The 142,541-nt window shown below is 43.0% G+C and overlaps 1 protein-coding gene across 3 annotated transcripts; it reads right to left on the reverse strand.

Annotated features, from left to right (window-relative positions):
- Positions 1–3,131: 3,131 nt before the first annotated feature.
- Positions 3,132–113,790, reverse strand: ARHGAP25 (Rho GTPase activating protein 25). 3 transcript variants are annotated; one of them, XM_082356345.1, is made up of 13 exons: positions 109,438–113,790; positions 100,472–108,914; positions 95,907–99,365; positions 47,838–48,037; positions 41,008–41,095; positions 35,144–35,260; positions 22,330–22,537; positions 16,567–16,699; positions 14,001–14,074; positions 12,035–12,156; positions 11,036–11,232; positions 7,899–8,425; positions 3,132–5,122 (listed from the first exon to the last, which is right to left on the reverse strand). In XM_082356345.1, exons 3-13 carry the CDS (start codon positions 95,965–95,967, stop codon positions 4,915–4,917), a joined length of 1,935 nt encoding a protein of 644 aa, XP_082212471.1. In that variant the 5' UTR covers positions 95,968–99,365; positions 100,472–108,914; positions 109,438–113,790; the 3' UTR covers positions 3,132–4,914. The 3 variants fall into 3 exon arrangements, with proteins under 3 accessions (XP_082212471.1, XP_082212472.1, XP_082212473.1); XM_082356346.1 differs by lacking the exon at positions 35,144–35,260 and having other exon boundaries at positions 109,438–113,789; XM_082356347.1 differs by lacking the exons at positions 35,144–35,260; positions 41,008–41,095; positions 47,838–48,037; ... (1 more) ...; positions 100,472–108,914; positions 109,438–113,790 and adding an exon at positions 28,830–35,127.
- Between the last annotated feature and the right edge of the window lie 28,751 nt (positions 113,791–142,541).

The following is a 142,541-nucleotide window of genomic DNA, read 5'->3' on the forward strand; positions in this document are numbered from 1 at the left end:
CTGCACTATTCCATGGTGACATCTCACACTTCATCCACCTCTCCACCCACAACACAACTTACCCCACCAGGCTCCCATTCTAATTACACAGCTCTCTGCTAGGAATCAGATAACTACGTGGTATAAAGATGGTACTAATGATTAATGCAAGTTTCATGGATGTCTCCCAGGAATGTCACATTTGTGGTTAATATCCCAAAGGCTCTTGGTAGAGATTTCTCGATCTACTATGAGTCTGAAAGGGAGATGGTTTTAATCAGAGTTGTTCTCAGGACTCATTAAATCAAGCCCTGAAGTGCTTATCTCCTTTGCCTATGTCAACCCTTAAAGTATAAGTTGAGTGTATCCCCAGGTATTAAGGAAGTCTCAAACTCCTGGGACTTCTTCAATGACTAAACTACTGTTATACTGAAATTCTTTGGTAACATCTTCAGGCTCAGTCTTCCCCATCTAAAAAATGGGTTCATATCCTAAATCCATTTTCTATCTTGTAGGCATCTCTTATCCTAAATGAGTGAACACATGATAAACTAACAAGAAGGGAGGACAGAGAGTATCCTCCAATCAACAGTTGTGTTGATTGGAGATGGGAAGGGGGAGCAGGTAGATTTAATATTATCATTAGTCATGACTTGAGCCAAACTTAGCAGTTTTAGAACCATGTTTAACAATCCTGTCTGCATATTAGAATTAACTGGAAAGTTTTTTTTAAGAAAAGAAAATTCCCAGGCCCCACCCCTAAGATTCTGATTCAGTTGATATGGGGTGGGATCTGAGCATCAGATCCTTAAGGAGGTTCTATTGTGAGGCCAAGTCTGAGAACCACTGTCTCAGGACAGCACTAGTAATGCAGAGGAAGTGGAAACTGGCATCATATGAGGTGGGTCTTGGTTGTGACCGAGAGCTGAGCCCAGCTCTATATTCTGGAAGCACTTAGCGACTGATGTTCAATGAGTTTCACAGCATGGTTGTGAAACTGGGGGAGAGAACTCTTGGACAGAAGCCAAGAATCATAAGAATCCCTGAACAGTGGATCAGAGGAACCCCTTCTTTAATCCTCTTCCTCATCGCTGCATAAACACTGGCAATTCACTTGTCTCTGAGTCTCGGTTTCATTATCCATTAAATGAACAGGTTAGACTAGACAAGTTCAAGGGTGCCTTCCTGGGCTGTTCTTCTATGATCCTAAGATAGTTTCCCGGCATCAGAGGAAAGAGAAGCTGGCATTGCTCATCCTTGTTGGTATTCTCTGCCCACTCCTTGTCTGAAGTCACTTGGCAGCTCTCTGTTGCTGACCGAAGGCCAGCCTTGAGTAACAGCTGAATCTCCAGAGCAACAGCTGAATCTCCATCCTTGGGGCCTCCCTTCACCCAGGCTTCTCCTGCAGGATGAAAGATTTCATGCCATTCTTGTGAAGGCAGCCCACATGAATGGCAGGAGTAGCCTCTAAGTGATCTCTCTGCTCCCGGGCCAGCACACAGCCTGATGGTATCTGCAGAGGAAGGGGTGGAATGTGGAAGTTTACATGACGTCAGTGCACACATATCCTCCTGTCTTGAGCTGGGAGCCCAGCCGTCAGCTACTGTGCCCTGCTGCATCTTCCCCACCCCCTTCTCGAGAGCCTTGGGCTGCTTTGGAGTCCACTGCTCCATGCTTCCTGAGAGGATGGGCCTCTGAGCAGGACTTAAAGAATTGGTCAAAACAACAACAACAAAACCTTTATCGTTTGCATCCTCTGCAGCAGACTCTGTACTAGTGACGTCACATTCCAACTCTCCAGGCCTCAGACTGACCAAGATCCACTGGAAAAGAATTGCTCTGGTCTGTTTGTCACCCTACCCCCCAGAAAAATTCACATGTAGAAATCCTAACCCCCAAAGGTGATGGTATTAGGAGATGTGGGCTTTGGGAGGTAAGTCATAAGGGTAGAGCCCTCACGAATGGAATTAATATCTTACAAAATAGCCCCACAGAGCCCCTTACCCCCTTCTGCCATGTGTGGATACAGCCAGAAGCCTGTCACCCAGAAAAGAATCCTCACCTACCTTGATCTCAGCCTCCAGCCTCCAGAGCTGTGACAAATAGATACCACCGAGTCCGTGGGATTTCGTTAGAGTGGTCCAAGCGGATGTAGACAGGACTCATCCCAGCCAATCCCCTAATACAAAGTGTCCTATCCAGTGCACACATGTATGGAAAACCATCAGATGTGCCTCACGCTTAGGAGAAAATGCCCTAACGTGCCATGCTCGAGGCTGTGAGGACATGCAAAATGTTGGTGGGAAGAGGGTAAGGGGTTTTAACGTGCATATTGCAGACCTTTTGGAGTTCTCAGCACCTGTGCCGGTAGAAGAGAGGGGAAGGCGAAGGAGTGGGTGGTTGGAAAAAGGCAGATTCAGTAGATCCTGCCCATGGCAGGGCTTTGAAAGTAACAGTGGGAGCTCCTGGGTCCAAGACAGCACCGGTGACATAGGTCAGTCTGGTTTTGCCTTCCAGGAACTGGCTCCCAGGTCCAGGTGAGGCCTGGAGCTACATTGCCATGCATAGCATAGGTGGTCTTTTGGGGCACTGAGGACAGTGTGGCCTCAGACCCCAGATCTTCTTCCCTGGCCCTTCCTTGGACTCACGAGGGCCTGGGGTCCTGGAGGAACTCTTTCTTGTGTTCTCCTCATATGGAGGGTGGCGCAGGAGCAGCTTAGGCAAACCAGGTCCCCTCTCGATTGTGAAGAAGACTTGACGTTCCGGCTTCTGATGCTGGACCTGCCGCTCTGTGATCTTGCAGTTCTGGCAAAAGGTGTGGAATGAGAGGTATCACCTGACCAGGAGGGGCTTGGGATTCAAACATGGGCCTTCCACCCAGCCTGAGACCCAGCAAGGTCCTATAACGTGGACCCCCAAGCAAACAGGCTTCAGGGCTTCCTCTTTGCTCCTTGAAACAAATGTTCCCTTTGGAACTGTGAAGCCGGCTACTTCCATACTCAAGTCTATATTAGCATTCAAAGGGTCCGTGCCAGGAACCCATGGGAGAACATGGCACACGTCTGGCAGAACTATAGACACTCATCAGTGGACATTAGGTGTTCAGGAAGTGTTTCTATGTTTGCTACTCTGTAACTGAAAAACAAATCAACTCCAGGAAATCAAATATTTTATTGCTTTACTTAATAATGTTCCAAATCAGTCTCCCAGCCCCCAATCTGCTGTAAGCAAGTCTCTACGAGGAGCTCTAGGTGCCATCCTTATCCTCTGTCAGTCTGGTCCTTGGGGTGCTGGAGGTGGGCAGAGCAGGGCCTGGGTAGCAGGACTGAGAAACATCGACCCCCTGTCCATCCCTTTCACTCTGTGAGTAATATGTCATGGCCACAGGCAGTGGGGAATAACCAGAGTGAAGAAAACACAGAGAGGAGGAGAAAAAGGGAGAAAATGATAGGAGAGAAAGGAATAAAGGAGGAGACACAGATGCTGTGGAAGGCTAAACTCTCACTGTGTAACCAGAGATTCCAAACCACTAATTCAGCCACATGGCTTCAAGAGTTCAAGAAAATTATGGGAGTAATGGGATGAACTATGTAACATTAGTACAGGTAATACCTGCTGGGAAATTGGGCCAGGAGTTTCCAGAGCTAAAAGCACATTTGAGAATATCTACTTATATTTGTTTTTTATCTCATCATTATTCAATTTTTGTCCTGTGTATGTTTTATGATATAACAATACAGTAGTACGTGTGTATAATTTATAAATAAATAAATATACCTATATTGAGGAATGTATGTTCAAATATTTTCTATTGATGGGGTACATGGTCAAAAGAGCTTGGAGACCACCTAACTAGAATGATGACAAAAATCACTAAAGACTCCACCATCCTACCTATCAAGGCCTGGGGCCTCACCAGGGGCCTTGGCCAGGGTGGCTTAATGTAGAAGGAAAAGTCAGCTGTCAGCTGGGAAAGCCCTCTCCCAGCTCTTCTCTAGTGCCACAGGTCCCTTTAAAGGGTAAAATCACTTGCATTTTGGGGAAATAGGAGAAATATTATTATCATGACTGTTACTATCTAAACACCCAACTAGCATCTAAGGAAGCTGCATCATAGTGGGCCTGCCCTATGCAATCGTGGCCTCTGAAAGGCAAGTGGGATTGGAATGCGGCCCATGATCTGCTCATCAAGCCATGTGCCCAGAGAGGGGTGCATCTGTCCCCAGGCAGGGGAGACTTTTACTCTCATCATGGTGTTGTATGGATTACCAATAGCCCTGCTTTTTTTTTTTTATTTGAATCTAATTTTCTAATCGCTTTTGCTTTCATAAATCCAATTTACTGCTTGTTTTGTCTTTGCCTAATACTAATGTCAGGTTGGCAGCCCTGGAGAGTCTGCATCACAGGGGGGGCGGTGGCAGAATGGGGTCCTGGCTTCAGTAGGTGCAGCCCCTCAAAACACAGCCCACCATGGCTGAGAAATCAAAAGCTGAATATCATTTTTGGCCCCTGTGTCTCAGAGACACCCGAAGGCCGTCTGACTAGGTGAAATGTTCCACACAGGAAACAAAGAACCAACTTCTCAGTCCAGCCTCTGTTGGTGTCAGCCTGTTGCCTGGGTCCTGGGATGTGGCCTGCATCAGAGTCTCCATTCAGCCACGGGAGGTGCCACTTCACTCGGCCTGAGACCACGGTGGAGTAATGCAATCCCTTTGAATACAGCCCCGGGGCTCAGACATGTCCACACAAGTCCCAGCTCACCCTTATCCTCCAGCAAACTCCACTGATTTATTTACTGGGAAGTGTGATGTTTCCCCCCCCCAAAATGTCCTCTCCTTCTTAGGTAGGAATGTTGCTTCCTGGTCATCAGCTAGCAGCGAGAAAGGGAGCATTGCTGGGTCTCTGCAGGCTGTCTCTGTGGTGCTCCTGGGACCCTCAAGCATCGGTCCTGGGCTCCTTCATCGATTTGACAAATTCCTTGACATCCTCTTCCAAGGCCTTGTTCCTCCTCTCCACATCCTCCCGGGAGCGCTCCACGTTGCGGAGGCTGATTTCCAAGGCTGCAGACTTCTTCTTCTCCTTCTCCAGTTCTTCACTGAGCCTCACCACCTTAGCCCACACATCATAATTTTCCGTCTCAAGGCTACGAGGAAGGAAAGAAAAGAATGAAAGGACGGGGTGGGACCTCTAGACCTTCCCTTCAGCCTTTCCCTCAACCCCCTCTGTCCACTTTACCTTCCACATCCCAAGACCCATCTCCAACCTGTACCTCCTAGTTACGTCCCATCCCCGACAGGAGGACTTCCCAGTTAACCTGAATTCCCAGAGCCTGTCCCCTTTTTTGTCATTTGTCATCCATCTCATGACATCTCTTGTGTTGTTTTTCACATCGTTTTGTGTTTTGTATCTCCCACCACACAATAAAGTCTTTGAATGAAGAGACCACCTCTAATATTTACAGCCCCACAGCGCCTTGCATCTGTCCTGCTCAGTGGAAAGGTTGACTGACTGCTGAACCCCATCTGGATTCCAGATTCCCGGCGCCGGTGTACACATGCATGCTTTCTCATCCTGCTTCATTGCAGAGCACGGACCAGAGCCTTCTCTTATGAAGGTTCCTGGGGACCAAGATTTGGAGAATTTGGGGGAGCTGCCCCTTGGGAGCAACTGTCTTGTCAGGCCCACCCTTGTTTCTGAATCCCACTCCAAGTGAAGGATCTGTTGGATTCCCGAATTCGCAGGATTTTCATCGTTACTGGCCAAAATCCTAGTCTAGTCTCAGGTGCCCATCTCTCTCCCTCCAGGCTGTGCTGAATTAACCCTTGGGAATGAGAGTACATATGACATTTTTGAGCCAAAGGAGGGAATTTCAGGCCTATGAGGAGACTATGATTGGAAATTGGCTTCAGAATTTCATTCTGTGAGATGCTGCTTCCCTGCTACCCAATGCCCTGCTCATTTTTATACGGAGACTTGAGCTCCTGTTTGAGCCCATCTCTGGCTTCTATCTTCCAGGGCCTTGGTCCATTTTGCAGGCAACGGCCTCTCTTCAGAGCCTTGCTTACCCCTGCCTGTTTCTTCTTAAAGCCAAATTAGTCTCATTCCTCTGGAATTCCACCCATTACAAATTTAGTTTTCTTCTCTGAGTCCTCCATATCCTTCTTGTTTTGGGGGGCAACCTCAAAAGAGACACCATGCTAGATCTTGACCACTGCTTCCAGTGGAGAGGTAGAATCTGAGTGGGTTTGGGAGGTTGGCTGACCCGAGTTCAAATCTCAGTCCCACCAATGACTAGCTGTGCAACCTTTTTATACTTCCTAAACTCCCATTTCTTCTGTAAAATGGGGGTATTACCTATTTCACGGGATAACTGAGGGGATTATATGAGAAGGCGTGTCTGAAGCATGAAGCTTAGAGCAGGCACTGTAGACTGTTAATTCTCCTTCCTCTCCCAAGGATGGAATGGGACAGCGGATTCAGAAGACTTTGCTCCCTTCAGGAGGAGTGGCCACCTCAATGGCAGCCAGTTTTTCCCCACCCTGTCAATGACCCCTGTGCTAGAAACTGGGGCTCAGTGTCTGCTCTGGGGTTGCCTTGGTCACTGCCAAGATGTCACCCAAGTCTCAGAGTCTACAAACAGCTGATTTCAGTTTCTTAGACAAGAAGTTATGTGTTGTTCTAGATGGGCAGCCCTCTCCAGGGAACACAGGTTCACCAAAGTCTTCCTTTCATGTACCTGAGTCTCTATGGACTGAAAAGTACCCGTCGTTCGAAAACCCCACTAGGTTCATATTTCACTAACTTTTGATTAGTGTGACTTTAGGCAAATCTGGATTGAGATTTCTTCTCAGGAAAAATCAGTGGTGTGAAAAAGATTTCAAGAAAGTAGTTTATCTACTCAAGTGAGCAAATCATGTCCGAGCATCTTAGAGATTTGTGTGAAATGGTGGCAATGGCCATGTCACCGGCCTCGCTTCCGTTCACCCCCTGCAGTCTGAGATCGTGGGGAGTTAGTGATCCTGACCCATTGAAGCCTCAGTCAGGTCAGGGGTGCCCAGAAGCTCTGCCTCACTTAGGCTTTCAGGTGGCTGACTAGGCCCTCTGCATTCTCTGCCCTCTCCCATCAGTCACTCCCCTGCTGCCACCAACCACCGCTCTTCCTCTGCATGAACACGCCAGACCCCTCCCTTCCCATAGCCTCTGCACTTTGGTTCTCTCTGCCTGGCCTGCTCTCTCCCACACCCACCCCAACCCCTCCCACATGGACCTCCCTCGTTCCCTCCCCTCCTTCAGGCCTTTGCTCAAGTGTCACCTTCTCAGTGAGGCCTTCCCCAACCACCCTATGTAACACTGGAACCCCCTTCCTGAGCTCCCCAACCTCCTGCCCTGCTTTATTTCTCTCCCTAGCATTTTCCACCATCTGACATAGCATATGTTTTAATGACCTTTTTGTATTCTCTGTCTGTCTCCACTAGAAGGAAAGCTCTATAAGCAAAAGGGCTTTTGTGTGTTTTGCTCAGTGCTATTCTCTAACAGCTGAGATGGTGCCTGGCACATAGTAGATGCTCAATAAATGTTTGCAGAGTTGATGAATAACATTAATATAAAAAGTTTAAAAATTTCTCTTAATTCGTTAAGACATGTTGATGCTTAAACAACCACTGTTTGGAAACAGTTGATTAAACTACTTAAGCTACATATTTAACTTTTCATGAATGTAAGGTAAAGCTTAGAGTGTTCACTAATTTAGTCATCTCCTCAATGCCTTTGCCCTGTTCCTTATTAGGCCCAACTGCTGTAGATAGCATCTTCTGTAACTGAAGTTTTATAATGTCACTTCTTTGGCAGAGGAGAACAATCCCTATTGCTTTTAAGATGGAAGGCGAGTGGCTGCCCAGGGCCCTCTGGACGTGACTTACTTTTCAATCTGTTCCTCATACATTTGCTTCTGTATTTCTATTTCCTTTTGCAGCTCCTGGACCATCCTCTGCAAAGATTCAAGTTCCTCTTCTCCGGAGTTCTTTTTCCCAGGCCCGGTTTCAGAGTTTAGGCTGGCAAGAGCATCTCTCTTGGAGTCACAGGCCTGGGATGATAGTGTACCGGCTTCATCCCCAGGGGACCCCGGCTGGGTGGGGACATTATCATAGGTGGAAGTCCGCTGGGAGTCGAAAAACTGTGGCACATCTTGAGACATCGTTCTCCTGTGCCCATCCCCTGCCTTCCCCTCCAAAGGAGATGACCAGAACTCATTTTTAAAGATCTCTACTTTGCAGCTGTTGGCACCTTGCAAAGCTGATGTCAAGAAGCATTTCCGGTTAGGGAGCGTCTGAGTCCTTTTTCGTGACTGCAGCTTCCAATCTCCTGGCTTTTCCCTGGATGCTTTGTCTTCTAGACACCCATCACTTGGCCGTTGTCCAGTGGGGCTGGTTGCATCTGAGTTGCTGGCCTAGAAAAAAGTGGTCACGGATGTTACATGGGTTTTTCCCACACGTGTCACGTTCCCAAGATAAGGATTAGAGACTTGAAAGAAAGTATCTCCTGGCCACACACCTATGAAACTCAATTAGAAGACCATCTCTTAATTTGTCACATTAGTTGATTATCTGTGTGGCATTTTTCCAAAAGGATATTATACTTGAAGGGACTCATGCTCTAGAGGTAAACTGCTGACTAAAATCAATTGTTTGTTTGTAGTAAGGGACCCTAAACTAGGATTCTGTTATAACCTTAGAATGGGGGGGGGGGGCTTTTCTAACTATGACCCAAATCCAGAAGCCATATAAGAATAATTTGATAAACTCAATCCACATGTGTTTCCACGACCCCCAAAATTAAAAATAAAACAAAGAAACCACCACATGCTAAATCAAAGAATGACAAACTGACAAAAATATTTGCAATGTATATCACAGACAACAGGCTACTCTCCATAATGCATAAAGTTCACAAAAATTGAGAAGAAAAAGACTAATATAAATATGGGCAAAGAGCAAGATCAGAGAGTTCATGGAGGAAAAATGCAACTGGCCCTTACACGTAAAAAAAAAATATTTGAACACTCTTATAACAGGAAAAACTCAAATTGAAATTAAAATTACTGAAATATTAGTTCTCATCTAACAGATGGGCAATCCTCCAAAATCTGACAACACACTCTGCTGGCGAAACTATAGGGAAATAGGTTATTTCATGCATTGCTGGTGGAAGTGCAAAATGGCACAACCACAGTTTAACAATGTTAATCAAAATTACATACTACAAATCTATTTACCCTCTGACTCAGCAATCATACTTGTAGGAATTTATCCCAGAAATATATTTGCCTGAGCACAAAATGAAGCATGGCCAAGGTTATTCATTGCATCCTTGTTTGTAGTACAAAGGAGTAAAAGAAACCTGTTCATCTATGGAGGTTGGCTGAGTAGATCACGGTACATGCACAGAATGTAACACCACACATCTGCCAGAAACTTGAGGTTGTATGAGGTACTGCCTATGTATTGACATGAAAAGGTCTCCAGGGTATCTGTTAAACAGAAAAATTCAAGATACACAGTAGCGTGTGTGTGTGTGGAGAGGGAGAGAGTGAACATGTTACGCTTTGTGTAAAAAGGGAGGTAAATAACAATTTACACTCATATCTGCTTATATTTGCAAAAAGGAACACTGGAAGGATACAAAAGAAACTGATAAAGGCATGGAAGAATAAGGTGGGTGCAGACAGCAGAGGGAGCAGGAGTTCTAAACATCTCTCTTTCTTTTGTTTTGACTTTCTTGAGTCATGCATATGTATTTTTAGATTAAATTAAAAAGGAAAAGATTGAGCCCTAAAATGAGAAATCAGAGCTCAACCTGTCTGTCTGACGCTTCTAGCTCATCACCTGCCTTGGCAACCCCACCTGGAGTCAGAAGGACCTGGGCCCTGAGGTGCAAACTAGATCTAAGTCCCACTCTCGACCATTCTACTGCTGTCATCTTGGGACAGCTGGTCAACCTCCCTGAGACTCAGTGCCTCAGCTATAAAATGTGGATGATAAATTCTGCCCTACAGAGTAATGGTGAGGACTCCAGATGTGATCTGTTTAAGGTTCCCAGCACACTGCCTGTCCATTGCTGTCCATACTGTTACAATAAATACAGAAACTTGTCAAATGAGCACAACAATGGCTACTCTCAAAGATGTCTAGGATGATTTCATTATATGAAATAAACATTTCTAAATATTAATTTGATTTTAGAGTATTAGTAAATGCACTGTGTCCAGACAGGCATCACCCAAGAAAAATCACAACTACCACCATCTTTTTTCCAATACATTCTTAATCATCCTCGGGATTAACAGTAGGCAACTGACATTACCTGGCGAACTGGAAATTTTACATTCATTCCTTGACCACACATAAAGAATTAAGCTGCTATATAAAGTTCACACATTCTTTTAAAAAATATTTGCCTCTATAAATACGTTAAAATATTTGAGCTTTGCAAATTATTGGCCTAAATAGTCTAAATTTCAGAGTCTGCAGAGTTTTTTGACATTGTGAACGTGAGCCCCAACCCTTCAGTACAAATGAGGGGGTTGACATTGCTGAGACAGCTTATCAGGGAATGAGAAATATTACACAAACACATACATACTCTGAGAAAGGAATCACGTTTCATGGCTTAGCAGGAAACCGTTCTCTCTGGACTTTCACCCGGAATTTTCAACAACTCTCACTAGAACATTAACACTGTGGTATGTAATTTCCCCATCGAACTTCCCTGGACTGAGTTTGAAAGGGTTTAGAGTGGGCTTTAGTGAGGACTCCCATTGCTTAGTCATTGGGGGATGGGCACACATGTCACTAATCCCACCTCCAGGATACCAACAGAAACTAGATTTTGAAAGAGGCCAGGCTTTCAAGATTCATTCAAATGGGTCTATATCAGCTGTGCCCACTGCCACAGCATCACCCAGGGCTCCCTAAATCGCCGTTCCAGAGCAGCTCTTACATGGAATGACCTGGACTGAAGGAAGAGTCGGATGGAAGGAGGAAGGCCCTCTGCACCTTACCGTGTTACTGACGCTGTCTGTTCTAGAAATTGGAGGGTCCTCAGTGGCATCCCAGCCCACAGAGCTTCGCGCCACTGGAGGTTTCTTGGGGTCATTTTTGGGGGCAGGGGGTGACAAGGGTGCATCCTTGAACTTGGGAAAGAGGACTTCGTGGTCTCTGATCATCATGGTCATCACTCTTTGGATTTGAGGAGTCCCTGAAAGAAAGAAGAAAGACATTTGTAGTGCTGGACCATGGGGCAGGTGGTCCTCAAGTTTCTCCACCCATGAGATGTCTCTAAACTTGACTCTAAAACCACATGGCCCCAAAGGACCCCATTTTCTCCTCACAGGACCCTTCTTAATTGCTTGGGGTAGGAGATTGTGGTGAATGGGATGGGATAGAAGAAGGATATGGCAGTGGGGCGAAAGAGGGTTATTTTCGGCCTACAGTCCTCTGGATCAGTCTTTGATCAGTTTATAGGCAATACGACAGGAAAGAAAATGAAGACATCTTTCTCTGTTGATGTGATCCTCAGTATGACATCTGATTTCTTATTGCACGCATAGAGAATGCGTACCAGGCATACTGCCTCCCCCAAACCACGGCAGACATCAGTACTCTGTGTCAGGACTCTTGCTCACTGAACCAAGACACTACCTCAGAAGTCTTTTCAGCGCAGCTTTACAAGTAGCCTCTTTGGGAGTTGCCTTATAAAATCACACTTGTTTGCTCTCTCTGGCTAAGGATGTTTAAAAGTACTAAGAGACTAAGAAACACTAGCTAACTGTTTTCGTGCTAGCCTATCATACTGTGTGATGACTGGTAAATCTTTAACCTCTCTGCTCTGCTGTAACCTGGAAAATGAACATAATTCCTGCCTGCTTATTTCACAGGGCTATTTTACAACTCAGACAAGATGATCAACGGAAAATGCTTGGCAAATTGCAGAGCAATTTGGTAGCGATGTCACTGTCTTTACTTCTTCTGCCCCTACCTTCACCACAGGACCAGCGTACCTCTCATGATCACAGCAGGGTCTTCGACCTTCGACCTGATGAGATTCACACCAATCACAGTAGCCAGATTGTCCACACTCATCTTGTTAACTCCACAGTTCAGCTGGATTTCATGGAGAAACCTGTGGGCAACCAGGAAATCCCAGAGTAGGAAATAGGAAGTTGCCACAAGGAAGCACTTCCAGGTACCCACAGGATCCCAGAGGTGGGTCTCAACTCTTTCCTTCTGGTCTCAGGAATGGGACCAGTCTGCTCTGACTACAAGAATTTAGCTTCCCCCTGAAAGATTCAAGATCAAGGAAGAAGAGACACAAGCAACCCAGCTGCTGATGGTGGCACTGGGGCCAGGGGTGGGTGAGGAGTCACATCGGCAGGAGACAGGGTCCAGTTCAGGGAGCTAAGAGGAGACAAGAAGGACTAAAATGGGTGTTTGACTATCCCTGGTCCTGACTTTACAGGCTTCTCTCCCAGGCTCTCAGCACCTATCCCAGCTGAGTCTCCGGAGAAGAGAACTTCATCGTGGGAAGATCTCAGAAATGGGAATTCATGGTACCTCCTTGGTCTCATCCTCAGGTTACACCACCAAGCATCTCAAATTCTCAGCAAGTGCTCAAAAACTAACACTGAATTTTTGCTGTAATCCCACCTATTTGAGGAATGAAGCTCTCAGATTCACTATTTTAAAAACCTGAAAAGATCAGAAAAAAACACTTCTAAATACTGTCTCTAAAAACCATTTATAAGTAAATCGGCTGAAGCAACATAAAATTCCAAATACGGAGAAATTATCAAATAAGTGGCGGGAGGGTGTCCAAATGAGGAAACATTATGGAATATTATAGAGTCATGTATAATCCTACTTTGTGACATAGGAAAATGCTCACTATACAACATTTAGCTAAAAGAAGCAGGATACAAGTATATATATATTCTTTATTTAAAAATATATTTCTAATTTGGTATAAAAATTGTTTCCCTATATTTATATTGATGCATGTGATGATCTATCACAGAGACAAAAACATTCAGAAGGAAACACACTCAAATATTAATAGTGACTTTTTCTGGGTGAGGGGATTTGGGGAAATGTTCATCTATTTACAGTATTTTATATTCTCCTAGTTTCCAAATCAAGCATGTGTAACTCTTTTATCATCTGGAAACTACAAAAAATTATTAAAAAAAAAATAAAACTAGGGCTTCCCTGGTGACACAGTGGTTAAGAATCCGCCTACCAATGCAGGGCACACGGGTTCGAGCCCTGGTCCGGGAAGATACCACATGCCGCGGAGCAACTAAGCCCATGCACCACAACTACTGAAGCCTGTGCGCCTAGAGCCTGTGCTCCACAACAAGAGAAGCCACAGGAATGAGAAGCCCGCGTGCCGCAACTAGAGAAACCCGCGTGCAGCAACAAAGACCTAACGCAGCCAAATATAAATAAATAAAATAAATAAATTAAAAAAAATAAAGATAAATTTCAGCTATGTCTGACATGGAGATCCAGGCTCCCAACTCAGCCAGATCTGGGTCAATCCACATGCTATGTGTTGCCACAGAGACAGCACATAGCAGGTCTGTCCTCAGAAAGGGAATTAAGAAAGGTGGCCTGGAATGAATGTCTCTGGGGTGCTAAGTTATGGTCCAGAGACAGGAAAATGGGAGATGATTCTAGAAACATTATAAGAATTCTGAGTTCTAATGCCTGTCCCAGGACTGTGGGCAGCACTGGGGCAGGCTTGAAGGAGGAAGCATGTTTCCTTTTTATGCTGATTAGATTTTCCGGGATCCTTTCAATTGTCTTGGGGACACAGGAAACTACCTCAGTGCTATGTGAATAGAGTTGACCTTCCAGAGGTCTGGACCAGAATCTCTTGAGTTCACAGAGATACTCTTTCCTCCTCTAACTGGGGAATTCTTTCTGGTGTGGCTGAAAATTATGGAACTGATACCAGGTGCCTCTTACCTGCAGATGTAGCTTAAGAGACTATAGTTGTCTCGAGGAAGGATGGAGAGCTGCTTCATCAACTCCTGCTGAGCCTGGGAAGAGATTTTTAATGCCAGTAAAAGAGCCTGCTCACTTGCCAGCAATGGGACCCTGGAGCATAATTGGTGCATCTCTGCAGAAGCAACACTTTGGCAGTCACTCCTGTTCCCGTAGTTTTGTGTGTGTGTGTGTGTTTTAACATCTTTATTGGAGTATAATTGCTTTACAATGGTGTGCTAGCCTCTGCCCTACAACAAAGTGAATCAGCTATACATATACATATATCCCCATATCTCCTCCCTCTTGTATCTCCCTCCCACCCTCCCTATGCCAAGCACCGAGCTGATCTCCCTGTGCTATGTGGCTGCTTCCCACTAGCTATCTATCTTACATTTGGTAGTGTATATATGCCCATGCCACTCTCTCACTTCGTCCCAGCTTACCCTTCCCCCTCCCTGTGCCCTCAAGTCCATTCTCTATGTCTGCGTCTTTATTCCTGTCCTGCCCCTAGGTTCTTCAGAACCCTTTTTTTTTTTTTTTAGATTCCATATATATGTGTTAGCACACGGTATTTGTTTTTCTCTTTCTGACTTACTTCACTCTGTATGACAGACTCTAGGTCCATCGACCTCACTACAAATAACTCAATTTCATTTCTTTTTATGGCTGAGTAATATTCCATTGTATATATGTGCCACATCTTCTTTATCCATTCATCTGTCAATGGACACTTAGGTTGCTTCCATGTCCTGGCTATTGTAAATACAGCTGCAATGAACATTGTGGTACATGACCCTTTTTGAATTACAGTTTTCTCAGGGTATATGCCTAGTAGTGGGATTGCTGGGTCGTTTGGTAGCTTTATTTTTAGTTTTTGGAGTAACCTCCATACTGTTCTCCATAGTGGCTGTATCAAGTTACATTCCCACCAACAGTGCAAGAGGGTTCCCTTTTCTCCACACCCTCTCCAGCATTTATTGTTTGTAGATTTTTTGATGATGGCCAGTCTGAATGGTGTGAGGTGATACCTCATTGTAGTTTTGATTTACATTTCTCTAATGATTAGTGATGTTGAGCATCTTTTCATGTGTTTGTTGGCCATCTGTATATCTTCTTTGGAGAAATGTCTATTTAGATCTTCTGCCCATTTTTAGATTGGGCTGTTTGTTTTTTTGATATTGAGCTGCACGAGCTGCTTGTATATTTTGGAGATTAATCCTCTGTCAGTTGCTTCATTTGCAAATATTTTCTCCCATTCTGAGGGTTGTCTTTTCGTCTTGTTTATGGTTTCCTTTGCTGTGCAAAAGCTTTGAAGTTTCATTAGGTCCCATTTGTTTATTTTTATAAAACTTCTAATTTTGAAATAACTATAAATCCACAGGAAGTTGCAAGAGTAGCCTGGAGAGGTTCACTGGTTTTGGTACCACTGCGCCACCAGGGAGAACTTTTAACATAGTAGTGCTAAACACTAACCTCCCCAAAGTGGGCAGTTAGACCCCTTTATTAGCTGTGTAACAAATGCATTCATGGGCCATTTAGTTTTGCAAATCTCGGTTAAAAACCATAATAGGGGCTTCCCTGGTGGCGCAGTGGTTGAGAATCTGTCTGCCAATGCAGGGGACACGGGTTCGAGCCCTGGTCTGGGAAGATCCCACATGCCACGGAGCAACTAGGCCCGTGAGCCACAACTACTGAGCCTGCACGTCTGGAGCCTGTGCTCCGCAACAAGAGAGGCCGCAATAGTGAGAGGCCCGCGCGCCGCGATGAAGAGTGGCCCCCACTTGCCGCAACTGGAGAAAGCCCTCGCACAGAAACGAAGACCCAACACAGCCAAAAATAAATAAATAAAATAAATAAATTAAAAAAAAAAAAACCATAATAGTTTTATTGTTGTCAGTCAGGTTTTCTTTTGCTGGTTGGCTAGTTTGTTGTCAGTCAGGTTTTCTTTTGCTGGTTGGTTAGTTTGTTTAACATGTTGACTATCAGGGCTTTAAGGAAACAATTTACACAAGGATCAAAATTCCTGCTGGTGAGGAGCTGCATGATGCTGCAGATGGGGACTGCAGACCCTACAGGCAGCTGCAGCTGAAAGGAACCAAGAAAAGCTCTTGTCCTTCCTCTCCCTGGCACATGTGTTTCTTGTATACCCATGCATGACACGCATGGTCATCGCAGATCTAGAACATTTGGACCTCTCACCTGCCCTCCAGGTGGGTCAGTCTGTCTTTTTGTCCCAGCGGGTCTTAGCAAGGCCATATTGCTTGAAACCCTTCTCAGAAGCATCCTCACTCTCTTACTAATTTTAGAGTGACTTGGGGGTATTTAATGATAGTCCAGTACTTTGTTGGAGTGCAACATCCCATAAAGGCTGTCACCATGATTGGCTTCATTGGAATTTTGTTGCTGAGAGTTCCAGTTTGACAAAGTATCTCACCAAAAGTTATGGGGTTCACCCATGACCCACTGTTGCTTGCCTACCAGAATAGTGTTCAGTAACCCTCACCTTCTTCCGAAGCAGGACAACTAACTCTATTGAGATACAAACCTTTGCCTCATCTGCATTCATGAGCTGCCCGCAGAGCAGAAACCCCTCATACTGGCTCCAGGGAACCACTGGCTCTGGGAGGTCTCGGAGGTAGAGCTTCAGCAGGGAGGCTACCGTGTGCACATCTGTATCTCTGGAAAAAAACAAACAATGTTTTTTGAAAACAAACCTCCAGAACTCTCCTCACCTCCCCCTTGGTGATCCACTGAATAAGATCCCAGCTTCCACAAAGACATTTTGCAGAGGAGTAGAGTCTGATAAAGATGTATCTGACCAAAATATTTTTGCAACTGCCCCTTCTGGAATAATAACCCCCAACACCTTTTCCTTTATCTCTTCTACCTAACTGCCTCAAAGATAAGTTTAAGGTCTACTCTTCCAATAAGCCTGTTAAACTATTCTAGTCTTCATTGCTTTCTTCTTTCTCCAAGTCACAGAGTACAATTGAGCATTCTCTACTTAGTCTCTAGTTTTTCATGTGGTAACTCCTTATAGCTATGACCCATTGATCTCTTTAGTCTATCAGAGAGCTTAAAATAGGTCTGGGATTCATTCATATATTCACACAATCATTTATTCAACCAATGTGTTGAGAGAACCTACTAGGTGCAAGACACTATGTCAGGCACTGGGGTTTCAGCAGTGAACCTGAGGGACCCACAGGATCCCTGTCCTCATGGAGTGACAGAGCTATGAAGACTCAAATGTTACCAAGTCATTACAATACTGTGTGGTTAGTGAGATGACAAGGAAGTCCAGGACTTGAGACTGCATGGAAATGTAGAAAAGGGACACCCAACGCAGAATTGGGGAACCCTAGGAAACTCTTCAGACAAGATCGGAAGACTGATGAGGAATTAGAGCATGGGGTAGGCAGCATATCTTTCAGCCTGGAGGATGGAGACAAGACTGGATGAACCATGGCCCAGGAACCAAACCTGGCCCATCACCTTTATTTGTACAGCCTGTGAGCTAAGAATGGATCTAACATTTTCAAATGGTTGGGGAAAAAACTCAAAAGGAGAATATTTCATGGCATGTGAAAATCATGTGAAATTTGAATTTCAGCATCCATAAATAAAGTGTTACAGGAACATAGCCATGCTCATTCATTTTTGTATTGTCTTTGGCTGAATTCTTGTATAAGAACAGAGTTGAGTAGCTGCAGCAGAGACTGTCTGGCCTGCAAAGCCTAAATATTTCATATGTGGCCCTTTAAGAAAAGTCTGCTGATCCCTGGTATATGGAGCTATTGTGTTTATTCCGCAGCTCTATAAGAGAAAATGAGTCTGAGTATACCATATACTTGAAACTCATTAGTGAAAAATATTTATTCCATATCAAGAAAAACTGGTCATGCACTCCAATGTTCATAGCAGCACTATTTACAATAGCGAAGACATGGAAGCAACCTAAGTGTCCATTGACAGATGAATGGATAAAGAAGATGTGGTATGTATACACAGTGGAATATTACTCAGCCATAAAAAAGAGTGAAATAATGCCATTTGCAGCAACATGGATAGACCTAGAGATTATCATACTAAGTGAAGTAAGTCAGACAGAGAAAGACAAATATCATACGATATCACTTATATGTGGAAACTTTAAAAAAATTGATACAAATGAACTTATTAACAAAACAGAAATAGACTCACAGACATAGAAAACAAACATGGTTACCAAAGGGGAAATGGGGGGTGGAGGGATAAATTGGAATTTGGGATTAACAGATACACAATACTATATATAAAATAGCTAAACAACAAAGACCTACTGTATAGCACAGGGAATGATAGTCAATATCTTGTAATAGCCTACAATGGAAAAGAATCTGAAAAGGAATACATATATACATATGTAAATATATATATACACACACAAACACATATTTATATAAATGAATCACTTTGCTATACACCTGAAACTTTGTAAATCAACTATACTTCAATAAAAAAAAAGAAAGAAAGAAAAAGAAAAACTTGTATCTGTAAGAGACACTCCCAGTAGTATTGTGAAAAGCTGTGATGGGGCAAGAGGTCCAGACGATCTGAGTGTCTCTTGGGCTTCAGCAATGGGGACATAGAAGCGGCTGGGCTGGGTGGGATCACATCCTGGAGGAGGGCCGGGAGGGGTGGATTTGGGCAGGAGAAGAAGGCAGGCATTTGAGGCCTCAGAAACCAGAACATCGAGGCTTGACTGCGGAGCTCTCTATCTTGACGTTTCATGTAAATGTTTTCTTTTGGGTTTTTGACAGCCAGTGGTTGGAACTGTCTTCTGGAAAGGTTCCCCACTTTGCAGCCTGTGAACTCCACCTCCAAAGAAGAACTTGAGCTAGCACAGAGTCCTGCCTCTGCTCCACTGCTGCCCTCAGGAAATTGGGGGTGGGGACCATTCACTTAAGGCGGGGATTCTGGAGAAGCCTTCCCTGCTGAGTCACTGCCTAAAAATACCTTGGCAGAGCCCTCTCGTCAAAATGCAGGACAAGTTCCCCAGAAAATGGCAGGACAACAGCCAGCTGACACTTTGCCCGAGCAGCATTCTCCTAAGTCCTAAAATCTCCTTTGTCCCAAATCCTCTGCATTGCAATCCACCCAGTGGGCTTTAATCAGGGTCCAGGGTCTCAGGTTTGATTGAAGTCTCTTCCTCACCCCACATCCTCTAATCCTACTCTGCAAATGTCCCAGGAATCCCTCTAGGCCTCACTCCCTGTCCTGTTCCAGAAGGCCATGGTCTTTTGCCAGGATTCTGCCAGCCCCTATCTGGCCTCCTGGCTCCACGACTCCATTCTCCAATGCACTGTCCGTCACTGGCACAGCCCCCAACACTCAAAACATACCCACAGAACAAATATGGAAAACAAAGAATTTGAAATGACAAAAACAGTATAGATGATACATCAAGAACCAGAAATTTTGAAGAGAAAGAGCAATAAAAAAAGACAAACTCGGGGCTTCCCTGGTGGCGCAGTGGTTGAGAATCTGTCTGCCAATGCAGGGGACACGGGTTCGAGCCCTGGTCTGGGAAGATCCCACATGCCACGGAGCAACTAGGCCCGTGAGCCACAACTACTGAGCCTGCGCGTCTGGAGCCTGTGCTCCGCAACAAGAGAGGCCGCGATAGTGAGAGGCCCGCGTACCGCAATGAAGAGTGGCCCCCGCTTGCCACAGCTAGAGAAAGCCCTCGCACAGAAATGAAGACCCAACACAGCCATAAATTAAATAAATAAATAAATAAATAAATAAATAAATAAATAAAAAGACAAACTCTATAGATAGTTCAATCAGGAGAAACTAATAGCCAACATTAGAAAAGAGAAAGGGGTTGTAACCACACATATAGGATTGATACCTCAAAATTATCATCAAAAAACACATTAGCCATCTAAATCATCGTAGAATATTGCAACCCACAGAAAGCTTCCTAATTCATATTGCCGGGGGAAGATAATGCTGCTTGGTCTGGCTAAGTCCTCAGGCTTGTTTATTGTCTCAGCTTAAGTGTCATTTTTGGGGAGGCATTCTAAATCCAGCAGACCATGTCAAAAGCCCCCTGTTGAAGTGAAAAATGATGAAAAAATGAAATGAAATGAAAAATAGATGAAAAATGGCATTAATACCATCTATTTTTCATTTTTTGGCATTTAACACAATGGAAAGTCTACAGTTATGTCTTTAAATTTTTGGTTTAATGTTTGTGCCCCCATTGTAACAGAGCTGGATCAGATGTCATGCTTATAATCTAAGTTTCCAGCATGATTTTTCCTGAGTCTGCTTTTCCTCCAACCTAATGGAACATCCTTATATGATGTTATATGAACTTCTGAGTTCAACGCCTGACCCATCAGAGATTAGCCAGGGCCTCTCAGGTGGTCTGCCTACCCTTCCCTTGTAGCACTGACCTTCTAATGTGGCATGTCTGTCCTTTTCTCACAGAAATATAGGTATGGGGAGTGTATTGTGTATTGGCAGTATCCATCCCAGTAGATGGATAGCCATCCCATAATGTTTATATGTTTAATGAGCGCCAGATACATCCAGTAGACTCTACCAAGTAAGAGCACCTTTGTTTTTCTTCATTCTAGTGAGGCAGTTTGGGGGATCTCTGGTGGAACTGCATACATGAACTATGTAGAGGATCTAGGTGAGTACCCACACGGGTCACGTGGACCCAAGAGTCATCCCTGGGAGGATTCCGAAGAGCCACAGGTCACCCTTCCTATTTCTGGATGTGTAAACTCTTTTCCTCAGTTCTAGGGGGTGGAGCTATCATGACAAGGTGTGGTAGCTCTCCTCCCTCCAGCCCCAAATATTTCACAGAATCAAAGACTCCAAGTCTACCACCCAGGCTGACTTTACAGATGCAGAAGCTGAAGCCTTGGGCAGGTGTTTGGCAATCCCCACAATCACCTCTGGTCCTCCTGGCCGACTGTTCTCATTGCCTTAGCAGCAACCCATCTGTATTTTTTGATCAACATAAAGCTAGTTAAAAACATAAAAAGAAAAGTGAATATAAAGGTAGTGAACTTGATTGAATCGGTGCCTGACAATGAAATGTGATTTAGGGTCCTGCTGAAAGCTCTCTAAATTTGATGGCCATAACCTGCTCTAGTTCCAGTAACATCTTCACCTGTTGCTTTCCTGATAAAATACAGCACCTTGGTAAGTTAACCTATTGCATGCCAAGGGCAGCAAAGACAGACATATGGTGATCCAAACTAAGACAGTGGCTGTGAGAATGGAGAGAAACAGACGGGTCTCGGAGATGCTTCCGAGGGAGGGTGGGCATCGTTGGTGATTGGAGTGGGAGGTGAGGGAGAGGGAGGGTGAGATGGTCCACACAGCACCACACTTAGCTGTTCACGATTTTCCCAGGATCAGCCCGAGTCCTCTCTCGTAAATAAGCTCTTGGGGGGATTTCAGCCTTTGGAAACTGGAAGAGTTCAGGCCCGTCTCACTGAATCTTGGTTTATGGGCTGCCGATTTGGAAAGAACAGTGGCTCTTTCTTGCCAGCAGGACAAGCGCGTGCAGGCAACTGGGGCAAATATTGCACAACAGACAGAAAGTGTACAATGTCGGGTGGCGGTTGTACCTTCTGAGCAGGGCAGAGAAGGAAACCTTGGCAGGGTGGCTGTAGCAGCAGGGGCGGGAGGGGGATGGTGGAAGAAATGTCGTTGTGCCTGAAATGCCCCGAACAGGACTGGGCAACCTCCACAGAGGAGATTGGGAGAACGCCAAGATGTTGGCATGCACTCCCTCCCAAAGAGTTCAGAACCAAGTTCAGAGTTGCACAGAAATGTGGTCTCCCAAGTTAACAAGAAGTCCTGGCTCTGGCCATTTCTGGAAAGCTGAGGAAGACCATGGAGCCCTTGGATATAGACATGGTGCCTTATCCACCACCCAGAGTCGGCACAGCCAGCTCAGCAATTCTCCACCCCTCATCCGCTCCGAAATGCGTGCCTTGAGCTAAGTCCCATCTTTCTCCCTTGGTCCACCCTTCCCCTCCCACCATATCCTAAACACCTCTTGACTGCCCTGCAAGGCCCTAGCTCTAGTTCACATCATCTCTCGCCTAAATGGTCAGAATGCTCCTCTAACTGTGTTCCAGGCTCCCAAATTCTGAGTTATGAGCAAAACAAAAGGTTCTTTCTGTTGCAAACCAGGGCTTTTGGAAGCATCTGTGCGAGTCCCATAGCTCAACTGGTAGAGCGAGGTCCTCTCAGCCAAGCAGGGCACGGGGGAGGCGAGGCAAGGACGGCATACCTGTCAAAGGAGGGCCGCTCCCCCGCGTCAAAAGCATCTCTCAGCTGCTTCACCAGGTTGTCCTGCCCAGGCAGTCGGAAGATGCCCTCTTCGTTCAGGCCGTGCTCCAGGATGAACTCGGCACACTTCTCCACCAGGATGGGCACCAGGTGGGGGCCGAATTTCTGCTCATAGGCCACGGTCTCATCCAAGCGCTGGCCGAACACCGCTGGGAAGAGAAAAAAGCAGAGCTTGCCCATCACTCTGACTTCCCTTGGAGGAACTGATAGGTCAAAGTGCTTTGTCTATTTCTTGATTTTCTGCAATGATACTAAACAAAACACAGAAGACAAATCACACAGATATATTTCCTGGGGCTATAAATTGGGGGCTGTCCACTTGAAGCAGTCTGTCAGTCTTTTTCTGTTTGTCCACATTTATCATATTTAAAATGACAACTCACTTTTAATGAGTGCTTGTTTTGTGCTAGGAATCGTACTAAATTTGTACACCTTTTCTCATTTAATCTTGACAGGAATCCCATGAGATGTTGGTATCATTGTGCCCGCCTTCCTATGAAAGATACTGAGCCTTAGAAGTGTTAATGAACTTGCCAAGGTCAGGTGCCAGGACACAGTACCGTCAGAATTCAAGCCCAGGCAGTAAACTCAAGAGAAGCAAGCAGGCCATTTTGAATTCTGCTTGTGTCATGTAGCATTAAAGCATAATAGTCTATCATACGGATGTCTCATACTGTATTAAACCACTGCGGCATTTTAAATAATTTACGTTGTTTACCGGGCTCTACTATTATGAGCATTGCCACAGCGAACATGGCCACTCCCCTAGCAGAGTTCCTGGAATGTATATAGTGCAATGTGTAATTCCTAATTAATTGCTTAATTGATTAATTAACATTTGGATGGATGAACATAGGCTTTTCCTTCTTTTGGACTATTTCCTTAGGGCCAATCCCCACATGTAGAATTACTAGTTCAAGTGGTTGGAACATTTTAGTGACTACAGTATGCAAATTGCTTTCCAAAAATATTTTTCCAAATTACACTGCCTTCAGTGTAATTCCCTCCCTCCCTCCCTCCCTCCCTCCTTCCTTCCCTTCCCTCCCTTCCCTCCCCTCCCTCCAGCATGTGTGGACCAGCTCCACCGAGCCCTGCCAGCACTTGGCTCTATAATTTCCCCACCCCAGCAGTGTAACAAGGTTAGTTTATAAATCAGGACACTGGTTGGCTGGGCCCCATGGGACCCCAGGGCCCCGTGCCCTTTGTGTCCTGGAGATTCAGAAGACAGTCATGGTTTCAGCTCTGTCCTGCCTGGCTTTCTCTCTGGCATAATTAGGGCTCTGTTACACTGACCACTCCAGTCGCTAGGACACTGTTCCCAAAGCCCTTTGGTTTTCCCCATGATTCTCTCTGGTTGGTCCCCTTTATCCAGTCTCTAATTAATGCGGATGCCACATGTAAAGAGCTGCAGCTATCTCTCTGGAATCCACCGTGTCCTCCCCACTTCCCACTGCCCTAGGCCAGGCTGGACTCCTCTCTCACCTCCCCCTGCTGTGGTCTCCTCTCCTGTAACTGTTCAAAACCCTCCTGCTACTTAAACAACTGGTCTACCTGAGCACGTTTGTCCTTGTTTTTAATAGTCACCCACTTCTTCCCCATTTGCCACAGCAGTGATTTTCAAATTACCCCTCAAAACTCCAGGGGTTCCTCAGAGGCCCCTCAGATGCTGAGAGGTGAGAGCATTTCAGAGGAGCTGAGCAGGTGGGCCTCTCTCCTCCCTACTCCAACCCGACCTGCTGGGCTGTTGTCTGTTTTACTTACAGCATTTCAGTGAGACTGTTTGCTTAAATATTCCTGTGGCTAAAATTTGAAAACCAGGTTGGCATTTGTATTGGCTCCTACCTTCCTTTCTGCCTGATCTGGCACCTCAACCTGATGATCTCAAAGCCCACAGTGCTCTCCAGTCTTCATGCCCTTGCTGAGGCAGTCTGTTCATCTCTCCCGTCCCTGTCTACTAAGATTCTATGTGTTCCTTGTCCCGACTCAATATCATCACCTCTGCCAAGTCTTCCCTGACCCAGCCCGAGGGGCTCCATTGCCACTCTGTGCACCTGTATCCCTTCTGTAATATCCCAATCCCTTTTCCACTGTGCTATTGTCATTTGTAAGTACTGTGCCCTCTGCAAGACTGTAGGCTTCCTGAGGCTGGGAATATGGGGAGGGTTCTCTTGTCCTTATCGTGTTTAGCATGGGGCCTGGCCCAAGGTAGATAGTCAACCAGTTTTGCTGAATTACTTAATCAATTATGTAATCTTTAAGCAAGTGCTTTCCGTGATTCATGACAATTTGGGCATTTCTATAGTTTAAACAATAGTAGGGACCCCATCAGTAAATGAATTCAGCTTCACACTAACATCTATTGAGTGCCCTGCATGTGTTAACAGCAGGTCACGTGGAATGGGTTATACAGAAAAGGAGGGACAGTAAGATGTGGTTCTTGCTTTCAATTAGCTTACTACCAAGTTATGAAAATGAAAGGACTCCATGCAAAATAATGAGAAACAATTAGAAGATGTGAGGAACTATACAGCATTAGGTTTCTGTTTGTCTGTGAAAGGAGCTAGATAGATATTTTCACCAAACTGGAAGGAAATAATTAAAATGATCTGACTCAAAACATAGACGAGGAGGCATTTGTAAAATTCCCTTTGAGGGGTCCAGGGAGGGCACCTCAAAGGTAGAAGCAGATGTGTTTCAGAGCAGTTGAAACTTGGGCTCAAGGAGCCCATTGGATCCCCATGGAGAAAGATACTGCAAACACAATGGAACGGTGTTCATGGGGACGTTAGAGCTGTCAAACATGAGCTCTATCTCTGAGGTCCCAAGACAGACGATCTGGAATCAAGTTCCTTCTTCCAGCCCTCTGCACAGTCAGTTCACCAGCTTTTCTCCTCAACCGAGTCTCTCATCCATGTCTTATGTTCATCTTCTCTTCCTCCCATGCCCACAGTCAGGCCTTTCAATGTCATTCTCCCCGGGACACTCATTTTCCAACATTCCTTTTCCGTCCAGCATCTCTACCACCCCCCCCCCCATGCCTTTCTCAGGCCACAGAGGTACAGAGCATACCGATCTCCATAAGACCTTCGGTCCAAATCTTCACCACGCAATCCCCTCCCCTCTGCCTCAGCAGGTGACCTTGTCTCCTCCTTCCTTTATCTCCCTAAATGAAGGACATCATGAGAGAACCCCCAGGTCTCCACTCTCTGCCTCTCCTATCCTTCCTCCTCTGTCCGTCTGCCTGTCCTCTCTCAGGGGAAGAAAATTACCCTATGCTTCCCTCTAAGATGATATTTCTTGAACTGTGGGTTCCATCCTTTTCCACCTCTTCTAGGTCTTCAATCCTCTTTTATATCTTAGATTGAAAGAGCATGTGAGTCTAAATCTTTACCAATTTATTAAAGAATCATCTCCCACCCCTGCTCTCATGCAATCAACTAATACCTGCCTTTCTTCTCTTCACCAATATGCTCATAGAAAAACATGTCTACTTCTGGAAAGAGTCATCCACTCTCATAGCCTCTACTGTTTCCCTTGTTATTCATGTAAACTCTCAATCCATCTCAACCTGGTTTCACAAGCTGCGTCTTCCCATCCAATCTGCTCACTAAGATTTCTCGTGCCCTCCTAATGGCCAAATCTGACCTATGTTCATTCCACACTCTACTGGTCTTCTCTGAAGACTCTGATGGTATTGATTCTCCTTCCTTCCTCAAGACTGTCTCCTTATGTGGCTGTGAAACCATCGACCCTCATTCTAGTCTCATCTCTCTGCAGCCTCCTCTGCAGGCTCCTGTACTTGCCCTTCCTCCACCTGTCCCTTCAGTGTGTCATTTCCTAGCATTCTAACTCAGACTTCTCCTCACTCTAGATGTTATCCTTGGGAAAGTTCATACAACTCCATGCATTTGGATATCACCTATAAACTGACACATAAATCTGCATACCTGGTCCAATCTCTCTCTATATATCATCCCTATCTCCCTCATTTCTTTCTGTCCCTCTTCTGTGCCTATAAGCCCAACATCTGATGGCAGTTCTCCCACTGTCTTCTCCAATCTCACTCTCATCCCGTCCCCAACTCTCCCATATCACTGCTTCTCCTACACACTTCCCCACAGACAATAGCCTTCAGTCAATCAAGCAGTCAAGCAGCAGGCACTTTCCTAGGCCTTGAGAGTACAAAGCCATTAACGCAAGATACCCGCCCTCAACTATCCAGTTAGCAAAATTATGAGCATTAGAAGTATCTGCAACAACCCTCCTTCTTTCTTAACAGATCAGGACCTTTTAAATCCCCTTTAAACTGTTTCTCTTCTCTATCCTCGCTCGTACTGTCCACATTATTGTAATGGTTTCTTTTGCAATTCTTTTTCTTGCAAATTCCTTCCACTGGAACTCATGAAATCATTTGGCAAATATAGACTGAGCATCTGCTGTGGACCAGCTTCTTTGGTAGCTGGAGATTATGATAGAAAGAAGGAAAAATAGTCTTTCTCTTAAAAACTCTGGATTGAAATCCCTCCCTCCTCCCCACCTGGAAACCTGATTTTCCTGCAGCCTGAACTCAAACACCTTCTTCTAAGAGGGAATTTGTTGCTCCCTCTGCTGTGCTCATGGCGCACCATGTGCATACTTCATCACTTCTCGTGTCCCTTTATGATGATTTAGTTAAGCATCTCTCTTCCACTGGACTGTGGGCTCCTCGGAGGCAGACAGCCCGCCTGGCTCACCATCTATTTTTACCTCCTGGCACAGAGCCTGCCACATGACAGACTAGTTCTCAAAGTGCTGTTACCTGCTGTCTTCCATTCCTCCTGTTGCCCGTCCCTTCTCTCCTAAACGTACTCTGCTCAGCATTTCCTCAAACTTGGGCTTGCCAAAGAAATCAATGGCCTCTACATTTTTAAAATCCAGGGTCAAATTCTTAGTCTTTATCTGAACTGCTCCATCAGCAACATGTGACCCAGCAAATCACCCCTCCTTCTTGAGACAATTCCTCACATGACTTTTGGTTCTCCATTTATTTCTTTGGCCTCTCGTTCCCTGCCTCCTTGGATGATTCCTCCTTCCTCCCTGTCCTCTAAAGGTTGCAGTGTCTCAGGCCTTTCCTTCTGCATCTGCATCTACTGCATAATCTCACGGCTTTAAATATCACCCATATGATAAAGACTCCAAACTTTCCATCTCCAGCCTAGAAATCAGGCCAAGTTATTCTTACCAAGAAATGGCCACAACCTGCTCTAGAGACATCAGGACCCACAGGTCCCTTCTAACATGAGAGAAAGGGCATCCTTGTTTGTTCAGTTTGTCTAGGTCAGGGTTGGTCACTTTTCATCTCACACTGCATATGATGAATTCGGAATCCAAAACATCCCTGGAACTCCAAAGACCCAATCGTGAGTTCTACCTACCGCTGACTTCTGGATCCTGATTGCTACCCTTTGATCCTGGGTGGACATGAAAGAGCCTAAATATAAGGGAATAGATGAACCAAAAAATCCAGGGAAACTAGGGAAGGGACCAGTGAAGGAGGAAGACAGTAGACAGGTACTCAACGACCATTTCCCACCCCAAGGATTCCAAGAGGTGAAACCCAGCTTCCCTTTCTATGCCATGCCCTCCTAGCTTGCACTCAGTCCTTTAGGGTACTAGTGCTCTACTGCTCTTTTTAACCTCTGCCGGCCACTCATCCACCCGGAACTCCTCATCACTTTGGACCCGTCACCATTAACAGACGCATTTCCATCTAAACAGGTACAACTCTTAATTAATTATAATATGTAATCTAATTATTAATACATTTAATTAATTAAGCTAATGTATGACAGACTACCCTAAAAGCTTTCATGTGTGCTCTCACTTAGTCCTCATAAGAACCCTACAATTGTTCCATTTTACAGATGAGAAAACTGAGACTCAGATTAGGAATCTGTTCAAGGTCATATTTGCCCTGTGATTCTAAAATCGGTACTTTAATCTTTCTTGTTTAAACTCAGTGGAATAAAATTGTCTAGGTGAAATTTCAGACGGCAGCAATGCTCAAGGGAAGAGAGAGAGGGGTAAGCTGCGCAGTTTCTGCTCACAAGCCATCCTCCATTCTTTACTTCTTAAGCCCTCTCCCCAGATTTGCTGGAAAACCCCAGAACACTGTGTTGGTTCCGTTAAGCAAAAATTAGCTGTCACCTCCTTTCTAACCTAGCTCCTACTTCATCATCGCTCCAACACTCTTGGATTCAGGACAAGAGCCCCTCCCACCCCACCTTCAGTCCAGCCCAGGTCACCGAGAGCCCGCCCTGCCCCTCTCCTCCCTCTCCGCACTGGCCCCGTCCTCAGAGGTTCAGTCCCAGGAGGATGCCCCTCTCAGACAGGAGAGGGAAGGGGAGCTGGGCGAAGTGTCTTTTCATGGAAGAATTGAATCCCAAAATAGGAAAGAAATACCTTTCTTTTGGAGCTTGGGGGTTTTCTTCCTGAAATTCCAGCAAAAGAGCAGTGCCAGGGCAGGAAAGCCACAGCCCGGTTCCCACCGCGGCATCCTGGGAATATGAGGCATGGCGGGGGCCGAGGAATCGTACTTTCTGCTGGGCCAGGCTCAGACCTTCCCTCCTCCCCAAGCTGCAAGAACCGTCCCCTCTTGCTTCCAGATCAACACATGCTTGTCAATACTGCTTCAGGTTCAGATTCCGGCACTGAAACCATGGGATGTGTCGGCACCTGCCCCGGCCCTCCCTTCCTCCTTCCCACACTACTTCTCCTCCCCACTCACCTTTACACACATGACTCTCGGCTTTTAAAGAGTGAACATAAAGCTGTCAAGGCCCCCGCAATAAAAATAAGTGCCTCCTTTTACTTAGCAGCGAATTGTCAACTGCCATTCAAGGAATACCAGGGAGGTGGGTTAAAAAAAAAAAAAATCCCACACACAGCCCTTACCAACGTCGCTCCATATATCAAAGCCTCTGGCAGGAACACAGGATTTCACTTAGCGCTGATGAAGCCAGCCTACCTTTCCCTGGAAATTACTGAGTTGCATGTGGCTCAGTGGAGCATTCAGAGAGAAGGATCTTGGAGGTGGGTTGCCGGGTAAAATGAGATGATTTCCCCCCTCCCATTGAGAAGATTCAGCAAAGAGTGCAGCAGGCCAACTAGACATGCCCAGGAGACTTGAAATGGACTCTCAGCCTCATGGGCAGGATAGGCAGGGGCAGGGAAGGACTGCCAGGAAGGGTCCTGGGCAGTGTGATGCTGCCAACCAAGTTCACCCTTCCATGTGCTCCTAGGAAAGGAGGACTCATCTGTGACACCACAGTCTCCTTCCATGTCAAATTCACTCCTATGTCCTGGCAATGCTACCACAGAAACAAGCAAACCTGTTTACTTCTCTCCATCTCCACCACCCCCACCCTCATCCAAGCCATTTTAGGATGAAGACCCACATCTTTAACGTAGCTATCTCCACTGTTCTCGCCTTCCTCTCACTCCAGAGCCCATTCTCCTTTCTGCCACAGGACCTTTGCACATGCTATTCCTCTGACTGGGACACTGCTCCTCTTCCCCCTTCTCTGCCTAGCTGGCCTCTACTGGCTTTTCAGATAGAAGCTTAATCATCACTAGTTCAGGGACGCCTTCCCTGAACTTCTTAACAAAGACATTTTTTTTCCCCTTACATAGCACCATGAGTTTTTTTCTTCATGGTACTTTTCGCAGTTGTAATTTTATGGTTTTCCTTGGGGTTTTTGTTTCCTTTCTGTGTCTCCTGCTAGACTGTGAGCTCCTTGAAAGTAGAGACTTTGTCTTTTCTTTTTTTCTCTCTTCTTCTCTCTCTCACTGTTGTACTCCCAGTGCTGGGGCCACGCCTGGCACGTGACACATGCTCAAGAAATATTTGTTGAGTAAATGAATAAATAAGTGTCCGTCTGGTGTTAGGATCTCAGGGGAAGGGAGGTGAGGGAATTAATGAAAATAAATAAAAATCATGCCTCGTAATGTCCCATTTAGCCAGAGAGAAAGAAGCAAGACACATGAGGTAACAGTGAATCACAGAGACCACACTCCCACAGGCTACGCTGGGCTGTGGGTTGTGAAATCTTGCTCTGAAGGCTGCAGAGACCTAAAGAAATGAGAGGGAGAAAAGGAACCTGAGGCATAGAACAATTCCATATTTACATGAACCATGCCTAGTGCTGGCAAACACACAAAGATGCTTAAACCATGAGACCTGCCCCAGGGTCTTTCAACCTGGTTGGGTGGAGCAGAGCTACGCATAATTGAGTGCAGTGCTTCTGCACCCGGTGATGGCCCAAGGAAAACTTCAAAGGCCATCCTCCGCAGGAAGGAGGCAAAGCAGGTCCCGACTGAGTAACAATTTGCAATATGGCTGCCAGCCTCCTGGGGATGGGACGGAGATCAGGTTTCAATGCTGAGATCCAGGGAAGGCAGAGCCCTCTTACTAAAAGGGGGAGGTGGTTTGGAGAAAGTGGGCAGCTGGGAGCCTGGGAACAAGTCACCTGAAGTTGAGGTATGATCACCTCCCTTCCCTTTCTCCTTCGTAATTCGGGACAACTTAGAATTGCATCCAGAGCTTCTGGGAAAAAATTAATCTAACCTTTCCAGCTGGGCCCTTAAGAAAAAGTAGGAAAAAAAAAAAAAAAGAAAGAAAGAAAAAAAAAAAAGGGAGTGAGAGAGAGAGAGATAAATTGGCTGTCTAGGAAGGAAAAGGCTGGAACACCAAGGAGCACCAAAGAGCTGGTCTCCAATGTGCAATATTGTGATGTATAATAAGAAATATTTTTTCGTCTTCCACCCATTTCCTGGCACAGAGTTCCTAAAACTCTTCAAATTTCCTGCGATGAGAGCGATAAAGTGTCTTTCGTTATGTTAAAGAGGTAATTTTTGGATCCCAGCTAAGGATGGGGGCTGGTTGCCAGGGGAACCAACCAACCAACCAATGTGATTATTAGTTTGGAACTTTCAGCCCCACCCACCAGGGAGGGGCGAGGGGCTGGCGATTGAGTTCAATCACCAATGGCCAATGATTTAATCAATCATGCCTATGTACTAAAGCCTCCAGAAAAGCCCAAAAGGATGTGTTCAGAGAGCTTCCGGGTTGGTGAACACAAGGAGGTGCAGGTAGAATGGCGCTGGGGGAGGGCATGCAAGTTCCGTGCCCGTTCCCCATACCTTCTCTATGCATCTCTTCTATCTGGCTGTTCCAGAGCTTTGTTCTACTATAATAAGCCAGTAATCTAGTAAGTAAACTGGTTTCCTGTGTTCTGTGAGCCACTCTAGCAAATTATTTGAACCCAAGGAGGGGGTTGTGGAACTTCCAATCTGTAGCTGGTTGGTCAGACGCACAGGGTACAATCTGGACTTGCCATAGGCATATGAGGGCAGTCTTGTAGGACTGAGCCATTAACCTGTGAAATCTGAAGCTATCTCCAGGTAGATAGTATCAAAATTGAGTTAAATTGTAGAACACCTAGCTGGTGTCCAAGAATTGCTTAGACGCGTGGGGAACCCTCCCCCTCTCCCCAACACACACCCACTGGAATTGGTCCCAGAATCAAATCGGACAAAGTAAGAGGCATGTTCAGAGGCAGAAGGAGCCGAGGGGAAGAAGTTAGGTATGCCACGGGGACCATGTGGACCCTCTCTCCCATCAGGGGAGCCAGAAAAGGAGTCGGGGCAGGAGGAAGCCTCAGCTCTGCAGAATTGTCATGAGAATGACTTGGTGGGGAAGGGGTTCAATGTCAAACGGGACGATCAGGGGAAGGCTCACTGAAGTGAAGTTTGAGCAAAGACCTGAGGAAAGCAAGGGACCAAGCCGTGCAGCACCCTGGGAAGGAGGGTTCCAGACAGAGGAAGCAGCAAGTGCAAGGGCCGTGAGGCAGGAATGTACCTAGGGTGTCTGGGGAAGAGCAAGGAGGCTGGTGAAGCTGGAGTGAAATGAGCACTGGAGAAGGTTCTAGAAAACAAGGTCAGAGAGGTCATGGGGGTGGGCGCAGATTGTGTGTGGAGTCATTTATAAGGCTTCTGACTTTTCCTCTGAGAGAGAAAGGAAGCTATTGGACAGTAATGAGCAGAGAAGGTCTTGAGATGACAGGTTTAATAAGCTCACTCTTCTCTCTGTTGAAAACAGACTACAAGAAGGCGAGCCTGGAAGCGTGGAGAGAGTTTGGAGACCACTGCTGCAATTCGAACAAGGCAGTCTGGCGCCTCAACCAGAATGGCAAGTAACAGAGGTGGTGAGAAGTGGGTAGGTTCTGGGTGGGAAAAGTCATAGAAAGTTTCATGAAGAGCTGAAAAAAAGACAGCAACAACATACCTCAGTGACTTTCCAGCGTGCGAGGGGGCATGCCCTGCCGATCTAGCAGACCCAGATCAGAGGCACTTTACAAGGCGAAAGAGGGCCTCCCCGGAGGCAGGAGCCCCAGGCCTGCCCCTCGACAGCTGGGCCCCTTGGACAAATCATTTACTTCCTCAGGACTGAAGTTTCCTGACTTACAAACAGGAAGAGCAAATGTCTGACTGGTCCCAAGACCTCAGACAGGACTCTGCTGTCTTAAAATGCCTTCTCATCCTGAGATGTCTGATTTTGGTTCAATCTGAGATGCCACGTCAAATCCAGACCTTGTTCTTTGAATACATAAATAGTGCTGGACTCTTATCTCTCCTCCCTTGGACTTTCCTCTGCCTACAGGACTTACGCTTGACTTGCTTCTGATGGTGGTGGCCTCCGAGTGGGGTGAGGGAGAAATCCCCATGTGGGTTATGACCATTGCAGCGGTTCGCCCTGACATGGCTGAGCAGAGCGCCACAAGGGGCATAGATGCTGGTACGCACAGTGCCTCCACAGCATTTTGACTCAGAACAGGTGCATAATTTAGACGACATGTGCTACCCTTGTCACTGCAGACAGCCTAAAGCACTGGACCAGGGAAAACAGAAAATGTCAGCCATCTCACAATCCAGGGCAATAAGGAAGGTCACAGGTCAGACCATCCAGGCTGAGCAGCACATAACAGAGCTTTAATAAATAAACCCCTCATCTCAACCTGATTAGCACCATAAAAAATACTGCGTTTAGGAATTGGGAAATGGTTAATGAAACTACTCTCCTCTTTTTTTGTAATAGGTTGCAGCTATTTGTATGAGGCAGGCACTCAAATTAGGCTGTCCCATCCAAGTCACTTCTTTTCTCGCACCCCCTCCTGGGCAGGTCACTGGCCACAGGACTTCCTCCCTGCCCCAGATCCTGACCGCAGCTGAGCCAGGAGTTTGGAATGGGGCGGTAGTAGAGGCTGAGCTCAGCCTCTGCTGGTACTCCAGGGATAAATATGGGAAAGCTGGGGCTGGCACAGCAGTGTCTGGGACAGGCGTGAGCGCTAGAGGGCTGTTAAGGAGAGAAAAACAGGCAGGCAGAGAAAAGCGGAATGGGAAGCTGTGTGGCCCCAGGGAAACTGGCAGGATAAGCTCATGTTGATCAGTTCTCAGCCCCAGTCCCTTCAGTCTTCCTGGAAGTTCCTGCCCTTGGTTTCTTGGAGTAGCTTGCACCTGCCCAGTAAATACCTCTTTCTTGCTTAACATCATTTGGATAAAATTTATCCATTAAGATTATACAGCCCTTTGGGAAAATTAAGCTAGAAAATAAAAGGTGTTGAACTGCATAAATCCTATGTTTGTCATCCTGAGAAACAAGTATGTACATATGAACATCAGCTGGAAGGAAAATATAAAAACACCTCTGGTAGTTTTAGGAGTGATTATTTTCCTAAATTTTTTCAAATGTCCACGAAATTGTTAAGATGTTCATAATTTTTGAGAGAAGCTATTGGGCAATCAAATAAATATTTAATATTTGAGCTATAACAGCGCCCCCCCAAATAATTTCCAAAATAACAGGCAGCATAACTGATAAATAATCATAAATTATACTGTTATCCTGGAGTTGACACAAATGAGTGTGTTCCTAAAAAAGTTGAAGGAAAATGGTCACTTGAGATTGTGTCATCAGTTCTTTCATATTTTTATGAAAGGAAAAAACACATACTGGATTCACCTGTTGGTTAATTTCAGATTTTTTTCACATTAGTTATTCACAGGCAGGGCCCTCCTGTAGTGTGGACACAACACCAGGTGTTCTCAGAGAGCTCAAACACTTGAGCTTGTAACCTTGAACTTGAGCTTATAAACTCAAACACTAGTAACCCAGAAAAGTGTTCAACCCTGAATTCACTGTGTACCTGTAAGACTGCAGACACAATTCCGGAACCTCTCCCCCTTGTGACTACCCCAATTCTGGACAGCAGCTTTAGTTTCCTGTGCTGATCAGCCTAACTTATGCTTTCAGCATAGATCTTGCCATCGACCTTCTTGGGTTCCCAAACCCCCATAGCTGGGCAGGCTCTTGGTACCACTGAAGGTTAGTGCTGCCAGGAACTGGGGTCAGCTGGTGCAACCTGTTCGTTTTACAGATGAGAACACTGTGTCCAGAGAGGAGAAAGGACTGCGTCAGGGCATCACACACATTTGCCAATGAGTGCAAAGGGCTTGCAGTCCTTCCAGCTAATCTGGAGTTGGCTTTGAGATCGCCCAGGGAGGGAAGTTAGAGCCTTGGCAATAAGCATGGCCTCGGAGTTGTCCTCTGGTGGTCTTCTTTGAACACTGTTCAAGGAAAGCTCTTGTCTGAATCTACCTCCTTCCCATCCTTGAGATGTCACAGACACCTGTCCAGGAAAGCCTGCAGGAGTCCTTACCTCCAGAGGGTGTGCCAGCGACTCTCCTAAGGAATTTAACCCACTCCTCCATTTCCGCCTGGGAGCTGGCCATGAGGACATAGGAGTCCTGTCCCGTGCGACTCTGGTCACATGAGGCTGGAGGAAGAAGTAACACTAATGAAGGTCATACATTGGTCAGGGGCCAGGGCAAGGGGCAGCGAGGGGAAGCTGAGCCTGAATTGCTTCTTTGGTCCAATTAAACAAGCAGTCAAACAGCACAAAAGCATCTACTTTTCCTCAGCAGAACTGAGTATCTACGCACCTTTATTGTTTTTGCTGGAGCTCTAATCCTATACACAAATCGTTGAACTCAGTGGTTTGCAACTGAGATGATTTGGGCTGAGATCTGTCCCCATGGAGGACAGAAGCCATTTCCTATCAAAAATTAAGAGGAAGTTCAAGGGGCGGTGTCAGTACAAGAGGAGACAGGCTCAGCCCATACGATTCTGAAAGCGAAGTCCATCACGCCCATCATGGATAACTTCCTAGGCTACCCTGAGCTCAGCTGTGGGGTTGGAGGAGGGAACAGCAACTCAGGAGGGAGGGGCAATGAGCACCGTATGCCTTTCTTATGAATCGGTGCCTCCTGTTCAGGATTACTGCCCTCCTGCCTGCATGAAGACATTGCAAATGGTAGGCTCTCGGTACATAGCTGATGGACAAATGAAGTTTGTTAGGACTTTCTTTATCGTTTTCACTTTATACGCAAGATTACAGACAGACATCTGTAGTCTGTCCTGAGTTGGTGTTATCAAATGGACAAAAGGGTGGAAGAAATGACAAGGGGGCAGAGTGGGGAGAGGAGACCAAGAGAAAGAATAAGAGAAAGTGACAAAGAGAGAAAACTAGGGAGAGAGAAGGAGAGGAGAGGGAGAAGGGGCACATCAAACATAGGTCTTACAAAGTACAAGAAAATAACAGCAATCCCTTTCAATTACAGGATACTATTAAATCTCACATTGCTTTAGGGGACATCAACCCATTCTTCTCAAAATATCAGGGCATTTCCTTCAAAAAGAGCCTGTTTTGCTACCATATGACCCAGCAATTCCACTCTTGGGTATTTATCTGAAAAAAACAAAAACACTAATTTGAAAAGATACATGCACCCCGATGTTCATAGCATTATTTGCAGTTCCCAAGATATGGAAGCAACCTAAGTGTCCATTAACAGACGAATGGATAAAGAAGATGTGGTATATATATATATATGATGGAATATTACTTAGCCACAAAAAAGAACAAAATTTTGCCATTTGTAGCAACATGGATGAACTTGGAAGGCATCACGCTAAGTGAAATAAGTCAGAGAAAAACAAATACTGTATGATATTGCTTATATATGATATCTAAAAAATCCAACAAACTAGTGAATATAACAAAAAAAGAAGCAAACTCACAGATATAGAGAACAAACTAGTGGTTACCAGTGGGGAGAGGGATGGGGGAGGGGCAATACAGGGGTAGGGGATTAGGAGGGACAAACTATTGGGTATAAAATAAGCTACAGGGATATATTGTACAACACGGGAATATACCCAGTATTTTATAATAACTACAAATGGGGTATAACCTTCAAAAACTGTGAATCAGTATATTGTACACCTGTAATTTATATAATATTGTACATCAACTATACTTCAACTTTTAAAAAGCTTAAAAAAAGAGCCTGTTCTAGCTGCCCAGTTGGGCCCAAACCTGTATTTTCTTACACAGCAACAAAATACTTTCAAAGTCCCTTTGTTTTCAGTCTCTTCAACCTGTCTTAATATTACCCAGCCTCACTTTCTTTTACACTTTGGGACAACCTGATTCTGAATCCGTCTTATCACTGGGTCATCAGCTCTTCTGGCCAGAAGTGTCAGCCCATGGAAGTGCTGGCCACTGAGGAACATTATGAAACTGGGTGTTTCCAGAAGTAAGATGGGCAGTAAAAAGCCCTCGGGGCAGAACTAAAGAATCCCATAGGAAACACAACATTCTTTAGTAATAGAGTAGGGCTCTAGTATCATTTCCGCTCTACAAATAATGGAACTGAAGCCCAGAGATGCAAAGGGTCTTGCCCATTGGTACCCAGTAAGTTATCACCAAACTCAAGGCAAGGCCATGGGTCTTTCTCCCAATAGTTTCCACCAGCCCATAGTGCTTCAAATTTGACCTTGGCCAAAATTTATCTGGTATCCTTCTCCACCATGCCTACACTCCAGTCTATTACGTTATCAAGAACATGCCTACTCAGTTTTCTCTCATTCCTGACAGATTCCTTTAGTTCCATCATGGCAACACCACTGAGAAATATCCAGCTCTCAGGATGTTCCTCAATGACCAGGACTTCCATGGACTGATCTTTCTGATTAGAAGAGCTGATGACAAGATGGATTGAGAAGTAAGTCATCCCAAAGGCTAAGGAAGGTGAGGCTGGGTAATATTAAGATAGATTCAAGAGACAAGAACCAAAGGGAATTTGAAAATTCTTTGTTACCCTTCAAAAAAACGAATGTTTGGGCACATTGGGGTGCGAGGGAGAGCTGTCTTTGAGGGAAACTGCCTGACATTAATACAGAGCCCATGGACAGCATCTCTGCCCTCAGGCACATACTTCCTCTGACTTAAACAGTGTGTTCAGCCTGTGTCACCTATTGGGCTGTTACCCCTGTCAGAAAGGAACCTCCCTTCTTTTCTTCCCCTGCCTAAGGAACTCCTATCCATCCTTTAAAACCTAGTGCAAATGTTATCTTCTCTAAGGACCCTTCCTTCAAACCTCCTTCTCGCACTCCGAAGGGAGTGGGGACTCCCTTTTCTAAATCCCTTAACATCCTATCATCACCTCTATCACAGCAGTAGCTAAATTATCCTGAACATTGGTTTCCTTATCATTAAAATTGAATTAATTACTTAATACGTCCAAAGCTAAAGCCCTGATCTTCCACCCAAAACTGGTCACATGCACAAATCTCAGGAAAGCCATCCTTCCTGTTGTTTGCGTGAAAACCTTAGAGTCAACCTTGACTTCTCTTTCCTACATCCGATCCATCAGCAGATGAAGTCCTCTCTACCTTCAAAATGTGTCCAGAAATTGATCATTTCTCACCCCCTTCATTGTTACTATCTCTGACTTGGATAATTACAATAAACTCCTCACTGGTGTTCCTGCTCCGTCTTTGCTCCTTTTTAGTCTCAACTCAAAAGAGTTTTAAAACAAAAGTCAGATCACGTTACTTCTCTGCTCAAAACCTCCCAATGGCTTTCCATCCTTCTAGCACAAAAACTAAACTTTTTACAGTTGCCTACCAGTGCCTGTAAAACCTATGCCCACCCCTGACCAAATCAACTACTCTTCTCCCTTCTCAGCACTTCATTGTAACCACCTTGGCCTCCTTGATGTTTCCTGAACACAAGAAATAGGCTCAGAGACTTTGCACTGGCTGTTCCCCTTCCTGGAATGCTCTTCCTCCAGATGTGCACTTGGCTCACGCCTTCACTTCCTTCGATCTTGGCTCAGAGGTCACCTTCTCAATGATGTCTATTCTTCCCGCTCTATTTCAAATGACAAATCAACAGTTGCCATCCCCACCTCATCCAGTACTTTCTCTTTCTTTGCTTTCTTCCCATAGTACTTCTCCCATAATAAAACTATACAATGTTCTCATTTATTTGGTTTGTTTTCAGTCTCCCCCCATTGACTGTAAGCTGCATACAGGCTGTTTTGTTCGTTGCTGGATCCCCAGTTCCTACAATAGTGCCTGGCTCGTAGCAGGTGCTCAATAATTTTGGTGTAACATTTCAGAAGGCAGTATGAGAATTAAATGCTACATATCCTGCAGAAGGAATAAACCCCCCATCCCTGATGACTCCCTTTGGGTGAGAGAACAGATAATTATTCTGCTTGAGGTAGTTAGGGAGGGAGAAGCTTGCCTCAAATTTTTGCCTGCTCCAAATAAAGAAAAACAGCATAACAACACCCGAATTCTTCTCTATGGCCTTTGCACAGCTAAAACTGGTGATCACAGAGAGGGGGCCCCGATTAGGAAGGCCATTTCTTTTGCCAGCGCTGGCCCCTGAGAATTGTCTTGCACAAGAGGATGACAAAAAGAGGAATTGAAAATTCTCTACATCATAACATAAAGGGTTGTCTCATTTTAGGTTAGGTGGAAGCTTGAGAATGATGGTGTCTTTAGGAAAATGGTTCCCTGCCTTACTATTGCTTTAGAATTATTTGTCCTTATGAGTTGAGTGTGTGCATGCGCACATACACACATGTGTGAATCTGTCCAAGAATTCCCCCAGCAGCCCAGGAGACAGCTGTTAGTGTGAGTGACAATGAGAGAACAAATCTTCATCCTACAGTAACAGCAGTCTTCAAGTTACTGCAAAGTCCACAGTAAATTTGCAGTTGGAGCTCTCAGCAGGGTCACCCCAGATTGAAAAATCAGGTTTTGGGACATGTGTCATCATGAATGGTCACATCCCTTGAATTGTGCTGGGAAAGGGATCCTAGGGATAGAAGAAACCTCGTGGGAAACGGGTGGGGTTATCCCAGAAAGGAGAGACTGGAAAAGTAGGCTCTTCCTCTGAGGAGGAAGAAAAATGGATAGACCCTCAGATAAAAAGCAAGGGAGTGTCCATGAGGGGGCCACTTGGGAAGAGCTGAACTTTAAAAAAAAAAACACCTGTTTTTCTTTGTTTTCTATAAACAGTCAGAGCCAGTTTTGGGATTGGTTTCCACATTACAATTTCCTCTAGTTATTGCCAAAACTTCAAACACTTGGCACTGCACCAAGCGTGGCATATATATTTCTTTACTTAATCTTCACTATCATCATCATTGTCCCCCATTTCCCAGGTAAAGAAACAGAGGCAAAGAGAAATTAAATAATCAAATTAAATTATTAAATTAAATAATTGATCACAATTACACACATAGTAAGTGGCAGGGCCAGGATGTGGCCCCGGGCAGGCTGGCTCCAGATGGGGCACGTCTACCCTCTCTGCTACACTGACTTTGCCATCAAGTTTCTTATGCACACAGCTGCCTTGCGTGAGAGGTAAGAAGAAATTTAAGGCAAGGGGCACTCAGGGGACGTTGGTCTCCCCTGCTGTGTCAGCATGGCATCAGCAATCTGGCTGCATAGCTGGACCCGCAGCTCTGTAGTTCCTGCTGGTTGTGGGGGTGGGGGCTGGTGAAGGAGCAAGAGACAGGGAGGAGAGCCTCAGTGTGACAGACTTCCACAGACACAAGCAAACTCCCCTTGAGACAAACTGAGACAAACTTCCCCTTTCCCCAGATGCATTCGAGGAAGGTAACTCTTGATTAGAAAGAGACACCCTCCAGTGTGCGGCTAACTTGTGCAATAGGTAAATTACAGCGCCTGACATGTAGTAAGTGCTCAGTAAGTCGGAGTTGTCATTTCTTAATAGGTCATAATGAACCACGTGAGACTGTTGACTGTCGACCGTTTTTGACCTACCAACGTGGCGATTTCACATGGTTCAATTTATAATTTAACTGTTCATTTTATTGTCCCACTCGCCTTCAAAGTTGAGCTCCTTTTGGCGAGCAGGGATGATGTACTTTCCAATCAGTATCCCAGCGCCTAGTGGATACCTGGCTCCAAGCAGGTGCTCGTGAGATGCTTACAGAGCTCAACCGGATGCACACCCACTAAGTACACATGTCGTTAATGAACTAGTATGGGATCATTAACTATATACAGAACTCTTATGCATTCTTACTAGGTTGGTTGGCTAGCTGGTTGACAGACTCACTGAACGTAGCCTTGACTTCTGGGGTCAGAAGTAACATGGGAACGTGATGCACGTCTATCCCACATTTCGTCACCTACCTGGAATGACTTCAAAGACAAACTTCCCCGCTTCTTCTGGGTTTGTGGCGATCTCCTTGATTGTACTCCCTGGTAGATACATGCAACCCTGAAAGATTGAAAGCGAGGCCTTTAAGGTAAGCAAAAACATTACCAGCTATGAACTAAAATTAAGTTGGAGGACAGATAGGATAATGATGGGATAGCAGAGAGGAGCATGGAAAGCTGGCATCTCAGCTTCGAATGGGGCACTTCTGCTACTCAGACCTTGGTCAGATTAAGTGGCAGCTATGTGAGATCAAGCAAGGTGTCTAAAGAGGCTAGGCGGACACGGTTCTGACTGGAGAATGAGCTGAGAGGGTGCCATCACCAACACTTGCCTCTTCCTACTTTCCAAGAGCCAAAATTCCTTGCCAAACCAGACACCTGATCTTTGTGGAGGCCATGCTGAGACTGGGGGGGACCATACCACCTGCCGGGCTGCCAAAAGGGGCACTGAGGACTGAACCACAGGTTCATTGAGGCGATGCAGCACTTAGTAGCAGCAAGAACTTCTGAGCAGCACGCTCCAGGTGTCTGTCCCTCTGCTGAGCACCTTGATTGTGTATTATTCGCTTAGTCCTTTAAGCAATTCTCCAGGCAAGGTATTGCTACACAGATTTACAAGTGAGGAAACTCGGGATCAGAATGGTTCTGTGATTTGTCCAATGTCACAGAGCTAGTAAGTGACAGAATGGTAATTCATCTCAGAAGTGTGTTCAGACCCTGTGCTTTTCACCATCACAGTGGAAGTGCTGGACCCATCAGCTTAATGTCCCTTGAATGGGCAAGGGGAGGAGGATCATGGACCTGTTGTGGGGGAGGGGTGGAGTGAGGGTGGAATTTGTGACCTTACACATGAATATGTCATCAGAAAACCAAGTCACTTCCACCACGTGTACACTCATTGCTTTACCATTGACAGTGCACTGTCACATGCAACGTCTCCTTAGACCTCAAAACAGCCCCCCAAATCAGAAACATGGCAGGATGGCCACTCCCACTTTACAGATGAGGAAACCAACACTTTCAAAGTTTAAGTAACGGCACGAGGGGGCACAGTTAATTGTCCTAGAGTTCCTTACTCATAATTTACATTTCACTAGCTGTCATAGGTAGTGTGTCTGATTCTGAGCTGAGTAAACAGTGATGTCTTGTTTCTAGAACAAATCGTGGATGAAAAGGGTTGGCAGCAGAAAAGCTATAAAGGAAGAGTCTTAAGGAACTCCCAGGTCAGCTCAGAATCCTGAAAGAATAAATGTTTCTTGGGGGTCTATAAATGCAAATGTCTAAGACTGAGTGAGAAAAAGAGTAGAAGCGAAAGCAGAAGGGATGGGGGGAGAGAAAGGGGAAGAGGAGAAGGAGGGGAAGGAGGCGAGCCAGGGGAAGGAGGACAAGAGAAAAGAAAAAAAATTCTGCCTACACTTCTCTAATTTTATTACTTAAAAATAACCACCACCTACATGCTCCTCGCCATCTTTAAATAATATCAGTGGCCTCAGAAAAAAAATGACCCTTAGATTGTGCTGCTGGATAGTATCTTCAGGACACTTAACACAGAGCCTGGCACCTAGTAACTGTTCAATAAATGGTATTTACATACTTTGTATTTTATTTTCACTATTTTTGGATGAAACTATCAAATAACCGTTTAGAGACGAACTTAGGAGAGGCAGGTACCCCTGAAATGACACTTTCTTTATCTTCCTACCAGGCAGTACTCCCTCCTGTCTGAAAAAACTACATAGTGTTTTATTCTGGTGCCATAACTCACAGCCATTATTAAAAGTTAAATTATATAAACTTACAATGAAATATTTTATACTAAAAATAAAGGTAGTACTACTCAGAATTCATCACTTTCTAATTCTCTCTTTCTTTTTTTTCTTGCAATTCCCCTGAGACACAATTGACATACCGTACTGTCCAAGTTCAAGGTGCAGAGCACGACGATTTGACCCACAAGCGTCATGAAATGATCACCACAATAAGTTTGGTGATCATCCATCATCTCACAAAAATATAAAAGAAAAGAAAAAAATTTCTATTTACCTAATTATTTGCTCTATTTTACTATTATTTCTGTTCATACGGTCATTTACATCAAATCTATCTGTGTGGTAGAAACACTATCTAACGCTACGCTACTGTACATCCCTTCTCAACTCTGTGTTCAGGGATGCTGGTAGCTTGAATCAGACACAGTGGGAGTATCTACACAACAGAAATTGGCAAATGCTGTGTCCAAAACAACTCCCCTACCACAGGGCTGTTGGTTAAACATTTCCCAGCTCGCCCCTGATAGACAACTCTCTGCTCTAACTTCAGAGAAAGCAGATGAGGCAATGGAACAGCTAAGCCAGGATTGTCTAAAACCATCATTGTAGCAGAGACTTGAGGGCAATTCACTGAGATTCTGTTTTAAACAACTTCCTTGACAAAGAAACTTTTGGAATGAGTTATAGGAAGCTAGGTCATGGACTTACAGGGCATTATACTGTTAGAGCTAGACAGACCTTTCTGAGAACTCAGAGGAAAAACTGCACAGACTGCCTTCTCCTGAACCCCAGGGTCCCCTGGAAGAGCATATACAAGGGTGCATCATAGAGGGCCCCATAATTTACTTAATCATTCTCCTTTGTTGGACATTTGGTCTAATGTTTCTCATTACAAATAGCACTGCATATATCTTATTATTTCTTTTGGATAGCTTCTTAAAACCAGAATGACTGGGTCATTCTGGATATCATATTTTTGGCTTTTAGAAATCTGGCCAAATTGCTTTCTAGAAAGGCTGCACCAAACGTACACATCAACAGTATACATGAGGGCATTTTTCATCTGATTGCTCTAAGATTACTGGAGTGATTTTTGTTTTTTGAGTTTTTTAGGAATCGTAGTGTATGTGTGTTCTTTTTAAATTTACAACTAATTTATATTTTAGTCATAGAGAAAGAAGAAAAGTAAAAGTTATGTGTAACTCCGGTACTCAGAGATAACTCAGTTAACACCTCTGTGTATTTCTTTCCAAGCCTTTTCCCATAAATTACAGATTCATTGTTTTTTTCCCCTCAAGAATAGGATTAGCATATAAATCATCCTCTGCTGTTAACTGCTTTTTTCGAAGCAATTATATTATGGGCATCTTTCAATTTCAAAAAGTATTAATTTAGGGCATCAACAGCTGAATTATATTCTATCAGATAGATATATAAAAGTTGCCTCACATAACTTAGCCCCTACCACTGGGCATTGTTTCCACATCACTATTATAAACCCCTACATTAGAAATGCAGGGTCAAAGAATTTGCATTTCTGAGAGGCATATTACCCTCCAGAAAGGTTGTACAGATTTTCATTTCCACCAGTTGTGCATGAGAATTCCTGTTCCCTAGTCTTTACTAACACTGGAATTTCTAGAAAATCTTTGCCATTTTGATAAGGGGACAATGGTATCTCATTAACTTCCATTGCATGTCTTTAATTATAACTGAGTGGACTTTTTTACCTATGCTTTTTGGCTATTACATTTCTTTGGGAAATTGCCCATTTACATCATTTGCTCATTTTCCTATTGCTGTTTCTTATAAGATTTGAGATTATTTTAAATAGGAAGAATAGTTGTTTACAATTTTTCCTGTTTATTTTTGCCTTTTCACCTTATTATTTTGGTTTTTAAGGTACAGACATTTCTATTTATGCAATTAAATCAGTCTTTTCCTTGTGCTGTCTTTGTTGCTATGCTTAAGAAACACCTACTTCCCAAAGATCATGCAGATAATTACACTTTCTTCTAGGATTTTTACGAACTCGTTTTCACACATAAGTCTTTAACCCATCCAGAATCATGAATGGTGTGAAACATAGTGTGGAAATAGACCTTTAATTTTTCCCAAGAATTTAGTTCATATCTTTCATTTCACGTCTAGATATTTGCAATGTCTATGAATCCCAAAACAATGTTAAATGATAGCATAATAAAAGTATTTTATTTTGAATAGACTTTTCTTTGTCTTAATAAAATAATGATGGATATATGAAAAGTCTACAAGGATATCCACTTAATTCTTGTTTGTTATAATAACATAGAAAAATCAGCCCAAATTCTCAACTAATTTCCAGGAGGAAATTGGTTAAACAACTTATAGAGTGTCCATAAAATAAGTTATTTTGCCACCACTAAGAATTACATTGTAGACTAATATTTAATAATATGGGACAATATTCACGACATATTGTTAATTTTTAATTAAAGAATACTATTATACTAATTTTGCATTTAGATGAGTTTCTAAATGTATATGCATAGACAAAACTGGAAGAATTGAGGATTTAGGTGGTTATTTCTTACTGATGGGATAATTCTTATTTTCTACTTTGTGATTTTCTGTATCCTCCAAATTTCCAACTATATACCCATATAGCTTTTGTAATCAAAATATTCATATCCATATAAAATAAAATATTCTGAGAAATTATCATTTTATTCCGTTTTTTAAAAAACCTTTTTATATCTGAAATGAGTTTTGGATTTTATCAAATGCTCTTTTCAGCCATCTATTTAGGGGTTGTGTGGTTTTTCTCATTTGACTTCTTGATCTTGACTTATTGGTCTGATACATTAATAGGTTTTCGAAAAAATAAACCATACTTGTCATTCTAGAAGAAGCTTTACCTAATTATCCCAGACTAATTTAATCCTGAGAGGACTCAGAGTTTCCTCCTCCAAAAGTAAGGGAGAAAAGCCAGGACCTCCAATAATTTATTTTACTCTTTGACATCCATTTATGTTTTTACAAAACAATTTTTTACATGTGCTTCATATCATTTAATCCTGTGACAGATGCAGGCCAGGTATGGTTGTCTCATCTTACAAAAGAAAAAAAGAGGGGTCCAGAAAAATTAAATAATTACATGGCCAGATGGTAGTAGAGCCAGGAAAAGAACACAAGCTCCCCGGCTACACCTCACGGAAGTAAGCCTCACTGAACTTCCCTTTCTGCTGCTTTGGGAAGGCTAACACATTATTGCCATCTCCCTCACTCTCCGCAGACGGGAAGACTTCCTGCCTCGGCTATTAATGTACCAGGAACCCCATCTTAGCTTGTGATTGCTTGCCTCTGATAGGGTCTGTTCGTAAAGTGAAGAAAGTCTGGTTACCACGCACAGGACACTGGGCAAGAACCCAGGCAGTGGTGGGGTCTCTGGCCCCTCCCCCAGCCTCTGCAGGGACAGACACTCACAGCCCTCTGACTGGAGGTTAACCGGGCACTGCCGATGCGTCACAGAGCCTCAAGCCTGCCCTTAGAGAGAACTGTCCTCTTCCAAAATGACCTTCTCACTTCTTTGCTTACCCGGCCATCCACCTTCAATATCCTCACCCTTCTTGGGGCTTTTTTTCTGGCTGCAGAAAGTTTTAGAGTCTGTCCTCCCTAACAAGTTCCTTGCCCACTCTTCCACCTCCACAGGCGTGAGCTCTAGAAAGGGTGTCCAGTCCTCCTGGTTGCCTTGAGACATACAATTTACACCTGGGGTCTCTCAGCTGTTAATAGCATCCCCTTTTTTCTCTCATTCACCACGAGAGCCACGAGGAATCAATGAGTCAGGAAGAAAAGACCCAGGCCCAAGATTTACGATCAAAGCCCTCTCTAGCCCCATCCACTCCATCTGGAAGTCCTGTTTGCTGTATTTTCAAGTATATCAGGGATCTGATCATTTTCTTCCAGCCCACTGAGATTCTAAACATTATAACCTCTCACCTAAATTACCCTTATACCTCCTCCCCTTCAGCCTTGGATCTGTTTTTGAGCGTGGTAACCAGAACCATCTTTTTACAACATAACCCAAGAATGACCCCTTTCTGCCAGGAAGCTTGCCAGGCCTGCCATTGCCCTCAGTGTAAAGACTCAAATCCTTACAGGGGACTACAATGTCCTTTACAATTTGCGTCCCAACCCCCAACGCTCCACTCTCTGACCTCATCTCCTCTGACCCTTTCATCCCCTAACTCTGCTGCTCCCACGCTGACCTCCTTGTGATTTCCCACACACATCAGACATGCTCTACCTCAGGGCCTTTGCACTGGCTGTCCCCTCTGCCTGGAGTGCTCTTTACCCAGAGATCTGCCTGGCGGATTGCCTCTCCTCCTTAATCTTTGCTCAAATGTCCCCTTTCTCATGAAGTCATTCTGGCCACCCTTCTTGAAATTGTACCACCTCCCCCAAACGCTTGATCCTCCTAGCCCCATTCTATTTTTTCCTCATAGAACTAGTCATTTTCTAACAAACCGCATAATTTTCTTATTGATTACGTTTATCTTTCTGCTTCCCCCCTCCCCATCTTCTAAGTTCCACACGTCAGGGGTGCTTATCTGTTTTAGTCACTGAGTTATTTCAACTCCCTGGAACAGTGTCTGGCGCACAGTAGATGCTCAATAAATATTGATTGAACAGACAAATAAATGAAAGTCCCAAATCAATTTTCCTGAACCCAAATCCACTCTCCCGGAGCCCTTGCGCTCCACATCTCCATCGAGACCACGGTGCCAACCTCGACTCAGCGCTGCGTTTAGGAAGAGCCCCAGCGCTCATCCTGGGGCTCCGTGGAGGAGGATCACCCTGTCATCTCTGCAACTCAGTTTATGTATCTCACACAGGGTGAGAAGGAGAGAGAGAAGTCCTTTCAAATGGACAGGGGTCTCATCCTAGTAAGAATCCCCCCTGCGAGTCTGTAGTGATCTGCGGGGCTCCATCCACCCCCCCGCACCCAGGAGGGGACAGCCCTGGGAAGGGGGCGAACAGCCAGACTGGTACCTGTGGCTTCACGTCCTCCTCGTCCTTGTAGTAATAGAGCTGCTGTGCCCTCAGCACGAAGTACCTCTGCTGCCAGTTTTTCACGATGGACCTCTGCTTCTTCAGCCAGCCCATCTTGATGGGTCTTTCCAGTGGGTTGGGGGCGGATGCGGGGTGAAAGGTCGCCATCTTCTCTCCGGTCATCACGCTCCTTGACCGAGCTGTGGAGAGGGACACACAGGCGGGCTGACACGGGCTGTGAGCAGTGTGCAGGGAGGGGCCGGGAAGCACCGGGCCCCAGCGAGGCCGGGCTCAGGGGTCCAGATCTGCAGCAGGGAGGATGCCCCGGAACCCAGCGAGCCAGCCGAGGGGCCAGCTCCCATCAGCGCCGGCCCTAGGGCCCTACACCCTCAAGGTCCGGCAGCTGGAGTCGGCGCCCTCGTTCTGCAAAGCCAGAGATTGGCTGGAGCCTTCTGAAGAGGAAGTGGCCACAGCATCTGACAAAAGGTGCTTCCTTTTTCCTGCGTGGGAGTCAATATCTGACAAGAGAGGGGAGAAAATAATGCCTCTTGCTCTCAGGGTTCAGGGTGAGTCCCACACAGCTGCAGAGGCAGCCAGAAGCTGCCCGGCTTCTTCCTCAGAAGGAGCCACTGTGTTCCCCAACCTCACTGCCCAGTCCTGCCCTGCCCCAGCGGCCCCCCAAATCCCCCCGACCCCTGACCACACAGCCAGTGTGCAGGATGCTGGCACATCCTGAATCTTCCTGCCCAGTGTCGTCAAGAGCTCTCTGTCCCCCGCCCACAGAGAGTGTTCACAGCCTTTTCTGCTGGACCAACGGCCTCCCTGTAGCTGCCTTCCTACTACGTTTTCAGTTGGGTTGTCCCTCCCATGTGGCTGACAGCACACAAGCATTTGAAAAGGACATGAATCTGCCACCAGGACACAGACGCAGAATTTGAATCCAGACCCCCCCCAACCCAGTGCATCGTGTAGTTTGCTTTTGTTTTCACACAAGAGCTCTGCCTGTCATCAGATTAGATCCAGGTGTCTGCAGCTTGTCTCCATGGTAACTCCCACCCAGGATAACTCTCTCCTTCCCTCCTCTCCACAGCGATCCATCAGCTGGCCTGTGGTCCCCTGGGGGTCAACATGTCCTTCCTCAGATTCTCCCCTCCCTTCTTTCGCAGCTGGTCCAACAGTTCCCTTAAAACCGCATTGGAGCTCCGTGTCTCCTCGACCTTGTGCGGTGCGCTCCACACTTGCCAGTCTCCAGTGTTTGCATTCTCCTCCTTGCTGGAGGAAGTCTCCATTTTATAATCCCTTTATCCAGCTTTTGTCAGTCTCCAGAGCATTCATGAAGAAGCTGAACGAAGCCAACTCCACTCTCATCCAATCTCATCTCACCTGGTAAAGACCAGTTTCTCCTTTCTTGGCTCTTTGACCCTGAGTACATTATGCAGCTTCTCTGAGCCTCAGTTTCCTTGCTTGTTAAACTAGGATCATCATAGCCCCTATTCTATGGAATTGTTGTGGAGATTAAACAGGTTAATATATATAAACCACTTTGCACAGTCCCTGGTCCAAGGTGAGCAAATGTCACTCATTATTTTTATCAACAGATGACTTTACTTCCTACTGCGAAGATGCAGATCGTCTTTGAGAACCTCCTAAACCTCCCTCTTCGTTTCAAAATATTGCTGCATTGTCAAGCTTTCCCTCTTCCTTTATTCCCATTTTCAATGCATTGAATCAACAGCTTCTCTCATTGCTTTTGATTCCTTTCTTTCTATCTCCCCCTAGGCCTGTAGTTTTTGTCTTTTATTTATATTCATGACTTGCTTTCAAATACCAGAATTTTTTACAGCATTACAGAGTCTTTCTTCCACTGATTCTAACTGGACCCAGAATTATCACCCTATTTATATAGCTCATCCTGGATTGCTGTCTGAAGTGGACTCTGCCCTTTCTGGGCTCCCTCGACCCCACAGGTGGTCTGCGTTCCTGTCACATACCCTCATTCCCAAGGTGCCAACTTGCAGTCACCCCTCGCCTCCCACCGGGGACTGGAGAGATCATCCTATGCTGTACACCAGGGCACGAGACACACTTGATTCAGCCTCCTATTAGACAGATATCATAAGAGTGCAGATACCCTGATACCCCATTGCAGTAAAAAGTAACTTGACATTGGGACTTCCCTGGTGGCGCAGTGGTTGAGAGTCTGCCTGCCAATGCAGGGGACACGGGTTCGAGCCCTCGTCTGGGAAGATCCCACATGCCGTGGAGCAACTGGGCCCGTGAGCCACAGCTACTGAGCCTGCGCGTCTGGAGCCTGTGCTCCGCAACAAGAGAGGCCGCGATAGTGAGAGGCCCGCGCACCGCGATGAAGAGTGGCCCCCACTTGCCGCAACTAGAGAAAGCCCTCGCACAGAAACGAAGACCCAACACAGCCATAAATAAATAAATAAATAAATAAATAAAATTTAAAAAAAAAAACGTAACTTGACATGTTGATGAACATTTAGCAATGTGCTAACAAAGGGTTTGCTTTATATCCGTGTGTCCCGGCACGCCAGTTAAGAATTTTACCTTTGATCTTAATCTTCAGTTCATTGCAATCTTCAAGGCCTTCCATCTGTAACTCAAAGAACAGCCACTCTGGGGCTGATCACTTGGTCTAAGGCTGTTTAAATGATCTGAAGGAAGCAGGGGAGGGTTTGGGCAGGAATACAGTGGGGAGGAGGGAAGTGGGAGAACTGTGCACAACGCTGTGTCTCTCTAGGTCAGAAACTGTAACATGGAAAGACTCACATGCGTACTAGAAAGAGGGCAGAGATGGAAAGAATGGTTGGCACACAGAATTTCTGAAGAGTGAGGGATTCTGGCAGACGCACGGGGATTTTTCCTCACCTCGGTAGCCTCTGCCCAGCCCAGTGTGACTTCTGTGCTCATCCAGCTGAAGCAGTCTCAGACTTGGGAGGGAGGGCTTCTAGGCTTCTAGGGTGATACCACCAAAGGCAGCCAGCGCAGGAGAGGAGGAAAGCAGGTGGGTGCCACGTGGTGGCTGTGGAGACTCAGGTCCCCGCAGACTCAGGCTACCCCCCAGAGACCCACAGAAACTGTTCGGACTGCTCTAGAAAATAGGAGAAACTGAAGAGCTCCAACAAGAATTGAAGAAGCAGGATAGGGGGAGCAGGGGCCAAAAAGATACCGTAGACTGAAGAGAATGAACTCAGCACAGAAGAATTCAGCTGCTGGGATAGCTCTGGGAAACTTTTTATGCTCTGTAGTGGCAAAAACAATAATAGCAAAAACAAACATGCAACACTCAAAACCTCCCCCTAGAAGCATCTGTGCATTGCAGAATGGCCTGGCAAAGGAAGAGTAGATATGAGAATGTTATGTCCTCATACTTGGCCAAGAGGGGTCTTGATGTCCTTGTGACAAGTAGGTGACCACTTTGTCCGTATGCATGGGATCAAGGCCTTGGCTAACCATCTGTTATATTTCAGAAATGATCCCATTCACCCATACATCCACCATACGTGATATGACTGTGGGCACTGGGCCATGAGTACAGATGGCTCAGAACAAACTGCCACTGCTCGAATCAGGCCTGAACACTGGGGAGATGACAGCAGGGGTTCTGATGAGAGACAGTAACGAAGCAGGGGCTCCTTCTGTCCCATATCAGAGCCATCTCCCACCTCGGCCCTCAGTATGCCTCATCGGCCAGCCCTATCATGATGTGATTCAAATATCAGAGAAGAAAGCCTGGTGGGTCCTGAGTTGGACTTGTTTTTGACGACTTTCCTGGTTCGTTCCTTTGAACAGTCTCTCTTGTCTGTGGGTGTGACTTGTTCCCGGATAAAGTAAACAAAGAGATCTGTTACTATTTCTAGAGCTGTTTCTCATAATGAAAATAATAACCGTGATAAGCTTTGCTTGTGAGCCAGTAATCACATACAGAGCGCACGATCCCAGCCCTTGGGGAAGGAGGTCTGAGGCAGGCTGTGGGCTGGAGCGGGGCCCGAGGGCAGACCAGCGAAAGGCAGGTAGTTGGAAGGCAGTTGCTAAGAGTTTGCAGAATGCTCTAGGGAGGTGGGAAATCCGCCCGTACTCTAGTACATAAAGAAAGAACAAGCCCCCAGCACTGCACTGCCCAGTACAGTAGCCACTTGCCATGACTGGCTACGTACATTGAAATGAATTAAAATAAATTAAATTCAGTGCCTCGGTCACACTAGCCGCATTTCAAGTGCTCAGTAGCCCATGTGGCTCATGGCTACAGTAATGGACAACACAGGAAGAGAATATTTCCATCATCACAGAAAGGTCTATTGGTTGGCACTTCTGGGAATCTGAATAGTATCATGACCAAGCATGAGACAAAATGGGCCATAAAGGTGTGGGTAGCATTTCATCAAAGAGAGAAATCAAACTGGAGGGTCCAGAAAAGTAGCTTCTGGTGGCAGAGTGAGAAGTTCAACCTTGATCTGAGAGGTAACAGGGAGCCATCTCATGTACCTAAGCAAGGGAGGTTCATGATAAAATAGAGACAAGTTAAGTAATTGAACCGCATAGGCTGCATTTTAGTCTACAGGTGAGGGAGGGCAAGAAGAGACATAGATAGAAGAGACATAAAAGAAGTTCCACAGTCTCAGGGGTGCTGTTTCTGCAGTAGAAGGTAGCTGCTTTTTGCCCCAAGTTGGAGCGAGAAAAAATTAAACGAGGAAGTATAAACAGAGAAGTCAGCTTGGGAGGCATTATCACTTCCTCTCTTTATCTTCTCATCTTCTGACCCCACCCTCCCCCCACAGATAATCAATCACAAAATCTTCTAGGGTCTACTTCTGAGATATTTCTTCCATCTGCTCTCAACTCTGCATGAGTTTAGATTCTATTTTAGAGGCTCCGAACATGTGAGATGGGAATAGTTCAATCAAAGCTGGAAAACTACTGAAGGTATTTTCTCAATATGTTGATCTGAGCAGTGCATTAGTCTGGGAACCTTGTTTAAATAAAGTTGAAAAGCGAGTAGAATATACATAGCTTACCCCCAGACACCCTCTCCTGAACTGTAGACTCATCTACCCGACTGCCCGCAGGTACCTCCGTAAGGATCTCCAGGTCACGTGATGTTAGTTGAACTTACCGTCTTTCTCCCCCTACCTCCTACCTTTCCCCGGGCTTGTGTAACAAACACACCCAAGCCTGCTTTTCTATGGTTTGCTGTGACTGACTTCTTCCCGGTCAACCAGCCAAACCAGAAGGCTGACCCATTCCTACAGTCCTCACAATCAATAGCTCTTTCTCTCTGATCCCTCCTCTCTACAGCTACCTGGTTTTTTTTTTGGTCCATTTATCCTCTCCCTGGATTTTCCCAATAGTTCCCTGTCCTGTCTCCCTCCTACCAATCTCATCTCTCATCCACTGATGACATTGTTTGTGACATGGTCCTTCTGAAACACAAATCTGATCATGTTACTCTTTGACCTAGAAGTCTTCAATGACCCTCCAACATCTTCATCCTAAAAGATGAAGACTAAACTCCCTACCATGGGGTTCAGAGTCCTTTGTGATTCTCCTGTTGCATCTCCTGCTCTTCCTCCATACCCATTCTGCACTCCATCCATGACGGTATTCCATTCCCTCTGCTGGGCTCTTCTCCCCACCCATTCTCACCCACCCCCAGTTCTTGAAATGTTCTTGTTCGTTCTTCAAGACTTACTTCCTGCCACACCTCCCATGAGAAGCCTTCTCAGCCCACCCAGACTGAGTCACACCCTGGGCTCTATTCCCTCTTAACTGGGGACACATGTCCTTCAAATCACTTATCATCCCTCCTGGTCCTTTTTCTTACTCTGTCTTCCCTCTCCACTTGAACTCTAAGAGGACAGGGGCTCCGCTTTCATGCTTAGCCTTGTTCACCCTGTATCCCCCACATCTAACACAGCGCTGACAAAGAGAGGGCAGGGTGAGGTAGCAGAGAGCACAGGCTTCTACGTATGCAGCCTCGGGTGAATCATGTTCTGTCTCTGAGGGCCAGTTACCTTCTCTGTGAAACTGTGATAATAATACATAGCTCGTGGAGTGGCCAGTCTATAAGGATTAACAAAGATAAGTGGACGGGCCCCAGCCAATGTCTGCCTCTTAAAACATGGGCATTAAATGGAAGCTATTATTGTTAGCAGTATTATTGTAGGATGGACTGGATATTATGTTAAATGAGAGAAAAGGAAGAAGAGATGAAAGGGAAGAGAGGAAAGGAGGGAGAGAGAAGGAGGAAAGGAAAAAGGGAAGACTAGCTGGACAGTGTACAAAATTCCAGGTGTGAATCCAGAGGCCTGAATTAGGATGGCGGCCGGGGAAATGGAGAGCGTGGGAGAGGCAGTGATGGGGCAGACCACCAGAGCTCCATAGCTGGCTGAACAGGAGGCGGGTGGGAGGTTTGGGGTTTGGGTGGCTCAGGTGAGGGGGCCTTCTCCATCCATTCATCCAATGCACATTGGCTGAGCGCTTGGCATGTGCCGGGAGCAGTGACTGGGTCTGGGATCTAAGATCAACCTGACACAACCCTGCCCCACAAACATTCAGAGACCTGAGAGACTCGTTCGTAGAAGCTGGGAAGGAAGCAGAGAGCGTGGTGGCTTGTAATAGGCAGGAAAGTCCTGTTCTGGGTGTGATGAAATATGAGGGTGGGCTGAGAGATTTTGACTTCCCCAGAATTCTACTTTTGACAGGTGAGGCCTGTGGGTTCAGAAAGAGGTTATTGGGGGAAAAAGAGGTGCAAGTGAAAGCCAGGATGTGAGAATCTCTGATCTGGAAAGTAACATAATAGATGTTCAGAAATCAAAGAAAAGGCTGAGCCCAGAGGAGACTAGCATTAACTCAAGGCACTGGAGATCAACTTAGATACAAGACAGAGAAGGTTACTGTTTTCCTTGGGACTTTACAGAGAGCTTGCATTAGGTATCAGTGTGGGAGAAAAGAAGTGCAGCAAGAAAATCCACTATCCCCAAGAGTTTAACAATGGAGCAGGGGTTGCTTCCTGGAAGGCGAGTGAAAGGAGAGAGGCTGTCATCTTGTGCCAAGCAAAGATCCAGGGCCAGTTTTGGTCCATCTCACACCCCTGGGCCAGGAGCTGTCCTGGGGGAGCAGATGATTCCCCTGGATGGATGGATGCAGCCAATCTCCAGGGTAACAGCTTCATGATAGGAGCACCAGCTGGGTTTCAGCCCTGCTCACCCTTTCTGCCAAGGCTCTTGACCATGCACTTACACAGACATCCACGTTCTGCAAGAGGACACTTAAGGACATAAAGCACCATTCAGAAGCAAGAGGTCCTTTATAAAGAAGTGTTTGAGTTTCTGATCTCAGTGTTCTCTCTCAGAAAATGATATTTGGCTGCGTAGGTGAGCAGGAGGCCCCATGGGCTCAGGAATAAATATCTTTCTTTTTAATTTATTTTTTTATTGACATATAGTTGATTTACAATGTTGTGTTAATTACTGCTGTACAGCAAAGTGACTCAGTTACACATATATACATTCTTTTTCAATTCTTTTCCATTATGGTTTACCACAAGATATTGAATATAGTTCCCTGTGCTATACAGTAGGACCTCGTTGTATATCCATTCTAAATGTAATAATTTGCATCTATTGTACTAATCCCAAACTCCCAGCCCATCCCTCTCCTTCCCCCACCTCGTGCATGGCAACCACAAGTGTGTTCTCTATGTCTGTGAGTCTGTTTCTGTTTTGCAGATATGTTCATTTGTGCCTTATTTTAGATTCCACATATAAGTGATATCATATGGTGTTTGTCTTTCTCTTTTTCACTTACTTCACTTAGTATGATAATCTCTAGTTTGTATCCGTGTTGCTGCAAATGGCATCATTGCGTTTTTTTTATGGCTGAGTAGTGAGGAATGAATATCTTTGTGCTTTTATTGCATGTCTGCAGGTTATAAGGTGCTAGAGCTATGGAGAAATTCTTGAGGGCAAAGACCACGTCTTATTCATTTTAGTATCCTGAGGACCCTTACTGTGTCTGGCTTAGAAAAGTTAATTGGAAGGAACAAAGAGAGGAAGAAAGTGTATGTGTGTGTGTGTTAATGTTGAATAAAGTTCAAATAGAAAATTCATAGGATGTATTCTCTTTAACAAAGAAATTCATATCCTTTATATTAACCAATCAGAAAAATTTCTTGGGCATTTCTTATGTGCAGGGCATGGTGCTAGGTAATGTGCAGAGTTTAAAAAATAGAGGAAGCTCTCTAAATTAGTGAACTCGAGATTGTGAGGCTTCAAATCTTTGCTGTGCACCCTGGCACACAAAAATGCATTCTACTGCACCCTGTTGCCAATAGCTGCCTCCATCCCAGCCCTAGTTCTTGATGGGCCCGAGCTCTGTCATGTTCTCCTTGTATAAAAAAGGAGATTCATAATCAATCACAAACCATGAAATGTGAAAAGACGGAGGCTCAGGTATCAGAAAATAGGTTCCCAGGGGCAGGGATTTCTATAAATTTTTTTCACCAATCAAACCACACCTTCTCGAAGAGCATTTGGCCAATTGAAGGGTCTCAATAAATGTTTCTTGAGTGAATAAAATAAACATTTTAGAGAGAAATGTGAGTCACCTTGAGGCATTTTACATTTGCAACAAACGTTGACTGATCTACCCACTTGTGGGATTTCTAGATGTGTTCACTTGTGCCCATGCAAGCAGAGCGGCCAGGGAAGATAGAATCCCTGATGTAATAATGATCCCCACCAACAGTGACGTATTTAGTGAGGTCTTACCTGCACTAGCCACCATGCAAACACGCTATCTATCAAGATCAAGTCGGTCTGGTTGAATGCTCACACTACCTCTTCATGGTAAGCTCTGTTTTACAGACCAGGAACTGGAGCTCACAGAACTGAAGTGATTTGCCCAGGTACACGGCTAGAAATCTAATTTCAAAGCCCAATATCCATACCTAGGCCACACAGCCCACAGAGAGGCACATACTCTAGTGGTAAAGAGAGGTGCCTAGGCTGAGAATCGTGTGTAATAATTCACAGGGTTAGACAGTAAGGGTGAGATGAAAAGGGGACGGGCCACTATTCCCAACACGGAGACACCAGCCTCGGCCTCCACCCATTCTGCCTCAATGTTACGCATAAACCACTTTGTGCTACCTTTTCCTTCCAACGTAAGCTCTGCAAGGCTCGGCAGGCCTTGATGAAAGAGTGATGGGGAAGTAACACTGAAGCCTCCAGCCCAGCCCTGAGGCTGTGCTGACACCCCGACAGGAAAATGGACATATTATGGGTCCTGCCACGTCTTACCGGCTCTCTGCACAAGCTCCTTTGAAGAGACCTAAGGATCCTGACCAAAGCCCACTGGGGCTGAGGCGTGGGAGGGAGGAGCATGGAACCAACCGGAGGGGGGCCCAGCACTCGGCCCACAGGGCAGCTCACAGAGGGCCCCCCAGCCTCGCTGAAGAGGCAGCCCTGGAAGCCGTGGGAAACAGCAGGTCCCCGCATGGCTGCCTCCCTGGAGATGGTCAGTAGGGGTCCATACACCATTGCGTACACCCCACACACACTCACACCCACACCCACACACTCACACACTCACACCCACACACACTCATACCCACACGCACACACTCACACCCACACCCACACACTCACACTCACACCCACACCCACACTCACCCACACACACTCACACGCACACACACTCACCCACACTCACACACTCACACACACACACTCACACACACACATTCACCCACACACGCCCCATTCCCCCCAACCACACATGCAGACCCTCAGCCTGTCTAGTTATCAGACTGTGGGAAGACAGCCCTCCTAGAAGAAAATTAAGTCTTTTAACTTCAGAACCTCCAGGCCCACTTTCTTTACCCCTTTTCTCTTCTCCTTGTCAAAGGCACACTGACCTCTACTTTGAAACACCCACCATTCAGGGGGGTGGGGAACTTTAAAAATCTTTCCACTCTCAAAAACTGGCATTTAGACTTCAGGATAAATTTATCCTGTGATTACTCTCCTGGATTTTTTTTTAAATTCTGTTTCTTTTTTAACTTGGGCTTAAAAAACTTTACTCCACCCCCAACCTCCCAAAAGGTAATGAGACGTGAGACTGAGGATAGCCAAGGGGCTTTCTCTGTGCACCCGGAATTCAGTCACACGGGCCTTCCCAGGCCGCTTGCCCTGAGACACATTTACATAACCTAATTCAAAGAAATACCTAAAGTTGTTCCCTGAATACCTGTCTCCAGACCCAGGAACTGAGCAGGTTTAATTTTCCCACGTTCTATAGCTCATAGAAATTTATTGTTTGACAAGTGAGCCTTTCAATGTAAAAAAGCAAACTCTGCTTTGCAAAGGGACTTAGCACACATAGCTACGTCTTTTGCAGGAAGAAGCAAAAATGCGGTCTCTGTAGCATATGAAGAAGAGAGAGAGCTGGCTTTCTGTTTCTTCTTCAGGCTTGCAAGTTCTACACTGTGAATCCGCCCGACTAGGCTGCCTTTCCAGGGCCACCCTTCTGGCGTTCATTCCGGAGCTTGCGTGTCTCGGGAATGTGGAGAGCAGTTGTCTCTTGTGGGCCTGTGTCTCCATCCATTGCAACACTTCACCAGCCCCCTCGGCCTATCTTTGCATAACAGGAAGCCAAACATAAAAACAAGAAGCATGCAGAATTGTGAGTGCTTCCGACTAAACACTGCTCGGGACTGCCTCTTCCTCAGCACACGGTGTGATGGAGATTTGGCAATCGGGTGGCACACGCACCCCGGGGTCCACACTGTGACCCCTTAACTGTATCCAAGTTAACTGGCTTCCCAGATATGGATGGAAGGAAGGACTTTGCATCATTAACACAGTAAGCTAGAAGAACTATTGACCCTTCCACTGTCAAAGCCAGTCATTTGCTCCAGGTAAGGGGTTCTGCTTAGTCACTAGCATTCATAAATATGTAGTGCATTAGAATGCTTGAAGTATTTATATTTTATAAGCCCAACTAAATTCTGTGGCTCCAGTAACTCACAGCAGTGACCCAACCAGGCCATTGCCCAAGGGCTGGCCCCAATAATCAAGCACTGGGCCTTGACGAAGCTACAAGCTATTAACCAGCCTACAGATGTCACTCCAGTCTGTTCCTAAGGGCCCTCTCTGGTCCTCGGGAATAGTGATTTTTAACCGTACAGTTCTAATAAGAGTGTGAACAATAAACAATTGTTGCAGTGGAATGGGCCTGGTGTACAAGTCATAATAGGTTTCTCTTACTCTACAATCTGATAAAAAGATTCTTTTTTTATTAATTTTTATTGGAGTATAGTTGCTTTACCATGCTGCATTACTTTCTGCTGTACAATAAAGTGAATCAGCTATACACATATATATATATATATATATATATATATATATATATATATATATATATATATATATATCTCCACTCTTTTTTGGATTTCCTTCCCCTTTAGGTCACCACAGAGCACCAAGTAGAGTTCCCTGTGCTACATAGTAGGTTCTCATTAGTTATCTATTTTATACATAATAGTGTATACATGTCAATCCCAATCTCCCAATACATCCCACCCCCCTCCCCGCCTTGATATCCATATGTTTGTTCTCTACATCTATGTCTCTATTTCTGCTTTGCAAAGAAGTTCATCTGTATCATTTTTCTACAATCTGATAAAAGATTCTATTAAAAATGGAGGCCATTAGATTATGGATGGAGGACAGAGGACACCCATAAATTATTAATTAGTTTCATAGGTGTGATTAGGAAATAAAATGTCCATATTTTCAAAGATGCATACTTAAGCATGGGGAATAAAATTACACAGTGTCTGGGATTGGCTTTAAAATGTCTCAGCAAAGAAAAGACAAAAAGAGAAACAAAGGAATAAAGCAGATGTGACAAATTCTTCATAATTTTGAATTTCAGTAATGGATATACATGGCAGTTCATTACATTTATTCTCTATGTTTGTGTTTGAAATGTATGTATAATAAAAAAATCTTTTTCAAGATTCTACTAGGCCTTAAACAATAAATTCTTTTAGGCTTCATTTTTTTTCACACATCAGCTATTGCCCTGAACTTCAACTTGCTGGTTTTCCCAGGCCTGCATTTCCAGACCTGTTACTTATTCCTCCGAGCACAGTGAAGTGATGTTACACAGATGTTCCACCACACACGTACACATTCCCCCGCCCCGGACAGATCCAACCCCTCCGTTGCCCCAGCACTGTCACTTTATCAGTTAATGAAGGGGAAGAACCGAGGGACTCCTGAAGCTTCCAGTTATGGATAATATTTCCTGTAAAGTCAGCTTTTACTCAAACTGTTAATGGTGGTGATGGTCTGTCTGTGTACATGTACACACACACACACACGCACACACACACACATATATATATATAATTCCCCAGGGTCGCGGAAGGAGCTTAAAAAAACAGCTGTTGCAAGGAAGGCAAAGAGACTTCGTTTTGCTAGACAATTCCTTCTGACCGGAAGTAACGTCTGGGCCATCGGAGGCCTAGTTCAAGATCAATGGAAAGAATAGAGTGACTGATTATCAGCGTTTACAATGACAAAAGTTGGAGGAAGTGCTAGTTCATATGCTACTGGGGCCTGGTAGATGGCCAACACTGGATGATAGTCCCCCCTCCAGCCCTGTAGCAAGCAGGCAGGCAGGCAGCCTAGAGCAGTGGAAGGCATATCTGACGGCATCAGGAGACCCAGGTTCAAGTTCCAGCTCAGACACAAACCAGCTGTGTAACTCTCAGGGCCTTTCTGAGTCTTCATTTCTTCATTTGTAAAATAAAAGGATGGAAAAAAACCATCTTGAATGCTTTTCCAACTCTAAATTAAAAAAAAAATTTTCAACTCTAAATTTTTTTGATTGACCTATCAAACATCTTTCAGCCAATACTTTGTGCTGTAATCCTGTTTTTTTATGTGCAACATGTCTAACTTAATTTACCAACTCAGGCAAGGATCCAGTTCCATATCAAGATCACAGGTCTCTAGCGCTACGTTTATGTAATTGATTAAGAAAAATGAATTTGGCAAAAAAGACATAATCTTGGTGATTTTAATCAAACACAGATGGTTTGACACGTCCTGGTTAGAGTGTGAATTTCGATATTAGGCTAAAGAAGATCCCCTGAGAAGTCCCAGTAATAATACAGGGTAGGAGGTACACAGACAAAAGCCACTGTAACTATTACTCAAGGATTGACAATTAAACAGTCTGCGTGATCGATTTATTCTGCGGTGATACCTTAGCTCCCAAATATTACGGACCCCATCATCTTTCTGGATGCATCTCTCCAACGTTAAACCAGGCTTTACATACCAACATTTGCAAATACATCCATGCCTTTTTGACCAAGAAGCTTTCTACTAATTTAGTTAAGGAGATAATAATGAATGTATCTTAAATTTATTTACAAAGATATTCACTGCAGCATTATTGTTTGAAAAATGTAAACAAGTAAATGTCCAACAACATGGAATCAGTTGAATGAAGTATGGCATGTTCATAAAGTAAAATACTATGTACCATTAAAGTTGATGCTTTCTTGAGTTATAATGACATTGAATTTATGTAGTTAGATTAAAAACTGCTTACTCCAATATACACAGGATGACTCCATTTTGTTAAAAATACACACACACTATAGTGTAAGAAAGTCATAAATTCATGTGTGGTGTAGCACAGAAAAACATAATGCAAGATTCACACCAGACTGGTGTAGGGTTATAGGTTATTTTCCTGATAGGTGGGATTATGGGTAATTTTTATGTCTTCTCATGCTGTCATTTTTTCATAAAGGAAACAAAAGTTATTTGTAAAATCTCTACGTCAGCTTTTTCTTCAATGATCTGCAGGCTGTCTCCCAAATTAAAAAATTTAAAACTTAACATGAGTCAAGAAAGAACTGACTGAGAGGAATCAGTCCCAATATTAGGAAGAATTTTCATAATCTAAACCAAAGTGAATTCCAAAAGTTTTCAAATAGAGCATTTCAGAAGCTAGCTATGCTCTCTTGGGCAAATCACCTTTCCCTGCCTGATGGGATTACTCGCCAGCAGGATACAATATATAAATGTCCTTTATGAAATATACAGTAGGTATAGGTTTGCTTATTATTATTGTCATTTACAAGAATAATTTTTGCAGATCTTAGTTTCTGCATATATAAAATGAGGTTGAACAGGATGCTTGCTAACGTCCTTCTAGACCCCAAATTCTTCTACTCTTTGTATATGAGCAGTTTCTACTAATACCATAATGCACTCAGAGTATAGAATTAGAGAAAAGGGGAGCAGAACAGATTCATTATTGAGGAAAGAAAATAAGAGAGAATGTGCTCAGCGAGGGAGGGAGATCAGTATAGTTTGGAGGGTCGGCCCAGACATCACAGAAACCATAGAACCAGAACAAGTTCTTTGGGGCTGAGAAAGGACAGGGCTTGGGGAAAGAGAAGAGTCAGCAGAAAGGCCTGAGGGAGCACAAGGGGCTGCTCTGGGGGAGCCCAGGAAGGAAGGAACCCCTGAAATTCTGGACAGTTTGATCCCATGGTGTAACAGCCCCATTTCCAAATTTCCATCAAAATGACCAAAGAATGACTTCAGTGATAACAACGGGGAAATGTGAAATGAAAGTAAAAGTAAGGAAGGATGCTGTCTGCGAGCTATTTGTGGGGAGGAGGATTTCTGTGAGCTGGAGGCTAGGCAGGACTAAACTGGAAGAGCCGACCCACCCACAGTTCAGTGTCTGTGGAGGAGAAATTGTCCACGAGAGTGGGATGGTCCCCCAAAGAATCTGCACCACCTCCTAGAGGGGGCCAGCAGTGCGCTCGAGTGGGGAATGGAGGGAGATCCCCAGAGCACAGAGGCCTGGCTGGGCTTGCTCTGCTATCTCCAGCTTACCCCAGGGGCCGAAAGTCCCGCCAGAAAAGCAAGGGGTGGGAGGGCCTGTCTTGCTGGCTCCTAACCTGGGCCATTGAACCAGTGAGAGCAGGGAGGACTTTTCCAACTAACCTGGGGCTTCGCCAAGGAGAAAAAAAAGAAATTCTCCATGAACAGAGCCTCACTCCCTAAGCTGAATGCTTCTTAAAAAGTTACAGGTATGCTTCCCATTCCACCCAGCAATTCCACTTCTAGGAATCTCCTCACGAGAAGTGAAAGCGCACGTCCACAGATTTCTTGTATGCAAGTGTTTCCAGCAGCGTTATTCATAATGATCAAACTGGAAACGACCTAGAGTCCATCAGCTGCTGGATGGATGAACACAAAGTACATAGCTGTGCGATGCAACACTGCCCCAAAATAAAAAGGAATGAAGTACTGATACAAGTTACAAGATGGTAACCCTCAAGAACCTTATGCTAAGTGAAAGACACTGAATGCAAAAGACAGCATATTGCAAATCCGTGGAAGAAATACCCAGAAAAGTCAATATTATAGAGACAGAAAGCAGATGGGAGGTTGCCTGGAGCTGAGGGTTAAAAGTAGAGATTGACTGCAAATGGGCAGGAGGGAACTTTCTGGAAAGATGAAAGTCTTCTAAAACTGAATTGTGGTAATTGCTGTACAAGGACCAATTCCTCACTCATTTTATAAAGACCATTTAAAATAGATCATAAACTTCACAAAGTGATAGATTTGCCTGTTTTGCCACTCAGGTAGCCCAAGTGTCTAGAATACTCCAAGAATGCGGATATTTCAATGTTAGGAAAACTATTCAATGGTTTATTACAGCAATAGGTAAAAGAATTGAAAAGCCATATGTTTTCAAAACATTGTGAATTTACATTTGATAAATTTCAATATCGATTGATATTACAAAATTAATTATCAAGAATAGAATACTTTGGGGGCTTCCCTGGTGGCGCAGTGGTTGAGAATCTGCGTGCCAATGCAGGGGACACGGGTTCGAGCCCTGGTCTGGGAGGATCCCACATGCCGCGGAGCAACTGGGCCCATGAGCCACAACTACTGAGCCTGCGCATCTGGAGCTTGTGCTCCGCAGCGATAGAGGCCGCGATAGTGAGAGGCCCGCGCACCGCGATGAAGAGTGGTCCCCGCTTGCCGCAACTGGAGAAAGCCCTCACACAGAAATGAAGACCCAATGCAGCCAAAAATAAATAAATAAAAAATAAAGAATTATAAAAGAATAGAATACTTTCTTAGGTGGTAAGGAATGTCTATCTCAAACCAAAGGGAGGTAGCTGAAAGAATGCTCTATGTTGCTGAAAATTCAACTACTGAAAACTGAAAAACTCTTCAAGAAAACTTCAAGAAAAAGTTCTTAGGAGCAAGGCCAAGTGTTTGGTGTTTAGCTGTGTAAGGAAAATTGATGAAAGTGAGAGTTTCAAAGAAACACAAAGTGATACAGCAGAAAATTTCTGACACTTCTACTGTGTCATATAACTGAGAGCTGTGGAATGTGTGAACATTTCCATTGCTGTGACATTTTACAATTCCTTTAAAATTTTTTTGAGGATTCACAGAAGAAATCATTCTAAAATCCATGAAACTTAACCCAATAGAAAAAAAAAATCAATGTCAAGGTCTTGCTTAGAGCTACTGATGTGGGAAATCACTGAGATTTTACTTTTTCATAAAATATTATTATTTACCAGCATTTCTATCCATTTCAGGCTATGCTTCACAGTACTTGAGTGAGGCTTCGCAGAAGGCAGAATTTCCCCTGTGACTCTGCCGCTGACATCCCGCAGTTCTGTTTCCTCTTCAAAGCTGTCAAACTTTATCAGCTGTCTGAAAAAAAATGCTCTAGGGGTTTTCCCTATTATCGCCCAAGGTCCTCAGAAAAATGTTAGGATTTCTTCTGAAAGCATCTGTCTGAAGTGTGGGCTTCTTCGACAGGCAGACACAGACCTTTGCCCTGATCCTTCTCTCTGTGGCTGGCCGCCCCTTGACAGTCCTCCCAGCCTCTGTACCACATCACTTGTTGCCCACAGAAGATCTAGAAGAACATCATTCTTCTTTCTTTTTCCTTTATCCATTTGTTTGCTTTTAGCCGATGGCCACTGAAAGACAAACTAAGCCTTGAAGTCGTAGCAGCAGAACCTGAAGAAGCAGGAAGCCCAGATGGACAAACAGGAAGCGGAAGACAGGGAAGCACGCATGGGTGACTCGGTGATTGATACCATGACAGGCAGGATTTGCCCCCAGTTCCAAGTCTCTCTGGTCTGGCACATCTTACAGCATAAAAGACCTTTTCAAGGTGAAAAATCACTTATGTTTTCATGAGATTTTGTTGAAAGGGAATCATTTCACTCAACTCAGTGTAAGCACTAAATGGAGATACAATAACTGACATGTTTTATAATGAACTTGTATGGGGTACAATCAGGAAAGAAGTAGTAAACATCTTAATGTGGAATTTAAAACATGGAAGAAAGCATTTATTCGTGTGCTTAAGAATGGATCATACTTTTTTCTCCTTCAACTCCTTAATTCCGCCCTTCCCCTCTCTCCTTCACTTTTCTGGCATTTCCTTAATTGTATCAACTGTGAAATGTGAGGACTTCAAATCTAACCTAAGAGAAGTGGAAGGAAGCTGTACTCAGACTTAAAAATAGCCCCAGAAAACATCTGTTCCTTTGAATATATGGAAAGATATTTCAAAATACAAATAGACAAACATAGCTAATTAATTCACTTGAACGTTAAATCCCATTGATATACAGTGTGAGTTTTGTTATCTGAGGGATGGATGTATATTGGGGGATGAGTTTCCATAATGCCATTTCTACTTGTATAATTTTGAGAAAGAGGCTTCACAATGACATTCTGGAGTGTTTGGCCATAAAAATAGCACTGACCATTCCAATCTCCAGCACTTTCCCCTGCATGATAAAAAATACTTTGGAAAATGTGACTTCTGTGATCTTTGGGAGGAGGCCTGGAAACGGAGGGCTGAGGGTTCAGAGTGACACAGGAAATCTGTGTTTGTAACGCTTAAGTGTGTGGGTGTGTTCACGTGGGCAGTGCTGGAGAGGAAATATGAAAGAAAATGTTTGCAAACCATTGCAGGCAGGAGCTGAATAAGAGACTCAGAGAGTCTATAAAATTTACAAAACATATTTGATATCCATGGAGTGTCCTGGGTTGGGATTATCAAAAACTACTCTTGACACCAAAAGCACTATCTGTAAGAGAAAAATCTGATATTGGTTTTTGTCAAAATTAAAACCTTTGCTCTTTGAAAGGCACTGAGAGAATGAAAAGCAAGCCACAGATTGGGAAAAAAATATTTGCATACCACATATCTGACAAAGGAATTGTACCCAGAATATATAAAGAATTCTTAAAACTCAACTATAGGGCTTCCCTGGTGGCGCAGTGGTTGAGAATCTGCCTGCCAATTCAGGGGACAGGTTCGAGCCCTGGTCTGGGAAGATCCCACGTGCTGCGAAGCAACTAGGCCCGTGAGCCACAACTACTGAGCCTGCGCGTCTGGAGCCTGTGCTCCGCAACAAGAGAGGCCGCGATAGTGAGAGGCCCGCACACCGCGATGAAGAGTGGCCCCCACTTGCCACAACTAGAGAAAGCCCTCGCACAGAAATGAAGACCCAACACAGCCATAAATAAATAAATAAACAAATACTTTAAAAAAAAAACAACTCAACTATAAGTAAACAAACAAACCAATTTTTTAAATGTGCAAACTATTGAACAGATACTTCACTAAATGAAAAGATGCCAAACATTATCAACTATCAGGAAACCATGAAGTAAAACCACAATGAGGTACCTTTACAATCATATTAGAGTGACTGAAATAAAATTTAAAGACAAACTAACAGTACTGAGGACTGGTAAGGATGAGAATCAACCGGAACTTTCAAACATGGCTGGTGGGAATACAAAATGGTACAGCTACTTTGGGAAATAATGTGACAGTTTCTTACAAAGTTAAGCATTCACTTACAATATGACCCAGCAGTCTCACTACTCAAAATTTACCCAAGATAAATGAGACATTATATTCACACCAAAACCTGTAAGCACATATTTATAGCAGCTGATTCTAACTTCCAAAAATCAGAAGCAAACCCAGTGTCTTTCAACTGATGGATGGCTACATCCACACAATAGAATAATACTCAGCAATAAGAAGGACAAAACTATTGATACAAGCAGGAACATGGATGAATCTCAAATGCATTCTGCTGTCTAAAAGAAATCAGACTGCAGACAGGCTACGTCCTATACAATTCCATTTATACGACATTTAGGACAAAGTAAAACTACAGGGATGGAGAACAGATGAGGGTTTGCCCAGGGTTGGCCAAGAGGGGTTGGCTAAAAAGAGACGGTGCTGGACCTGTCTGTATCTCGATTGTGGTGGTTATCACATGACTCTAGGCATTTGCCAAAACTCATATAACTGCAGACCAAAGTAAATACATTTTACTAGATGTCAATTTCAAAACAATTTTTTCATCTGCTCTCATTTGTTACATGTTTGTTACACAGAACCACCTGACATTCTCACTTCCTCCTGACCTTCAAAAGTTTCCGTAGCTAATAGAAGTTCTTTTTTTTTTTGAATATCAAATGCTGAGTTTCTTTTTTTTTTTAACATCTTTATTGGAATATAATTGCTTTACAATGGGGTGCTAGCCTCTGCCCTACAACAAAGTGAATCAGCTATATATATACATACATCCCCATATCTCCTCCCTCTTGCGTCTCCCACCCACCCTCCTTATCCCACCCCTCTAGGTGGTCACAAAGCACCGAGCTGATCTCCCTGTGCTATGCGGCTGCTTCCCACCAGCCATCTATTCTACATTTGGTAGTGTATATATAAGTCCATGCCACTCTCTCACTTCGTCTCAGCTTACCCTTCCCCCTCCCTGTGTCCTCAAGTCCATTCTCTACATCTGCGTCTTTATTCCTGTCCTGCCCCTAGGTTCTTCAGAACCTTTTTTTTTTTTTTTAGATTCCATATATATGTGTTAGCATACGGTATTTGTTTTTCTCTTTCTGACTTACTTCACTCTGTATGACAGACTCTAGGTCCATCGACCTCACTACAAATAACTCAATTTCGTTTCTTTTTATGGCTGAGTAATATTCCATTGTATATATGTGCCACATCTTCTTTATCCATTCATCTGTTGATGGACACTTAGGTTGCTTCCATGTCCTGGCTATTGTAAATAGAGCTGCGATGAACATTGTGGTACATGACTTTTTTTTACAATTTTTTTTTAAACATCTTTATTGGAGTATAATTGCTTTACAATGGTGTGTTAGTTTCTGCTTTATAACAAAGTAAATCAGTTATACATATACATATGTCCCCACATCTCTTGCCTCTTGCATCTCCCTCCCTCCCACCCTCCCTATCGCATCCCTCTAGGTGGTCACAAAGCACCGAGCTGATCTCCCTGTGCTATGTGGTTGCTTCCCACTAGCTATCTATTTTACGTTTGGTAGTGTATATATGTCCATGCAACTCTCTCACTTTGTCCCAGCTTACCCTTCCCCCTCCCCGTATCCTCAAGTCCATTCTCTAGTAGGTCTGTATCTTTATTCCCATCTTGCCCCTAGGTTCTTCATGACCATTTTTTTTTTTTTAAGATTCCATATATATGTGTTAGCATACGGTATTTGTTTTTCTCTTTCTGACTTACTTCATTCTGTATGACAGTCTCTAGGTCCATCCACCTCACTACAAATAACTCAGTTTCATTCCTTTTTATGGCTGAGTAATATTCCATTGTACATATGTGCCACATTTTCTTTATCCATTCATCTGTCGATGGACACTTAGGTTGCTTCCATGTCCTGGCTATTGTAAATACAGCTGCAATGAACATTGTGGTACATGACTCATTTTGAATTATGGTTTTCTCAGGGTATATGCCCAGTAGTGGGATTGCTGGGTCGTATGGTAGTTCTATTTGTAGTTTTTTTAAGGAACCTCTATACTGTTCTCCATAGTGACTGTATCAATTTACATTCCCACCAACAGTGCAAGAGGGTTCCCTTTTCTCCACACCCTCTCCAGCATTTATTGTTTGTAGATTTTTTGATGATGGGCCATTCTGACTGGTGTGAGGTGATAACTCAGTGTAGTTTTGATTTGCATTTCTCTAATGATTAATGATGTTGAGCATTCTTTCATGTGTTTGTTGGCAATCTGTATATCTTCTTTGGAGAAATGTCTATTTAGGTCTTCTGCCCATTTTTGGATTGGGTTGTCTAAGTTCTGAATGGAAAAAAAGAAAGTGACTTCTACCATCCCACAGTGACTTGGATTAGGTGAGTGGTCTCAAAAAAACATGGGAATGTAGGGAAGACCAAAATATTAAGTTAAATCTCCCCAGGTGGTAAGGGAGCAGGATCCCAGGGAGGGAGGATGGTACCCCTTCAAAGGCTGGTCTACCTCACGGCATGCCGTCCCCAGCAACAAGCCCACACTCCTGCGAAGAAAGTCTGACCATGATCCTCATCCGGATGACTCATTTTGGTGTCCCAGACTAGCAAGGGAACCTGGCCAGGGGTGTTTCCTCCCATCAACACAGTCTCTGAATTCCAGTGCTTCCAGGTTTTAGTACAAGGAAGAGCACAATGATAGGCAAGTTGGTGGCATTAAATACCCTGAAAAGGAGTTCTTTGGTGGAAAGTAGTAGAAAGCCCACTGGGTAGTGTTCAGGAGACTTAATTATCCAGGCCTGGTTCTGCTGCTAACTTGCTGTGTTCATATTTGAGCAGTCTACATAATGCATGTTTTATCATTGTCTTACCAGACTTTTTTTTTTTTTTTGGCTGCAAAAAACAGACTCTGAATCAAGCTGGTTTAATACAGATAGATAATAGATACTGAGATCGATAGATCGACACATACATACATGCATACATACATACATACGTGGACCAATAATTAGATCAACCAATCGTTCTTAACCGGGGACATTTTTACCCCCAAGGGATATTTGGCAATGTCTAGAGATATTTTGGTTGTCACAACTAGGAGGGCTGCTACTGCCATGAGGTGGAGAAGTCCAAGGTTGCTGGTAAATACCCTACTGTGCACAGGGCAGCTGCCACAGCAAACTGTTGTCTGGCCCAAAATGGCAATAGTGTTGAGGTTGAGAAACCCTAATATAAGTATGGACACACACATACATGTATATACATAATGATGTATGTGCATGTGTGTATAATTTTTTAAAAAGAAAATATTCTTTCAAAAAACTAAGGTAACTTTGGGGAAAAGATCATGGCTCAGGATGATTAGAAATCAAGGTAGATTTTGCAAGTTTGGGGCTCTTAGAGTTCAAGGCCCTTCCTCTTAGTGTCCTATGATTTGCAAGGCTCAGTTCTGAATGACTGTTCTCTGTGAACCTCAGGCTGAGAGAAAACAAGCTAGTTGCAGCTTGAGTCAGCTCTGTCCAAGGGCAGGCTTGCAAAGGCCAAGTCTGTGGCCACCCATGGAGACGGGTTGGAAGCCAAGAGGGGGAGCTGGGAAAACAGCCCCAAAGAGGCTATTAAATGTATCTGTAAAGGGACGATAAGGTCACCTACCCTCTAGAAGCCTACCATTAAATAAATGACCAGGGGCTTCCCTGGTGGCGCAGTGGTTGAGAATCTGTCAATGCAGGGGACACGGGTTCGGGCCCTGGTCTAGGAAGATCCCACATGCCGCAGAGCAACTAGGCCCGTGAGCCACAACTGCTGAGCCTGTGCGACTGGAGCCTGTGCTCCGCAACAAGAAAGGCTGCGATAGTGAGAGGCCCGCGCACCGTGATGAAGAGTGGCCCCCGCTTGCCGCAACTGGGGAAAGCCCTCTCACAGAAACGAAGACCCAACACAGCCAAAAATAAATAAATAAATAAATAAAAATTAAAAAAAAAAAAAAAGAATAGCTTCCTTAAAAAGAATTCCAATTCTAGCCGCTAAAAAAAGAAAAATTTCTCTTCTAAAAAAATAAATAAATAAATGACCGTGGGCCTCAGGTCTCTTGGAAGCAGAAATGGCAGGTCTCTCCTTAAAATGGAATTCATAATCTCCCTTTTTTTCCCTTTTTATCTTGAAGAACAGTTTGTGGTTTTTATGCTACTACAAAATAAATAGAACCGTAACTTATGTCCCCCAGTTTGCATAGCTGATTCCATGAACTTTTTAATAAGTTTTGCTTACTTATGTCAGTCCCAAGTTTTACCCCCTTAGAGCTGTCAGGATATGAAGGGTAATTTTGCCACCTGAAGTTTATATGGACCGAATGAGATAACGGAAAGTACAGTAAATCCCTGCCCCAACACAGTCAGTGGGGGCCAAAATCAGTCATCTACAGCACAAGGTCACGTTATTTTGAAGCTAATGAAATGGCAGGGCGGCCTTGAACCTGCTCAGTTGCCCAAAGCAGCTCCAGAGGTCCAGGTGGACCAACAGGCCTGACCCAGCCACGGCTGAGTGTGCTGCCCTCTGGTGGCCACAGTCAGCTTTAGCTTACACATCAAGGACCAGAATGCAGTCCAGAATGCCAGGACCAGCAGGTCAGCAACAAGAAGCAATTCTAAGAATTTCCCAGTTAGTTGTCACCCTTGTATTGTCCCAGGCCAGGAACACTGGACCAGGAAAGGCTGTAGACTAGAGAATCATGTGGCATTTTCCCTCTACTCAGCTTTCTCTCCCTCCACTCTCTCTACACACAACACCCAGAAAATACCCTTGGACAGGACAGAGGATGGACCCATGTGCCCGCCACATTGTGTCTAATTATCACAGGGTTCCTTACTGGGGCGGGGGGCGTGGTTTGTTGCTTGGAAACGTAAAGCAGTGGTTTTAGCCTTTGTATAGACCCCTTTGAGAATCTGCACATACACATATAATTTTTCATACAATTTTGGGAGGGTTGTGGGTTTACTGAAGCCAGTCCAGGACACAGAGGGAAGGACACTGGATACAGGCCTGACAAACATGTTTGTTGGGTAATACATGTATGATCACAAGCCACTCTGAAGCCATTTGGAACAGAAAGGAAAAAGATCAGGGGTAGGCAAGAGAGAAGGAAGAGAAAATCTATGCCAATTGGAGGATAATAAGCCCTTTACTGTCCTCTAGAATGTGCCAAATGTCTGTATGGCTCCTTAGACATATTTATCTATGCTGTGTATCCCCACCTTCTCTATTCACCCTTAATACTGGGTTCCTGTTTTACACACCTGAGTTTTTTCTCCTCCCCCTGTGCTTTCTGGCCAGAGTCGCTGGCAGACCGGCAGTGAGACTTGAGTTGGGAGTGAGGAGACAGGGTGGGATTAGGCAGACATCCCCACCTCACCGAGTGACCATTACAAGCAGTACCCTGTCTCTGGGCTCTGAATGGGGATGAACATCCCTCAATCCCTTTGGGGCTGGAATGAGACACTGTGAAGAGATGAAAAACATGGAAAGAGAATTTGTCTTTAAATTTTGGAGTCTACAGTGTTATTCCAAAAATAAGTCCTCCTAGGATACCCCACAAGCAATTCACGCTCAGAGCTGGGGAAATAAGTGTCAGCTGGCCCTGTATGTTGGCCACACTCACAGCAGCAGAACCCAAACTTCTCCAGATACCAAGACGGCACCCCTTGCCACTTACATCAGTGTCTCTGCTAGTTGGAATTTAGCAGCCAAGTTTGAGAACCAATGATTTAGAGGAGGGGTAGGGAAGGTTCAGCTCAAGAACCTGATGCCGTCTTCATGTGATTCTCTTGAGCCCTGGAGTGATGGCTCTGATAGATGAAACTATCAACACATGCAGGCACTGGGGAGCTCAGGGAGAATAAGTTAACGACCGTGAGAACTGGAGGCTGGACAATGGTTAGGAGGCTCGCAGTAATCTGGAGATAAGACAAGAGGGTGGATCTGAGATACAGGTAAGAGAATTAGTAGGACTGATGTGCTCTACTTGGGGAAGGAAGAGGTCCTGGTCAAGAGGTCAAGGTCCGGCTCAACAATCACCTCATTCTTGGGACACAAGATAGAAAAACATCAAGGTTGACTCTATAATTTGTGGCCCCCAGTACAAAGTAAAAATGTGGGGCTCCTTGTTCAAAAATAATTAAGAACTTCAAGATGGCAACAGCAGAGCCTTTAACCAAGCGCGGGGACCCTGCGCGGTTGCCCAGGTCGCACACCCAAGCACCAGCCCTGAGAAGATCTTGGCCACTTGATAGAGCCATGAGGAGTGGACAATACAGGGCGTGTGTGGAGAGAGACACCTAGAAATGAAAGGCCACTGGGTGATGACTTTTTCTCTTTGAAAGACTCACAGAAGTGCTAGCTGGGGTTATTGTAGGAGATTTTCCTGTTTGTCGGTGAACTCCTTGTAAATATTTGAATGGCAGGATTGCCCTGAGGGCTCTGGTTTGCTCAGGCACTAATTGGCAGCTGGGGAGTCAATGGCACCAGCGACTGTGGAGATGCATTTGGTGGAGGAGTCAGTGGAATGTGCCATTCTGGGAGTAGAAGGTGATAAGGGTGGTGTGCAAACTGCAATGGTGACATATGAAAATTTATCCATCCACGTTCAGTTTGGGAAGTAGGAATTGCCTATTAAGGATTTAAGCGTTTATCGAATATTTGGAGGAGCTGAAGGAGCAGATTTCAAGCGGCAAAACAGACCTGATTCCCTCAGAGACAGATCACCTCTGGGGAAATTCCACAAGTAAGGTCCCTCCGCAGAGGCTGCCGCCACTGCCCCCCATGCCCAAGACCCCACAGAGCGGGCGCTGGAGCTGCGATGTCCAGGAGCCTCACGGCTTCCCATCTTGTTTGCCAGCAATAACCAGGAAGACACAGGGAGATGCCTGCCCTTCACTTCTATGGTCCAGATCGCATACCAGTGAATCGACCCGGCAGAACGTCATCTATTTCTAGAATCCTGGCTCCAAGGGAGTCTGAGAAATCTTGGTTTGAGTTTTTCAGTCTCTCCAAAGAAAGGAAAGGTAGAAGGAAGTTTCAGCGAAATAGTCCAGGGTTACAATCGTAGCCAGTTTTGTTATCCCTAATGCCTGAGAGCATGATAACTTTCTGAATCCGTAGCTGATAAGTTCAGTTTGGCTGGTGGTTGGTGAAAGCCAACCTGCGGGGCTTTGAAGAGCATCGTCCCCTACAGCAAGACCTGTCTTCCACTCACCTCACCTGCTGCACCTTCCCCTCCTCCTTCTCCCTCCCTCTGCCTTTGCTGGGTCCCTCTCCCACCCTCTGTCTTTCCTCCTTTCTCCTCTCCATTGCTCTCCCTCGCTCTTCATCTTAGCTACCCCCCCCCCAGACTAACTGACCACACGACAACACTGATGTACAACTTTAATGTTTCCATTTCCTGAGAAAAGCTGCTTTGCACCTCTTAGGAGCTCCCTGGATACCCTAACCCTAACCCCAGTGCTAACCAGTATCCAGTTAAAGAGGGGAGGTAGAGGGATTGGGGCTGCTGAACATGTCTCCCCAGTCCCTGAGTCTGAAGTGGAGGGATTAATTCATTGACCTCACTTCAATCTCCATCATCAAGAAGACTTTGGGGATGAAGAGGTACAAACTACTATGTATAAAATAAGCTACAAGGATATAGTGTACAACATGGGGAATATAGCTAATATATTATAATAACTATAAATGGAGTATAACCTTTAAAATTTGTGAATCGCTCTATTGTACATCACAGAACTTATGTAACATTGTACACCAACTACACTTCAATTTTTTAAAAAAGACTTTGATTATAGGAGGAAGAAGTGTCCCTTGGCACCCTATTCAGCAGCCTAAGCCCCATGACTTAGGTCCCAACCTCTCTTGAGAATAGCTGAATGCTCAGTCACCTGCATGCACTTCCAAATTAGCTTCAGAAACCAAAAGTTCTACTTCCTTCTCCAAAAGAAATTCAGAATTGTCTCTCTGGATCAAACCATTGCTCCACACCAGTAAGGGCAGCAGAAAAACATGTGTTGGTCTTATTTTAACTTACAGATTTCACTGGGGTGAAGGAAAGTTAGCAGGCCACAGGACAGTCCCCAGCTATCCCACGAAAATCTCCGAGATCACCTATTTGTATGCCAGGCACTGTTCTTGGCAGCAATGGCCTAAAAGTGAGGGAAACAGACAAAGCCCGGCCTTCCAGGAGCTTATAGTCTAGTGGGGGTGGAGACCATAGACATGAAAACAAATGAATATCATTTCCGGTACAAAAGTGCTATGAAGAAAATAGAATAAGGTGATGGGATAAAGAGAGACTGCAGTAGGGGGGTGCTATACTAGGTATTACGGTCAGGAAAGACCTCTTTAAAGAGAAACTGTTTGAGCCAAAGCTGAATGGCATGGAGGAAAGACCAGGGTAAGATCTGGGTAAGGGTAGATCAGAGAGAGAGTGGCAGACAGGCCCGAGGTGGCCTTGAGCTCCAAGTGTTTAAGGAACTAGGAGGTGGGTGTGGCTGAAGGGCAGTGTGAGACGAGAAGAGGAGAGGCAGGTGGGCTGGGGGAAGGGGTTGGGGTCAGACCCCACAGGCAGGGATAATTAGTTCGAATCTCATACTGATGGTTTTAAAGAAGACATTCCACAAGTTGATTTGTGCTTTTAAAAGCTATCAAGTCTGGCCATGGTGCAGAGTGTATATTGTACAGCAGTGGTCCCCAACCTTTTTGGCACCAGGGACCAGTTTTGTGGAAGACAATTTTTCCATGGGGGGAAGAATGGTTCAGGCGGTAATGCGAGTGATGGGAAGCGGCAGACGAAGTTTCGCACACTGGCCTACGGCTCACCTCCTGCTGTGCGGCCCCGGTCCTAACAGGTTGCGGACCGGTACCAGTCCACAGCCCGGGGGGGTTGGGGACCCCTGTTCTACAGGGCAAGAGTGGAGGCAGGAAGACTAGTTAGCAAAAAATTGCAGAAGACTCAGCAAGAAATGATGGTGTTTACAGTATCAGAGATAATTGAAAATAATCAGATGAGAAACATAAATCGCTAACGAATCCAAAAGTTTTTTCTGGTGGACTAGATGCAGGGTGGTAGAGAAAAACATGAATGGAAGATGACCGTAGGTGGAAGCTTGAGCAACTGGGTGAAAGGTGGAGTCTTTTATTGAGGTCAGCTAAACTGGGTGGGGAGGAATGCGAAGAGAGAGAATTCTGGATTCTGTGTTGGACGTACTGGGAGAGAGAAGCCCGAGAGGGATCCAAGTGGAGGTGGTGAGCAGTCTGGAGCCCAGCAGACAGACCAGGGTGAACGTACAAAAGGATAGATGGAATTTAAAGCCATGGGAAGGGATGAGACTATCCAGCAAGTGAGGATGGATGAGAGAAGAGGACGAGGGAACTGAGCCCTGGGGCCAGAGCTGGCCTCATAGACACGCCACCTGTGCGGCTGTGCTGAGCCCCAGGTCCCTTGCACCTGGTTCAATGCTCTGCGGCTGCCATCTTGCAATTCTTCATAATTTGGAACTAGGAGCTCCACCTTTTCACTCCTCACCAGGCCCTGCAAATGATGGAGCCAGTTCTGCCTCAGACACTTCAAAGTTAAGAATCTGGTGGAGACGGAGACTCCATCAAAGAAAGCTCAGAAAGAGTGATTAATGGGGTAAGGAAGTCCCAGAGTATGGTATCAAGCCAGCCCAGAGATTATTTCTAGGAGGAAATGGCCAACTGTGTCAAACACCGCAGGGCACTGGAGTGAGACAAGGACAGCAATCGATGCACCCTTGGCCAAGTTCCCGACAATCAGTGACTTTGACGATGACCTTGGAAGAATATACAGAAGGAGGCCCCCTCATCCTACAGCCCACACCTCTTCTCTTCCCACTGCCCGCTCGCTCCATTTCGCAGAGTGAGAAACCTCACACACATGCATGTCAACATGCCAGCCCAGACATCCAAGCTCTGTTCTGGGCCTCCCTGCCATCAGCCTTCTTCAGAACAGCCACTAGGAGGACCCAGGAAGACAGGCAGCCCGGCCCTGGAAACAGCTCTGGCTATCCTTGCAGGGAATTTCACATTCCCAAGTGGTCTAGACAGCTAGCAGGGCCCAGGCTACAGGTGGGCAGACACCTCGGCAGCTAGAGCCCGACCAGAGCAGGACCCTGTAAGGTCCAGGCCTCCAAATGGTGGCCCTGTGCCCAAATCTAAGGGCAGTCCTGGAGGTGAAGACATGGGTAGACGGAAGCAACTTGTAGGTAGGAAAATGAGGTGGTTCTCATTCAGTTGCACATACTTTTCTCTAAGAAATATAAAAGTGAGTGTGACAGTGGGAGTAGGTGTTAAGGCCTTGAGGAGAGAAAAAAATGTTTTGGGGGAAAGGAAAGGAAATTTACTAGCTAGGCATAGCAGGCTTATCTGGGTCTGTTGAACATCCACCTAACATGACTGTTCACAAATTTTAAGTAAATCCAGGCAGCTCAGTGGTCTCACTTTCCCCAGCAATGTTCAGGTGCCCATGTACAGGTGCCAAGAAAGTGGCTTCTTGGGTTTAAACAGGGTTAGCAGCAGAGGAGTTAAGGGTGTTTGTTCCACAGCTCTGCGATGCCAGAATTAGCAATCTATGGTCAAGAGGACATAATGGAGGATTGATGGTGAAAAAGTGGTAGAACCAATGGAATGGGAACTCACTGGCGGCAGAGAATTGCTGGAGTGGGTGCCTGCAAGTGAGACTTCAGAGATGGTACAGTTATGAGGGAAGACATGGTTTACTTAGGGCTATGAGCAGTTTCTTTCAAGAAACATTTTTTATCTGGAACCCTACTTTGTATCTGTAAAGACACAAAAGGTGATTAAATCATCCGTCGCTTTCGTTATAATGCTGGGCATCTCAGCCCACAGAGGATGAGATATGGGGATAACTTTGTGATGACCAGAGATTGGTTAAATCCAGGGCTTTCTGGAGAGAAACAAGGGAAATGGACCAAGTTTACGGGTAGAAATGTAGTTATGTTGTCTGTGGGCGCCCTCTATTGGCACCTAGTCAGAATAGCCATCTGGGGTTGGAAGCTTTTGGGGGTGTGTGTGGGTGTGGGTACGTTTTAATTAACGAGTGAAAACTTGCCCCTTATAGATATTTAGGGGCTATGGCTCAAGTGGGCAAGGAAACTTTAGTTAAAGAACAAACCCTGCGTCAGCATTTTAAATGTCACAGTCTCAGTTACGTCATTTATGACTTTCTGATTCTCTTTACAGAGAGCCCTGCTTAACCCTAACCTTGAGGGTCTCTCCAATGGGATTGAGCTACTTGAAGTCAAGATCTTAATATTTTTTTATCTCCTTACATCCTGAGCCTAGTACTGTGCCCAGCATATTGTAGGTGTCTGATAAATATGTGTCAATCAAAATAGAAGGGCAATGAGCAAATGATCAAAGTGGTACAATGTCACAGAAGAAGGAGGGTTTAATCCTACTTGGGCAATTCAGGAAGGCTTCCAAGAGGAGAAGGGTGGTGGCCATGGTGATGGGGAAGGACAGGTAAAGTTGAAATGAATCCAGAAAATAGAAGAGCAAACCTAGGGGCCAGATAGAGACTCCACAAGGCAGGGATTTTTGTATGATTCTGGAAAGAACGTCCCTGCTATATGACTGACAGCTGTGGCTCCCAATCCTTCCCGAGAAAGTATGAGTAAGAATCTTAAAATTTCATAAAAACAGAGAGAGGAAGCTAGTATGGCAGATTCAGGCAGGCTGAAGGAAGAATCTGGAAGGATTTTTAACCATGAGTACTGAAAAAAAAAAAAAAAAAAGAACAACAATTCAAGGTTTAAAGAAGATTCCCCATAATTTTGTTTTTACTCTAAACTGTGCGACCTCACCGGAAATTCAGTTCAATAGATAATACAGAGCACTTTTACAATGATGGCATTCTTTTCTCAAAATGCCTTGTTTTCTCAGACACAGAGCGTGGGACCAGGGTGACTTTTCTGGTTTTCATACTGAGTATCTCATATCTCAGGAACCCCCTGAGTCCCAGGCAAATTGGGACAGCTGGTCACCCTAGCTGAGCAGGGGAATTCAGAACAGCTCAGATGGAGAAGGCTGGTGCCCAAGCTGGTCTTGGGACAGAGCACAAAGGGCCCTGGCTGAGAATGGACAGGGGGTGCCAACTTACTCTGTACCTGTGATCATCATAACCCTGGGTTGTGTGCCCAGGGAGATTCCTCACCCACCAGCAAAATGGGTTTCCGGGTTCTGAACAACCAAGTGCCCAGAGGAAAATGCAGAAGAACAAGGAGGGGGAGAATGCACTCACAAGAACCCTTGGGTTGCAACAGCAGAACTGAGGCCAAGGAAGACAGGGGTCTCATTTGGAAGGTCCTGCTGTTTCTTCACAATTGTATCTAAAAATAATGGCCTGGAAATGAATAGTTGGCCACATGTGGGATTCTTACAGAAATGGAAAAACTAATCTGCTGCTGCTGTAACTCACACGTAAGACATCACAGACATTAACCATTGACCCCAGTGAGGCCCAAAAAAACAGCATGCAACCTCACTTCGATGGCCAGAGATGCTTGTGAGAGTGGGAGACGTCTGCAGCTCTGGCGGAAGCGGCTCCTCAGCAATGGAGGAGGGTCACCCAGGTGGTGCACAACCCAGAGTCACTCTTTTCCTACCCAGAGTAAGAGGAGTATGAGGAACGGCCCCTATCACAACAGCGTGGAGACAGAGACCTCTCTACAGCAAGCATCCTGCAGGACACTTACCAGAAGCTCCTCCTTATCCTTATAGGAAAGTCACAACTCAGATACTTTACCAACTTAGGAAAGAAATGGCAAAAACAAAACAAAAAAAAAAGAAAAGCAAGAGGAAAGGAAAAGGACAAACGATGAAAAGTGATGTAGCTGTGTAAACGGAGTGGATGAAATTTGTATGCCTTAAGGAAGGGCTGCAGAGTCAAAGACTGGAGGTAAAAGAGTCAGAAACAAGACGTGCCAGGCAACCCCAGAGCAGCAGTGCTGTGGTGAGCCAGGGGGCTGACACTGGGCAGCAAAGAGGATCAGCAGGTGCTGAAAAGGCCATTTGTCTAAAGAAAAAAGAGAAGAACTAAACTGGACCAAGACAAACTAAACTAGCACCGCTGGCTGGGGCTTTCACCAAAGACTTGGCTGGAAGGAGTTGATAGCGTACCCACATTGTAGTCATGCGCTTGGCCGCAGTGATGATGACAAGTGATATTTACGAAGCACATGCCGATGTCTGCTATTATGCTAAGGGTTTTACCAAGATCATCTCCTTTAATCGTCACAATAGCCACATGGGTTAGCACTGTGATTATGCCCATTTTACAGATAAAGAAAGTGAGAACCAAGGTCACATGACTAGCAACTATTGACGGTAGAATTTACTTTAAGGTAACTTTCTAACTACCATCCCATGCACAGTTGGCTCGTGTCACTGTAGCTAGTTCAGACTTTGTTAGAAATTTTTTTGGTCAACTTTATAAAAATCATTTTTAAATATTAAAAAATATTTTATATCAGTATCAGAAACTTCATACTGTACCACTTCCTCTTTCACTTTGAAACTCTCAGACCAACAAGGAAGCCTACAGATGGTTCAGAAGCCATAGGCCAGGGTTCCAGCAGTAGAGTATCACTAGCCCCATCTGGAACATCTGTGTGTACACATTTTGGAGGCGGGTGAGTAGCATAAGGAGGCAGTGAAGCAGCTGTCATAGGGCACAATATTGAGAATGTTCCTTGAAAAGGACCTGTCATGTAGAGGTGAGCAAATACATGTTACATGAATGAATGAATGAAATGAAAATGATTGGCCTCAGTGTACTGAAGCCACCATCATTATATATAACTAGCAAAAAAATATGAGTGGCCATAGAATTGTGTTTTCATTTATGAACTAAAAGAATTGATTCTCAGCACCCATGTTCTTTGAACACTGTTTTTAGAAAAATTATAATGCCCAGTTGCCACTAATAAGTATGAAATTTATTCACAGGCTACCTGAGGAGTTGTATACTGATAGATTGCATATACTTACACTCTCTCCTTAAAAGACTTCATGGGTTTTTCATCTTCAAATAGAAAACTCATTTGCAATGAACACATAAATTTATACCAAAGACAAAGGAAAATATAAGTCTGCTAATTGAATGGGTGAAAGTTGTGATTGAGCTTCAGTTTAGCTCTGAGTTTCCTGGCAGACAAGGCAAAAAAAGAAAAACAATAGGTTTCACAATTGTCTTAACAGAAAGGAGGAAACAGGCCAGTCCCTCAAAGGAGACAAAGTATGAGCACTGAATTCTCAGTGAATTTTCTCACCTAGGGTTACACATAGAAGTCGCCTGCATTGTTCATTTCCTGTTCTCATTTTTACAAAATAATCAGGAGCAGATTTCATGAAATCGTTACCTGCAGTGATGATTAAAACTGATGGTGTGACAGTAAAGTGCAGCTTAGTGAGCCCATCTGTAAGGATGCCAAGGTAATGTAGCCCAAGTACAACTTCTAGTTTGATCTGAGGTTAGAAATCAGATTATCTAAAAAGAAAGGAAACAGGTGTTTGCTAAACACCTAACGTGTTATGTGCATGAAATGTTTTCTTCCTCTCAACATACATATTATTCATTCTGTTTAATAATTAAGTGAATGTTTTACTGGGATTTACTGCAAATCAGCAAAGGGGTCCGAAGCTCACGCACTCTCTTCTGTACCACACACACCTTCCTGCGCTCCTACACTCCTATCAAGAAAAGCCAATGGGCAATTCATCCCTTAGAAAAGCTTCTGTCAGTGCCACTTTTTACAGGCAATTCGAGTTAATTTTCTCCAGAGAGGGCCTAGAGCACTGGGGTTGCACATTACTTATTAAGGAGAAATTTCTTTGATTAAAAACCAAGCACAAAGGGTTAACCAAGATGGCGGAGTAGAAGGACGTGCTCTCACTCCCTCTTGCGAGAGCACCAGAATCACAACTGGCTGCTGGATAATCATCGACAGGAAGACACTGGACTTCACCAAGGAGGATACCCCACGTCCAAGGACAGAGGAGAAGCCACAGTGAGACGGCAGGAGGGGTGCAATCAGAGTAAAATCAAATCCCATAACTGCTGGGTGGGTGACTCACAGACTGGCGAACACTTATACCACAGAAGTCCACCCACTGGAGTGAAGCTTCTGAGCCCCACGTCAGGCTTCCCAACCTGGGGTTCCGGCAACAGGAGGAGGAATTCCTAGACAATCAGACTTTGAAGCCTAGTGGGAATTGATTGCAGGACTTCGACAGGACTGGGGGAAGCAGAGACCCCACTCTTGGAGGGCGCACACAAAATAGTGTGTGCATCGGGACCCAGGGGAAGGAGCAGTGACCCTGGGGGAGACTGAACCAGACCTACCTGCTGGTGTTGGGGGGGTCTCCTGCAGAGGCGGGGACTGGCTCTGTTTCACCGTGGGGACAAGGACACTGGCAGCGGAGGTTCTGGGAAGTACTCCTTGGCGTGAGCCCTCCCAGGGTCTGCCATTAGCTCCACCAAAGAGCAGGGGTAGGCTCCAGTGTTGGGTTGCCTCGGGCAAAACAACCAACAGGGAGGGAACCCAGCCCCACCCATCAACAGTCAAGTGGATTAAAGTTTTACTGAGCTCTGACCGCCACAGCAACAGTCAGCTCTACCCACTTCCAGAGCCTCCCATCAAGCCTCTTAGATAGCCTCAACCACCAGAGGCCAGGCAGCAGAAGCAAGAAAAACTACAATCCTGCAGCCTGTGGAACAAAAACCACATTTACAGAAAGATAGACAAGATGAAAATGCAGAGGGCTATATACCAGATGAAGGAACAAGAAAAAACCCCAGAAAAACAACTAAATGAAGTGGAGATAGGCAACCTTCCAGAAAAAGAATTCAGAATAATGACAGTGAAGATGATCCAGGACCTCGGAATAAGAATGGAGAAAAAGATTGAGAAGATGCAAGAAATGATTAACAAAGACCTAGAAGAATTAAAGAACAAACAAACAGAGATGACCAATACAATAACTGAAATGAAAACTACACTAGAAGGAATCAATAGCAGAATAACTGAGGCAGAAGAACGGATAAGTGACCTGGAAGACAGAATGGTGGAATTCACTGCTGTGGAACAGACTAAAGAAAAAAGAATGAAAAGAAATAAAGACAGCCTAAAAGACCTCTGGGACAACATTAAACGCAACAACATTCGCATTATAGGGGTCCCAGAAGGAGAAGAGAGAGAGAAAAGCCCAGAGAAAATATTTGAAGAGATTATAGTCGAAAACTTCCCTAACATGGGAAAGGAAATAGCCACCCAAGTCCAGGAAGTGCAGAGAGTCCCATACAGGATAAACCCAAGGAGAAGCACGCCAAGACACATAGTAATCAAAGTGACAAAAATTAAAGACAAAGAAAAATTATTGAAAGCAGCAAGGGAAAAACGACAAATAACATACAAGGGAACTCCCATAAGGTTAAGAGCTGATTTCTCAGCAGAAGCTCTACAAGCCAGAAGGGAGTGGCATGATATACTTAAAGTGATGAAAGGGAAGAACCTACAACCAAGATTACTCTACCCAGCAAGGATCTCATTTAGATTTGATGGAGAAATCAAAAGCTTTACAGACAAGCAAAAGCTAAGAGAATTCAGCACCACCAAACCAGCTCTACAACAAATGTTAAAGGAACTTCTCTAAGTGGGAAACACAAGAGAAGAAAAGGACCTACAAAAACAAACCCAAAACAATTAAGAAAATGGTCATAGGGACATACATATCGATAATTACCTTAAACGTGAATGGATTAAATGCTCCAACCAAAAGACACAGGCTTGCTGAATGGATACAAAAACAAGACCCATATATATGCTGTCTACAAGAGACCCACTTTAGACCTAGGGACACATACAGACTGAAAGTGAGGGGATGGAAAAAGATATTCTGTGCAAATGGAAATCAAAAGAAAGCTGGAGTAGCTATACTCATATCAGATAAAATAGACTTTAAAATAAAGAATGTTACAAGAGACAAGGAAGGACACTACATAATGATCAAGGGATCAATCCAAGAAGAAGATTTAACAATTATAAATATATATGCACCCAACATAGGAGCACCTCAATACATAAGGCAACTGCTAACAGCTATAAAAGAAGAAATTGACAGTAACACAATAATAGTGGGGGACTTTAACACCTCACTTACACCAGTGGACAGATCATCCAAAATGAAAATAAATAAGGAAACAGAAGCTTTAAATGACACAATAGACCAGATAGATTTAATTGATATTTATAGGACATTCCATCCAAAAACAGCAGATTACACGTTCTTCTCAAGTGTGCATGGAACATTCTCCAGGATAGATCACATCTTGGGTCACAAATCAGGCCTCAGTAAATTTAAGAAAATTGAAATCATATCAAGCATCTTTTCTGACCACAACACTATGAGATTAGAAATGAATTACAGGGGAAAAAATGTAAAAAACACAAACACATGGAGGCTGAACAATACGTTACTAAATAAGCAAGAGATCACTGAAGAAATCAAAGAGGAAATCAAAAAATACCTAGAGACAAATGACAATGAAAACACGATGACCCAAAACCTATGGGAGGCAGCAAAAGCAGTTCTAAGAGGGAAGTTTATAGCTATACAAGCCTACCTAAAGAAACAAGAAAAATCTCAAGTAAACAATCTAACCTTACACCTAAAGAAACTAGAGAAAGAAGAACAAACAAAACCCAAAGTTAGCAGAAGGAAAGAAATCATAAAGATCAGAGCGGAAATAAATGAAATAGAAACAAAGAAAACAATAGCAAAGATCAATAAAACTAAAAGCTGGTTCTTTGAGAAGATAAACAAAATTGATAAGCCATTAGCCAGACTCATCAAGAAAAAGAGGGAGAGGACTCAGATCAATAAAATCAGAAATGAAAAAGGAGAAGTTACAACAGACACCGCAGAAATACAAAGCATGTTAAGAGACTACTACAAGCAACTTTATGCCAATAAAATGGACAACCTGGAAGAAATGGACAAATTCTTAGAAAGGTATAACCTTCCAAGACTGAACCAGGAAGAAGCAGAAAATATGAACAGACCAATCACAAGTAATGAAATTGAAACTGTGATTAAAAATCTTCCAACAAACAAAAGTCCAGGACCAGATGGCTTCACAGGTGAATTCTATCAAACATTTAGAGAAGAGCTAACACCTATCCTTCTCAAACTCTTCCAAAAAATTGCAGAGGAAGGAACACTCTCAAACTCATTCTATGAGGCCACCATCACCCTGATACCAAAACCAGACAAAGACACTACAAAAAAAGAAAATTACAGACCAATATCACTGATGAATATAGATGCAAAAATCCTCAACAAAATACTAGCAAACAGAATCCAACAACACATTAAAAGGATCATACACCATGATCAAGTGGGATTTATCCCAGGGATGCAAGGATTCTTCAATATATGCAAATCAATCAATGTGATACACCATATTAACAAATTGAAGAATAAAAACCATATGATCATCTCAATAGATGCAGGAAAAGCTTTTGACAAAATTCAACACCCATTTATGATAAAAACTCTCCAGAAAGTGGGCATAGAGGGAACCTACCTCAACATAATAAAGGCCATATATGACAAACCCACAGCAAACATCCTTCTCAACGGTGAAAAACTGAAAGCATTTCCTCTAAGATCAGGAATGAGACAAGGATGTCCACTCTCACCACTATTATTCAACATAGTTCTGGAAGTCCTAGCCATGGCAATCAGAGAAGAAAAAGAAATAAAAGGAATACAAATTGGAAAAGAAGAAGTAAAACTGTCACTGTTTGCAGATGACATGATACTATACATAGAGAATCCTAAAACTGCCACCAGAAAACTGCTAGAGCTAATTAATGAATGTGGTAAAGTTGCAGGATACAAAATTAATGCACAGAACTCTCTTGCATTCCTATACACTAATGATGAAAAATCTGAAAGAGAAATTATGGAAACACTCCCATTTACCATTGCAACAAAAAGAATAAAATACCTAGGAATAAACCTACCTAGGGAGACAAAAGACCTGTATGCAGAAAACTATAAGACACTGATGTGGGACTTCCCTGGCGGTCCAGTGGTTAAGACTTCACCTTCCAATGCAGGGGGTGCAGGTTCGATCCCTGGTCAGGGAGCTAGGATCCCACATGCCTCATGGCCAAAAAAACAAAACATAAAACAGAAGCAATATTGTAACAAATTCAATAAAGACTTTAAAAATGGTCCACATCAAAAAAAAAAATCTATAAAAAAAGACACTGATGAAAGAAATTAAAGATGATACCAACAGATGGAGAGATATACCATGTTCTTGGATTGGAAGAATCAATATTGTGAAAATGACTATACTACCCAAAGCAATCTACAGATTCAATGCAATCCCTATCAAATTACCAATGGCATTTTTTACCGAACTAGAACAAATCATCTTAAAATTTGTATGGAGACACAAAAGACCCCAAATAGCCAAAGCAGTCTTGAGGGAAAAAAAACAGAGCTGGAGGAATCAGACTCCCTGACTTCAGACTCTACTACAAAGCTACAGTAATCAAGACAATATGGTACTGGCACAAAAACAGAAACATAGATCAATGGAACAAGATAGAAAGCCCAGAGATAAACCCACGCACCTATGGTCAACTAATCTATGACAAGGGAGGCAAAGATATACAATGGAGAAAAGACAGTCTCTTCAATAAGTGGTGCTGGGAAAACTGGACAGCTACATGTAAAAGAATGAAATTAGAATACTCCCTAACACCATACACAAAAATAAACTCAAAATGGATTAGAGACCTAAATGTAAGACTGGACACTATAAAACTCTTAGAGGAAAACATAGGAAGAACACTCTTTGACATAAATCACAGCAAGATCTTTTTTGATCCACCTCCTGGAGTAATGGAAATAAAAACAAAAATAAACAAATGGGACCTAATGAAACTTCAAAGCTTTTGCACAGCAAAGGAAACCATAAACAAGATGAAAAGACAACCCTCAGAATGGGAGAAAATATTTGCAAACGAAGCAACAGACAAAGGATTAATCTCCAAAATATATAAACAGCTCATTCAGCTCAATGTTAAAGAAACAAACACCCCAATCCAAAAATGGGCAGAAGACCTAAATAGACATTTCTCCAAAGAAGACATACAGATGACCACGAAGCACATGAAAAGATGCTCAACATCACTAATTATCAGAGAAATGCAAATCAAAACTACAATGAGGCATCACCTCACACCAGTTAGAACGGGCATCACCAGAAAATCTACAAACAACAAATGCTTGAGAGGGTGTGGAGAAAAGGGAACCCTCTTGCACTGTTGGTGGGAATGTAAATTGATACAGCCACTATGGAGAACAATATGGAGGTTCCTTAAAAAACTAAAAATAGAATTACCATATGACCCAACAATCCCACTACTAGGCATATACCCAGAGAAAACCATAATTCAAAAAGACACATGCACCCCAATGTTCATTGCAGCACTATTTACAATAGCCAGGTCATGGAAGCAACCTAAATGCCCAGTGACAGATGAATGGATAAATATGTGGTACATATATACAATGGAATATTACTCAGCCATGAAAAGGAACGAAATTGAGTCATTTGTTGAGACGTGGATGGATCTAGAGACTGTCATACAGAGTGAAGTAAGTCAGAAAGAGAAAAACAAATATCGTATATTAACGCATGTATGTGGGACCTAGAAAAATGGTACAGATGGGCCGCTTTGCAGGGCAGAAGTTGAGACACAGATGTAGAGAACAGACATATGGACACCAAGGGGGGAAAACTGCGGTGGGGTGGGGATGGTGGTGTGCTGAATTGGGCAATTGGGATTGACATGTATACACTGATGTGTATAAAATTGATGACTAATAAGAACCTGCAGTATAAAAAAACAAACAAGACAACTAATACTAAACTTTCATTGGGTTATTTGTATGGAAATATGTTAATATAAATGTTTCAAACATTACATGAAATTTCTAAAAATCTTATATGTTCTGGTATAATGTTATAAGTCATAATCTTAGTTATTACTTTAAAATGTATATATCAGAAATAACTAATTTTCTTGTCAACTGCATTATTATGAACTTTCATCAAATCTTTAACCGTGGTCATTTTTAAGTCTTTTGTCATTTACAGACAGTTCTGGGTGTATTCTGATGCTTTTGCAAATATGTTCCTATAAAAGGGTTTCATCTTCAAGAAATTCATGGAAAAGACTGACAAGTACAGGTTTCTGGTAACTGACTGTACTGCTGAACTGAATGAATAAGCATTTTCAGAACTCTAATGAAAAACTGATGAACTCATAAAAGTGCTAACAAAAGATCAAGATTAAAAAAAATTAATTACATGGGACTGAGTGAACTGATGAGGATGAGTATAATTTTTGTGACTTTCTGTTTGAATTAAAAAAAAAAAATCCCACAAGGACTCAGAGGCAAAGAATATACAAATCAAGTTTCACTGCAAAGTAAAGGAGCTGTTACAGTGGAGGATTACTGGACTGAATGTCAATATTATGACATAGTATGAGTGTGTTTCATGTTTGGTAATTGCAATCATTGTTGCTTTTGTTGTGGTCATCCATGTACAATGCTTGATGTCAGTCTATTTATCTCTTGTAAAAATAAAATACAGTGTGTGTGTGTGTGTGTAAAAAAAAAAAAAGAATAAAATACTTAGGAATAAAATTAAAAAAAAAAAAAACCAAGCAGACGGGAATAAAGACGCAGACCTACTACAGAATGGACTTGAGGACACGGGGAGGGGGAAGGGTAAGCTGGGACGAAGTGAGAGAGTGTTATGGACATATATACACTACCAAATGTAAAATAGATAGCTAGTGGGAAACAGCCGCATAGCACAGGGAGATGAGCTCGGTGCTTTGTGACCACCTAGAGGGGTGGGATAGGGAGGGTGGGAGGGAGGGAGATGCAAGAGGGCGGAGATATGGGGATATATGTATATGTATGGCTGATTCACTTTGTTGTAAAGCAGAAACTAACACACCATTGTAAAGCAATTATACTCCAATAAAGATGTTTAAAAATAAATAAATAATTAATTAGTTTAAAAAAATAAAAGGCAATCAATCAGTTGGTAGGTTTGACTCAAATCTCTCAACTTCAGGAGCCTTCACTGAGCTCACCACAAAGGAAGTCCACAGTTTCTAGATCTGTAAGTCTCTCTGGTTAAATGGCCTGGGAAAGGATTATTACACTCTCCTTCCAGTGATAGGCAGACTCAAGGTCTCCCAGGGGACAAGATGTCTACACTGTGACTAAAACGTGACAGAGCCTTAATTAAGCTCTGAGCTTCCCGGCAGTCAAGACAAAAAGAGAAATACAATGAGTTTCACAGCTGTCTTAACAGAAACGAGGAAGCACGCCAGTCCCTCAAAGGAGACAAAGTGTGGGCTAAAGCACGGGCAGGAATCGGGTGGTAGTAAGGGAGCCCTGAGTAGAGAGGGCTCCAGGCGGATGAGAAAGGGCAGGGAACTGAAAAGGACATGGCTGGGGTCTAGAGTGTGCGTGTGTCTGCTTGGGGAAGCATCTGTGGCAAGAACGAGCAGGCAGGTGTAATCCCTTCACAAGGAGGGGCTACAGAAAATAACAGAGTTTTTTCTTCTCCAAAGGAACAGGGACCGTGTACAGGAAAATCAGTCTGAGAAGGATGGCAAGTCTGGGACTCACTGAAGAACATACATATCTATATCTTAAAGATATATCTATAGATATCTTTTATCTATAGATATATAGATAAAAATGAATGGCAGTGTTGGGGAGAGAGGTGGCGGGACCAGCATGCCGATTCCTAGGAGCCCTCCTGTGGCTCCCATGGCTGTTATCATAGGACTGGTCTTGACGTCCTGTAATTGTTTCTCTGTCTATGCCGCACTAGCCTGTAAGCCTTGCAGGAGCAGAGAGCAGGACTGCCTTTAGATTTGCTTGCCAGACCTATGGGTGTCATTTTGTGTGTGTGTGTAAAGTGATTTTGATTTTTTAGAACGTATTCAAAGGAAGAACAAAAAAAAAGCTTTCAAGGAGAAAAATGGTGATGAGTAAAGCATAAGACAAGAAATGTAAATTATTTTCTCTCCTTGAGACTTCCATATCTCAGTTCCTCTCTGGGGACTCCACAAAACTTACCTACCACCCCCAGGCTGGAATCTGTCCCATTGGCCTGCGCCTCACCCTGGCTCTCCCTGTGGTATTTCCCTGAGTCTCCATGGGCGCCCTCTTGTCTCAGTTGCTGTGCCAACGCTGAGGCTTCACATTAGCTCTTTACTCACTCCCTTCTCCTCTATCCGATTAAACAACCACAGAGCTGCCTCAGGAGAGGCATTTTTTCTTTCAAGCTGTCTTGTGTGTGATGGGACCATCATCACCACCTTAGTCTTCTTAACCAGTCCCAGCATCTTTCCAGCACCTTTATAATGAGCATCCTGCCGATGACCACGTGTAGGTCCTGGCTGGTTGCAACCTCTGCAGCTGCAGGAGGGCTTTGCACCTGGCTGCCAACTGCCAAAGAGCATGTGCCGCCAGACCTTGTGCCAACACGCCTGGCCAAGCACTGGAATTTGTTTTAGCTTTGAGTATTCTCAATAATGTAGTTAATACTTGTTCACTATAGAAACTCTGGAAAATACTTATAAAGTAATAATACATACATGTGTGGTTATACCTCACCCATAAATCCTTCACTCATAATTAGCTACTCCAGTTGGCCCTTGAACAACACAGGTTTGAACTGCGCAGGTCCACTTATAGGTGAATTTTTTTGATAAATATAGTTCCTGTGTTTTCATTTTACAGATCTTTAAGTGCAGCGAAAAGTTTGTGTTCGATTGGAGATCCTTTTGTTATTTCAACATCTTGCCCCCTTGAGTGAGTCACTTATCAATTCCTTTGTTTCTGAGGCAGAGATGGTAGTACTCAGATTTCTGGCTGCACGGAATGGGGAAGGAGGGTCCTGAGCCCCTAACCGCCCCCCCCCCGCATTGTTCAAGGGTCAACTGTATTAACAAATTGTTTATCTCCTTCCAGATTTTTGAGTGTTTATTTACGCGTTCGTTTCTTTGTTCATTTTATATACAATAATAAAATAACTTCTCATGTAACTACCAATAACGTTAGTTAGGTACATTTGGAGCTTCCCAAATGCATTTCCCTTTCTTTTCCCTACAGAAGTAACAACCATCCAGAAGTTTATATTAGTCAATTCTTCATTTTTCTTTATAGTTTTGCCATATACATACAGAGTTTTTAAGCTTCCTGTAAATGAATCCCCATTCTGATCTTCTGTGACTTCCCTTTTCTGCCTAAAATTAAGTTTTTGCTATTCAGACTCATTGAAATATATGACCACAATTAATTAGTTTTTGCTCTTGGGTAGCATTACATTTTATAAAGATACTACAATTTATTTTTCTTTTCTGTTATTGATGGGCACTTGGGTTGTTTCCTGCCCCTTGTTATTTCAAGAAATACTACTGTGGAACTTCTGTACATCTCTTCTTGTTCATACACACAGTAGCTTCTCCAGGGGACAGTCTCCAGAGGGAAATGGCTGTTTTGTAGAGTCTATACATCATCAGTTTCACTGAGCAATGCTAAATTGTTTTCCAAAATTGTTTTATTCTTAGTGTCTGAGAGTTCCTATTGCTCCGTGTCCTTGACAACACTTGGTATTGTCAGAATTTTTCATTTTAGCAATTTTGGTGGGTGAGATTAGGTATGTCATTGTGCTTTTAATTTACATTTCCTAATTACTGTGATTAACCATATTTCCATATATTTATTGGCAGTATTATTCCTATCCTGTAAAATGCCTATTCACGTTGTTTCTTCATTTTTTAAACTATTTTTTGATTCATAGGACTTATTTATATATTCAATTCTCTCTGTCTCTGTGGATCTCTGTATCTATCTATGCATCTGTTTATCTAAAACTATACTTTCAAATCTGACAGCTTTTAACAAGAATAATAACCTACGTTGGAAATTGGTCTAGTTACAGGGTCTTAAGTAACAATTATTTTTATTCCCTTTACTCTGATTTTCTAAAGAGCAAAACTAGATCCCATATCAGACAAATAATGATTTATCAAGTGGAAAAAAGCCCTCCACTACTGTTGTTTTTCACTTTACTACTTGGGAGATTAGAATAATGAATTTTTGTTTCTGGATAATTTTTTTTCAACACTGAATTTCAGAGGGGAAAAAAAAGTTGAAAACAACTGTCCCTCCATAGTCACTTTTTTAATGTATCTCAGAGTCATATGCTCTCTAGGGCCCACTGTCCCCTCATTTGGCTTAGGGGAGCTGAGAAAAAAGTAAGACGTGCCTGCAACTGAATACAACATGGGTGGTCCTGAAATTCACCCAGAGATCTTCCCACTGAGCACTCCCCAGCAGCCGGGCAGGAAGGGCCTTCCCTGGATGGTCAATACCCTCTCAATAGAGCACCTACATGCCACCCTATGGATGTGCCATACCCTTGGACAGTGTGCAAGAAATGACACTGCATCCTAGAACCCACCCTCTAGGGCTTACAGTTCAGTTAGAAAGACAAATAAATGAAAGAGTAAAAGATATGAGTAACACTACATGAAAGCAATGGAAGGCTATCATGATTTTAACTATTGGATGAAAATTGAAGATGACAAAGGATCGAAGGAAGAAGTTATGTGCTCTTGGCTCCACCTCAAGTCAAGTCCGTTGGCTCTACATTTCCCTTGCCTCCAACCCCTGTTCCCTCCTAGGACCCATAGGTCAGACGCAGGGTAGCTTGGGTCACGTTCTCCCACCGCTTCCAGACCCATGGTGTGGTCTCTGGTCAGCCTCCCATCCACTGGGGCCCTCCCCACTCTCTGAGATGGAAGTACAGAGGAGAGTCCTCCACCCGCTCTCGGAGACTTCCACTTTCATTCCAGCCCTGGCTCAGCACTCACAAGACTCAGAGGGAACTAGAAGTGTCGCTCACCAAAAAGACGTTGGAGCCCCTTCCTGGGCCACATCATGGATCAGTGTCTTGCTATTTCCCTAAGTAAGTGCTGAACCTGGTGTCCTCCTAGGGCACTGCCCATTCCCTGAAGTTATATCTTACTAAGAGCCTCTTGAAAGTTGACCTTGACAATGAATCATGAGGTAATACTTGGATTCCAGTCCCAAGTGACCTGATCACCACACCCTCTTGGTGATGATCTATGCCAGTGGTTTTCAACTAGGAGAGATGTCTCTCCCCAGACATCCAGTAACTTCTGGAGGTATTTTTGGTTGTCACAACTGATGGTGGTAGGGGAGTGCTACTGTCATCTAGTGGATAGAGGCTGAGGATGCTGCTAATATCTTATAATGCACAGGATAGCCTCCATCACTGAGAACTAAGCAGCCCAAAATATCTGTGGTGTCCAGACTGAGAAACCCAGACCTACTCCTGACTAGCCCAGGCTGGAAAAACCACAGGTCATGATTCCCTGTCATGACTCCCAGCTCCACACATTTTTTAATAGATTTGAGCTTCTTTGGTTATTCTTAAGTCAGTTCCTACAGTCACACCTGGACACAGGGTGCTGGAGAAGGGACCAGAGGTCCCATGGCTGAGTCAATGACTCTCTTCCCTCAGAGGGCTCAGCCTGTGATCTGAACTCTCATCAACGTGACACTCACAAAAAGTATTCTGGCTGCAGTCCAATCTCTTGGGGTGACAAACTTGTAAATGGCATGGATAATGACAAGGGCCCCTCCGTATTTCATTATGTAAGTATGATTTTTTTCATAAAAAATACTAAATAATATCATCTGCTTGTACTCAATCATTCATTCAGTCAACAAATATTTGTTGTGTGCCCACTAGGACCCAGCACCACGCTCTATGCTAGATGAATGGTAATTGTCCAAGTCTACTAACCTAGACCACAGCCAGACTTTTTGATCAGGTGAGATGGAGGGCTGGGAGCTTATTAAATTGCAGATGCTTGGGTCTGCCTTCAGAGATTCTGATTTTACAAGTCAGGGTGATGCCCAGGAATCTGCATTTTTAGTGAGCACTTGTGGTGACTTCTAACACAGGCTAATTATGGGACCATGTTTTAAGAAACGTTGGTAGAAATCATGAAATCTACCCAACCTTATCCCAGGTCTGAGATTATGCAGGCCTGCACTCTAATGTGGTAACGTCCTCTATCCCTGAAAAAAATCATTTAACCATTTAATCAATTAATCATTTAACCATTAATTGTCTCAAGCTTCCATTTTTAAACAGAATGAGAATAAGACTTGTTCAAACGTGGATGGTGAGAGGGTAGAATGACCCCACGTAAATAGAAGCAAGACACTTTCAAAAGGAACAGAACCATAGAAGTTTTACTTCTAAAAACAAATTTTTTATGACATATAATAGAATGAGCATTAGCCAAGTACATTGATATCAACAGTAGTTAGGAGAAAAACCTCTGATTATGTAATATCTCTCATTCTCTGAACCGACCTGCAATGATTCCCAGCTTGGTTAGGGACCACTAATCCTCCCTGGTTACCAAGATAAATGGCTTCTCTGATTACTCTCAATTTGCTTTCAAATTCTTTCTCAGACCTATATCATTCACACTCAGATATGTGACTTTGCAGTGGACCCCTTGCTTTAGTAGCTCATTAACCACTGTTAGAAGCCCAAGTTTAAACCTGTTCCAAGCAAAACTTTTCCAAGCCATTAGAAACACCTTAATACTTATCTATGTCTATTATCAAGGAAGTTATCTCACTATACAAGCATAAGGGCAAAACACAGGGAATCATTTCCAGCCCAACTGCTCTATTCTAAATTACTGGGGTCAATTTAATAGTAGAAGGAACCCATATAAAGAAACTCGTGATAACAATTATAGAACAGATTAAAATCAATGTATCACATGAATGGACCTAGAGATTATCGTACTAAGTGAAGTAAGCCACAGAAAAAGATAAATATCATATGATATTGCTTATATGTGGTATCTTAAAAAAAATGATACAAATGAACTTATTTACAAAACAGAAATAGACTCACAGACATGAATACAAACTTATGGTTACCAAAGAGGAAAGGGTAGGGAAGAAATAAATTAGGAGTTTCAGATTAAAATATGCACACTACTATATATAAAATAGATAACCAACAAGGACCTACTGTATAACACAGGGAACTATACTCAATATCTTGTCATAACCTATAATGGAAGATGATGTGAAAAAAGAATATATATGTTTATATACATGTACAATTGAATCACTTTGCTGTACACCTGAAACCAACACAACAGTGTAAATCAACTATATTTCAATAAAAAATTTTTTTAAAAATCAATGTATCACCATCATCATTAATGAGAAGAGGTATGAATTAAAGGCCAGAATATCTCAGAAAACACACCAGAGTCCCCTAAGGTAATTAATCTAAAATGTATTCTGTCCCTTTAATTAAACGTGTCTTTGTTATACCTTCAAAGGTCTCTATATTCCTGTCTTGTCCACACTATTTACTTTTTGCTACAAGTAACACCACCTTAGCCCCGAGTCCACAGAGAAGGTCTGGGGACCCAGTGGGCTCACAAAACAGAACACCTTGCGTTCCTTTACAGATCAAGCATTTCCAAAGATTCCTACCAAAATCCACTCAAAATACGGATGAGTGTCCAAACAGGAGGGAAATTATCCTTCCATGATAAACAGAGAAAAACTCACCATGTTTTGTGAGATCTGTAGCCTTAGTCCATCCCAAGTACCCCAGATCCCACACACCAAGGAGCTCCATTCCCACCACCTCCAAACAAAAAACCCCTCCCCAGCACTTGGGAACTCTGAGCCAACATATCAGTTTGAATGCAAATTTTACCCCAAACCCAACTCTGCCGACAGATTCATTTTTAAGTAGACTATGCTCCCTGCAGACCAACATGCAAATGGTGGGAACTCAAGTATGAGAACAACAAAGGCAGCAAAAAGACGTTGACCATACCTATTTTCCCAGCCTCCCCTCGCAGGTTGAAATCCCAGTTTCTTGGCAACTTCAGGGACATTTTGCTTCTGGTTTGGGTGAGTAGCTGCTGAAGCAGGGAGTCTGCCTCAATTCACGCCCTTCTTGGCTTTTTGATCTTCTTGCCTCACAAGCTTGTGTGTGTGTGTTTTCCCCTTTACGATTGCTTCACAAGCAATCTTGGGTTTGAGGTTGATCTACCAGCATGTCTTCTCCTTTCTCAGATGAAAGGTCCATCCATCTGTCACCGGGGATGGCACCCAAACCTGCCCACGGTCCCTCGGGAGGCTGGTACCTCGTAAAGTGTGCACCCTGCTTTTCCTGCTTTCAGTATTACCAGAAATATCCCAGTTGACACTTCACTCTGCGTCATGGGAAGCAAAGCTCCTGTTCGAAAGAATCTCAGGCCTCACTGAGGCAAGGTCGTGATAAACAACGGCTGCCTCTTGGCTTTTTTTTTTTTTTTTTTTTTTTAACTGTCTGCTTCCTTGCATTTGAGGAAGTGGGTGGTTGTTCAGTGTAGATGATACATTATAATCTCCTTCTTGAGAAAATGGTTTTTGGAAATGCTTATATAAGTAGAGTGAGTGCTCTTGGGTTATAAGCCTAGAGGTTTGATTAAAAGAAAAAGAAAATAAAATTCTAAGACTCTGGCCATCTACCTCTAAGGCTCCCTTCTCATCGAACAGAGTGGGCTTACAAAAACGGTCAGTAAGACAAAGACCATAGCACAGGGAGATCAGCTCGGTGGTTTGTGACCACCTAGAGGGGTGGGATAGGGAGGGTGGGAGGGAGGGAGGCGCAAGAGGGAAGAGATATGGGAATATATGTATATGTATAACTGATGCACTTTGTTATAAAGCAGAAGCTAACACACCATTGTAAAGCAATTATACTCCAATAAAGATGTTAAAAAAAAAAAAGACAAAGAACATTCCCCCAAAATCACCTTCGTTTAGATCACCTTCTTTTAGTCACCTTCTTCCTGCTATAAGGCCCACATAGTTAGTTCTCCACCTACTCAGGACAAAGGTTCCAAGAGATCTCAGCCTGATGTCAGGAGGGTTCTGATGTATTTAGCTAATAAGTGAGCTTTAGCTGGGTAGACCCACTTAAGTGTTATAATGGTTCTTTGACCTTGTGTACAGGGTGTGGGTTTGGGAATCAGACTGATATGGGTTCACAACTCAGTTCCTCCACTTCCTAGCTCTGCAGCTTTTAACAAGCAACTGAATCTCTCTGGGCCTTAGTATCCTTAGCAGTAAAATGGGTTGATAATAACCATGACTGCACAGAGTGGTGAAGGCATCTAGTACAGAGCTGGACGCATAGTGGTTACACCACAAACATCAATTCAACCCTTATTCCATTTAGTTCAGTTCCGTGACAGGCTTTCATATGTTCAGCTGGGCCAGACTAACCTAGTGATTAAGTATTTGGTCCCAGAGCCAGACTGCCTGTGTTCAAATCCTGGCCCAACCACTTTCTTGCTGTGTGACTTTGGATAAGTTTCTTGACTCCTCTGTGCTTCAATATTCTCATCTAGAAATGAGGCAAATAATAGGACCTACTTCAGAGGGCTATTATGAGGCTTATTAAAGATAGTAGATAATAAAGACTAATAAGGCTATAAGGTAATGGGACTAATAAGATAGTAGGTAAGCGTGCTCACAAGAGTCACTACTGGCCAGAATATGAGCTACACATCCTTGGTCCATTCATTCTTCAGCCCTCCTGGATGACTCTGCTACACTTTCTTCTTTGCCTGCACGTGCTCACTCTGTTGATGACCTGGCTTCCTGTTCCATTGAGAAAGTTGATGCAACTGGAGGAGAGCGTCTGCAAGCTCCCATCGCTGTAGCGCCCTCACTTCCACACTCAATCTTCTCCCAGTTCCGAAGGATAAACTGTGTTTATCACTGTGTCATCACTCCTCCATCTTTACTGCTTCATCAGTTTCTTCTCTCTCTTGGATCATTCCCACCAGCATTCACACGTATTCTTTTTTTATACTATAGTTTAAAAAAATCTCTCTCTATGTCATTTCCCCCTTTGGCTACAGCCCCATTTCTCTCCTTCATTTCTGAGCCAAGTTTTCATAAGAATCGTCTATGCTTGCAAACACTTGTCCTACTATTCTCTCCTGAATCTTTTCGGTTGATGTTTTTGCTCCCATGACTCCACTGAATATATTCTGATCAAGGACGTGGACCACATCCCTGTCACTGAACCCACTGGTCAATTCCACATGTCATCTCACTTTGACACATTTGATTACTTTCTCCAACCCCAAGCCCTCTCTCTACTTGTCTCCCAGGGCTCCTCACGGGTGTGGTTGTCTGCCTGCCATTCTGCTCCATCTCCATTTCCTTGCTGATTCCGTCTCATCTCCCTGACCTCTTACCATTGAAGGAAACCAGGATTCACTCACTGGACTACTTTTCCATCTAGACCCACACCTTGGGGAGCTCATCTGTCTCAAGGCTTTAAATGCCATGCATCTTTTGATCCCTCCAATGTAGATTTTCAGCCCAGACTGCCCCTTGAACCCCAAATCATACACATCTCTGCTTATATAACAAATAATCACCTCAAACTAAACTGTCCAAAACTTATATCCGGGGGCCCAGGCTGAAGGAGCAGGGGTGACCTGAGGCATATTCTTCTCATTGTGAATGAAAGGAGTGTAAGAGGGAAGAACGACGTATGCATATTTAAAGCCTCTGCTCTTATCATATCTGCTCATATTCCAGTGACCAATACACATCACGTGACCAAGTCCAAAGTCAGTGAAACAGGAAGTACACACAACCCGGGGGTGGGGGGAAAAAGGAGTAAAGGTTTGCTGATCAATACTCCAATCCATCACGCCAACACGGCTCAGCTACCCTCCAAGCACCCCAGGGGTGCTGGATTCCTCTGAACTTGACTCAGTCAGTTGGACACTTCGGAGCGCCCGCTCGGCATTATGCCTGCCTGACCCAAACAGCACTTCTCTTTCTTATCCTGACTTGGGGTAGAGGCAGGGGTGCATAGCCATCCTGGGTCCCAGCCCAACAACATCTCCACAGGGAACTTGACATCATGCAAATGTTCAATCCTGGGACCTTAAACTCAAGAAGTCTGAAAATATCTTGAAGGTAGCATTTAGAAACATGGAGAGAACTTTCCTTACTCTTCAGGGTAGGTTCCTGTAAGTCTTGGGAAAATCTCGTGACTGATGGGGAAGTTGTTCATGAATACTTGGAAAGGCAGCCAGAAGAAAAGCACCCCCGGAAAGACCCAGCACAGCTGCCTTCCCTCCGAAAAGCCTGCCCTGGAGCAGTCAGCTGCTTGGGAAGGGGTGACGGGCAGCGTCTCTGCAGCGCTGCTCCCCAGTTCCTGACCTTCAGAAAATGAAGAACTAGATGTCTCGTCTGGTTCCAAAGTTTGAATCAGCATCTGCCATAGCAAAAGGAAAAGCAAACGTTCATTCATCTATTTGCTTACTGAATGCTAACCATTAATTAAGGACTTAATTTTTTTACTGGACATTGGTGGAATGTTCATGAACAAGCTGACTTTGTTTCTGCCCCCATTCAACTTACAGTCTGTTGAGAGAGAATAGTTAAGTCAACAATTAAATACTATATGAGAAGGGTATGTTGGGGGCAGTTTGGGGAGTATGGGACTTTATCTTGGAGGGACCTAACTGGGACTTGGGGTTGTGAGGGAAGGCTTTCTGAAGGAAGTGTCTTTTATATTAAGGCTTCATGAATGAGTTAGGGAAGCAAAAGTGTTGCAGAAGTTTTCCATATGAAACAAACAGCATGCAATAGGCACAGAGGTAAGAAAGAACTCATCAGACTTCCCTGGTGGCGCAGTGGTTGAGAATCTGCCTGCCAATGCAGGGGACACGGGTTCGAGCCCTGGTCTGGGAAGATCCCACATGCCGCGGAGCGACTAGGCCCGTGAGCCACAATTACTGAGCCTGCGCGTCTGGAGCCTGTGCTCCGCAACAAGAGAGGCCGCGATGAAGAGTGGCCCCCACTTGCCGCAACTAGAGAAAGCCCTCGCACAGAAACGAAGACCCAACACAGCCATAAATAAATAAATAAATAAATAAATAAATAAATAAATAAAAAAGAAAGAACTCATCAGGTTGCTCCTGAAAATGATGAAAGGGGAGGGATGGGGGAGAGACGAAGCTGGAGAGGGAGAACAGGGCTGGATTGTGGTGGATCCCTGGGAAGAGTTTTGACTTTACACTGGAGGAAACAGAAGCTTCTGGGGAGTTTTTATTAGGGTAAGGATGCGGAGGTTGTGGCAGGAATCCAGGTGAGAGTGAGAGCGGGGGAGACGTCAATGGCAGTGTTCAGGGAAAGAAGGGAAAACAAGGCAAAAGCCATCCAGGTGGTAGGATTGATGGCCCCGGGGAGTTTCTATGGGAGAAAAAAGATGCCCACGGTCCTGGCCCCAGTCCCTGCAGAGATGGAGGCTCCAATCACAGAGATGGGGAGTGGACAGAAAGAGTGAGGGTTACTAATGAGGAGGGAGAGTCAAGGTACCTCAAGGAGAAGATGGTGGGCTCTGTCAGTCCAGGGGAGGTTGCATTTAGAGAGCTACGGGATACTCAGTGCAGATGTCCTGCAGCTGTGGGAGCCCAGAGCTCACGTCCATTCGTCCCCTCATTCACTCCATAAACATTTATCCAGGACTGTGCTGGATGGATGCTGAGTAAACAGGATGATTAAGAACCTGGCCTAATCCTCAAATGACTCAGAAGAGAGAAGTGTAAACATAACGGCAGTGCCATTGGAGACAAAAAAAAAAAAAATAGTGTACGCACGGGGTAGGGTGGAACAGGAAATGTGAGCTCTGCTTGGGTGGCCAGGGAAGGCTTCCCAGGAAAGGTGACCCAGGAGAGGGTAGGCAGGCAGGAAGCATGGTGAGGGAGAAGGAGGAAGGTGTTCCAGGCTGATGAAACAGCAGAGAGCTGCTACAACACCAAACCCACTTAGGAAAGAACTAGGAATGGTATACGGCTACGGGGTAAGGCTGGAGGAGGGGGAGACAGACAGATGGGCCGAGGGGGCAGGGCTGCTGGGCCAGGGCCTCAGGCACTGGCTGAGGGCTAGGACTCCACTCTGAGGTGACAGTCATTGGAGGACTTCGTATACATTCCTTGTATTGTTATTTTTACCATTATAGAAGTCTATGCAAGTTTTAAATATGTATAAAGAAAATAAAAATCACCGTTACCATTTAAGATGTAATGAAAAATTTTCTCATTCTCGGCCTCCTCTCTGGATGTAGTGTATGTATATATGTTATTTTAACTTTATTAAGAAATAATTGACAAATATAATTGTATATATTGAAAGTGTACAACATGATGATTTGATATCCGTATACAATGCAGATGTGTGATTACCAAGATTAAGATTATTTACACACACATTACCTCATATAGTTAACATCGTTACTATTTGTGTGTGTGTGTGTGGTCACAATGCTTACGATCTACTCTCAGCAACTTTCCTAATACCATATTATTAGCTACAGTCACCATGCTGTACGTTAGATATCGCATATCTGTATATATTGTTTTAATTCAAAAATTACCATGCATGTTGTTTTATAAACTGCTATCATGCCTTGACAAAAAAAATGAATAGTTATCTATCCTTAAGCATTTTCCTAAAACATCATTATTAAAGGCCTCATAGTTTTTAATTATATAATGAGAGCCAAATTTATTCAACAAATCCCTGTACCACTGAGCATTTGAGAGATGCACAAAGTTTTATAATCATCTTATAGTTAAATATTTGGGGAAATCCATTCTCACACTTTCCCCCTCACCCCCAGGTGAATTCTTAGAGGTGGAAATACTTTGAAAAAGGATATGAAAATGTTAAGACTTGACGTGTGCTTCCAAACTGTCTTACAGAAGGTTCTACCAGTTTATGTTCACATCAGTGATATATGAGGGGTCCAGTTCCCTCATGCCCTCGCTAAAAGTTGGCATTGTTTTTTTTTAAATCATTGCCAGTTATTCAAACAATTTTTTAATTAATAGTGAAACTCAAGTTACTTTTTAATGTGCTTACTGGCCATTTGTAGGGGTCAGATATGTCTAGGTATCTATGTGTCTGAGTGACCTTGCAAAAGGAGGGTTATCTTATACCTTTATTTGTGACTTTCATCCCACTCGCTCTAGGATCTCCTTCAGAAACGCTGGTTAGCTGCCTGCTAGTTCTTCATTTGTAGCCTCTTTGTCTTTCATTTTGTCACCTCTGTTACTGTCCTCTGCATTTCGAGACAGTTTCTCATGTTTGTCCTTCATCTCACTGGTTTTGTTTTTTTAATGGCTTTATTAAGGTATAATTTATGTACCACACAATTCACTCACCTAAAGGGTAAAATTCAATGATTTTTTTACTATATTCATAGAGTTGTGCAACCGTCAACACAATTTTACAACATTATTGTCATCCCCCAAAGAAACCCCTTACCCTTTAGCAGCCCCTTCCCATTTCCCCCACCAACCCCAGGCAACCACTAACCTACTTTCTGTCTCTATATATTTGCCCATTCTGGACATTTCATATAAATGGAATCATATGATATGTGGTCTTTTCTGACTTGCTTCTTTCACATAGCGTAATGTTTTGAAGTTCATCCATTTTGTAGCATATATCAGAACTTTATTTCTTTTTATGGCCAAACCATATTCCATTGTATGTATGTAGCACATTTTGTTTATCTATTCATCAGATGATGGACCCTTGGCTTATTTCCACTTTTTGGGTATTATGAATAATGCTGCTGTGAACATTCATGTTCAAGTTTTTGTGTAGACATATGCTTTTGTTTCTCTTGGGTTTGTACCTAGCAGTGGAATTTCTGGATCATATGGTGACTCATGTTTAAACTCTTGAGGAACCACCAGAATGTTTTTCAAAGTGGCTGCACCACTTTATATTCTCACCAGCGATACAGGAGGGGTCCATTTTTTCCCCACATTATCCCCAAAACTTGTTATCATCTCTCTTTTCTATTTGAGCCATCCTAGTGAGTATGGACTGGTATCTCATTGTGGTTTTGATTTGCATTTCCCTGATGGCCAGTGATGTTGAGTGTCTTTCCATGTGCTTATTGGCTGGTTTGGTTTTCCAAAGCATAAGTTCTGCTTCTTGAAACGTCCACAGATGTAGCCACAGGGAACGTGCATTTCTATGAGGCCACATTCAGCTAAAACTTAAGCCTTCAGTTTTGGCTTTAACTCTACTGTTTTGTTTTGGTTCCTTTAAAACCTTCTTTAAGGGGAAGCTGATACACATTGTGCTGAATATCATTCCAAACTTCTGGCAGTATTTTTCCTATGTAATTCTGAAGTACCACTTTCCCCTACCCACTGCCTGGCAAATTTTTAAGTGATGCTGGGTATGAAAACATAGTCGCATCTTACCGGTAGTGATCGGGTCTGCTGGAGAGAGTCCTTTGCCACTGGATCTCTCCCTCTCTTTCTCCATCGCATGCTCCAAGTTGTGGCTGCCGCCATCATCTGCATCATCATGCCTAGTGTAGCTGTTATTTTCTGCAGGGATTTATAGCAGTGCCTGGGAGGGGATGGAAGGATGATACCCTAGCTCCCTCACTGAGGAGTGTCAAAGAAATGTACAGCAGAGAAGGGGAGTTCAGTTTTCTGGATTCTCCACAGTTTGTGTCTCTGATTGAAGAACAGACTCGAGGAGAGACACGCTGTGGGTACCCACCTTTGTCAGGAAGTCTCTGCCCATGAGACGATGTCGGGGAGGTTTCTCTGAGCCCAGGTCCTTGTGCGATAGGACAGTGTCCTGTTGATCAGTGAAAGCTTCTCCTATGAGGACAGAGAGGAGCTTTGTTGCTAGTGCTGGCCCAGTGGTTTTATTGTTGTTGTTCTTAATAGAAGTAATTGTGCATTGCAGTGGACGGGGGTGGATAGAAACAAAGAGAAATCTTGAGCATCTTGGTGTCGGAGTTGAAACAAAAGAGGCTTTAATTTCACTGTCTGACAACAGCAAAACCGTGGGCTCTAGAGAGGTGTCTGAGGGTTGGCCTCCCTCCCACCTGTCTCCCACAGCCCCTGAAGAGTTGCTTGGTGAAAGGTTAAGGCGCTGCCCTTGGTGGTAGGTCCCTGAATCTAATGTCTTTCTCTCTCAGTAGTGAGTGTGGGGTGGCAGAGGAAAGGGGAGCAATGGGAGGCACCTGCCATAAGCAGGCAATAGAGGTCTTTGTCCGTAGAGAATTGAAAAAATATAACAAAACTAAAAGCCCTCGGCTTTCCTTTATTATTATCACCACACAGGGTAATTCTAAATAATGTCTGTGCTAAAACTGCTGCTCCCCTTAGCTGGACCCTTCCACCCCCCACCTTGGTAGGCCCGACAACCCCTGCGGGTTATGATCTCACCTTGTCCATGTGAGAGCATCTCCTTGTTGTGAAACCTGCCCAGGGCTCGTGTATTTTGCTTGACTACACTGCCCACCTGCAAATATCAGCACCATCCCCCATCCTTCCCAATCCTTCCCACTCCAGCTCCCTGAGGATCTGAACCCCTGTTCCAGCCCCTACCTTACTTTCCCCAGCGGTAGTCTATAACAACCCCCCTCATCTCATGAGCTTTCCAGGAAGCCTGGAATTTGAACCAGGTGAATTGGATCAGAAAATCTGCAGGACTCCATTCTAAAAAAAGCCTTGAACGACTGCATCTTAATGACTTTATCCTGACAATTCAGGTAGAGCACCTACATTTAAAGAAAAAAAACAAAAAACACACTTTGTTCTTTAAGCAGTTTTAAGTTTACAGAAAAACTGAATGAGAAGTAGAGAGTTCCCACATACCACCACCCCACCCTCCAGCGCCCACACAGTTCCTCCTTTCCCCGTCTACTAGTGTTACTGAGTGCAAGCTCGTATGGCTCACTGCACAACAGGCCAAGAAATTGAGGGACGAGCTAGTGGGGCAAGGAATAGTGATTTTATTTGGAAAGCCAGCAGACCGAGAAGATGGTGGACTCATGTCCCAAAGAACCATCTTACTTGAGCTAGAGTTCTGGCTTCTTTTATACTGAAAGTGGAGGGGGTGTGGCTGGTTGTTGCAGATGTCTTGGTGCTGGAATCCTTTGTCCTTGCCTGTGTCCGTGTAGGTCTGGTCACCATGATCCTGTAAAACTCCAACAAGACAATTTTTATTTTCTGTTCTGCAACTTTTTATCTCTACATAAATGGAAAAGAGTTACACAATGAAAGGTCAGAGCCTTGAGAATGGGTTATCACGTATTATTTCAGGGTATAGGCAACATTCTTTTACCAAAGGTGCAGAGCCAGCATGACAAAGCACAGGCAACAGAGCGCAAGGATTAGAGCTAAAGGAACAGATCCAATGTGGAGTCAGGTTTGTTCTTCTCTGTTACATTAGCATCTTGCATTAGGGTGGTACTTTTGATAGAATTGATGATACAAAATACAAAATATTGATACATTTTTATTAACTAAAGTCCATAGTTCGCATTAGGATTCACTCTTTGTGTTGTGCATTCTACAGGTTTGATAAATGTTTGATGACATGTATCCATCATCATGGTATTATACAGAATGGTTTTACTGCCCTAAAGGTCCCCTGTGCAGAGCACCCACTTTTGTGACACCCTCCCGTCTTGTTCACGCAGAATATTTTTTGTTTGTTTGTTTTTTGTTTGTTTGTTTTTAACAGAGTATTTTTTTTCATTGCCATGATTTTAGAATCAAGAGATTCCTAAAGGAATCTGAGTTTCTGAAACAGCCAGCGATTCAGCCAGCATGTCCACAAGATCACGGTCAGCAGAATCTCGGCAGAGGCTGACCCTCTTCAGACAGGTCAGCTGTGCCAAGACCCTTCTCCTCCAGAGAGGCAGGGCCAGGTGCCATTTATAGTCACACTTGGACTGTTGCTTTCCTTAGAATAGATTTGAGAAGAAAAGTATGACACTTTGTACTCACGTCTCATTCAAAAGTGAGGAGAATAAAGGTAGTCTGGGAAGGTCAAGACGTTTGGGAGAAAACACATTTCTTTGTGGACACGAGTGAGCTAGTTTCATGTGCTTATATTCCCTGCCTGGCTCCTTTTGGCGCTGGAATGTGGGCCCCATATTGGGGGTGCAGTCGACCAGCAACTGTACTTTTAGTTACTACTCAACTGTGCAGGGTTAAAGGCCGCACCTTCAGGGATATGACTGATTTCACAGAATGTGTGTCCTGAAGTGTGCCATTTAGAGACATCAAGAGAAAGACCTTTTTCATATGGATTTTAATAGTCTACGTCTTTAAGAGAGTTGTATTTAAAAGGCACAAGTTCAGTGTTTTACTCCCTTTCCCTTGGCTATATGAGTAAAACAGGAAAAAAAAAAAATCCCAACTGGCAGAGGAAGAGACTCTACCCTCTGAACAATCTGTATGGTTCAAGGGATGTGGTACCGGCATCTTGGCTCAGAGCCTTGTTCCTCCAGGCCTGAGCCATGAGGTGGACATGCCCTGCTCGTTACTGATCTCACCTCTGCTAAGGCTCTAATGTTGATTCTGATGGCTGGTCACAGTTTGATAGTCTATTAACTTATAGGTTTTCCAACTATCACATAGCCAAAAAAAAAATTATATATACACTATGCTATATATAATTTTTATATATAGTATAGTATATAAAACTATATATATACTATAATATATAGTATACTATAATATAGTATATTAGTATATATAGTATATAGTATATATATGATATATTATGATATATTATTATACTATTATAATAGTATATAGTATATATAATGATATATATTATATATCTATATATACTATACTATACAGTATCTATGATATATACCATAATATAATATATATTAATATAATATATATTATTGCAGCTAAGGCACCAACCCTCAGAACAGGAGGTCAGAGCAACTTGGAGGCTAACGTGGTCAAGCAGGCCATGTGAGCAAGGGATGGAGGGCTAGCTTCTCCCACCCCTCACTCATCCACTCTCAGGGGGCCAGGGGTCTCCCCATGTCAGAGGAGCCTGGGCCTCGTGATTGCCCCCCAGGGAGTCCCTCTGCGCCAGCATTTCTCAAGCACTCAGCTCACACCAGAGCCCAAAGATGGGTGGAAATGGTCAGGGTGCCAAGATTCAGTGCCTTTATTTCCCGTTGTCCTCGGAACCCAGTGCAAGGTAAGGATTCACTGATCCCTAGAGGGAGCCCTAGGGCAAGAAGGCAGCCCTCCTTGCCCTTCCTCCTCCTTGACCTTGACGGTGTTCTGATTGGTCATTCTCCTTTTCATACCTGCTCTAGGTTTTTATCTGCCCCTTCTTACCCTGTCCAACTATTACAAACTGCCATGAGAAGTTTCTCAATGAATGTAGTCCATTCCAATCATTTTTTGAAAAATGTCCCGTCCAGGCTCGGGGGTAGCCCACTGGCTTCCTGTTTCACAGCTGGCCCCACAGTAGGTCTACAGGCTTGGACAGACTGCCCAAGGAGCCCAGAGAGGGTAAGCCCACCACAATGCCCCTCAGTGGACTGACAACCCCTCTTCCCTCGCTTTGGCTCCAATGAGCCTTCTTTGCTATTAACCAGCGACCACAGTGCTGGCACCTAGGTGGCCGCCTGCCAGCTCTCTGAAACCCAGATTTGTGCTCCTGGCCTTGAACACAAGCCCACTGCCCTGTGTAGGCCAACCAAGCCACGTGCAGAGAGAGACAGAACTCACGCGCACATGCCCAGATTCTCCGGAGACTCTGCCGAGCCTGGCTTCCCCTTTCAAGCTTTCCGTATTTCCCCCCATGGTTTAAGAATTAGAAAACCCTCCGTTTCTCGTCTAATAACCATCCTGCTTTAGGTGATGGGTTATCATGGCAGATTTGACCCACTTTCCCTTTCTGGGCTTCCTCTACCTTTTGTCCCTTCTTTCCTGGGTGGAGCCCTGTGGCTTGCACCCATCCTGCCTGGGATCTTACAGGGCAGGCTGAGTCGGGTGCTACCGGTGGTCTCGGCAGGGCTGTTCAACTTTGCATCTAGGGTCTCCTCCGTTCCCCACATGGGTATATAAACTTATTCACTGTGAGTCCGGTTCAAGACTGGGCTGGGTGTAGGGAGAGGGGGGAGGGGCAGAAAAGGGTAGGGGGAGCGGGAGGTGCAAACCATCGGGTGTAAGACAGGCTCAAGGCTGTATTGCACAACATGGGGAATAGAGCCAATATTTTGTAATTAACTGTAAATGGAAAGTAACCTTTAAAACTTGTATTTAAAAATTTAAATTAAAAAAGACTGTGCCAGGTGTGTCTGCCCTCTTGATAGGCCACTCTCGATACCTATTCTTCCAAAAAAATGTCTGCATTAACCCTTTACTGCCTGTCACTGGCCTTACTCCACTGCACAGAGATTCCATCAAGAGATTCTGGTGACTCGGACCTTAGGAAGCCCAGTTCTCTTTCCCCAGAGGCCCGACAGTATATTCATACAGTAACTGCTCCATCCTGGGGAAGAATCTTTGGTCCCATTCTTCCCCTAGTCTTTCACGATCATGAGGAGAAGCCAAAGGATGGAAGGCGGCAGCCTCATGGCTCAGTTCCACCAGGTGAGGATTCCACCTCGCATGGCTGCCAGACCACCAACCCTCCTTAGGGTTCGTGACCTGCCCTCTCAGGGATTTTAGTGACCCACAGACATCATGGTCACCCTGATTACTGCTCTCCCCTGACCCGCTAGCACCCTTGGGGTGGGGGAGACATCTTCCACCCTGGAGGACCCCGTCGAGCCCTTCTGCACGCCTAGTTGAGCAGCATTTACCCGCTATCAGCACTCTCTACCAGACAAAGCACTGGCGCCATCACTTGTGGAGGTTGGGACCACGGGCAGGAAGGTCAGCCGCTACTGAGGGTCTCCCTTTTCTGGGCTACGAGTGCTGGGTTATGCTCTATGGGAGGTCCACTTCTGGAAACAAAACAAACAAACAAAACACTTGGAATGAAAAACCCCAACGAGCCTTTGGGTACAGCAACCACTAGAGTGAGCCCACAGAACCCAGAGGCCTGTGGGATCCCTGCTCATACCCAGCACAGTGAGGGAACAGCCACCAAGGACCAGGAGGGCCAACTAGGAATCTCTCAAAGAAATGCACTGCTGGTCAGCTAAGTGAGCAGGCCTCAATCCCCAGGGGTCTGGCCACAACTAGCAGATGAATTTCCCAGGCTCCCTGCTCCCGAATAGGGGGCTTCACATTTGCCCACCTCTCCCAAATGGATGGCCACACACTGTTGGATGATAAATGACCTCCTTTATTGTGTGCTGGGAATCTCTGACTATAGGAACTCCATTTATGACCACTGCCTCCCAGTGGGCCCAGCATCATGGAATCTGCCGGCTATTCCACCCTTCTCACCATCTGTAGCCATGGGGCTAAGTGAGCACGGAAATGGCCAGCTCAAGAGCCAAACGCAGCCACTGTCACACTTACCCCGTAAGGAGAGAGAGCAAAGAGGAGGTGGTGTCCCTCTGCTGCAGTACAGGCCCTCATGCATCCAGCTGAACCCAGGCCAAGTTCACTCCCCCCAGTTTGGAGAGTGGGGAAATGAGGCACCTCTTCATCACCTGCCCGAGGGCATCCACACCTAGTGGCACTGGCTCCTGTTTGCCCGGAATCCTTGGCTCAGGGCTTCATGAAGCTGTCCTTGAGGGCTCATAAGCCCATCAGGACTGTGGAAAGGTCAGGGGGGTCAGGAGCCTGAGCTGGAGTGAGAAGCTCGATGGGGAGCAGGGGCCCTAGAGCCAGACTCCCGGGTTTGAATCCTCCTTGCTCAGCTGTCTATCTATGTGACTGTGACCATGTCAATGAACCTCTCCTAGCTTTACTTCTCCCGTATGCAAAATGAAGGTAATTATACTTATCTCATAGAGCTGATGAGACCATCAGATGAGATCATACATCAAAAACACTCAAGATAGTGCCTGCCATGTAGTTCTTAATAAAGGTTAGAGAAGAATTTAATTTCCACTGGTGAAATTATGTGACCTAAAGAGTCCGTAAAGCTCCATTTCATGTGATGTAATAAGAAAGTAAGCTGATAGTTAACAAAACAACATGTGCGGTGTCGGCTGTAACTTGGGGAACAGGAGGGACCTGCCTTGTTTAAACGGCCTATGAGACTGCAAAGCCAACTTGGGCCAGTTGGGGAGGGGTGTGGACAAGAGTGAGGAAGGGGGCTGTCTGTCCACATAACAGTGCAGGGCTGAGATGCTGAGGGTGGTGACTAATTCTGGACCACAAACCAGTAGTGTAGTTTCAAGAGCCCTCCTTGCCCACCCAGCAGCCCAGCACGTGGGAAAACAATGACACACCCAATTTGATCAGCTTGAACACGTTAGAGGAAGGAAGTGGTGCTGTGGGGAGGGGTAGAGTTCTAATCCTGACACGGAGACGAGAGAAAGGGATTCAAGTTGCAGAAAGGTAAACGTGTAGTCTCCTGTGTACCTGGAGTTTTGCCACCGAGAGGAAATCTAATCCAACAATCCGGGAACTGTACTGTTAAGCCCATCTTGGACTGCTCCGTCAGCCAGCTTCTAGTCTCCTGAGATCACGAGATGCTCAGCAGGGCGCTGCCAGAACAGGAAGTGACAAGGGCAGCTGATTTCATCAGTGATATGAAACCCACGGTTCCCGTTGAGTAATTACACACAGAACAGACAGACCCCGCTGGGGGAAGGGAAGAGTTAATGCGAGCGGGTAACTTCACTTTAACTCCACACATCGACAAAGAGAACACATTGACTTTCAGTCAAACTCATTTTCTCCTCCTGTTTTTCATCACAAACTTGGATGACTCATCCCATTTTACAGATAAGAAAACTGAGGCATGGACTGGAGAGGTAACTTGTTTAAGGGTCAGGTCAGAGATCTATATTTTGTCCATGAGTTGTTGCAAACCTTAATAGTCCAAAAACATACAATATAATCCTTAAAGTATAAAATTCAAAATAAAGCAAGGAATTCATTTCTTTTTTTTTCAATTTTAATTTTATTTATTTTTTAAATTTTTTATTGAAATATAGTTGATTAACAAAGTTGTGTTAGTTTCAGGTGTACAGCAAAGTGATTCAGTTATGCATATATATATATATATATTACATTCTCTTCCCTTATAGGTTATTATAAGATTTTGAGTATAGTTCCCTATGCTCTACAGTAGGTCCTTGTTGGTTATTTTATATATAGGAATTCATTTCTGCCTGTTAGTTCTGATGGTAAAAAGAGGAGTTTGGTAAAAAGTCTAAGTTTTGGCCAGTTCTATAAAAGGAGTCGACACACTTTATATGTTATTTCAAAAAAAGCTTTGTTTATGAAATTAAGTAGCCAGCGCAAATTAAAGCTTGGACACATTTTGAAACATCACTCTTTTGGAGAGTTGGTAAGAAAGTTGTCACCAAGGAGTTTCATGTGTGGTTCCAGACACATGGGCAGGAAAAAAGAATGAAGACTTTAACCCACAATAAGACCTTGGAGCCTGGGGATGTCTTAAATGTTTCTGCATTCGGTCTGAGAGCACAGGTGGATTTCTCTAAAAGCTTATTTCAGGTTTGAAAGATAATATTGCTCAGAGAGGAGCCTAGTAGGATCACCTTCAAATATTCCAGAACATCTGGTGTGGAGCAGGGGTAACCTACACATTTTAGAGTCACATAGATTTCACCCACCTCTGCTAAAGGACGTTTGAATCTGGGAGGTGGGGAAATCCTGAAAGCAGACTGTGGTCCTTGAACTTGCCCTTTTAGATGATCCCAATAACAAGGTGATTATGGCCACATATTGAGAGGAATTTGATCTCTGCCCATAGCACAGCTTCCAGAGCAAGTGTAAGAGCTATTTTTTACTTAAACAAACAAACAAAAAAAAACCCTGAAATGTCTCCACGTCTGCCACCTCTGTTCTGTCCCCGGTTCATTCCTCTGCTCCCACAAAAGTTTGAACCACACTTTACCGTGGAAGTTCATTAGAGTGGCATCTCACAAGCCACCTCCTGCCAAGGGACAGCATTTCTGTCTGACTCCTGCAATTTTAACCATGGGACCTTTCCTGTCTAGGTGTGTGATTTCTAGAAATGGGCCTTGATCACTCAGCTGATAGCGCACAGGAAGCCTCTCAGGGTTTTCACCAAAACCATCACTTTGGTCTTTGAATAACATGTAAAATTTCCTTCTCAAAATAAGCATGGGCTTTAGATCAGTGGGCATAACAGGCAACTGGACAACCCTGGACTGTCCGACGTCGCTCATGCTGAGTTAATTAGCCGGGTGTCAAGGGGTGCTCAGTAGGCCTGGACTCATGAGGGTCTGGGTGCCAGTCTCTGCTCTGTGTCACTGTGATGTCTGAAGCCCAGGCTTATCATCTACAAGGACCAGATGATCATAGCTACTGTGGGCTATTCTTGTGAGGATTAGGTTTCATGTATGTAAAATACCAGGACATGGCAAGTATTGTTAAATAGTAATGATAATAATGTTAACTTTCCCCAAAACAATGTCTGACAAGGATGTGGAAAGCTGAACAATGGCCATCCCAAAGATGTCCGCCTCCTAATCCCCAGAATCTGAGAATGTGTAGAAGGACTTTGCAGGTGTGATTAACAGAAGGATCTTAAGATGGGAACACGATCCTGAACTATCCAGGTGGGCCCAGTGTAATCATAAGGGGCCTTTTAACAAGGAGGCAGGGGGAGATTATGTGAATATGGAAGCAGAGGTCGGAATGAGGTGAGAAACGGGCCGTGGACCAAGGAATGCAGATGACCTCTAGAAGCTGGAAAAGGTAAGGAGAGAAGTCCTCCCTAAGAGCCCTCAGAGCGAACTAGCCCTGCTGACACCTTGACTTTAGCCCATTAGGACCAGTTTGGGGGTTCTGACCTCCAGTATTATCAGAGAATGAATCTGGGTTGCTTTAAGCCACTGGGTTTCTGGTAATTTGTTGTAATAGCAGGCAAAAACTCATACAAAGATTCTAAAACTGATTTTCTTGGGTGGTTCATAGGCTGGCTCTGGGGCCAAATTCCAGCAAAACAGTCTTTCCCGTTTTTTCAGAGCAAGGTTTGACATATTCATGACATACCTATTTCAGTGTGTAGAGTGGGAAGAACAGAGGCCTTAAAGCAGACCCTGGAGCAGTTATTCTCAGAATATCCTATGATTTTGAATTATTAGAGTTCATGCTAAACTGAACATTCTGATTCAGGAGGTTTGTTGTGAGGCCTGAGACACTGCATTCCTAACACGTTTCAGATGATGTAACACTGCTGGTCCCCAGATCACACTTTGAGTAGCCAGGTTCTAGAGGACCAATTCGAAAGGAACACACATTTTTTAAAATTGAAATGTAGTTGATTTACAATATTGTGTTAGTTTCAAGTGTACAACAGTAAAGTGATTCAGTTATATATATATATTTTTCATATTTTTTTGCATGATAGGTTATTACAAGATGTTGAATATACAGTTCCCTGTGCTATACAGTATTTCCTTGTTGCTTACCTATCTTATACATAGTAATTTGTACCTGTTAATCCCATACTCTTAATTTATCCCTCCCCTGCCCTTTCCTCTTTGATAACCATAAATTTCTTTTCTATGTCTGTGAGTCTACTCCTGTTTTGTACATAGATTCATTTGTATTATATTTAGATTCCACATATAGGTGATATCATATAACATTTGTCTTTCTCTGTCTGACTTACTTCACTAAGTATAATATCTGTAGGTCCATCCATGTTGCTGCAAATGGCAATATTTCATTCTTTTTTAGGGCTGAGTAAGATCACATTACATATATATATGTATATATATTTTCCAGATATATACCCAGGAGTGGAATTGCTGGGTCATATGGTAGTTCTATTTTTAGTTTTTTAAGGAACCTCCATACTGCTTTCCATAGTGGCTACACAAATTTACATTTCTACCAACAGTGTGGGAGGGTGAGGGAACACATTTGCTTGGCACACAAAAGTCTCCATTAATGGACCTGCCCTTAACCACTTTGCCAACTCTGTCCAGTACTCTGTAAAACTTGACAAGGCCCACTGAGCGCCCAGGGCTGGTCATGAATCATTCAATTCCACTCCTACCAAGTATATTATACATATCAACTCAGTTGGATCTGTCCCCAAGTGAGTATGTCCCAAGGTAATACAAGCTGTACTTACTATTCTAATTATAGGATGAAGTTGATTACCTAAACTAATGAAATATGAGTTTCTGCAAAGAAGAAAGCATAACTCTTTCTATGAAAATTAAGTTACTAGCTTTGGAGAGAGAGAGTAAATGCATAGCACTATAAAATATGTCAAATCACATGTGGGTAAATGCAAGGGAGGATCATAAAAATGTCTACACTTAGAATGCTTTAAAATATGCCTTTAAATTTTCACTCCCATTTTAAAGAAACCAAAACTTTCCTGCCAGTACATTACAGATAAGACTTAGACAAGCAAAGCTATAGGGATATGCATCTAATTTTTCTTTTTTTTAACATCTTTATTGGAGTATAATTGCTTTACAATGTTGTGTTAGTTTCGTCTGTATAACAAAGTGAATCAGCTATATGTATACATATATCCCCATATCCCATCCTACTTGCATCTCCCTCCCACCCTCCCTATCCCACCCCTCTAAGTGGTCACAAAGCACCGAACTGATTTCCCTGTGCTATGCGGCTGCTTCCCACTAGCTATCTATTTTACATTTGGTAGTGTATGTATGTCCATGCCACTGTCTCACTTTGTCCCAGCTTACCCTTCCCCCTCCCCGTGTCCTCACGTCTCCTCTCTACATTTGCGTCTTTATTCCTGTCTTGCCCCTAGGTTCTTCAGAACCACTTTTTTTTCTTTTAGATTCAATATATAGGTGTTAGCATATGGTATTTGTTTTTCTCTTTTTGACTTACTTCACTCTGTATGACAGATTCTAGGTCCATCGACCTCACTACAAATAACTCAATTTCATTTCTTTTTATGGCTGAGTAATATTCCATTGTATATATGTGCCACATCTTCTTTATCCATTCATCTGTTGATGGACACTTAGGTTGCTTCCATGTCCTGGCTATTGTAAATACTGCTGCAGTGAACATTGTGGTACATGACTCTTTTTGAATTATGGTTTTCTCAGGGTGTATGCCCAGGAGTGGGATTGCTGGGGCATATGGTAGTTCTATTTTTAGTTTTTTAAGGAACCTCCATACTGTTCTCCATAGTGGCTGTATCAATTTACATTCCCACCAACAGTGCAAGAGAGTTCCCTTTTCTCCACACCCTCTCCAGCATTTATTGTTTGTAGATTTTTTGATGATGGCCGTTCTGACTGGTGTGAGGTGAAACCTCAATGTAGTTCTGATTTGCATTTCTCTAATGATTAGTGATGTTAAGCATCCTTTCATGTGTTTGTTGGCAATCTGTATATCTTCTTTGGAGAAATGTCTATTTAGGTCTCCTGCTTATTTTTGGATTGGGTTTTTGTTTTTTTGATATTGAGCTGCATGAGCTGCTTGTATATTTTGGAGATTAATCCTTTGTCAGTTGCTTCATTTGCAAATATTTTCTCCCATTCTGAGGGTTGTCTTTCACCTTGTTTATGGTTTCCTTTGCAAAAGCTTTGAAGTTTCACTAGGTCCCATTTGCTTATTTTTGTTTTTATTTCCATTTCTCTAGGAGGTGGGTCAAAAAGGAACTTGCTGTGATTTATGTCATAGAATGTTCTGCCTATGTTTTCCTCTAAGAGTTTTATAGTGTCTGGCCTTACATTTAGGTCTTTAATCCAATTTGAATTTATTTTTGTGCATGGTGTTAGGAATTGTTCTAATTTCATGCTTTTACATTTAGCTGTCCAGTTTTCCCAGCACCACTTATTGAAGAGGCTGTCTTTTCTCCATTGTATATTCTTGCCTCCTTTATCAAAGATAAGGTGACCATATGTGCGTGGGTTTACCTCTGGGTTTTCTATCCTATTCCATTGATCTATATTTCTGTTTTTGTGCCAGTACCATACTGTCATGATTATGGTAGCTCTGTAGTATAGTCTGAAGTCAGGGAGCCTGCTTCCTCCAGCTCCGTTTTTCTTTCACAAGATTTCTTTGGCTCATTGGGGTCTTTTGTGTTTCCATACAAATTGTGAAATGGTTTGTTCTAGTTCTGTGAAAAATGCCATTGGCAATTTGATAGGGATTGCATTGAATCTGTAGATTGCTTTGGGTAGTATGGTCATTTTCACAATGTTGATTCTTCCAATCCAAGAACATGGTATATCTCTCCATCTGTTTGTATCATTTTTAATTTCTTTCATCAATGTCTTATAGTTTTCTGCATACAGGTTTTTTGCCTCCTTAGGTAGGTTTATTCCTAGGTATTTTATTCTTTTTGTTGCAATGGTAAATGAGAGTGTTTCCTTAATTTCTCTTTCAGATTTTTCATCATTAGTGTATAGGAATGCAAGAGATTTCTGTGCATTAATTTTGTATCCTGCTACTTTACCAAATTCATTAATTAGCTCTAGTAATTTTCTGGTAGCATCTTTAGGATTCTCTATGTATAGTGTCATGTCATCTGCAAACAGTGACAGTTTTACTTCTTATTTTCCAATTTGGATTCCTTTTATTTCTTTCTCTTTTCTGATTGCTGTGGCTAAAACTTCCAAAACTATGTTAAATAATAGCGGTGAGCGTGGGCAACCTTGTCTTGTTCCTGATCTTAGTGGAAATGGTTTCAGTTTTTCACCATTGAGAATGATGTTGGCTGTGGGTTTGTCATATATGGCCTTTATTATGTTGAGGTAAGCTCCCTCTATGCCTATTTTCTGGAGGGTTTTTATCATAAATGGCTGTTGAATTTTGTCAAAAGCTTTCTCTGCATCTATTGAGAAGATCATATGGTTTTTATCCTTCAGTTTGTTAATATGGTGTATCACATTGATTGATTTGCGTATATTGAAGAATCCTTGCATTCCTGGGATAAACCCCACTTGATCATGGTGTATGATCCTTTTAATGTGTTGTTGGATTCTGTTTGCTAGTATTTTGTTGAGGATTTTTGCATTTATGTTCATCAGTGATATTGGCCTGTAGTATTCTTTTTTGTGTGATATCTTTTTCTGGTTTTGGTATCAGCGTGATGATGGCCTCGTAGAATGAGTTTGGGAGTGTTCCTCCCTCTGCTATATTTTGGAAGAGTTTGAGAAGGATAGGTGTTAGCTCTTCTCTAAATGTTTGATAGAATTCACCTGTGAAGCCATCTGGTCCTGGGCTTTTGTTTGTTGGAAGATTTTTAATCACAGTTTCAATTTCATTACTTGTGATTGATCTGTTCATATTTTCTATTTCTTCCTGGTTCAGTCTTGGAAGGTTATACCTTTCTAAGAATTTGTCCATTTCTTCCAGGTTGTCCATTTTATTGGTGTATAGTTGCTTGTAGCAATCCCTCATGATTCTTTGCATTTCTGCAGGGTCAGTTGTTACTTCTCCTTTCTCATTTCTAATTCTGTGGATTTGAGCCTTCTCCCTTTTTTTCTTGATGAGTCTGGCTAATGGTTTATCAATTTTGTTTATCTTCTAAAAGAACCAGCTTTTAGTTTTATTCATCTTTGTTATTGTTTCCTTCATTTCTTTTTCATTTATTTCTGATCTGATCTTTATGATTTCTTTCCTTCTGCTAACTTTGGGGGTTTTTTGTTCTTCTTTCTCTAATTGCTTTAGGTGTAAGGTTAGCTTGTTTATTTGAGATTTTTCTTGTTTCTTGAGGTAGGATTTTATTGCTATAAACTTCCTTCTTAGAACTGCTTTGGCTGCATCCCATAGATTTGGGGTTATCCTATTTCCATTGTCATTTGTTTCTACGTATTTTTGATTTCCTCTTTGATTTCTTCAGTGATCCCTTGGTTATTTAGTCACATGTTGTTTAGCCTCCATGTCTTTGTATTTTTTACAGAATTTCTTCCTGTAATTGATGTCTAGTATTACAGCATTGTGGTCAGAAAAGATACTTGATACAATTTCAATTTTCTTAAATTTACCAATGCTTGATTTGTGACCCAGGATATGATCTATCCTGGAGAATGTTCCATGAGCACTTGAGAAGAAAGTGTATTCTGTTGTTTTTGGATGGAATGTCCTATAACTATCAATTAAGTCCATCTTTTTTAATGGGTCATTTAAAGCTTGTGTTTCCTTATTTATTTTCATTTTGGATGATCTGTCCATTGATGAAAGTGGGGTGTTAAAGTCCTCTACTATTATTGTGTTACTGTCAATTTTCCCTTTCATGGTTGTTAGCATTTGCCTTATGTACAGAGGTGTTCCTATGTTGGGTGCATAAATATTTACAATTGTTATATCTTCTTCTTGGATTGATCCCTTGATCATTATGTAGTGTCCTTCTTTGTCTCTTGTAATAGCCTTTTTTTTAAAGCCTATTTTGTCTGATATGAGAATTGCTACTCCAGCTTTCTTTTGATTTCCATTTGCATGGAATGTCTTTTTCCATCCCCTCACTTTCAGTCTGTATGTGTCCCTAGGTCTGAATTGGGTCTCTTGTAGACAGCATATATACGGGCCTTGTTTTTGTATCCATTCAGCCAGTCTATGTCTTTTGGTTGGAGCATTTAATCCATTTACATTTAAGGTAATTATCGATATGTATGTTCCTATTACCATTTTCTTAATTGTTTTGGGTTTGTTTTTGTAAATCTTTTCCTTCTCTTGTGTTTCCTGCCTAGAAAAGTTCCTTTAACATTTGCTGTAAAGCTGGTTTGGTGGTGCTGAATTATCTTAGCTTTTGCTTGTCTGTAAAGATTTTAATTTCTCCGTTGAATCTGAATGAGATCCTTGCTGGGTAGAGTAATCTTGGTTGTAGATTTTTCCCTTTCATCACTTTAAATATGTCCTGCCATTCCCTTCTGGCTTGCAGAGTTTCTGCTGACAGATCAGCTGTTAACCTTATGGGGATTCCCTTGTATGTTATTTGTTGCTTTTCTCTTGCTGCTTTTAATATTTTTCCTTTGTATTATTTTTTTATAGTTTAATTAACATGTGTCTTGACATGTTTCTCCTTGGATTTATCCTGTATGTGATTCTCTGTGCTTCCTGGACTTGAGTGACTATTTCCTTTACCATACTAGGGAAGTTTTCAACTATAATCTCTTCAAATATTTTCTCAGCCCCTTTCTTTTTCTCTTCTTCTTCTGGGACTCCTATAATTTGAATGATGGTGCATTTAATATTGTTCCAGAGGTCTCTGAGACTGTCCTCAATTCTTTTCATTTTTTCTTTATTCTGCTCTGTGGTAGTTATTTCCACTATTTTATCTTCCAGGTCACTTATCTGTTCTTCTGCCTCAGTTATTCTGCTATTGATTCCTTCTGGAGAATTTTTAATTTCATTTATTGTGTTGTTCATCATGGTTTGTTTGCTCTTTAGTTCTTCTAGGTCCTTGTTAAAGGTTTCTTGTATTTTCTCCATTCCATTTCCAAGATTTTGGATCATCTTTACTATCATTACTCTGAATTCTTTTTCAGGTAGACTGCCTCTTTCCTCTTCATTTTTTTGGTCTGGTGGGTTTTACTTTGCTCCTTCATCTACTGCATATTTCTCTGTTTTCTCATTTTGCTTAACTTACTGTGTTTGGGGTCTCCTGTTCGCAGGCTACAGGTTTGTAGTTCCCGTTGTTTTTGGTGTCTGCCCCCAGTGGGTAAGGTTGGTTCAGTGGGTTGTGTAAGCTTCCTCGTGGAGGGGACTGGTGCCTGTGTTCTGCTGGATGAGTCTGGATCTTGTCTTTCTAGTGGGCAGGACCACATCCAGTGGTGTGTTTTGGGGTGTTTGTGAACTTATTATGATTTTAAGCAGCCTCTCTGGTAATGAATGGGGTTGTGTTCCTGTGTTGCTAGTTGTTTGGCATGGAGTGTCCAGCACTGGAGCTTGCTGGTCATTGTGTGGAGCTGGGTCTTAGCATTGAGATGGAAATCTCTGGGAGAGTTCTCGCCAATCTGGTGGTCCAATGTCCTGAACTTGGCTCTCCCACCTCAGAGGCTCAGGCCTGACACCCAGCTGGAGCACCAAGACCCTGTCAGCCACACGGCAACAACGAATGGAAGAGTGCTTTTGTGTGGTGTGCTGTCCTTCTACTAGTCCCTGATTTTCCAATGCATTCAGGAAGCAGATTCCAGTTTTGATGTTGTATTGATTTTCTATTGCCATTGTTCTTTCAACGTCTCCTCAGCTGCCCAGGGCTCAGCCACCTCACTCTCCTGGGCTGTGGCCCTGGGGGACTCAGAACTGCACATGACCCAGCCTCCCGCTGGGTTGGGGGCGGGGCAGGGGAGGAGCCCCACCCCAGGCCTGGCATCGGGGACCCCACCTGGGATGGGTGAGCACCACTAGCCCTGCTCAACCTGTGGAAGATGAACCTGCAATCTGGAGAAGGAGAACTGGCATTCAGGCTGGACCACTTCAAAGCCAAGGCCACGTGGCACATCCTCCTCATCAGACACACTCCCAGTACCACGTGGATACCTCCCTGGAAAGAACCACACTCTTGCATCTACTTTTTAAGTGAAAATGTAAAAGGTCAAGTGATTATTGCTGCTCTCAATGGTGGGGATGGTGTACTTACTTATACTTCAGACCTTTGGCTCTTCTTACACAACACTGCAGTGTTACCTACCACCCCTGTCAAGCCTCAGCACCACAAACCTGTCAGAAGCTGTGATTAATCTCCATCTTTTGCAGCGGAAGAAACTGAAGCTCAAAAAGAAAGGAGTGAATTGACTCAGTTCTAGAGGCAGTAAAAGCCTCTCCATCCTGGGCCATCCTCAACAACCCAGGGTTGTTCTTCTAAACAACAGAATGTCATGTTCTGACATTTAAAGAGAGAAAAAGAATCACATGTATTGTTCAATTAAGATCAAAGAGTAAATTGAAATAGCTGTGACAAAAACACATCAGGTTGAAGGAAGTGTAGGCTGGAAAATTATTCTATAAAGTAGAATACAGATGCCTATCCAAGGTGTCCCTAGAGACCCCATGGTGGTTTCTCACCAGTGTAAGTGCTACCTCAAGATTATATCATGTGATAACATATATGGGAAAAGAATCTGAAAAAGAATGAATATATGTATAGTATAACTGAATCACTTTGCTGTACACCTGAAACTAACACAACTTTGTAAATCAACAATACTCCAATAAAATTAAAAGTAAAAAAATAAGTTATATTAAATTAAGGTATGCTAAAAAAGGTTACATCATGTGGTTGAGGTTTTGGGTATAACTATATATACATTTTCAATTCTTCTGTGCTCAGCAGTTGAAACTTCAGTTTCAATTACTTCTGGGAGGGAAGGATGTTGGCCCAAGCTCCAGGAAAGGGTAGAAGCCACATAAGGCAAGTTCAGGAGCCCTGCTGGCCTTCTCTACTGCCACATGACTCGCTGCAGTATTCCTGTCTCTCTTGAAGGATCTACATTTTGGGAGAAGCCACAGCATGAAAGAGTTAAGCATAATTTCCATATATGGAAACGTCCCACAAGGGTACATGGATGTGCCAGAAGAGACCACACTGAACAGCTCTCCTCCTTCTCCATGCACTTCATCTTTCCTTCTCCTTTTGAAATGGGTCACCAGGGACAATGGGTGCCAAGTCTCAATAAGAGCAAACAAACAAACTAGGCCTTCTGATTCAAGTTGGCAAACTAAGCATATTCCTTTCTCTCTCTTCTCTCCCCAAATCCCATCTAAATGGCAATAAGGAAGGACCAGGAAGAGTGGCGAGCATAGGAGAGGATCAGCAGACCAAGGATTTTCATGATTCTTGGGTAGAATTACACTGAGGGATAAACATTGACAGAAGAGATATCAGCTCAGAACATGCCCAAGAGAAGGCTGCAGCAGAAGAGGGGTCCTGGATTCAGGCATGTCAGGTGTGAAAATGATTGAACAAATGCCTGTGGAATAAATGATGGAGTAGGTTCATTCTCCTATCCCCTCTCCTCCCCTATGCATACAACAAAAAAAGTCCACGGGAGGATGGGTCCAAGATGGTTAATTTCGGAGCCCTGGGATATCATTAGGGCATCAGATTCTTTCCACCTCTCAGCTCCGCCCTGTTCACTCTGTCACTTCACCCCACCACTAATAGATGCCACAGCAGTTCCATCCTCTCACCTAGAGGTGACTATATCTGGTGGAAGGACCCAGGATGGCTCCCAATCTTCCACGCACCTCTTTTAAGAGCAAGAACTCTTTTCCCAGAAGCCCCTCAAACAAACCTCCCGTGGCATCTCATTAGCCAGAACAGTGTCACATGTCCACCCTAAGCCAATCACGGGCAAGAGGAATGGGATTTCTGTGGCTGATTTAGAGCAGTGCCTCTCAAACTTGAGCATGCATCAGAATCACCCTGAGAATTTGCTAAAACACCCATTGCTGGGCCCCACCCCATAGGTTCTGGTTCATTAAGTCTCAGGATGGGGCCAGAGAAATTGCTTTTCTGCAGGGTTCCCAGGTGATGCTGATCGTGATCCCTGGGTTTGAGGAGGCAAACAGCAGTGAAAGGGTCTATCCTCTTTCAGCATTTTAAGTAGTTCTAACCTAACTTCCTGCCCGCATGTTTCAAGTTAAACCTTCTAGTGCACATGGTCTGCCTTCATGCTCAGGGCTTAGTCATTTCTCTCATTCAGGGAAGTTATGATTGTAAGCATCAGAAGAACTAAGAGCAGAAATGGTCAAAAGTGGCTGCCTCTGGGGAGCAGGTGGGAGAAGAGGGGGCAGAAGGAAGTAATGCGATATTTTATTATGATTACATGCCCATCTGAACTGTTTGGATTTTTCTTTTCATCTGTATTATTGCTTTAATAAGAATGCTTTTGTAGTGCATGTTTTTCTTATTAAAGAATATTTTCAGCTCCTCCTTTTTCCAACTAGTCATTTCTATGTATCAATATCAATGTTGTGAATGGAGCTTAATGTAGGTGGGAGTTGCTATTGAGTAGTTGAATTAAAATCATCATGATGAGGTTGACAAAATATTAACCTATGGTTTGCACCAAAATTTGTCTTAGGAAGAAGACTCTTCCCCTTTGGAAAAATAATTTGAGAAGAACCTGGGGGAAAAGTTCACTTCCACTTCTCCTCAGTCACCATCACCAGGGACCTCCATGAAGGCCAAAACCAAGGCTCAAGAGAAAAGGGCTGAAATGCTCTACAAATAAAAGGAGAAGTCATTGGACCTCCTCAGGAAATCCACTGGAAAGCAGAGAGGAGGAGAGAGAGAATTGTGTGCCATTGAGAAGGAGGAATTGCATTTTGAGCTGTGACCTCTCACCTAGACATCCTTCATCAATTCCTCAGGGCCCTCTTCTGTTAAGAGTCTTACACATGCTTATTTGAGTGAGTTTTTGTGGTGGAAACTAAAGCGACTATGTTTCACATTTGGCATGGGATGACCTAGACAACCCAGGAGGAAACGGAAAGCCAAAGAGGCAGAGGAGACTCAGAGAACAATGTAAGACTGGTCTGCCTTAGGGAAATGTAGCAGAAATCTTGTTTCACTTTCCACCGGCCCAGTTATTAGAGAGTCGAAGGTAATTTTACCTACATCTCAAGGGGCAGGTCAGCCCCCAGTTGACATACCAGTTAGTTATATAAGAACTAGAAAAAGCCACCAAGTTCATATCAAGGAACAAATATTTCAACTAGATGACTGAGGGCTTTGAACTCCTGAGAAGAAACTGTTACTCAACTGCTGCAGAGACATCTTCCAGGAAGAGGGGATGGTCCAGGTGTGTCCAGAGCTCCCACCTGGACTGGGAGCTAAATTCCAAAAACTGAGCATGTTCTTCAGATGGAATAACTCTGAGTGCTCCTAGGCTGGTGTTCATCTATGCAGAAATCAGAAAAGCCAAGCCTGACTTATCATAGGGGCTAAATAAATAAATAAATAAAAGTCCTACAGCTGTTTTTAGCCTGATTATTGGCCACACTAATACCCAGGAAATAGTGTGAAGTTCTGCCACTAATATAAAATTATTGTCATTATTCCATTTACTCAAGAACTTAATGGCTTCTGTTCGTCAGTACATGTCTTTCACGTTTTAAGTTTGTATATTTTTCTCTTAAGCATTTCCATTTCTCTTTACAATTGCAAAGTTAGGTTGAATTATTATTTTTTCCTCCCTTTCTATGGCTGATTCTCCTTTTCCTTTATAAATTATCTATTTGACTCATTTACAGACCTAGCATAAACTCAACCTCTTACTATCTGTCCTAAGTAATTAGCTGTTCTTTTTATGGATCAAATGGAAGGGTTTGTCATTAGACTCTTCAATAAGTCATCTCTCAAAAAGGAATAAATAACACTATTACTTTAAGTCATTCTTTAACTTACTAGAAAAAAATCCGAAGAGAAATGTATTAGCCATTTGTCTTGTAATCCAGTTTGATTCTCCTCTCTTTGTCTCTACCCAGAAGAGGATCATAAGGCAGCATAAATGTCCACATTGGGACACAGTGCTACATCTGTTCTCCCATCACTCAAAGACAAGGACCACATGGCTGGCTCAGGAAGGAAAGTGGTACTGAAATACCAGGCACACTCACTTGCCAAATTCTGGAATATTAAGATCTTCATTTAATCTGTTCCAAATCATAACCTAGTAGAGAAAAGTTTGTATTTTTTCATCTGTAGCCATGGGAATATTTGGCAAGGGGAAAACTCTTGTATCTCAGCTCCCTCTGCTGGTGTTTCAGAAAACAATTTGTCCCCTTATTACCAGGTCCTGTGCTTTATATACACAGAGGGCCATCTTCTTGCCAAATGTGAGCTGATAGGGAAGTTAAGTCCACATCAATAGGGAAAATCTTCTCAAGGAGCCCAGTGCTCCAAAAGATGAAAATAGAAGAGGGGCCTTCCCAATGTTGAGTCCAAACTAAAATGGAGATTCTCCAGCCCCCTCTATAAAGTAAGCCTGAGATGAATTCAGGCATGCTTATTCTGAAAAAGAATCCCAGGTGATTCTGTTGGACCTCCTCATTAGGAATCATGGTTCTAAAAGTTCTATTTTATGTTTAATGCATATTCTGGTTGCTACAGTTCAAATTTATATCTGTTTTACAGGCTTAGTGTGTTGCGGGGCTTGAGGGGAAGGGGAAGGCTAATTATTAACCTGCCCAAATATGCTTGGTTATTAAAACGGCACCTATAGCCTTGATTCTTTATGCTAAAAGCCCCACTTGCATGATCCTCTCTTCACAGTTCCTATCCTCCTGAAAAATTCTCAAGAACAAATCATAGCAATTTGAAGAGGCATTCAGCACCACATGCACCCAAGTTTCTGAAGCCTTGCTACTTTTTCATCTTCGGTTTTCTCATCTCCTCTCCTTAAGGGTTTTGCTAGTGTCAGTGCATTCCTTCTGAAGCGGGTGAGCAGCCACCCAATGACAGAAGGGTCACACCTCCCAACCTGCTCATGGTGTTCATTGTTCGTGATGACAAGGAAGATGGAGCATGGTGTTGAATGACACACACAGCATCCTGAGCCCACAGTCCTGAGGTCTATACATCAAACCTATCCCTGGCAAGAGAAGAGGTCTTGGCATGTCAGCTCAGTGACTAAGAGACTGCTTCTCACTGGTCAGGGCATGATTTACACTCAAATTCTATATACCTCAGTCAGAGCTGCCATGAGAAAAATGGTTTCGAGGCTCTAGGTATGCCCACGAGCTTAGCTAGACCCCTTGCAAATGTATGGTCTTGGTTATTTCCTACCAAGGGAAATAACTCAAAATTTGTCCCAATAACCATGGGTTAGTCAAAGTACACATAAGATAAGAGAATAAAACACGTCCATAATTTGTTCTATATAGGAAAATATTATACACACATAATATAAAAAGGAACCAGCCAGAACTGAAGAATAACATAACTGAAATGAAAAACTCACCAGAAAGAACAGAGTAGGTGATACAAAAGAATGCATAAGTGATCTGGAAGATAGAATAAAGGAAATTAACCAATCAAAACAGAAAGAAGAAAAGCAAATTTGAAAATGAAAACAGTTTAAGAGACCTCTGGGATGACATCAAGCATACCAACATTGTATTACAGGGGTCCCAGAAAAGAAGAGAGAGAGAAGGGGGTCAAAAGTGTATTTGTTGAAATTATGGCTGAAAACCTCCTGAACCTGAAGAAGGAAACAGATATCCAGGTACAGGAAGCACAGAGGATCCCAAACAAGATGAGCCCAAACAGACTCACACCAAGACATAACCTAATTAAAATGGCAATAGTTAAAGATAAGAGAGAATTTTAAAGGCAGCAAGAGACAAACAAACAGTCATATACAAGGGAACCCACATAAAAAAAAAAGCTTCTGACTTTTCTGCAGAAGCTTTTTAGGCCAGAAGGGAGGGGCATGATATATTTTAAAAGCTGAAAGGGAAAAATCTACAACCTAGGATACTCTACCAGCAAGATTATCATTTAGAACTGAAGGAGAGATGAAGAACATTGCAGACAAGAAAAAAATAAAAGAATTCACCAATACTAAACTGAACCTAAAAGAAATGTTGAAGGATCTTCTCTAAGAGGAAAAGAAAAGGCTACAACAAGAAGTAAGTATCTATAGGAAAGGAAAAATCCCACTAGTAAATGCAAATATATAGTAAAGGCTGAAGATCAACCACTTAAATAAGCTAGTACAAACATTAAAAGACAAAAAATTGTAAAATCAACTATAACTATAATAAACAGTAAAGGAATATATGTGAAGATGTAAAATATAACATCAAAAACACAAAATGTGGGGGAGGGGAGTAAAAAGTGTAGATCTTTTAGAGTATGTTTGAACTTAAATGACTACCAGTTTAGAACAAGTAGATATAGTTAGAGGTCAACATATATGTATCCCATGGTAACCACAAATCAAATCCTACAATAGATACACAAAAACTAGAGACAAAGGAACACAAGCATATCACTAAAGAAAATCATCAAACCACCAGGGAAGAAACTAAAGGAAGGAAAGAACGGGGAAGAACTACAAAAACAACCAGAAAACAAGTAACAAAATGGAAATAATTAAATACCTATCAGTAATTATTTTAAATGTCAATCGATTAAATGCTCCAATCAAAAGACATAGGATGGTTGATTGGATAAAGAAATAAGAACCATCTATATGCTGCTTACAAGAGATTCACTTCACAGCTAAAGACCCACACAGACTGAAAGTGAGGGGGTAGAAAATATATTCTGTGCAAATGGAAATAACAAGAAAGCAGGGGTAGCAATAGTCATATCAGACAAAATAGACTTTAAAACAAAGTCTGTAACAAAAGACAAAGAAGGACATTATATAATGATAAAGGGATTAATACAAGAAGAGGATATAACACTCATTAACATATATGTACCCAATAAAGGTGCACCTAAATATATAAAGGAAATATTAACAGACATAAAGGAAGAAATTAACAATAATACAATAATGGTAGCGGACTTTGACACCCCACTTACATCAATGAACATATCATCTGGGCAGAAAATCAATAACGAAACTAGCTTTAAATGACACATCACACAAGTTGGACTTAATAGATACCTATAGGACATTCCATCCGAAAATAGCAGCATATACATTCTTTTCAAGTGCACATGGAATGTTCTCCAGGATAGATCACATGCTAGACCACAAAACAAGTTTCAACAAATTTAAGAGGATAGAAATTGTACCAAGCATTTTTTTCAATCACAACAGTATGAAACTAGAAATCAATTATGGGAAGAAAAATGGGAGAAACACAAACACGTGGACACTAAACAACATGCTACTAAAAAACCAATGGGTCAATGAAGAAAACAAGGAGGAAATCAGAAAATATCTCAAGACAAATGAAAATAAAAACACAACTTTCCAAAACCTATGGGGCAAAGCAAAAGCAGTTCTAAGAGGGAGGTTTATAGAGATATAGGTCTATCTCAAGAAACAAGAAAAATCTCAAATAAACAACCTAAAGAAATTAGAAAAAGAAAAACAAAGCCCAAAGTCAACAAAAGGGAAGAATAAAGATCAGAGAGGAGGAACTTCCCTGGTGGTCCAGTGGTTAAGACTCTGCGCTCTCAATGCAGGGGGCCTGTGTTCAATCCCTGGTCAGGGAACTAGATCCCGCATGCCACAACTAAAAGGTCCAATGTGCTGCAACTAAGACCCAGTGCAACCAAATAAATAAATAAATATTTTTTTAAAAATCAGAGAGGAAATAGAGACCAAAAATAATAATAATAATACAAAACCCACACAAAACCAAAAACAAAACAATAGAAAAGACCAATGAAACCAAGAGCTCGTATTTTGAAAAGATAGACAAAGTTGATGACCCTTTAGCCAGGCTCATCAAGAAGAAAAGAGAGATGACCCAAATAAATAAAATAAGAAATCAAAGAGGAGAAACAACAACTGATATCATAGAAATACAAATAATCATAAGAGAATACTATGAAGAGTTATATGCCAACAAATTGAACAAACTAGAAGAAATGGATAAATTTCTAGAAACAAACAATCTTCCAAAACTGAATCAGGAAGAAACAGACAATCTGAACAGGCTGAACACTACCGATAAAATTGAATTTGTAATAAAAAAAAAAAAATCCCAGCAAACAAAAGTCCAGAAGCAGATGGCTTCACAGGTCAATTCTATAAAACATTTTAAAAAGCATTAATATGTATCCTTTTCAAACTATTCCAAACAATTAAAGAAGAGGCAACACTCCTAGACTTATTTTATGAAGTCACCATTACTTTAACATCAAAACCAGATAAAAACACTACAAAAAAAGAAAATTACATGTAAATTATATTGTTTAGTTTTCAATTATTTGAGGGTGTTTCAGACAGGTTTTTATTTTTTTATTTTTAGTTAAGTTCAATTTGTTCAAAGAGTATACTTTATGTAATTTGATTCCTTTTAATTTTATTATGATATTGCCTATCTTGTTGAATGATCAATATGGATTTGAATGTGGATTCTGTTTTTGTGAGTGGATTTTTCTATAATTATTAATTAGGCAAAATTATCTAATGACTTTGCTCAGGTATTCTATAGCCTTATTTACTTGTTCTAATTATTCCTATGGGTGAAGTGTTGAAATCTTCAACTCTAATTGTGGATTTGACTGTGTCCCTTTTTCAGTTATATCAGGTTTTTTAAAATATGTTTTGAAATTCTGTTATTAGGTTCTCTGATTTTTCTCTTTTCCCAAATTCTTTCAGATTAATTTACTATTTTATGATTCTATTCTATCTTATTTATTGGATTATTACCTGTAATTTGTGTTGTTGTTTTTAGTAATTATTCTAGGACTACAGTATTCATTCTTATTGTAGTAAGAATTCAAATAATATTATACTACTTCACATATAGTATAAACAGGTTTCAACAGAATACTTTCACAACTAGGACACGTGCAGATGCTGGTGGAGGACCCCAACATCCAAGGAGAAGGGAAGAACCTCCAAGGGAACCGATAGGAGGTGGGGGGACTGAGGGGAGGGGAGAAGTGGAGGCTGGACAGGACTGGTGCCCCTGAGGGTGGCTGAGAGAGGGGAGGGGTTCCCACACCTGGAGGGACCCTCAGGGGCTCGGATCAGGGGGCAACAGGCCCAGCATTTCCCCTGCCCAATTGGTTGGGGAAGTCTGTCCAGCTCTCAGAGTCCCCTCTGGGCTGGGTTTGTCCTGTGGGTGTAGAAGGGAGGCTGGGGAGATCAGGAGAGGCAGGTGGGAGGGGTCCTTCATTACAGGAGGAGCAGAAGAGGATCAGAGGGTGTTTGCCCTGCCCACTTGAGCCCAGGAAGCCTGCTGGGCTCCCAGGTGGGGTCCCCTACCCTCTGAGACCAGAGGTGGGAGGGAGAAGCACACTTGGGTCCCTTCTGATCTGTTGAGCCTAAGCCCCACCTCCCACCCCCCCCACTCCCACCCCCACACCGCCTTTTCCTGCCCTGTGGGTACTAAGAATAGGCCCTGCCCAGCACCCAAACCTCACCCCTGCTTAGGCCCCCACCCTTCACATCCAAGGCCTTTTCCACCTTCTTTTTTCTCCTCCTCATTTTTACTGTTGTGTTTCTGTTTTATCTTCTGATTATTGTTTCATCTATATTTTTATTTTTGTATTTTTTCTAATATAGCTGTTAGTTTCCTAGACTAATTTTATTTTTTACTTTGTTATTGTTCTCCTTTATTTATTTATTTATTTTTTTGCCACCCTATGCGGCTTGCAGGATCTTGGTTCATGAGCCAGGGGTCAGGCTGAAGCTCCTGCGGTGGGAGCTCCAAGTCAGAACCACTGGACTAACAGAGAACCTCAGACCCCAGGGAATATTCATCAGAGTGAGGTCTCCCAGAAGTCTTCATCTCAGCACCAAGACCCAGCTCTACCCAACAGCCTACAAACTGCAGTGTTGGAGCCTCAGGCCAAACAACCAGTAAGACAGGAACACAATCCCACTCATTAAAAAAAGGAAAAAAAAAATGAGACAGAAAAAAAATATGTAACAGATGAAGGAGCAAGGTATAAACCTAAAAGACCCAATAAATGAAGAGGAAAACGGCAATCTACCTGAAAAAGAATTCAGAGTAATGATAGTAAAGATGATCTAGAATTTCTGAAATAGAATGGAGGCACGAATTGAGAAAATACAAGAAATGTTTAACAAAGATCTAGAAGAACTAAAGAACAAACAAACAGAGATGAACAACACAATAACTGAAATGAAAAATACACTAGAAGGAATCAATAACAGAATAACTGAAGCAGAAGAACGAATAAGTGAGCTGGAAGACAAAATGGTGGAAATATCTGCTGAGGAGCAGAATAAAGAACAAAGAATGAAAAGAATTGAAGACAATCTCCGAGACCTCTGGGACAACACTAAACAAACCAACATTCAAATTATAGGGTCCCAGAAGAAGAAGAGGAAAAGAAAGTGTCTGAGAAAATATTTGAAGAGATTATAGTGGAAAACTTCCCTAACATGGGAAAGGAAATAGTCACTCAAGTCCAGGAAGCACAAGAGAGTCCCGTACAGGATAAACCCTAAGAGAAACACACCAAGACGCATATTAATCAAACTAAGAAAAATTAAATTCAAAGAAAAAATATTAAAAGCAACAAGGGAAAAACAACATACAAAGGAATCCCCATAAGGTTATCAGCTGATTTTTTTAGCAGAAACTCTGCAGGCCAGAAGGGAGTGGCAGGATATACTTAAAGTGATGGAAGAGAAAAATCTACAACCAAGATTACTCTACTTGGCAAGGATCTCATTCAGGTTCGATGGAGAAATCAAAAGCTTTTCAGACAAGCAAAAGCTAAGAGAATTCAGCACCACCAAACCAGCTTTACAACAAATGCTAAAGAAACTTTTCTAGGCGGGAAACACAAGAGAAGAAAAAGACCCACAAAAACAAACCCAAAACAATTAAGAAAATGGTAATAGGAACATACATATCAATAATAACCTTGAATGTAAATGGATTAAATGTCCCAACCAAAAGACACAGACTGGCTGGATGGATAAAAAAACAAACCCATATATATGCTGTCTACAGTAGACCCAATTCAGACCTAGGGACACATACAGACTGAAAGTGAAGGGATGGAAAAAGATATTCCATGCAAATGGAAATCAAAAGAGCTGGAGTAGCAATACTTGTTTCAGATAAAATAGACTTTAAAATAAAGACTGTTACAAGAGATAAGGAAGGACACTACATAATGTTCAAGGGATCAATCCAAGAAGAAGATATAACAATTATAAATGTTTATGCACCCAACATAGGAGCACCGCAATACATAACGCAAATGCTAACAACCATGAAACGGAAAATCAACAGTAACACAATAATAGTAGAGGACTTTAAAACCCCACTTACACCAATGGACAGATCATCCAAACAGAAAAGAAATAAGGAAACACAAGCTTTAAATGGCACAATAGGCCAGATAGATTTATTTGATATTTGTAGGACATTCCACCTGAAAGTGGCAGAATACACTTTCTTCTCAAGTGCACATGGAACATTCTCCAGGATACATCGTATCTTGAGTCATAAATCAAGCCTTGGTAAATTTAAGAAAATTGAAATCGAATCAAGCATCTTTTCTGACCGCAACACTATGAGACTGGAAATCAATTACAGGAAAAAAATTGTAAAAAACACAAGTACATGGAGGCTAAACAGTGTGCTACTAAATAACCAAGAGATCACTGAAGAAATCAAAAAAGAAATTAAAAAACACATAGAAACAAATGACAACAAAAACATGATGACCCAAAACCTATGGGATGTAGCAAAAGCAGTTCTAAGAGGGAAGTATATAGCAATTCAATCTCACCTCAATAAACAAGAAAAATCTCAAATAAACAATCTAACCCTACACCTAAAGCAACTAGAGAAAGAAGAACAAAGAAAACCCAAAGTCAGTAGAAGGAAAGGAATCATAAAGATCAGAGCAGAAATAAATGAAATAGAAACGAAGAAAATAAAAAAGATCAATAAAACTAAAAGCTGGTTCTTTGAGATGATAAACAAAAATGATAAACCCTTAGCTAGACTCATGAAGAAAAAAAGGGAGAGGATGCAAATCAATAAAATTAGAAATGAAAAAGGAGAAATCACAACTGACACCACAGAAATACAAAGGATTATACGAGACTACTACAAACAACTAGATGCCAATAAAAAGACAACCACGAAGAAATGGACAAATTCTTGGAAATGTACAGTTCTCCAAGACTGAACCAGGAAGAATTAGAAAATATAAACAGACCTATCCCAAGTAATGAAGTTGAAACTATAATTAAAAATCTTCCAACAAACAAAAGCCCAGGACCAGGCAAATTCTATCTAACATTTAGAGAAGAGCCAACACTGATGCGTCACAAATTCTTCCAAAAAATTGCAGAGGGAGGAACACTACCAAATTCATTCTACAAAGCCATCATCACCCTGATACCAAAACCAGAAAAAGATATCACAAAAAAAGAAAATTATAGACCAATATCACTGATGAACATAGATGCAAAAATCCTCAACAAAATACTAGCAAACAGAATCCAACAACACATTAAAAGGATCATACACCATGATCAAGTGGGATTTATCTCAGGAATGCAAGGATTCTTCAATATATGCAAATCAATCAATGTGATACACCATATCAACAAATTAAGGAATAAAAACCATACGATCATCTCAATAGATGCAGAAAAAGCTTTCGACAAAATTCAACACCAATTTATGACAAAAACTCTCCAGGAAATGGGCATAGAGGGAACCTACCTCAACATAATAAAGGCCATATATGACAAATATACAGCAAACATCATACTCAGTGGTGAAAAACTGAAAGCATTTCCACTAAGATCAGGAACAAGACAAGGATGTCCACTCTCACCACTATTATTCAACATAGATTTGGAAGTCCCGACCATGGCAATCAGAGAAGAAAAAGAGATAAAAGGAATACAAATTGGAAAAGAAGTAAAACTGTCACTGTTTGCAGATGACATGATACTATACACAGAAAAACCTAAAGATACCACCAGAAAACTACTAGAACTAATCAATGAATTTGGTATGGTTGCAGGATACAAAATTAATGCACAGAAATCTCTTGCATTCCTATACACTAACAACAAAAAATCAGAAAGAGAAATTAAGGAAACAATCCCATTTACCATTGCAACAAAAAGAATAAAATACCTAGGAATAAACCTACTTAAGGAGGCTAAAGACTTGTACTCAGAAAACTATAAAACACTGATGAAAGAAATCAAAGATGAAATAAACAGATGGAGAAATCTACCGTGTTCTTGGATTGGAAGAATCAATACTGTGAAAATGACTATAGTACCCAAAGCAATCTACAGATTCAATGCAATCCCTATCAAACTACCAATGGCATTCTTCACAGAATTAGAACAAAAAATTTTACAATTCGTATGGAAACACAAAAGACCCTGAGCAGCCAAAGCAGTCTTGGGAAAGAAAAACGGAGCTGGAGGAATCAGGCTCCCCAACTTCAAACTATACAACAAAGCTACAGTAATCAAGACAGTATGGTACTGGCACAAAAACAGAAATATAGATCAATGGAATAGGATAGAAAACCCAGAGGTAAACCCACGCACATATGGTCACCTTATCTTTGATAAAGGAGGCAAGAATATACAATGGAGAAAAGATAGCCTCTTCAATAAGTGGTGCTGGGAAAACTGGACAGCTAAATGTAAAAGCATGAAATTAGAACAATTCCTAACACCATGCACAAAAATAAACTCAAATTGGATTAAAGACCTAAATGTAAGGCCAGACACTATAAAACTCTTAGAGGAAAACATAGGAAATACACTCTGACATAAACCACAGCAAGATCTTTTTTGACCCACCTCCTAGAGTAATGGAAATAAAAATAAAAATAAACAAATGGACCTAATGAAACTTCAAAGCTTTTGCACAGCAAAGGAAGCCATAAACAAGACAAAGAGACAACCCTCAGAATGGGAGAAAATATTTGCAAATGAAACAATGGACAAAGATTAATCTCCAAAATATACAAGAAGCTCATGGAGCTCAGTATCAAAAAAACAAACAATTCATTTAAAAAATGGGCAGAAGACCTAAATAGCCATTTCAAAGAAGACATAGAGATGGCCAAAAGGCACATGAAAAGATGCACAACAACACTAATTATAAGAGAAATGCAAATCAAAACTTCAATGAGATATCACCTCACACTTGTCAGAATGGCCATTATCAAAAAATCTACAAACAATAGATGCTAGAAACAGTGTGGTGAAAAAGGAACCCTCCTGCACTGTTGGTGGGAAGGTAAATTGATACAACCACTATGGAGCACAGTATGGAATTTCCTTTAAAAACTAAAAATACAACTACCATATGACCCAGCAATCCCACCACTGGGCACATATCCTGAGAAAACCATAATTCAAAAAGAGACATGTACCACAGTGTTCACTGCAGCACTATTTACAATAGCCAGGACATGGAAGCAACCTAAATGTCCATCAACAGAAGAATGGATAAAGAAGATGTGGCACATATATACAATGGAATATTACTCAGCCATAAAAAGAAACGAAATTGAGTTATTTGTAGTGAGGTGAATGGACCTAGAGTCTGTCATACAGAGTGAAGTAAGTCAGAAAGAGAAAAACAAATACCGTATGCTAACACATATATATAGAATCTAAAAAAAAAATGGTACTGATGAACCTACTGGCAGGGCAGGAATAAAGACGTAGACATAGAGAATGGACTTGAGGACACGGCGGGGAGGGAGAAGCTGGGACAAAGTGAGAATAGCGTCGACATATATACACTATTGAATGTAAAATAGTTAGCTAGTAGGAAGCAGCAGCATAGCACAGGGAGATCGGCTCAGTGCTTTGCAATGACCTAGAGACGTGGGAGAGGGAGGGTGTGAGGGAGGCTCAAGAGGGAGTGGATATGGGGATATATGTATGCATATGACTGATTCACTTTGTTGTATAACAGAAACTAACACAGTATTGTGAAGCAATTATACTCCAATAAAGATCTATTTTAAAAAATACTTTCATTTTCCCACTTCTGCCTTTGTGCTATCATTATCAACATTTTATTTTACATATGTTATAAACCTAAAAATACAATGTCATAAATTTTACTGTAAGCTGTCAATTTACATTTTTTTAATTTAGACGACTAAGTCTTTTTGAATTTCCCACATTTTTGCCATTTCCAGCATTCTTCTATCCTTTGTGAATAACCAAGTTTCCACTAGTATTACATTTCTCTGCCTGAAGAAATTTCTTTAATCTTTCCCATAGTGCAAGTATGCCAGCTATGAGTTTTCTCAGCATTTGTTCGTCTGAAAAAAATCTTTTCACTTTTATGTTTGAAAGATAGATTTTCACTGAGTATATAATTCTAGGTTGAGAGTGTTCTGGTGCTTTAAAGGTGTTACACCATTGTCTCTGGCTTGCATAGTTTCCCATGAGAACTCTGTTGTCATTCTTTTTTTTTTTTTTTTTTTTTTTTTTTGGCTGTGTTGGGTATTCGTTTCTGTGCGAGGGCTTTCTCTAGTTGCGGCAAGCAGGGGCCACTCTTCATCACGGTGCACGGGCCTCTCACTATCGCGGCCTCTCTTGTTGTGGAGCACAGGCTCCAGACGCGCAGGCTCAGTAATTGTGGCTCACAGGCCCAGTCTCTCTGTGGCATGTGGGATCCTCCCAGACCAGGGCTCGAACCCGTGTCCCCTGCATTAGCAGGCAGACTCTCAACCACTGCGCCACCAGGGAAGCCCTGCTGTCATTCTTATCTATGTTTCTCTGTATATGATGGGCTTTCCCTCCCTCTGATTGTCTTCTCTTTGTATTTGGTTTTCAGCCATTTAATTTTTTATTTTATTGTATTTTCCATTGTATTGTTTTCTGAGCTTTCTGGATCTGTGGTTTGTTATATTTCATTAATTATAGAAAATTCTTTGCCACTATCTCTTCCAATATTTATTTTGTTCTGTTATCTTTCTCTTCTCCTGATCAAATTCTAATTGTATTTGTTAGATTTTTTTAATAGTGTCCAGCACTTTCGGACCTTTAAATTTGTTTGTTTAGTTTTGTGTTGCTGTTTTTCTCTTTATGTTTCAATTTGAACAATTTCTCATGACTTATCTTCATGCTTACTGCTGATAATCTCATCAAAAGAATTGTTTTTCTTTGACATCATGGTAGTTTTTTATTTACAGCATGTAATGTGATATTTTTTATAGTTTTTTTCTCTCTGCTGAAATTTCCCACCTGCTCATGCCAGGTATCCATCTTTTCTATTAGATTCTTCATGATATTAATCGTAGTTATTTTAAAACTTTTGGCTGATAGTTTCAACATCTTTGCCATTTCTGGGGCTTATTCTGTTCTTTTTATCTTTTGATAGTGGACATTTTTCTTGTTTTTTTCCTCTGTGTTATTTTATTGAATGCCAGCATGTGAATGTAAAAGAAGAGTGGAGAGTAAGTAAATAATACTATGTTGGGAAATTGGTACACTTCTTTTTCAGACCATTTCTGTGTGTGTGTGTGTGTGTGTGTGTGTGTGTGTGTGAAGGAATGGGTTGATTTAGTCAATAGTTGAGCTTGGTTTGGATTTTGTTTTAAATTTTAATTGATCTGTTGTACACCTAAAACTAATATAATATTGTAAATCAACTATACTTCATTAAAAAAAATTTTTAATGGTAAATTTTATATTATGTATATTTTACCACAATAAAAAAGGGGAGCTCTTTAAGGTCTCCTGCCCTGGCCCAATATTTCTCCTGAGTCTGCCTTTTTCTCATTGTTAGTGTAGGAGTGATATCCTTTTCTGGCTTTCTCTATCCTAAATGGAGGCAGAACTCCTATCTTGATGTTTTACTGCTATTAGATACTGAATTCCTTGAAGATGTCAATCAAGGTGACTTGTTACCCCAAAATGAAATTCAAAATAAAATACTCCAATTCTATGTATACTTCTAATATCATATCTACTTCACATTTTAGCTTCAGTGTATTGTAATATTAATTTCAATTAAGTTACATATAGAAATCAAATATCCTGGCTCTAACCTGCCCACACAGTTACTCTAGCCCAAGTTATTTCTGATAGTTTCATGGGTTGTGTACATAGAGAAATCTCTCTCCCATGGTGCCTGCATAGTTCCATAGGCATGCACCATGATCTCTGCACCATGGTCTCTCTTCAGATCTCCACTGGACACAGCAGTTTCCCAACTTATGGTTGCAATTACTCCACCAAGCAGATCCTGCTCCAATGCAGCTCTGCCAGAGATGACCATCACTACCATTCCCCTGGGCTACATGCTACAAACAATGAGTCATGGAGCACCAGAGTCATGCAGTGTTCTAGAGAGGAATGAGAGAGAATTCCTCATTTTTGTGTTATGAGGATCCCTCTCTTATGTTCTTATGAGAGATCTCAAGGCAGGATTGCTTGAGCCTGATGTATCACACAACCAATTTTTTCTTCCCCCTATAACAAGGTAGACATGTGGGCATCTAGGCTAAGGGCAGATTTAAGTAATAGCAATTATGTCTTCCAGATCCCTGTCACCTCTGAGAAGTACATCTTTTTACTGGTTCAAACTCTTCATGCTTTGCCCCTTCTTCCCTGAGGCTACAACCTCCCACAGCAAGCCTCTTTCACATCACTGCACAAATTCACCAGACATACCCACTTATGTCTGAACCCCAACAATATATGCAGTTTGAATCCCACACACAAACACATACCAATCATACTCCTTAGGCCCAAATGCAAGTAGCCATCTGTCATGTCTGCTCAGCAATTAAGCAAATAGGTCTGAACTCTTCACAGTAGGCTGTGTCTCCAGTTGTAATTTCCATAATGAAAGTATGTTTTTCATTAGTAAAGGTGCCTTTCCCCAAAGGAATCTAGAAAAATGCAAAGCAGCTTCAAATTTTCATAATACAATTGGAATTGTTGCATTTTAATGCTACCTCTTGACATTTATAGATTTTATCCTAGGGAGTGGTGAGATGGTGAAATAACATACGTGTACAATGTCAAACTCAGAATTAAGTCAAATAATCTTAACCAAGAAATCATTTCTTAGAAGTGATTTAGTGAAACTAAGGACAACAAAAAACATTTTACAACAAAAATATGTTCTTTTTATGTATATAATATTTAAAATGAAGGATAAAGACACACAAAGGGCATAAACTTCAGAATGTATATACTATAATAAACTACAAAATCTCAGGTTCTCACACTTGATGTTTTTAGGTTATTTAAAAAAGATGTAGGAGAATATATATTATTTTATATCACTGAGATTTAGGAACAGCATTTGACACCTTTTAAATTTTTTTCACTAAATTCCTAATTTATACATTAATACAGAAAAATTAATTCTTGTTAGCCATTTGATGTGTACTCCTTCCTCCCACATATGTTGCAAATTTTAATTAGCCCAGGCACAGATATGCTTTCCTTCTCTCTACCTTCCTTTCTCGACCAGTATCATCTCTTCTCTTTCCTTCTTTTTCTACTTCAGATTCCTACTACCCTTCCATATGTACTTTTGAGTAAGTCTTTTGAATAAGACATTAGTTCTTTATATTTCAGTGTGCATTTATGTCAAAGATAATTGTATTCTAAATCTTTATCTTCACTGTATACTAACGAACCTTTTAAATGAAAATCCAATATCAGCTGTCCAAGAGATCCAGGCAAACTTAATTGAAAATCCCCAATTCCACAGCCATTTTTTATGATTTTTTGTGAATTCCCAAGAGTTATTTATTCTCTTGGTGTTCTCTGTCAATGGATCCTGAGTTCATGTGTACTGTCTCTGTCATGCATCAACTTGGACTCAAGAAGTCAGCACATTTTTTGAGTTTAGAAGGATTTGCTAAAGATTTGGAGTTACAATGGACAGCACACGTCCCTTTACCCTCTCAGAAGCTCCATCCTTCCTCTTTCCTTGTTTCCTCTGAACACACCCTGTGACCCTCAGTTCTTCCCTTCCTATCATGCAGAGCATTTCTTCTCTCCTACAGCTTCTGCTCTGAAACTTACAGGTGGAAATTCATCAAGATAATCAGCATAACTTAGAGCCCTCCATTCATCAGGAGCAACCATCCTTAGAAGATAGTGGGGATTATAAAGAACAGGTTTTCTCCTTTTGCCTCCATATAAGGAAGTTCTAACAGTAGTTGGGAAGGCTGCTGGAAGACAATCAACTTTGGCAATTTTGGTTGAGTGAAGACTTTATTTCAAGACAACTTTGGAGTGCCATCAAGAGAAGTTGTATGAGGAGGGTCACGAGTGGCAACAGCATGGAGCTGGTTCTTGGCAAGGGCTGCACCACTGCACACTCAGCAAAGTGTTGTCAGCAGCAATTAAGCATAGTGTTACTGCAGCAGTGAGAGCAACTCAAGTAGGCAATTTACCTACCTCCCAAAGAAGAGAGGCTTTGCAGCGATGAGGTGAGGTCAGCACACACTGGCACTGGCTGCACTTCTGGTTGTTAATTGGAAAAAGTGCTTCTTCTCTCTTAAAGCAGGGTTTCTGCATTTAGAGCAAAGATAGGTTCACTATGTTTTTCTTTTTTGAAGAATATGAATATAATTGTCCCCATCCCCATGGCCCAAACTTTAAACAATGCCTCCCAACTCAAAGAAAAACAATCAGACAACTAAATAGTTATTAAAAACAATTCAAAGTAATTCAAATATTTCTCCATTTCTTGAGGAACCAACTTCTTAATCCACAATCAAACATCTTAAGCATCCTGTCTCTTCAGCTCTTCCATTCTCAATAACTTCCATGTAGATAGTAGTTACTTCCTGGGAGCATTTTATCTGTCATCCTCAAGTCCCAACTTAAAATTCCACGAAACCTACCTTACTAGATATATCTAGCATTCTATCCCATTTTTAGATTTATTGGGGTTTTTTTCATTTTCAGTATAAATTTTCTATCTTACAATTCTCCTGCTCCCTAATAAACTAGATCCTCATAATAGAAATGTCTGTTGGGGAGGTGGGTAGGCTGGGGGAAGAGAACATGGTCAAAGGGTGAGTACTAAGGTAAGAATCCTAGAATTTCCAGAATTTTCCTTATGGATAAGAGGAGGGTCAGAGATTATGAGTCTTTATGCATTATTTGCTTTCACCTGTATTCTACAAGGAAGATAGGATCTCTGGGAAAGGATCAAGGTTTTTCTTTTGTTTGATAGAGAGGAAACATCCCTCCGCTACTTTTGCATCTGATAAGGGGCTTTACTGAAAAAAATAAAAACAAGAGTGGGATTTTCTGAGGCTAGCACTAACAGATCTACTTGGCCCCTCTTCACTACAGCTATGAGCAGACCCTTTCTGCCAGAAGTGGTCACAGTGATGAAAGCCTTAACCTAGACCATGAGAATCCTTGGAAATGTGAGGACTAACGTGAAAGCACTGAGCAAGGGGCCCCAAAGACCTTGAGTGGCTCAACTCTCATCCATACCAATGACCTGGGGAAGGTCTGGCCTCCCTTGTCATTTGCTGTTTGCCCCTCAAATTTCAGTAGGATGTTTATGCAACTGTCCAAAACGATCATCCCTACCTGGACAAGAATTTTCCAGGCCAGGTCCCTCTGAGAGACAAGAATGAGACTTTCCTGCTCCAGCTATTGGCAGAGGCTGGCTCATTAATTTACTCCTGCTGGTTAAAGCCTAAGGGCTCACAGGCCAGGTGCCAAAAAATCATCCCAGTCAGCAGCACCTTTCTGGAAAGCTTTGTTCTCAGCTGAGCACCTAGAGGTCCTCCCCAAACCCAGTGACACTGCAGATCTGCTTCTCTCCCCAAATGCTCTACCCCTGGGTTCGCGGTGGGTGTCTCAGTGCAGTAAACAAACCTTTTCCTGCACAGTGGAGCCCAGGCCAGGTGTGCTGGGAAACACATAGGCCCCTGCCAAACGCTATCTGAGGGTGAGAGGCATGTCTTATTGACCGTCTTATAATCGCCATGTGTTGGGAAGCACAACCTAAGGGCCTTTCATATTAGAGGTGTCGATGTCAATTCCAGACAGACTCTGCTCCTATAACACGCCTGCAAATGATCAAATATATGTTTGGAATTAACATGCAATATTCAGATTGTAAAACAAAAATACAAATTAAAATGCTAACTCAGATTGGTTAATAGTTATATGGCCTTATGTCACCTTTGAAGCGAATGATACACTGTAGTGTGCTTCATGATTCTACTGCCACGATACCAGGAGCTAACAAACGTTGAATACATACAGTGTGTCAGGCACATATTATGTGATTTCATCTAATGCACGGCCTGTTCCTGCCAATCACTTCCTTCTTCTGTTCCCACTATGACTCTCCACTCAGGATGCGTTCAGACCCCCAGGGAACGGACACAGCGCAGAAGGCACAAAGTAACCACAGGCTTTGTTCCAGGCCAGATGGGAATACACTTCTTCATTATGAGAGTGAATGCAAATGAGCACAATTTAAATGAAGCCTGGCTCAATTACTCAATAGGAAGGCAAAGCAAGAAACATTCAAAAGAAGTCTTGCAGAGAGAAGCAGGAGAGCCACGGGTGGTAACCGGCCATCTCATTTCCTGCCAGAACTTTCGCATCACAGTACACCACTTCTGTTTTTCTGCTTTGTCTATCAGTAAAATGAGAGCCTCATGACGATAAAGCCCCTGGCCCAGAGTTGATGATTAAATGCAATATTCAAAATCAGCTTGAACAGAAATAAGCTGTCACAAAGAGGGGGATGAGGAAGGTGACCTAACGGCTCTGGTTTCAGTTCCCCTCCTGTGAAATGAGTTGCTGAACTTCATTTTCTCTAGATCCCTTAGTATCCAGCTCCATTCCCACCTGCTTGACCTAAACCTGCACAGGAAACTGTGATCTGTGGCAGTGGGACAGGAAATGTATAGTTTG

The sequence above is a fragment of the Balaenoptera borealis genome (assembly GCF_965194805.1).
Source record: "Balaenoptera borealis genome assembly, chromosome: 15".
Lineage (NCBI taxonomy): Eukaryota > Metazoa > Chordata > Mammalia > Artiodactyla > Balaenopteridae > Balaenoptera > Balaenoptera borealis.

Coding starts and splice junctions, on each gene's coding strand:
- ARHGAP25 (XM_082356345.1), bottom strand. CDS start 95,967: ATGTCCCTGAAGTTGCCAAGAAACTGGGATTTCAACCTGCGAGGGGAG. Junction 22,538..35,143: donor CGCTGGCACACCCTCTGGAG/GTAAGGACTCCT, acceptor TTCTCTTCCCAG/CGGTGTTCGGCCAGCGCTTG. Junction 5,123..7,898: donor TATGAGGAACAGATTGAAAA/GTAAGTCACGTC, acceptor CCTTCCTCGTAG/CCTTGAGACGGAAAATTATG.